At 39.0% G+C, this 144,179-nt stretch overlaps 1 protein-coding gene across 3 annotated transcripts; it reads right to left on the bottom strand.

Annotated features, from left to right (window-relative positions):
- Window positions 1-43,337: 43,337 nt before the first annotated feature.
- Window positions 43,338-120,394, bottom strand: LOC131253304 (calcium-dependent protein kinase 13-like). 3 transcript variants are annotated; one of them, XR_009175080.1, is made up of 9 exons: window positions 119,442-120,394; window positions 85,784-85,927; window positions 85,456-85,608; window positions 54,267-54,382; window positions 54,001-54,168; window positions 47,459-47,689; window positions 44,710-44,851; window positions 44,531-44,617; window positions 43,338-43,553 (listed from the first exon to the last, which is right to left on the bottom strand). XR_009175080.1 is itself a non-coding variant. In XM_058254262.1 (8 exons), exons 1-8 carry the CDS (start codon window positions 120,064-120,066, stop codon window positions 44,610-44,612), a joined length of 1,587 nt encoding a protein of 528 aa, XP_058110245.1. In that variant the 5' UTR covers window positions 120,067-120,394; the 3' UTR covers window positions 44,394-44,609. The 3 variants fall into 3 exon arrangements, 2 of the variants coding, with proteins under 2 accessions (XP_058110245.1, XP_058110244.1); XM_058254262.1 differs by lacking the exon at window positions 43,338-43,553 and having other exon boundaries at window positions 44,394-44,617; XM_058254261.1 differs by lacking the exon at window positions 43,338-43,553 and having other exon boundaries at window positions 44,394-44,851.
- Between the last annotated feature and the right edge of the window lie 23,785 nt (window positions 120,395-144,179).

Raw genomic sequence — 144,179 nt, 5'->3', positions numbered from 1 at the left:
CACCAGCCAATCCGTTTCCAAGAAGGTAGGTCCCACGTGGGGCCCTCCATATATATATATATATATATATATATATAATATTTTATTATTATCATTATATTTTATTATATATTTTTTTTTCAATTTGAGAAGGGCCAACGTCCAGGTGGGGTACACCACCCGTCCAGATGGATAGTGTGGATGTACAAAACATGCATCGTGGTGGGTCCCACCGTCCAAGGTTTGGACAATGTGGATCCACATGTAGATGGACAAATGGAGTGGATATACACATATATCACGGTGACCCACAGAGCTTACTGCTGCATGTACAACAACAGCAGTTTGCAGTGGCTGTTGGCCCACTGTCCATCAGACAGACGGTTTGGATATCACGAATACAACATGGTGTGACCCATCATCCAGCTATCCGGACGGTGTGGACCAAACATATACATCAGGGTGTGGCCCACGAAACTTGTCAACAGTAGCCAGGTGCTGCTGGCCATCCAGCAGATGGACGACCCAACTGCAACACGTGCACGTGGTGGGTCCACGCGTGTGGCCCACCTCAGCTTTGGATTAAGCGGACACTTGTGTTTTCTCTTTGTCCAGGGACGCTGGATCAGGTGGACCACACTCCATCACAAAGATAGAGAGAGAGAGACACGGAGTAGTGGAGGGACCCCGCCACTATGGGCCCCTCTTAGATCACAACACATACATCAAAGTGGGTCCCATTATGAGTGGATCCTTAAATGGAAATCAACGGTGGATCACCCACCAATTGGCCTTCTTCTTTATCTCCTTGGAATGCTAATCTCCTAATCTCATTCTTTGATGGAAGATGATGGAGATTGAAGGGTGGAGATGGGAGATAGGGTGGTAGGAAGTGGGTCACACCATAGCTTCTCCATGGGAAGCTTGGACATCCTCTCCTTGGGAGTTGCTTAGGAAATGCACTTGAGAAAGAAAGAGAGAGAGAGAGAGAGAGAGAGAGAGAGAGAGGTGATGTAAGAGTGAGTGATGGGTGAGTGTAGGAAAGGGATGGGTGGAGAGAGAGAGTTGACTTTGGGAATGAGAGAGGTATGGGTGTTGTAAGAGGAGTGATAGGATGTGTACTTGACTTGAGGTGATTGATTGATTTGACATTTGGTAGAGATTCTCTCGGGATTGCAAATGTGCGGTGTTTCTTCGAGATAAACGCGGGCCCACATCTCCTGGCCTGGGTATCGCATCGATTGCAAGACGCGGCATTGGAACCACGGCGATGGCGCGGTCATAATGGTACAAATCTCGAGTCGAGTCGATATAGATATATAGGATGTGACTTATGGTCACATACAAATGTCGATTACAGGTCGTGGGTTACCAGAATTCGACAGGGAGGATCGGGGAATCTATGGAACGGTACGGTTTAAGATACGTGCCTTACATTTTTACTAAGCTCAAAGGCATGTTAACCACTGCACCTATCATGCAACCACCCGATTGGAGCCTTCCTTTTGAACTTATGTGACTGTGCTCTTGGGGTAGTTTTAGGCCAGAGAAAAGAAAAGAAGCCCTACATTAGTCATTACGCAAGTAAAACTCTAAATTCTGCCCAAGTGAACTACTTTAATACGGAGAAGGAACTCTTAACTGTAGTGTTCACTTTAGACAAATTTAGGTCCTACTTGATCGGATCTAAGATCATCATTTACACAAATCATACAGTACTTAAGTATCTTCTTTCTAAGAATGATACTAAGCCCTGCCTATTAAGATGGATCCTCCTACTCCAAGAATTCGATTTGGAAATAAAAGATAAAAAGGGAGTACAGAACATAGTGGCTGACCATCTCTCCTGCTTTGATCTCCCTAATTCCCTTGAGACAGCATGTATAAATGACATGTTCCCTGACAAACAACTGTTCAAAGTCTCCCATTCACCTTGGTTTACAGATATTGCTAATTATCTTGCTACAGGTTTCATGCCGATACATTAGACTCGCAAGATAAGAAAAAATATTCTTTATCGAGGTACGCAAATTCTTCAAGGACGATCTATATTTGTTAATATATTTCCCAGACCAAATCTTAAGGAGATGTGTGCTGACAATAAACACCAAAGTGTCATCTCCTTCTGTCATTCTCAGGCTCGTGGTGGTTACTTTTTTGCTAAAAAGACCACGACCAAAATTTTGTAGTGCGCCATTTACTCGCCCACTATGTTCAAGGATACTCATGAGTTTTGCAACGCTTGTGAGCATTGTCAGAAATGGGGAACATTGTCCCATCGAAACATGATGTCTTTGAACCTCATTCTCATAATTAAAGCATTTGATTGTTAGGGCATTGATTTCATGGGACCATTCCCCCAATCTCATAGAAATTTATATATTTTGCTCGTTGTAGACTATGTCACTAAATGGGCTGAAGCGATTCCATGCCAGAACAATGATCATCAAACAGTTATTAAATTCTTAAAAGAGAACATCATTTCCCGGTTCGGAACACCTCGAGCCATCATTAGTGATGGAGGTTCACATTTGTAATAGGCCATTTGTGAATTTAATGAAGAAATATGGCATCTCTCACAAAGTGAGCACTCCATACCACCCATAAACAAGTGGGCAAACTGAGATTTACAATAGAAAAATTAAACACATCTTAGAAAAGACGGTTAACCCTGACCGTAAGGATTAGTCAATCCGATTGACTGGACCAGCCCTTTCACTATTACCAATGTTTATCCTTATAGGGCTATCGAGATAAAGAATCCAAACAATGGCAATGAATTCAAAGTAAATGAACATTAATTAAAGCCATTTGTTAAGAAATTTGATTAAGAGGACATGTCCATACCTTTGACTGATCCTGTGTATCAAGATTGACCTCCTAGTCTGACAGGGGTATAGTTAGGTTTATTGCTTTCATTTTATGTTTAGGGTAGTTTGTTTTTTGTTGTTTAGGATAGTTTTCTTATACTCTATTGAGTTTCATTTTGTGCTAACCCACTTTATGCTGAGATTTGTATAAAAGCTTTAAAATTCCTTCTTACAGGTACTATCTTTCCAACACCATCTCCTTTATTTTTGTTGCCTATTTTGCATTATAGGCTTATTTCTTATACATTGAGGACAATGTCGAATTTTTATGGGGGGTGTGGGGGATTAGGTGACTTAATCAGTGTTTTCCTCAGTTTTAGCCAAAATTTTTAAAAATTTCTCAATATTTTTAGGTTGAAATTTATTTTAGAAGTAATGAATTATGTACTAAGAATGCTCTGAGTATGATAAGATAGAGATTGAACTTTGGATTGTTGAAGTTTGATCATCTAAGTAACTAACACCTAAGTTCTTGTGCGCTATTATTTTAGAGGTAGTTTGAATATCATGTTAATCTAGATCACAGGACACATTCAATTTGTCTTCTGTAAGATATCCTAGAAGTTCTGATTGTTAGTATGTGAATCATTGATAGATGTTAAAAATCGAGTCTAGAGAATTTTATCCACCTTAAAAGAAGAAAAGAATCAATTTAAAAAAACAAGAGATCGGTAAAGAGGTCATGAAAAAGAATGAAAAAAATGAAAATTCTGAAAAAGAATGCAAAAATAAAGAATAAAAAAAATTAACCGTTGATAAAAATAAAAAACTGGAAAAAGGAGAAGGGGATGAGTTCGGAATCAGTACTTGAGTTCAAACTAATCTTAAAATGATGAGCATGGCTAACATTATGAAACGATAGTATTTATACGGAAAATAAATTGATTTCCACTGAGCACATTGAAAAATATGGTATATAGACTTATACTCTGATTTGATTAATAAAGATCTTACTTGAATGATTACCTATGTGATTCAGCTCTAGGGTTTTTAAATCTCAGTTTCGTATCTTATCTTTACCCATTCATACTTAAGTAAACAAAAGATTATCTTCCTAAAAAGTTTTGAACTAAGATCAAAGATTATTTTTCGCGTATTTTGCTCGGAACTAGCAAAATGCTGGTTGGGAGTTGTGTTGAGGGTTAAATATTGCATATTATCCCCCATTTATTTATTGGTTTTACAAACATAATATGGCTTAATGGTATATTTTACATGTGTTTGTGTTGCAAGGTGAATTTAAGAGCTTGGATTGAAAAGAATGCTAAAAGCATGGGCTTAGTGCTCAAAAGTCACCAAGGCAAAGAATGGACCTGTGGAGACCAAGATTAAAGATTTCAAAGTCCCAAGATCCAAGAAAACCAAGTGGAGAAGGAAGGAAGTCGAAAGAACAAGCGCAGAAATCACAAAGACCGTGACATCAAATATCCATTCGCTGACATCGAACACTGGTCGATGACATCGAATTTATGAGGAAAAATCAAGTTGGTTGCTAGAGATATCGGGTGCTTTTCTCGATCAATCGAAGACATGTTCGATGACTAGAAGGAAGGTGCTCGATGACATCGATGACTGCTCGATGGCATCGAATTTATTAAAGAAATTGAAGCAACTCGCTGGCCTATTTTGGACACATTCTCGATGACTCAAAGACCTATTCGATGCATCAAAGCTTTTCTCGATGACATCGAATGACGGTTCGATGACATAGAGCCTTATGTAATGCGAAAGAGCAAAAAGGTGCAACTTCTGGATTTAAACCCCTTTGATGTCATCGAAGGGTGTTTGATGACATCGAAGGCATTACGTAGAGTGCGTAAATTTGATCCAATTTTGCAGATCTGCGGAACATGGCTTATAATAGGGTTTTCCTAGGCACTTTTTAAGATATCTAGAGTTTGAAGAAGGAAAGCAAAAGGGCAGAGCCACTTCCCAAGAGTTTTTCTTTCCTTCTTCTTAGTTTTTAATGCTTTCTTCTAAGGTTTTTAATCTAATCATGTCTATGGTTGGCTAGATCCCTTAACTAGGGCTAAGGGGTGAAGCTTGTAGTGTGGTTGAGATGTTTTTCTTATTTGATTCTTGTTATTGTTGAACTCCTTTGATTCTAGTTTGATATTTAAGGAATACTTTTAGTGTTTAATGGTTTGTTGTGACTGAAATTACAATAGATCAGCAATGGCTTTAACTATCTTCTTTTTCTGTTTGGAGTTTGTGAAAGTAGGAAATCCTGTTGTTCTCCATTGTCCCTTGGGCATGGATGGGTGACGGAATCCCTTCTATTCTTCATAATTCTCTCATGTTGATTGTTGGATCGGTATATCCTATTGTCTACCATACTCTCCTGGGCATGGTTAGGTGATGGAATCACTTCCAATCTTCACAATTTTCATCCATTGAGAACTATGTCAATGGAAGTTCAGATATGATTTTATTGAATATCTTCCAATTGGACAGGATAGGACTCCAATTCCAATTGAGTGCCTTGAATCAAATAAGGAAACATCTTAATAGCTCCAAGTGGATCCCTGAAAACTCTAGTTCCCACCTTTAAATTCTTAAGTTTCTAAATTCATCATCTCACAACTACTCTCTACTTGCCTAATTTAAGTTAGATCTTTTCCTAGTTTTAATTCTAATTACTTTTAGAATAAACACACAAGATTAGTCCCTATGGATTCGACCTCGGTCTCACCAAGATTATTACTACATCGCGACCCTACACTTGGGTTTATCAACATTGGGTCGCGATGCAGTAATAATCTCAGTGAGACCGAGGTCAAATCCACAGGGACTAATCTCATGTGTATTTTGAAAGCAACTATAAGTAGAACTAGGAGAAGATGTGAATCTAAATTAGAAATAAAAGGGAATAATTGTGAGGAATTTAATTAGAAACTAAAGGAGTTCAAAGGTGGGAACTAGGGTTTCCAAGGATCCACTTGCAGCTTCTCAGGATGCTATTATGCTTGATTCAAGGACACAACTGGAATCAAAGTCCTATCTTATCCAATTGGTAAGAAGAGATTTGTCAGATCTTTGAACTTCTTATGGATCTAATCATCAATGGATGAGAGTTGTGAGGATTTGGAAGTTATTTTGTCACCTAACCATGCCTAGGAGATAAGGCAAACAATAGGATTTACCAATCCCACAACCAATCATAAGAGAATTGTGAAGGTTAGTAAGGATTCCATCATCCTACCATGCCCAAGAGATGATGGTGAACAACGGGAGTTGCTAATTTCACAATATAAATTCAGGAAAAGAAGATACTCAAAAGCAATTGCAGATCTATTATAATTTGTCACAACAAACCATTAAAAACTAAAAATATTCCTTATAATCAAACTAGAATCCTAGAGAGTTCAAAAAAACATGAATCAAAGCAAAGCTAACATTCCAATCATGTTATAAGCTTCACCTCTTAGCCTTAGCTAAGAGGTTTAACCAAGCATATACATGATTAGATCTAAAACCCTAGAAGAGAGCATGAAAAACTAGGGAAGAAAGAAGAAAAACGCTTAGGGACGGCTCTCCGCCCTTGTGCTGCACTACTCCATACCCTATGTTGATTGATAGATCCTAGGGATGCCCTGGGGACTCCTATTTATAGTTGTGCAATACTTCCTTTCGCACCTCTTTGGAAAAATTCAGAAACTGCCTCAAATTTATGCACTCTGCATAGCTCTGTCTAATTTCACGTGATTCGTTTGATGACATCAAACTGCCTTTAATGTCATCGAAGGTATCTTTTATACATGCTCCACCATGTTAGAAAATATGCTCAACATGCATCGCTGAAATGTGGAGGGGCCATTGCATAATCTGAATGGCATCCTTTGGTAAGCAAATGTGCCAAAGGGACATGTGAATGTTGTCTTCTCTTGATCTTTAAGGGCTATCCCTATTTGATTTGTAACGCCCTAGTTTTCAAAACTCGAGTATATGACTCGTTTTCAAAAAACCCGAATGTTAGCCTTTAAAATTCAGTATAGATTTGAACCACTTATCATTAATCAGAGTTGGTAGCAAATGTTGGCGAAGTAAACTATGCATTATATAAAAACATTATGATCATCATAAAATTCCAAATGTAGCGCCTATACAGGACTTATACAATCTCAAATAACAAAGTTCATATAAACAAAAATAGGAATCTATCAACTAGTGATGGAGCTCAATATAGGCCGTAGGGACCCCGTCTAACTCCTCAGTTACCTGCTCTACACCTGCATCAACTGATATGGTTTGATAGCGTTAATGGTTATTACAGTGAGGAGTACCCTCTAAGATTACACACTCATCATTCATTATCCAGCATAAATCATAAGATATGAGAACAGACATATTAAACAACGCAATTTAAAATCATGATCATATATTCAGAAATAACCCAGTCAACATAATTTCAATAGTAAGGAAATGTAATAGCAATCGTAATACAAGTGAACGTGTCCAGATAGTCAAATAATCAGTCATACAAGTTTCTATTACACTCGAAAATCACATTCTAGATGAACACTGCAAGATGGTTAGAAAATCGATAAGTGAATTTCAACTCCACCCAGAAATCATGGTACAAGTGAACTCCACAAAGTGAATAGAAAATAAACCTTTAAACATCTACTTCACTCGGAAATCATATCGTACATGAACACTGCAAGATGGCTAGAAAATCAATAAGCGAACTTCAACTCCACCTGGAAATCATGGTACGACTGAACACCACAAGATGAAGAGAGAGTCAACATACAAACATCTACTTCACCCGAAAATCATATCGTACGTGAACACCACAAGATGGCTAGAAAATCGATAAGCAAACTCCCGCTCCACCTGAAAATCACAGTACGACTGAATACCGCAAGATGAAGAGACAATCAACATACAAACTCTAGACCACTAGATAATCATATCGTACGTGAACACCGCAAGATGGCTAGAAAATCAATAAGAGAACTTCAACTCCACCTAAAAATCATGGTATAACTGAATATCGCAAGATGGTTAGGAAACCAACATACAACCCTCTACTTCACTTGAAAATCATATCGTATGTGAACACCACAAGATGGCTAAAAAATTGATAAGTGAACTTCAGCTCCACCTGAAAATCACCATATGAATGAACACCGCAAGATGAAGAGAAGACCAACATAGATACTCTAGGCCACCCGAAAAATATGTCGTATGTGAATACCGCAAGATGACTAGAAAATCAATAAGCGAACTCCCGCTCCACCCAAAAATCACAATACGACTGAACATCACAAGATGACTAGAAAATAATAAGATATGTGAATATAACTGACAAGCCACAAAAGGGCACCAATAATCCGTCAAAGCCACGAGGATAAATATACGGTCTAAGTCATGTAAGGAAAATGTGTGATCTAAGCTGTGTAAGGTAAATAGGGACCGCAAGATGGTGGGTCCCCGACAAGTTCCATTAAATCCATCAAATAATCGGAAGTAGCAAACATCCAATTAATTAGCAAGTTGTGTATATAGAAATACATGTGAAATCTATCATGACCTAAATTCAGAAACTGGACTCAAAAAATTCCTGATCGCTGAATTCGGTGCGAACAGCCTCTGTATATCTCATTCTTGACTCCCGACACCCATATGCCAGATTCCTATCCTGGGGTCCTACAAGGAGGATTTTCAGTGTGATTTTTTTTAAACAGTTAATCTGTGTAGGTGGTTACACATTTTGTACATGATATCAATGCATATCAAAGAAATGAACCTATTCGACATGTCACACATAATATGGTGCACTAGCTCAACAGTAATGAAGGAAATAATAGCAAACTTCAATAGCTCTTGTATGCATCCTAAAAAAGTGAAAGTCATATGTATGAGCAAACCACAGCTTGTGAGTTTACTGCGTGCCAGGAGTAAAACACGTCTTATCAGGGCACTCCCGTAAAGACATCCAAAACAATCATAGGCATGTTATCAATCAATCATGTTATCATAGGTGAGTAGATTATCAATCAAGCATGTCGTATAACTATACATGTTATCATGAACATGACATCAATAATAGGCATGTCACTTAACAAGCGACCATAAATCATTAAAATAGCCAATCATAATGAATAAGATAATCAAATTTTATTTTTCTACTATATGACATACGATGAAAGGGCAATGACAGAGCTGGAGTGTATAGTCGGGATGATAGTACGTGGTATAGCAAGATGTGGGGGTTCATTACAAGGGACTTCTATCCAAACCAGTCCCATACTTAAACTTGGATAGCTAGATTCAATGTGGTAAACTCCTAATCTCAAGGTGATCGCGTACCCAACTGAAATCATGACCATTGCGAAGGTACACATAATGATTTAGTTGCACACCACCAACCTGAGTGGATAGTAAATGAATGAATGAATGAATGAGTCCAATGTTGAGTACACAACTCCTACTCAGTAAGTCTACATATAACCACCACAATGCTTCCGAAGTGGGACAAGGTTCCGCCCCACTATATGCACAGTAACCTGTCAGCACAGTAGCCTGCTAACCACTAGTAGCTCACCTACGCCCTTAGGCCCTGCGCACATCAGTGTCTACTCACGTGTGCCCGCCCATGTGTGCAACAGTGATGGGGCGTCACAATATCAGTACCGTACATCTTTGAGATATCACCGGAGTCTAGTACAATGCTATCAGCCATACTAAGGCTATACAGTGTAAGGCCTATATAATGTCTCAAAAAAATCTATACAAAGACCCGTGTACCACCTCATGAAGAAATCCATAAAGACTGTATACTGTAGAAATTAGATGAAAATTAATTAAGCATTAAACTAAATTAATCGGTGGACTTGCTTGAACCATTATCTATATGAACTACAAGACCCAAAACCATTAAAATCGCTAGCTCAACATTACTTCAAAACCTTAGGGAAATTCCAAAACCCAGTTGCTCTCTGGAGCACATTGAAACTCCGTATCGGACCTGGACCCCACGGGAATCGAGCCAAAATAGTATCCAGAAATGCACAACTTGAGCCTGGAGCGAAGTGTGTGAGAAACATGAACATCTTTAGAAAATAAACTCAAACTTAAGTGAATTGGACCATTCACTTGCGAGCGAAATTGAGGACTTCAGACCGTTAGTTTCTGACCTAACTACACCCATGGATGCAGGTCCTTCACGGCCAATCAGTTTGTCAGATCGCACCATAAACACAGTCTTAGCATAGATCCATTGTTAGGGAACTTGCTCCATGACTTAGGTGAGAAATGGACCTTTCTAAGGGCCCTATTTGTCAAAAACAGACACCCTTTAGCTATAACCTAAGTATATCATGGCCCTAGGGCCATTTACACCACTTATGAACCTATATAAGGCCCTTAAATCACCCCATTCCTATCCCATACGAATTTTCTATAACCCTAGGAGAGAGAAGAGAGAAAGGAAGAGAAGAGTGAGAAGTGAAGGGAGATCCGTGGTGTAAGACCCATATCCTATACTTTACCGTTCTGTAAGCTTTCGCGGTCCTTTGTGCCCTGCACATTATAATGGCTGTGGACTGCACATTGCGGGACCCATCTACCCCTCTAGTACCATTCCCTTGGTGGGTGATGTCATGCCCTTAGACAAGTAATAATGGCTCCTCTTCTTAAGTCAACAACTCCCCTTACCTAGGCATTTATGATGGCCTTCCATCATTATGACAAGCCATGACTTCTTCCTCTCTCTTTCCTTCCTCATTTTCTCATCTCCCCTAGCAACCAAGAAGCCATGGACGTCCCAACCCATATCCATTGCCATCCCTCTTTCACCTTAGATCCCCTTCAATCTAACCTTTAAAAGCCCATCTCCACCATTAAAAAGGATCCTAGAAGGCTTGAGGACCCGAGGGATTGATGAAGGAGTAGATCTAGAGGTGGGTGCTTCTCTCTCTCTCATTTTTATGTGGTGTGTGGCCCACTCGGATGGACCCCACCTTGATGTATGTCTTATCCAAACCGTCCAAGTCATGTGGACCCTACCTTAGGGAGATGGGAAAATACAAACATAAGGTTGACACAAATCAAGTGGGCCACGTACACGTGGGACCCACCAACTGTGGTCCCCACATGTGGGACCCACCTCAATGAAATGCATGCCCATGCCGTCCAGCATCCCTGGACGCTAGACGTGTAGTGGAGTGTGAATAGACAATGGGTGTTATAACAAAAATAAAATAAAATATATACTTACTTTAAAGTGGTCTTTGGGTGGGCTGCTCCTAGAAGCCCCACCTTGATGCTTTGATCCAATCCACGCTGTCTATCTCGTGCCCTAACTCATTTTAGGCGTTGAGCTGAAAAATGAGGCCAATCCGATTATCTGGCGGGCCATTTTATAGAAAACTAGGATTTTTACCATTGAAAAACCACCTGATGTTTTTATACTCCAAAACACCTCGAATATTAGGCTTGTTTGGCTTGTCTAGGGCCATGGGAGCTAGTGGATGGGGTGGATCTACCTGATGAGGGCCCCACCTAGGAAAAACTATAGGAAAATAAGTTTTTTTTAAAAAAATAAAAATAAATAAGTAGCCGACGTGGCAGCAGCATCCTGCTGCATGACGGGTGAGAGAGGCCAGGGCCGTGAGCCCCACTACAGGCCCCACCGTGATCTGTGTTAAAAATCCACGCCATGCATTTGATGGCCCTTTAGGGCAGCGAGCCCCTCTTCAAAAATCAGCCATGCATGGGACTCAAGTGGTCCACACTTCAAAGCAGTAGGGGTGAAACGCCTACCATTGAAACCCTTTTTGGGTCCCAGAAGTTTTGGATGCTTATGATATTTGTTTTTCATCTTTATTAAGGTCTGTGTGACCCTATCAACAGATGGGATGAAAATTAAACGTTATGGTGGGACCCACACCATAACGTATATGTTATGTCCAGACCGTCCATCTGATGGACAAGCAGCAGTAAGGTGCTACTGTGCTCGAACGTCAACATACGGACGTCAACACGTGGGTCTCACCACAAGGTATTTGTTATATCATAACCGTCCATCCACTGGACGTGGCCCCACCTAACGCAGGTGTATTATCCAAACTGTCCGTCAGGATGGTGGATCCTGATGAAGCATGTGTTATATCCTTCACCGTCTAGACATTTCTGGACGGTGCTGAACTGATTAGGAAGGGGCTGTAATGGGCCACCCAATAAATGTATATATTTTATATCTAAACTGTTCACCCATTAGACGTGGACCCCACCATGGCAGCGTGTGGGGCCCACCTTGTATTGATGTAGGTGTGCACCCAGCCATCCATTTGTTGTGCTACTGTACAAGGACCACCGTGATGTACTTATTCAATCTACGATGTCCATCATTTAGGCAATGGGCCAGCCCACCCTATGACGTCTATCCATTTGAGCGGGACCCACCTGGAGTATGTATTGCATCCTGGCCATCCATGGCCTGGACGATGCTGGTGTCTATATGTATTAAATTTCATATATAATACATTACTTGATATATAGTATTATTTTATATATTATATATTATAGAATATATATTATATGTAAGATGCATATCTGGGGAGCCCCATGTGGGAACCCACCTACCTTTCAAATGGAATGGCTGGTGGGTGCTGACAGCAACTGCATTACTGCTGTCATGACGTCCCCAAATTCTGTGGGTCTCACCTGTATTGACGTCAGCAGGTTATGTGGGACCCCACCATGTGTATGCATTCCATCCACACCATCCACATATCCGGACGATGTTAGACGATGTTTGGACAAGTGTTGATTTTCATGGATTATATTTGGATGGTGCTGATTTACTTAAGCAATGTTTGGATAGTGTTGATCACACTAGTGAGCCATGTACCCCTATGATAGTGTTCAGTGTTACACATGTTGCACCTGCCACTATTGAAATGATTTTGACGTAATCCAAACTCCCATCTGTGAGGCCCACCTTGATGTATTTTTATGGGCCATTCGTCAGGCCCACTTTGACATATTTTGTGGCCTATGTGATGCGGCCCACTTCGATATACTTGTGGCGCATCTATGATGCCCACCTTGATGTATTTTTATGGCCCATTCGTCAGGCCCACTTTGACGTATTTTGTGGCCTATGTGAAGCGGCCCACTTTGATATACTTGTGGTGCATCTGTGAGGCCCACCTTGATATATTTTTATGGCCCATTCGTCAGGCCCACTTTGACGTATTTTGTGGCCTATGTGATGCGGCCCACTTCGATATAGTTGTGGCACATCTGTGATGCCCACCTTGATGTATTTTTATGGCCCATTCGTCAGGCCCACTGTGACATATTTTGTGGCCTATGTGATGCGGCCCACTTTGATATACTTGTGGTGCATCTGTGATGCCCACCTTGATGCATTTTTATGGCCCATTCGTCAGGCCCACTTTGACGTATTTTGTGGCCTATGTGATGCGGCCACTTTGATATACTTGTGGCGCATCTATGCGGCCCACCTTGATGTATTTTTATGGCCCATTCGTCAGGCCCACTTTGACATATTTTGTGGCCTATGTGATGCGGCCCACTTTGATATACTTGTGATGCATCTGTGAGGCCCACCTTGATGTATTTTTATGGCCCATTCATTAGGCCCACTTTGACATATTTTGTGGCTTATGTGATGCGGCCCACTTTGATATACTTGTGGCCCATCTGTGAGGCCTGCCTTGATATATTTATAGCCCATCTATGAAGCTCATTAGTGCGGCCCATTGATGCGACCCACTTGATGTGTATGAGGCCCATGTGCAGGGCCCACCTGTGATGTATATTAGGCCCATATGTAGGGCCCACCTATTCTGTATCTGAGACCCATGGGTTGTGGCCCATTGTGAGGTATTAGGCCCATTAATACGGCCCACTTGATGTATATTGGCCCATTAGTGCAGACCATGTGATGCGGCCCATTTGATATATATGAGGCCCATATAGTGTGGCCCATTTGATGTATATGAGATCCATGTTTTGCGGCCCAAGGTGATGTATTCGAGGCCCATGGTTGAGGCCCATGAGACGTATGTGTGGCCCAATGTGATGCATATGTCGCCCATGAGTGAGGTCCATGGCAATGTATAGTAGGCCCTTACATGAGGCCATGGGCCCATTATAGGTATGGCTCTATGTGGACCACTCCTTGGGAGCAATGTTGGTTAAAGGTCCACATTAATGGGTAATGATGGTTAAATATCCACATTATGACCTTCTTATAGGCCGATCACCTAGGCCGATTCTGATTTGTCGAGGCCGAGTATCGAGGCCGATTGCGGGTGTCGATTCTGATTGCCAAGGCCAATTGTCGAGACCTATATGATGTATATGCAACCCGTAGTTGAGGCTCATCATGATGTATTCATGGCCCATAGACAAGGCACTTTGTGTTGTATATTAGGCCCTTGTGTGAGGCCGTGGGCCCATTATATGTTTGGCTCTATGTGGGCCATTCCTTGGGGGCAATGTTGGTTAAATGTCCACATTGCCAAGGCCGATCGTTGATACCGATTATGAGTATGTGACAACATAGCATCATGATACATGCCCATACGCATCATCTGCATGTTTGTTATGAGATGTGATTGACATTACATATGTCATTGGGCAGGATGATATGAGACTCCCTGATAGGCGGAGGTTATCTTACATGAGCAGATGACATGCGCAGGATTGATGCATGACTGGACTGTATGACTCATGCATCTTGCATTGTGTTGTGATTACTGTACGCCCTAGCAGCATCAGGGTCGTAGCCTCTACAGGCATGTCATGGATGGCTAGACGGGACACTGGAAATTTTTTCTAGCATCGGGCTGCCATAGATGACCCTAGGTGAAAATTCCTAAACCCTCTTGGTACTAGAGGCTCCAACGTCGAGACCGAGTGGATACATGAGCGCCCGCTGAATACCAGGAGGCCGCGTATTCCACTATGTTGTGGTCGGTTGGGAGGGGGTGTGGCCTTACTCGCCGGAGGATAGGGGGCATAGCTAGGCTGAGTTTGACCAGCTCATAAATGGGTCTGCTATCGATGTGCTGGATAGATAACCCCGGTGATGATCCCAGAGTTGAACAGTACTGATATGTGAACTTATTGGGTAGGAGTTACATATTCATTCATTCATTCACTATCCACTTGGGCTGGTGGTGCGTAACTATTTATTCCGTGTACCCTCGCAATGGCCAAAATTTCAGTTAGGGCGCGCAACTAACCTGAGATCAGGAGTTTACCACATCGAGTCTAACTATCCAAAATTAGGTATAGGACTGGTTTGGATAGAAGTCTCTTGTAGACCTTTATCACCAGTCATATGCCTTGAGCATCCACTGTCTAGGTACCACTTTGAATGGCTTGTAACTTTGAAAGTAGTATGAGCAACCAAGCAGGTAACCTTAGGAACCCATTTCATAACTGTTTTGGGTTTAGGAGTATAGTGGGTCTTCTTTTGTTTGTAGTTTTTGTAAGAGTGACCTACTGGGTTAGATTTTAAAAGCTCCTTAAGTAGATCAACTATTTTCTCAGCTAAAGAATTTCGGTTCTGATTTTTATAGTTGATATAATTACTTTTAGATTTGAAAGATTTAAAAGTTTTAGCATTTTTAGAAAACTTTTGATTTGAACTATTCTCTTTTGAGTTTGAAGATTCTCCTTTTACAAACTTAGGAGGAGTATTCTTCTGTTTAAGAGAAATATTTCTATCGTAGCCCAAACCAGATCAGTCGCCACATTTTCTTGATCCAGATAAAAGTTTTTCTAACTTTGAATCACCTTGGGCATATCTTCATGTATCCTTTAAACTCAAAAGAGAAGAGACTTCAAGTTTAAGTTTATCATTTTCAGATTTAAGATTTTCAATCTGGGAAGTTTTGAATTCTAAATCGCATTTGCACTTTTCAAAACAATTTGAAACATGGGATTTTTCTAAGATAAGAGAATCAAAGTTTTCTTTAAGTTTTAAATACTTTTTTTTTGAAGTTTTAGTTTTACAGAAATTTTACAACTTTCCTTATATAGGGCATTGTAAGCATCTTGAAGATCTTCTTCATTTTCATGATCACTAATCAGATTTTCTTCCCTAGTTAAATCATTGTGATCTGAAAAAGTGAACTTGGCTAGAGTCATAAGGGCTTTAACTTCATTGCCCGACTTAGTTTCAGAGTCTTCTGATTCAGAAGAGGCTTCAGAGCCAGAAGATTCATCCCAAGTAACCAACATACTCTTCTTTTTGGGTTTGTCCTTTTTAGGACACTTGTTTGCTAAATGCCCATATTCTTGGCAGTTGTAACATTGACTATCTTTCAAAGATTTCCAAGTTTTTTATTTAGATTTAGTTCTCTTCTTATCATTTGATTTTTGAAAGTCAACCCTCTTTTTACTTTTGAAAATTTTGTAAAACTTTTTCTCTAGAAGGGACATATCATCTTCTGAGTTTTTTAAATTAGAATTGCTATTGTTTTCTTGAGAACTATTTTTAGAAGATTTAAGGGCAAAATATTTACCTTTAGGAGCTTTAAAATTTAACTCATAGGTTTGTAAAGACCCAACTAATTCTTCTACCCTCATAGTATCCATATTACGAAGTTCCTGGATTGCAGTTACCTTAGAATTGAACCGTTCAGGGAGTGAGCACAGTATCTTTGCACAAACTTTACTTTCAGGGATTTTGTCACCAAGACCCCACATAGAGTTCACAATGTCATTTAATCTAGTATATAAGTCCATAAACATTTCATTTTCTTCCATATGTATTTTCTCAAATTTGGTTGTGGGGATTTTGACTTTAGATTTCTTGACAATTGATGTACCCTCATGTGTCATTTCTAATATATCCTAAGCTTGCTTTGCAGTATCGCAGGATATAATTCTTTTGAATTCATCTGGTGATAGTGCATAAGTAATTGCATTTAGTGCTTTTGTATTAGCACTACTCTCACTTTTCTGAAGTGTGGTCCAAGTAAAATAAGGTGAGATTTTCATTGATTTTGATCCATCGATACTAGTTACTTCAGTAGTAAGAGGGGTCCATTCAGTCACTGTGGCTTGTCACACACTTTCATCCATGGATTTGAGGAAAATCCTCATCCTGGCTTTCCAATAGGCATAATTAATGCCATTAAATGGTGGAGGCCTAGTGACTAAAAGGCTATCAAAATTTGACATCTTATAAATAGCTTAGATCGGTTAACTCAGGAAATAAATCTAATATAAAGAATTAAAACGAGCTATTAGGCTTTGATACCACTTGAAAAGGCGAAGATATATGTCCTAGAGGGGGGATGAATAGGACTATGTCAAATTTAAGCTTTAACAGCGAAATAAAAGAATTTGATAGCCAAATAAAGGAAATCAATTCACAATGCAGAAATGAAAAGCAGCCTTAATAATCAGGTATTGAGAGATTGATACAAATGTTGTTCTAAGGACAACCTTACACCATAAAAACCAAGGGTTTATAGCAGGACAACCTTATTTCTAAAAAGTTCTTTGTATCAAAAACTCAAACTAAAGAGGAATAAATAAATAGCAATGAATAGAAATATTAAACTATTATAACATTCCCCACAATGCTTGAAATGTAAATATTACAACATTCACATCCACACATACATCCCACAAACTCTAAATGATAAAAGATAGAAAATAAATCACACATCCACAAAACATAAAGATTTATAGTGGTTCGCCTATGTATTCACCAACTGTTAAACAACAGTCACACAGCTTGCTACTCCACTCCTAATATCCTCACTCAGTTGATATTAGCGTTCACTATGAAAATAGGTTTCTCAGGTTCACCTAAAACCTTCACAATTGTGTCTTTCAAATGGGCTTACACAATTCAAAAAACCCCACTTCTGAGTTTTCTAGCTCTCCTCAGATAACCAACAGATTGAGATTTTTCTGGCTTAATCTCAAATAAAACTAAAAGAATGAAATTAACAATAAAGTAAAATACCTGGATTTCTCCTTTTGTTATAGCCCGGAAGAACCAAGTCGGAGTAGAAGTTCGAATAGAAGTTCAATGTCCAATACTAACTTAAGAAATGGTTCTAGGTTCTAGATTGATTTTAAATTAAACCAGTTGGGCTAGTTATATTTGATTTTGATTCCAAGAAGAAAGAATATCACAATTCCTCTTTTCAATTCAGATTGGAATATAGAAACAAAATCAAATCAATAAAGCTAACAAAGAGAATATTAAATATGCACAAATTAGCTTAAAATGAACACAAACTTATCACAGAGTGATGCCTTGATTTTACTTGAATTGGACTATCAAACTCTGAAATTCGTCATCTATTTATAGTTGCAGAAACTCATCTACGACTGGTCCTAAGGATAGTACGACTGGTCGTAGAAGAAACGGATTTTTGAAATTTTAAGCGCGATCGGATAAAACCGTTTTACGACTGGTCGAAGGTCGTCCACGACTGGTCGTGAGCCCTCCACGACTGGTCGTGACCAACCTACGACTGGTCTTGAGGTACCAAGTTTAATTGCTGGAGTTTGAGTCGAAGGTGCATGACAGGTCGTAAACAAGTCGAGCACTATTCACAAGACCGGTCGAGAAGACTCCAGGACTGGTCATAGCTCAAGCAAAAAATTTCAAAAAATTGCAACAACTTAGGACTGGTCCTGTAATTTCTTGGACTGGTCGAGCCAATTCTAGGACTAGTCGAACAAGGTCCAGGACTAGTCTTAGAGCAAACCAAATTCATATAAAAAGTTTTAATATGAATTATGTAAACAAAATGACCTACCCTAAGGTCAATCTAAGGTCAATCATACCTAGAAAGTGAGATATGAACATCGAGACTTCATATGATAGTTGACCTTTGAAGATTGTAAAGCTTGGGATCTCTATACTTGATGTAGCATTGAACTAGAGATCTTTTAGAACTTAAATTACACTTCATTTCGAGTTGTACACTAACTTGAGTCTTTGAACAAGATCACTTCTTTCGTTGTAGCTTGTACTTGCATTTCTTGAAATGGTTTGAAGTAAATCTTTGTTCTTGACTTGAAGCAACGTGTTTAGAGAGGTGATGCAATGTCTTGATCATATATACCAATGAGCTACACAAGACATAGATTACACAAGACATAGATTGATGTTTTGGCACCACAAAATTTGACAACCAAAGGAGCATAAAACCATAGCACTTACAGGATCCGCTTAGTTATAGTGGCTTGCCACACACTTTCATCTTAAGATTTGAGGAAGATCCTCATTTGGCTTTCCAATATGAATAATTAGAGCCATTGAAAGGAGGTGGTTGTTCATAACCCCAAGTGTAGGGTCGTGATGTAGTAATAATCTCAATAAGACCGAGGTCGAATCAATAGGGACTAAAACTTTTATGTTTCTGAAATTAACTAGAAGTAGAACTAGAAGAAGTTGTGAAACTAATTCTAAAGTATTTGAGAGAGTAATTGTGAATAGAGTAATTAAAACTAAGAATTTAAAGGTGGGAACTAGGGTGCCAAAGATCCACTTGTAGTGATCAGGGAGCTCTCTTGCTTGATTCAAGTAACACAATTAGAATTGGAGTCCTATCTTATCTAATTGGAAAATACATCAATAAAACTAAATCTGAACCTTCATTGACCTAATTCTCAATGAAGAAGAACTATGATAATTGGCAGGGATTCCATCACCAAACCTGGCCCAGGAGATAATGGAAAACAATAGGAGTTACAAATCTCATAATCTCAATGTAAGAGAATTGTAAAGATTACAAAGGATTCCATCACCCTACCATGCCTAAGGGATGATGGTGAACAACAGGACTTACTAATTTCATAATTTCAAATCAGGAAAAGAAGATACTCAAAGCTATTGTAGATCTATTGTAATTTGAGTCACAATAAACCATTAAAAATTGAAAGTATTTCTTAACTATCAAATTAGAATCCATAGAGTTCAACATAAACATAAATCAAAGCAATAAAAACATCCCATCATGCTATAAGCTTCACCTCTTAGCCCTAGCTAAGAGGTTTAACCAACCATAAACATGATTGGACCAAAGTCTCTTAAGAAAACATGAAAACAACTAAGGAAGAAGAAGAAAAACTCTTGGCGACGACATCTCCATCCTTTTGCTCAACTCCTTAAACCCTAGAAGATGTCTGGGAACATCTTATGGAGTCCTAATTATAGTTGTGGAACTCCAACTTTCTTACCTAGTTGGAAAACTCTAAAAATAGCCTCAAATTTACGCAATTTGTAAAAATAAACTTCACTCTGCGTAGTTTTCCAAAATAGACTTCACTCTACGCAATTTCACAAATGACCCAGAGTTTCCGAATACACTTTTCAGGATAATTTCAGGATTCCTTTTCTTCACTTCAAATATTTGATTCTCTTCATTCCTCACTTGGTTTTCTTGGATCTTTGGCATGTGAATTCTTCAATCTTGGTCTCCTAAGATCTATCCCTTGCCTTGGTGATTCTTAGGCATCAAATCAATGCTTTTAACACCCTTTTCAATCCAAGCACTTAAATTCAACTTGTAACACAAACATGAGTAAAATAGAACTTTAAGCATTATCATGTTCATAAAAACAAGATATAAATGGGGGATACTATGCAATATTTGACCCTTAACACAATCCCTAACTAGCATTTTGCTAGTCTCAAGCAAAGAATGTGAAAAATATTTCGAGAACCATAGGATAATTTCTATAAGCTCAAGTAGTTTTAAAAAAAAAAATAATCCAAATAATAAAATTCTAAAATACATCAATGTTGTGCATTACCTTCTCCTAAACTCTACCATTCGATAAGTTTCATAATCAAGTTCAAAGAATTAGTCCTCCAATTAGAATAATTCTAAACATTGAGTTCTATGGGTGTATAATGAAGTTTAGACTTATCACAATCAAAGGTTCAATTCGTCACTTTCATGATAACATTAATAATTAAAAGAGCATTCAGGACAACCAAAACTTGCCTTACAGTTCATCTTTTAGTTCCCTCTTTTATTCCTTCAACTTTTAATTTTTTTATCGATGGCTTTCATGTTATGTCAACCTTTTTAAAGATCTTTAATAAGTAGCCCTTTTCGATGAAAACTATTTTTTTTTTAGCTGGGTATTTTCTTTTTCTTTCTTTTCAATTCTTCGCATTGAACATGATGGACAAATTCACCAGGTTGGTTCCTTTCATGCTTAATAATCATCAAGTTAATAATTCAATATCAAACTGACACTTTAATGTGTAAGCTGGATGTAATATGTGAAATCATGACTCAATCAATGTTTAAAACTTCTAATCGAGGATCAATGACTTAACTTAATTTTGAGATCTCCCAAGTGACTAAAATCCAAGAGACATAAGGCATCAACATTAAATATCTTGTAATTCTAATTCATAAATTAACTTCCAGATCACTTAAATTTACAGAAAATTTAAAAAAAATTCTCAATTTTTCATAACTTCGCCCAAAGTCTAAGAAAACAACTGATTAGCCTGCCTAATCCACACCCCTCAACCTAAAATCTACATTCTCCTCAATGTAAAAGAGATAAGCATTAAATGCAAATGAGATAATGAAAAGAAAATAGAAGTAGTGGAAAGGTAGTACCTGAAGAAGGAATTCTGAGGTTTTTTTTCAAAATATCTCAATATGGAGATGGGTTAGCACAAGAATTAAACCATCAAAAAGCAAACTTTCCTAAACAATAAAAACAAACTATCTTAAACGTCGAAAAGCAAACTATCCTAATCTTAAATTCTTTGAAAGTAATAAACCTAACTAGAAAAATAGGGAAAAGCTACTTAATCATACCACAAGGTTCCTCCTCCAGCCAGTATCTTGATAAATTTCTCAGTAGGTTTCATAACAAAATCATCCAAAAGCCCTTTTTGTAATAGGCTTGGATGCCCTGGAGCATGATTTTTTAGAAAAATTTGTGGACCTCAGCATAAAGTTTCCTTTTAATCTCCTAAGGTGTCCAAAGTATATATGATTCGCCTGAGATAGAGAAAGTTTCAGAGTTAGCGCAAAGTGGTGAATCAGAGACTATAAGTATAAAATTCAGAGAAATTCTTAATAGGTGATATAGTCTTAACATATTCTAAAGTTTTAGACTTCGGTTCAACTTTCAGCTCCTCCTCCCTTAATGGTAAACATTCAAGATCTGTGGAAAGAGGGGCTTCAGAATAAGGGTTCTCTCGGTCAGTAACAACCACTGAGGTATTGTTTTGCAAGGCATCCATTATTTCTTTTCTCATGAGATCATTTAAATTTGCAAAATATGCTAAGCATTCTTTCAGAGAGTTGAGATAGTTAGTTGAGAGAGGCTCATTTTCCACATTGAGGTCTGTGATGATATGCCCAATGATTCATTCGTCTTCTCGTAGAATAAAGGGAAATATGATCTCATACTCTTTACCTTGGTGAGAGTCAATTGTCACCGGATACATCTTGTCCTGCCCTGCATAAAAAGATTGTGGATCAGTAGACACATTGATGTAAAGACTCTATTCATTGCTACTACTCAGTAGAGGCATTATATTGTCAAGTGTTGACTGCTCACAAGGTAGCATTAAGTGAGTGGTTTCAAATTTCAGAGCAATCTCGGGCAACTTGTCCATCTCTCTAATTATATTATAATCTAAATCAGGGGAGTGGTTTACACATGCCTCAAAAGAGTCATGCGATTCACTTAGAAGGGAATCTTCCTCCATATGTAATTCAAACGTGTCAGATGGGTGGAGTAGATCATTATGGTCGATAATGTCCTGTATCTCGTGATCACTTTCCTAAACCATAATTGAAATCGATTCCAATGAATCTTGGGCTGTAAACTCATGATTCTCATCCCAATACCTATCATCTTCCAATTCAGTACAGTTCACAAGTGGGATGAGATCACTTTCATCACACTATTTTCTTAGGTTGAGTTGAGGCTCGAATAAACTACCATCTTCCTCCTCATTGAAGACAAGTGTGTCATATGACTAGAGCATTTCAGTATCATTATATTTAAAAGGCACCCATGTCTCTTGATCATTCCTTTGGACAATCATCAAGATCGACTCTTTGAAAAATTGAGTTGTATGCTCGTTAATACAATCCAACTCTTCATTCTCAATTTTAGTACTCTCCACAAGAAAGTTAAGATCACTTTCCTCACATTGTGTTTCTAGATTGGGATGAGATACTGATAACCTAGCCTCTTCAACCTCATTGAGGCACAATTCAATCGCTTTCAATGATTTCATCATACCTACGACAAGTTGGTTGAAATATTCTTGATAATCCGTGAAATTCAAACGTGAATCCTCTTGGATCGTTCCTGGTTAGATTTCAAAGGTAAGGGATCCAAGAGAATAGTCACTATAATCAATTGTTGGTTTATCTCTCCAATGTTAATGTTTTCACTGATCATAAGTAGGGAGTTGGGAGTGAAAAATTGGATTAGTTTGAGGCTGGGGTGAACTAGCCTCCATTAGCTAATCGAGGCGTGATGCAAGCGCTTCTATCATTTTTCTAATGCTAGCAAAATCATCGGTGTAACCCTAAAGTGAATCCTCTAGGATCATTTCTGGTTGGATTTCAAATGTAGAAGACCCAAGAGAATTGTCACTATGATGTATTGCTAGTTCATCTTTTCAATATTGATGTTTCCACTGATTATAGTCATACGGGTCATAGGTGGGAGAATATGATGGCTGTTGATACATATTATCACCCATAATATAATCTCTCATTATTTTCTTCTTATCTAATGGGTGATAATAATTCTCACTCCCATAATTATGATAACCCCAACAATCACGTACTGTTTTCTTAATTTGTGGGGTGTAATTATTCTCCTGCCTATGATCGCGTAAGGACTTCTTAAATGGTGGAGCATTGTATTCTGGTTGGTTCTCGATGATGGTTTTTAAAAAAAAATTTAAGACATAGGTTATTTCTGAACATAATCATCTGACAGCCCTTCACAATTTCTCGCATTCTCTAAAACTAGCTCAGCATACTGACTTTCCCATTCTTGCATATACATGGTGAAACCCTAATCCTAAACATAATCCTAAAATAGAATAAAAGAAAATTCCTACAACAATATGGAAAGTAAGTAGAGGAGAAGTTAAAAGGAGTTTAACGGTTTGGAGAGTTCTATGTTAGGATCTTACAAAAAAGAAAACAATGTTAGTTTCTAAAAAAAAAAAAAATCAGAAAAAACCCTAACCTAAAAACAAAACAAAAAGTCAGTCCTAAAAATAAATTAGTTTCTAAAAAAAAAAAAATCTAAAAACAAATTAGAAAAGTTTCTAAATCTAAAAATTGAAAGAAAAGTTAGTTTCTAAAAACAAATTAGGAAAGTTTCTAAATCTGGAAATAGAAAGAAAAGTTAGTTTCTAAAAAAAATTAAGAAAGTTTCTAAATCTAGAAATAGAAAGAAAAGTTAGTTTCTAAAAAAAAATTAGGAAAGTTTCTAAATCTAGAAATAGAAAGAAAAGTTAGTTTCTAAAAACAAATTATGAAAGTTTCTAAATATGGAAATAGAAAGAAAAGTTAGTTTCTAAAAACAAATTAGGAAAGTTTCTAAATATGGAAATAGAAAGAAAAGTTAGTTTCTAGAAACAAATTAGAAAGAACCCTAACCTAAAAATAGAAAGTAAATAAATCTTAGTCTTAACCTAATCCCAAAACTAATCGAATCCAAAAAACGCGACTGTCAATCCCCGACAATGGTGCCAAAAACTTGTTCACAACCCCAAGTATAGGGTCGTGATGTAGTAATAATCTCAGTAAGACCGAGGTCCAATCGACAGGGACTGAAACTTGTACATATCTGAAATTAACTAGAAGTAGAACTAGAATAAGATGTAAAACTAATTCTGAAGTATTTGAGAGAGTAAATATGAATAGAGTAATTAAAACTAAAAATTTAAAGGTGGGAACTAGGGTGCTAAGGATCCACTCGTGGTAATCAGGGAGCCCTCTTGCTTGATTCAAGTAAGACAATAAGAATTGGAGTCCTATCCTATCCAAATGGAAAATATATCAATAAAACCAAATCTGAACTTCCATCGACTTAATTATCAACGAAGGAGAATTTTGATAATTGGCAAGGATTCCACCACCAAACCATGCCTAGGAGACAATAACAAACAACAAGATTTACCAACCCCATAATCTCAAAGCAGGAGAATTGTGAAGATTAGGAAGGATTCCATCACCCTACCATGCCTAAGGGACGATGGTGAACAACATGACTTACTAATTTCATAATCTTAGAACAGGAAAAGAAGATACTCAAAGCTATTGCAGATCTACTATAATTTAAGTCACAATAAACCATTAAAAACTGAAAGTATTCCTTAAATATCAAATTAAAATCCATGGAATTCAACATGAACATGCATCAAAGCAATAAAAACATCCCATCATGCTACAAGCTTCACCTCTTAGCCCTAGTTGAAAGGTTTAGCCAAGTATAGACATGATTGGACTAAAGTCTCTTAAGAAAAACATGAAAACAACTAAGGAAGAAAAAAAAACTCTTGGCGACGGCTTTTCCACCCTTTTGCTCCACACCTTAAACCCTAGAAGATGCCTATGAACATCCTTAGGGAGTCCTATTTATAGTTATGGAACTCTAACTTTTGCGCCTAGTTGGGAAATTCTAGAAACCGCCTCAAATTTACGCAATTTAATAAAATAGACTTCACTCTGCGCAGTTTCTCAAAATAAACTTCACTCTATGCAATTTCACAAAATGACCCAGAGTTTTAAAATATGTTTTTTCAGAACGATTTCAGGATTCCTTTTCTTCACTTCAAATCTTTGATTCTCTTCATTCCTCACTTGATTTTCTTGGATCTTTGGCATAAGAATTCTTCAATCTTGGTCTCCTAAGATCTATCCCTTTTCTTAGTGATTCTTGAGCATCAAATCAATGCTTTTAGCACCCTTTTTCAATCCAAGCTCTTAAATTCACCTTACAACACGAACATGAGTAAAATAGAACATTAAGCATATCATGTTTATAAAACCAAGATATAAATGGGGGATAATATGTAATATCTAACCCTCAACAACGTCCTGGTAATAGACAAGCTGTCGAAATTTGACATAATAAAGCTCTGGATCTAACTCAAGGAGATTAATCTTAAAAAAATAGAGCAATGCTCTATGATATCACTTGAAAAGGAGAGCTTAAGAAGTCATAGAGGGGGTGAATAAGACTATGCCAAATAATCGAAATAAGCGCTGAATATGTAAATAAATTAGATATCTCAATTCCAAATAATTCGTAGAACAACCTTCACCTAAAGTTTTAGGTAGGATAACCTCATTTCATGAATTTCTTTAAAATCAAAACCTCAAACTTTGCAAGAGTAAATAAAAGTAATTATTACAACATTCACCACTTTAATTGAAAATAAATTACAAACATTCACCACATAAAAAGTAAAGGCATTCACCACATAATACAAAGAATTATAGTGGTTCAGTGTGTCAACAACTGTTCAAAAATAGACACACCTACTCCACTCCTAAAAATACTCTCCACGTAATTTTGACTTTTACTATGAAAAAGGTTTCCCCAGGGTCACAATAAAACCTAATACAATTCTTTTGATTTAATCGGGCTATCACAATAAAACCCCTCACTGAAATTTTCAATCTATTTAGGACAAAACCTACACTGAAATTTTCTGGCTATCTTAGAAAAACCAAAATAAAGAATAAGAAGGTATACTTATCTTCACCATAGAAGATGTATCAGAAGTTGTAGCCGAAGAACTGGTTTCTTGAATGTCGATGTTCAATGTTCAGTCAGATAGAAGAGGTTCCAGGGTTCTATTGATTTTAATTAAGTTCAAACCAATGGCTACTTGAGTTAATTCTCTTAAATCTCAAAAGAAAAGTATAGTTTACTTTCTTTAGAATTAGATTTGAAATATCTGAGATTAAGGGAATTAAAGAAAAGCTATAAATAAAATTTATAAATACTGTTCAAATAGAGTTTTTCTCTCTCTTGCAGAAGGATTTTGATAATAATAATGGATATTTTGGATTGAGAAAGGAACTCAATTTATTGGCAAAGAATTTGAATCTTCGACTAGCCCTAGGCAGCTTTCGACTAGTCGAAGAACATCGAATCTAATTCAACGAATTTCAAATTGCGTGGGATAAGATCTATCCAAACTTCGACTAGCCCGATGACTAGTTCGACTAGTCAAAGAGCTCTGTTCGACTAGTCGAATTTGGTCTTCGACTGGTCAAAGATCCGAAAATCTGAAAAGTAGTTTGTTGCTGGACTTCGAGTCAAATTATCTTGGGCTGGTCGAAGGTCAAGCTTCAACTAGTCGAACCAAAAATTTGATCAGTCGAATTCACAACCAAAAAATAGTTTTACTTCGACTTAAATTTGGACTGGTCAAGAAAACTCAGACTAGTCGAACCAAACCTTAAGCGGGTCGAATTTCAAGCAAACACAAGTATAAAACTCAATTTAAATAATTTTTAAAAGTACATAATCCTAAGGCCTTTCTAGGGTTTTGTACTACTTGAGATATATTAAAAATCTGAACTTCTTTGTCTTAAACTTGATTATGGACTTCATCTTGATTTTTGAGCTTGATCTTATACTTGAATATCAGTTGATTTTTAGCTTGATCTTCTTTTGAGAATGTACCAGTCTTGAGCTTGATCTTCTCTTGATCTTGAGCTTGTCTTTTCTTGATCTTGGACCGTTCTTAAAGATCTATTGCCAAGTTGTCTTGACTATACAAAATTTGACAACAAAAGTGTGCTTTAATCATTTTAGCACTTATATAAAATGGGGGAAATATGCAATATTTGACAATCAACATATATGTTTTATCCACACTGCTCACCACCTTCTCCATATTATTTTAGGCAATGATTCAAAAAATGAGACAGATCCAAGTCCCGAGTGGACTGTATCGAGGGAAACAAAGTCCCATTGTTGGAACTTTCTAAGGCCTATTATTGTGTGTGTGTGTGTGTGTGATGGAACCTACCCAACATTGGACTCCTTTGGTCCACGGAGAGTTCGCCTACATAATGGATGAAATGGATTATCCACTCGTGGACCCCACATAGCACAAAACAAAAACACATGAAGGAAGAAAGGAAAAATAAAAAAGAAAAGAAGGTGTCACTGGGGCGTTACTGCCTAGTGACGTGAGGGTGAAAGCCCCTCCAGTTGCCTCACTCGTGGACCCCACCATGACAATGTGTTTAATCCACACTATCTAACATCTCCTCTAGATAATTTTAGTCCATGGGCCAAATTTTGAGGCAGATCTGAACCTCGGGTGCATCGTAGTAAGGGGGATAGTGTCTATCTGTTAAAACCTTCTAGGGCCCATTGTGGAGTCCCTAATCATCCAAATCAACCCAAACCAAAGTTTATTGGACCTCACTCGAGTTGACCAAGACAATGGATGGATTAGATGATCCACTTGGGGCCTACCTTAATAGTGTATGCAAAACATAAAACAGATATAATAATAATAATTTAATAAATGCCATGCACATGGGCAGGAACCATTCTTGACAAATTTTGGATCTCACATGTGGGACCCATCTTGATATATATATCTAATCTGATCCATCCACTGACTTCTTCAAATCATTTTAGGACATGGGCCGAAAGATGAGACGAATTCAAGTCTCAAGTGGGACACACGGAGGAAAACAAAATCCTGCTGTTGGAACCTCCCAAGGCCTGGTGTGGGGTCCCTGTTTATACAAACTAGTCCCAGTCAGGACCATTGGGCTCCGCTCGAGCTAGCCTATGTAGTGAATGGAGTATATCATCCTTGTGGGGGCCACTTTGATGGTGTGCCCAAAACCAAGCATATATATAAAAAAAGGAAATTGAGACCTCCAGTCAACATCTTGGGCAGGCGAACGCCCACTCGGGGTGTGGAGCAGAGCCTACACATGATTAGACAGGGCCACACCACTAGAAACAGTGGGGACAATGATATCCACCATTGCAACCTTTATGTGGCCTACCGTGTGGATTGTATGCCATTTAATGGTTGCTCGGGCAACACATGACCTGTACCCTAGCCAAGTGTGGCCAAGAGGTAGGGAAGATAAATTTATTAGCTTGATTCAAAGCATTTGGGGGCCACATAAGGGGACCCACTGTGCACACTGTCCAGCAGGGATCACCTTGTGGGGCCACCCCGATGTATCTATTTGATCCATGCCACCCATCTGTCCCTCCGGTTCATTTTAGGATGGGGCCAAAAAATGAGGCCAATCCATATCTCAAGTGGGTGACACCTCAAGGAAGAGAGGGCCAATGGTGTCCACCGTTCAGACCTTCCCAGGACCCATCGTGATGTTTGTATTTTATCCACAACCTGCCATGATGTATCTATTTTATCCATACCATAATATGTTTTCCATATCATTTTAGGTCCTGAGCCCATAGATGAGGCCAATCAGACCCTCAAGCGGGCCGCACCAAAGAAAATATGGCCATTCTATGTCTCCATTAGAACATTCCTAGGAACTACTATAAAGGTTAATTGCAACCCACACCCTTAGTGGGACCCACCGTGGACCCTGACCCAGTGCATATATTACGTAGTCGGGCTATCCATCCACTTGACAACCCATGATAGGCGTGTCCCACAGTAGCCATCACCTTGGTTTATGCATGTTACATTCACCACGTTCTTTCATTGCTAGCCCATCTATAGGGCATGTTTGAGATTCTAATAGGCTGCCTTGTGGGCCCGGCTTTAGGGTGTTATAATCCCTACTTTAGTGTCATTTAAGGGACCCACCATGATTGTTGATGAACCCCACATGTCTCACCTTTCTAGGTTGTTATGAGCATGCTTAGGTTGTAATTAGAAGCTATGACCGGCACCCATCTTAGACTCTTTATGTGCCCACATGGCTCACTATGAGTGGGCCTTTCGACTATAGGCCCACTTATGTAGGAGCATGCGGGCCCATTAGGGGTAGATTTGAGTGGATCCCACCTAGTCATATCCATATTAGATTTGTGAAGCCCATAGTGATTTTATTTACAATCCAACTTAATCGTGAATCCTCTTTAGTGAATAAATGATGCCCACACCATGGGTTGCCTTGTTGTTCATGTTGTGGCTGCCCAACAGGCCTGCCTGGATTTGTATGTAGTGGTCGTGCCATGGGCCAACCTTGTGGTAGGTGTCGTGTTTCTACCAATGAACTACCGTTTGGCTTCCACACATTGCATGTATTAAGCCCATTGTAGGCATGTGTTTGGTTGGTTGTGGGCTACCTTCTTGGGCATTGCTTAGGGATAGTTGTAGGGCCCACTTTGATGACCATTTCGGGCCCACTGTGATTGTTTGTGGATCCTAAAATTTGTTACCCCGTTTGGATGTTGATGGTTGTATGTTTTTGCCGCTTAGTTGAGGGCTTGTTGAGTTGGTGACTTAAGTATAGCCCTATGGGCCTTGATAAACTTAGTTTCCAAGTAGGTTCCATCCATTATGAATGATGAATTTCCATTATCACGTCATGCGATATTTTACATGTGTGTTGGTACAATACTTCCTTGATAATTTATGTAGCATTACCTTAGTGATTTATGTGATGTTTACACTTATGATTGCGGAAACACTTCCTTTATGTTGACATTGTTCTTTCTTTGTATTGATGCGACGCTATTTTATGTTAAGTGTAGCATTGCTTTTACATTCGAGTTAACATTGCTTTATATTAGCTTAGCCTTGCTTTATGCTTTATATGGTATTACACACCTCATGTGTCATGCCCCAAACTCGAGGACCGGGCTCACAAAATTTTTGATTACCGAATCCGGTGCCGATAGCCTCCGTAGTACCCCATTCTCGGCTCCTGGCACCCATATACCAGGTTCCAATCCTGGGATCCTACAAGGAGGATTTTCAACATAAATTTTTTTCATAAGAAGCATAACCAGAAGCATAACCTAGACACAAACAACAAACATCACCACATATCCACTATATCAAAAACTTTAAGTACAATGCATAAAGGGAAATACAATATCGATATCAAGGCTCTAGAAACTCAGCAGCACGCTCCTGACTCAGTCCTGCTACGGCGTCCTAGCGTCATCTGCATGTAACGATCATGCATAAGCTTATAGAAAGCTTAGAGGGTGATGTAAGTGTGTGCGTAGGGTATATACCAAGTATGAAATATCAGAGTAATGCGGAAACATGCTAGTAAGTCCATGAATGCTATTAGTCGTACCAAGGTTATATAATGCAAGGCCTACATGGCCAAATGTCATATGTGAGATGCAACTCAAGCATACCAATCCTCGTCTGAATCTACATATCAATACAACTCATCTCTAGAATATTACTAGGGTCTAGTGCGCTCCACATGTACTGCCCCTTCCCCAGGCGCCCAGCTAAGTGAGCGTAAGAGACCTCACTACCTGCCTGGCCAGTAGTCAGGCAATATCTACCCGGCTCGTCAGCAGCAGACCCATTTTCGAGTTGGTCAAAATCAGCCTAGCTTTACTCCCTACGCCTCGGGTGGATAAGGCCACACCCCCTTCTAATTGACCACGACACAGTAGGAGATGCGACCTACTGGTATTCGGCACTTGGGCGCTCATTTATCCACTCGGTCTCGACGTTGGAGCAACCTTTGGTACCATAAGGGTTTAAGGACTTTCACCCAGGGACATCCATAGTGCCCCAGTGCTAAAACTAAATATTTTTGGTACCCAATCCTGCCATCCGTGATATGCTCATAGAGGCCACAACCTTAATGTCGTTAGAGCGTACAACAATCATGTCACACAAATGCGAGATGCATGAATCATACCATCCAGTCATGCATTAAACCTACGCGTACCACACGATCATGTGGGGCACTCCGTCTCCCAATGAGTCCCATAAACATCTCTGCCCATTGGCATATGCTATGATCAACCATTTCTCATAACAGGCATACAAATGATGCGTATGGGCATGTATCATGATTTATTACTAAGCATGATTTCAATGTGTCCTACTAGACTAAGTATGTCAGCATGTTATCAAACATATAAGACAATAATCGGCCTGAACGCCTAGTGGGGTCTATAGAAGGATGGTGGATCTAGTCCATATATCAAGGTAAGATTCAATAGTGGTTATACCAAATATGATACCACATATTCTTCCATCTACGGCAAGGGGTGATGATGCACTCTCCTAGAGCAATGGATGGCTTAGATGTCATACTTACATCAGGGACGAGCCCTATGGGGCGCGTCGAATGGGTATACAACATAGTGAGATAAGAGGGTGAAACTATATATAATAAGTGGGCTTCCTCACCCTCTTTATCATATAATAAACTGGGCTCTCCTATGGGCCTAATAAGTACATTAGGTGGGCTCTAAAGTTTATACAAGGTATGATTTGAAGGCACTAGTATCAATGGGGCCCAACAGTTTGGGTTAGCCCAATAAGGAAAGGTGTGTAATATAATCATCAAAGGGGGCCCAATGGATTGGGTTAACCCAATAAAGGTAGGACGGGCACCACTAGCACCAATGGGGGCCCAATGATTTAGGTTGGCCCAATAAGAAAGATGGGGAGTGGGCTTACAATGGGCCCTAGGAGGTCTACAACGGTGGACCTTTAACCACCATTGTTCCTATAGTGCGGCCCATTTGGGGATTGGGATCTAAATCGCAATGGGCCCAAGGCCCTAGTACTATATAGGAAAAATAGATGGACAGCGTGTGTGTAATGAATAGACATCAAGGCATGCCTTATAAGGCAGCCCATGGCCTAGGAAAAATGGGTAGATAATATGTGTAACACATACATCAGAGTGGGCCTCATAGGGCAGCCCACACACTCTCGAAATGAATAGACAGCGTGGATATATAACACACACATCATAGTGGGCCTGAGTGGGGGGTGGTCAGCCCAGCGGGACCACTTGGGCCTGCTGGACGGTCTGGAAAACACATGCATACAAGGTGGGCCCCAACGGCTGGGCGTCCAGCCCATTTGGTCCTGCTGGACGTCCAGCTCTTGGATGGCCTGGATAAATCACATACACCATGGTGGGTCCCGCTGGATGTGGACCACCAGGGATTGCGCCGCTGGCACAAACAGCCAGTCCAAGTGAGCCTACTGTTGCTAGACAGGTAGGCAGACCCTGCTAAAGATGTGTTGTGGTCCAATTAAGATTTGGATCTGGCTCGTATCCAGGCCCACGGCCTGATAAATCCGAAGATTGGATGGACGGCCTGGATGCACTGCACACATGTGCACCATGGTGGGGTCTATGAACGTGGATGGTTGAAATGGATGAAACACATACAGTCACAACAGGCCTACGGCTGGCAGACCCAGCTGATGGATCTGTCCAGTGTTGTGCTCCATGTGAGATTTGAATCTATCTCATTCTCAGGCCCATGGCCTGGGATGATTAGAAGCCTGAATGGACGATGTGGATATACACGTGCAGCAAGGTGGGGTCCATGTGAGTGGCCCACCAGAATTTTGAATCAAGCTGATATTTATTTTTTGCCTCTGTCCAGGCCTACTGCTGGACAACAAGCTAGACGATGCACCTGGCCCATCTGGCTCACGTCTGAAGCAGTCCCACCATAGGGACGGTGGGGACACAAAGCATACATCAAGGCGGGGTCTGCCACGTGAGTTGTAAAGCTAGAAATCCAGTCGAAATTTGTGTTTTTCCTTCTGCATCAGGGCCTACTGCTAGGCAGCAGACTGTCCAACAGAAGGTGGCCCGCCTGCCCCATATCCTGGGTAAACAGGGGATGGACGGTGAGGATAAAACCCATACATCATAGTGGGGTCCATGCGGGGTCCACATGGCTAGAGATCAAGGCGATATTGGTGTTTTCCCATCATCCAAACGGCCCAACCGGACTGACAGTCCAACAGGGTGGACAGCAAGGCCGTCCCACCTATTAGACGGTCTGAATCATCCAATCAAGCCTACATCAAGGCAGTCCACGATCAGAGAAAGGGGAGAAAGAGAGAGAGAGAGAGAGAGAGAGAGAGAGAGAGAGAGAACGTGTGGAGGGGAGGGGCTCCGCTACTATGAATCCTCCCTATTCATGATACAAAGCATACATCAAATGAGTCCTACCACATATGGGCCCTCAAATCATCAAAATCAATGGTGGACGTCCCTTTCTCACCAATTAAATGTAAGGTCTAGATGCCTTCTTACAATAAAAATAAACATCATGATGGGGTCCATGGAGAATGGCCCCATCAGGGAATTCATATATGCATCATGGTGGGCCATTGGCCACACCTAGGGCCCAAAATGGGGTCCCTACCATCAATTGGTAGGCCCCACTTATCCCATGAACACAATCCACATCTAAACCTAAGGTTCACCCACCGTTGGATCTTCTTCTTAGATCTTTGGAATGCTTAGCTCCTTGGCTTCTTCTTTGATGGAGGATGATGAAGGTTAAAGGATTGGGATGAGAGATTTAGGGTAGGAAGTGGATCACACACTTGGTTCTTTCCTCTCCTTGAAATGCTTGGACGGTCTCTCTCCTTGGTTGCTTAGGGAATGGGTAGAGAATGAGAAAGAGAGGATGGGTTGTTGTGTAAGGGACATGTGATGGAGTGATGGGTGGAGTGATGGGAAGGTATGGGTTGTGTAAGAAAGGTGACATGAGAAGCATCGGTTATATTGACTTTTGGGGGGTGGTTGTTTGTCTTAGGGAGAAAGAAAGCATGACTAGTGATGGGATGTGTACTTGATTGATTGATGTGAAAGGTGGGTAAAGATTCTCTGAAATCTCTCAAAATTCGCAATGTGCGATGTTTTCTCAAGATAAACGTGGGCCCACAACTCTTAGTTTGGGTATTGCATTTGTGCGCAAGACGCGGCGTTGGAACCACTGCGATGGTGCGGTCGCTAGAGTACAAGTTTCGAGTCGAGTTGACTCAGATCTACGGGATACGACTTAGGGTCGCACGCAAATGCGATCTACAAGTCGCGAGTGGCCAAAATTCGACGAGGAGGATCGCAGGAGTCTAAGGAATGGTACAGACTAGGATACGAGCCTTACATCATGTATAGTGGTTATGATCATATGTTATCATATCACATTCGCATCATGTGTTTATGACTTGGATGATGGCTAATTCATGATTTTTGGCTTGCCTATGCGTGGCAAGGCCGTATTGACGACTTTACAACTTTTAGGAATTTTTAGGGGACTCATAAGAGATGGGCCCGCCTTTCATGTATGCACGACTTGCATGACATGGTTGCAAGACTCGGATGATGGCCTCATGCATTTACGCATTGCATGATGCATTTGCATTCACACTCTAGTGACATCAGGGTTGTGGCCACCACATGATTATCGTAGTTGGCAGCTTGAGTATGGACATCAAAAATCTGGTTACGTTACAGGACACGTAGGATGTCCCTAGGTGAAAGTCCCGAAACCATGTGGACCAACAGGATGCTCTAACATCGAGACCAAGTGGATAACATGATTGCCCAAGTGCCAAATACTAGTAGGCCACGTCTCCCACTGTGTCGTGGTCAGTTGAAAGGGAGTGTGACCTAACCTTCCCGAGTGAAGGGGGTTACATGCAAGATCAAGTCCGACCAGCTCGTGAAATGGGTCCGCTATTAGTGTGCCAGGTGGGGATTGACAAACCACTGACAAGCTGGATAGTGAGGTTTCTTCCACTCATTATGTCATGTGCACGATGGGGCAGCAGGCCAGTATCAAAGTGTACTGGACCCCGATGATTCCAGATAAGAACCATACTGAAATGTGGATTAGACATCAGAATTTGCATATTACATTACATCCTCAACATATGACATTTGGCCCAGTATTTCTTTGCATCGCATAGCCTAGATAGGGCCGATGGTATTTTTGGACTAGCTAGTTTGACCTCCATCATTTTTCTTACTCTGACATTTGCATGCTTGGCACATGTATTGTGCACACACACACACACACACACACACACACACACACACACACTCACTTTCTAAGCTTTGTAGTAAGGTTATGCACATTCGTTATATGCAGGTTATGCTAGACCATAGCAGCATTGAGGCAAGAGCATGTGCCCAATCTTTTGTAATTTTATTATATCATGCATTAACCTTTCAGCATTGTATTCAAAGATTATATTAGTGGGATATGTGATGATGATGTTTTTGTGATTTGGGTACACTTGTGGTTATGCTCCTTTACATATGAAAGAAAAAAAACACTTCACCTTAAAAATCCTCCTTATAGGATCCCAGGATCGGAACCTGGTGCATGTGAGCTGAGAGTCAAGAATGGGGTACTGCGGAGGCTGTCGCACTAGATTCCGCAGCCAAAAATTTTGTGAGCCCGGTCCCTAAGTTTGGAGCATGAAAGATGTTTTAAATGTTGTAGCATCTTCATCTTCTAGTGCCATACATATCTAATTATACCCAGCATACCTGTCTATAATGGACATAACTGTGTACTTCATTGTACTGTTGATCAACAATTTTGTTATAGGCAGTGGAAAATTATCTTTCGGGCATGCTTCATTTAGATCTCTGAAGTCAATGCATACTCTAATATGCCCGCTCTTTTTCTTTACTAGGACAATATTAGAGATCCACATGGGATACTTTACTTCCCTTATGAAACCCACTTTAATAAATTTGTTTACCTCTTCCTCTATCAACAGTATTAAGTTGGGATGGAAGTGTTTTTGTGCATGCTTAATCAGTTTCTTATCTTTAGAAATGTTAAGATGGTTTATTGCTATCGTTGGTTCTAAGCCGGGCATTTATGCGCATGTCCAAGTGAACAAATTTTTATTCATTTTCAATAATTCAACATACTAGTCTACCTCTTCTTCTAGCAAGCCAGCGCTTATGTATGTATTCTGAGGTTTGTCTTATGTTCTCATGTTTATTTCTCATAGTTCATCGATGGTTGGTTATCCTTCTTCTACTTGTACGGGTGTTATCTCTGTCTCTAGATTTATTTCCCTACTGATTGGCTGGCATGCGTGGGTCATGTTCACTTGCGCACATGTCGGGGTTGCCCCTAGTCCGCAAAATTTTTCTTGTTTTCTTTCATGAACACTAATCGGGATTTGAATACCTTTACCATTATCCAATTAGGTTGGTTCATCATAGTCGAACCCTACCTTGCATAATCTTTCTACTTACTGGACTATATCTTTTCGGATCTTCTGACAGGAGCTTGTCGCTAGTCGCTAATTCATTTATTTATTCCTGTGTTTACTTTCTCGGTGAGGCATAAAACATTATTGGCCTTGGGTTAGTGGAACTAGGTTGTACACAGAACATGTTCGGCATAGCGAGAAATGGTTTACTCCATCCAATCATGGTATAGGTACCATGTATTTCGATTGCAAAGTCTCCATTTGTTTTGGCAACAATAGCACCAAAGCAGGTTGTCCCGACTGTCTTAAATGCTTCGAGACAAAGTAAAATTTCTTTTTCTTGCCAGATGTCATGCCTGACTCTAGAACTTTCGGTTGTCCCCTGCCCTTTTCCTCAGACACTTTCACCTACGCGACTTTTCTTTCTAGCACTTGGGCCTCACTATCTTTCTGCAGCAGATTTTCTCTACCCAGACTTTTGTCTTCTTCTATGGTAAATTTGTCGTAATAACTTGCGTCTGCTATGATTTTATATTGAATGCCATTTCAACAGTACTTGAAGCATTGATGCAATGTGGACAGTACGATACCGTACGGGTGCATCCATGGCCACCCCAAAAGCATATTATATGTCATCACTGCATCGATCAAGTGGCAGACAACGTTTGTGACTAGGTTTCCAATTTCTAGTACAAACATGATTTTTTCAGTGCTCTTTGGCCATCTTAATTGAACCCTTGAATCATCATTCCATTGGTGCGCATATGCAAACGGCGATATCTCAGCTTGCTAAGCATGGTCAGCGTAACAAGTTTACTGAGGAGCCATTATCCAGCATTATATACTTGACTTGCTTCTCAAGGATGTAGCCGGCAATCATTAGCAGTCTATTATGATCCTTCTCACCTAACGTTAGGTTGTCATTAAAGAACGTAATAACGGACATGAGTCAACCACCTTCATTTCTTTAGACATAACGCCTCGCACCATACAGTCATCTTTTTTACCTTTGTACTTTCCATTTTGATGAGTAGTTCCTTCCTTATATGTCATCCTACAGTGCTTGAATCAGTGTTTGCCGAAAGTCCTTAGATAGACATAACACGTCTTATATGCTCAACCGAGCAGGGATCCTCTTTAAGTGGCTCACGACATCATAAGTCAATTTACCAACCAATGGGGCATCACCGCATAGTATTCCGTCTCTTTGATCTTCTTTATCATGCGAGGATCCTTACCCCATGGATTTCTTAGAGCCTTATCCTGCATTATTACAAAGTCTTGCTTTCATGAGGGCCTAACTACTTTTCTCCTTAGGCGTAGTGTAACTACTGCTGCTTTATGGGTGCTTTCCAACGGGGAACCAACCAGCTCTATCATTGATTTAATCACAATTACATTACAACTTACATCGTTCTGACTAGCATGCGCATGTGACACTCGTTCCTCCTGTTTGGCCCTTTCTCTTTTGGTTGTCTTATTACGTTTTCACTAAAGCATATGCAAATGAAATGTGTCCCACATAGATAGTATGTTTGTTGTCGCCTTTGTACCTACTTTTCTCTCTCGCATCGATTCATCATTTTTTGAAGTATATTTTTAATAGTGTGATAATTTTTGGTTGAGTGGTCGAGTATGCGATGATAATGATAGTAGCTTTTTTTTGTCTTTTTTCATACATCTTCGGAGTGTTTTGGCTAGGGTAATTCGATCGTCCCTACAACTAACAAGGGATTCATCATGGGGAGCACATCTTCTTATTTTTTTCAAACATATACCTCTCGTGATCATCGTATCACCTAGGTCGTTTATTGGTCGCCTTGCCCATATAATGGCTCATAACCTCTCTTTTGTCATCTCTTTTCCTGACACGGGGGTCTTCCCTCTTTCTTTCTTTGTGGGCGACATTTGCCGATACCCTATTCGGACCTCGACACGTCGTCTTTATCTAAAAAGTGAGCATTTTCCTGATTATGGCTTTGAACGCATGGGATTTAGTGGCGTGATCATGGAAAGTCCATATATCGGCGCTCGTTAAGCCGAATACAACTCATATTTCCATGGAATTCAGGCACATTTTCACTTACTCTGTTTCTTCTAGCAATTGTTGACATGATGCAGTCAAAGTCTTCCACCAGTTAATGAACTTTTGTACTGGCTCACCTTCTCATTGTTGCATAGAAGCCAATTCAGTCAAGCTAATGTCTCTAACAGACGAAAAGAAATTTTCTATAAAGACATCTTGCATTTGATCCCACGTGCATATAAATTCTTGTGCTAGACCCGAATACCAGCTGAAGGCTTTTCCTGTCAGTGATGATCCAGACAACGGCAATAGTATTACGGGACCACAGATAAGTTGCCCATGATCGTGATGAAATGCATCAAGTGTTCCTCCAACGATCCATCTCCATTACACTTCTAAAAATCTAGATACATGAAGTTTGCTAAGAATAATACATGTTTAACTTCATGGGGGTATGGCGTTCGAAAATGGAATCTCCCCATATGCTTTCTATCTCTTTCCATTCGGATAGCTTCAACCACCACTTGTCGAATTTCATCCTGAGTTATTGTGCAAATAATGGGTGTTAACCCATGTGATCTTGCTCTTGGCGGTTGCATTCCTTCTGCTAGTTGCTCATTCCTGTTCACTGCAACCATCATGGGAGGGGCGATAAGTTGGGCTACATTACGAGCCAGTATCGTCAACGCCTCTCTGAGGCTTCTACATTCCTCCATCAAAACAGTCTGTGCACGAGCCATCTCGGCTAAGCGTTCGTTCATAGATAGCGTTTGGATTTGGCTTATTCCTGTCATGAAAATAACTGCCTCGCTACTCTTTGATTGTTTAGACATCGAAGGAGAGAGTAGGTAAGTTGCGTGGGGGAGTTCAAAGGTATGGCCAGGGCATGCCTGACATGGATACTCATGAGACAATCGTGGCAGATTTTGGGGATGATGGCTCATTTGTTAAGGGAGACTTCTCCTTTTCTTTCCAAGTAGGATGTAAAGCTATGGCTAGAAGGGCGGAAAAGTTCTATGGAGCAAAGAGAGTAGTCTTGGTCTGCCTGGGATAAAGCAGGGGCAGAGCAAGCGTAGGGTTTCATCTCATTACATTGTATGAAATTGGCTCTCTAATCGCCCACAATGGGATTGGACTTCTTGTTGGAGGAGACTGGGCCTTCACCTTCCTGGATGTTACCATTGTCCTTTTTTCATCATTCTCTTGCGTTGTCGAAATTATCCCCGACATCACCTACAATTTTCTGTTTTCGGTCGCGACTAACTGAATTTCTTTGCAGGACTCCTAGGCAGTGATCGCATGTTGCCGGCGTAATCAATGGCGAAACCATTGGGCGTGAAGTAGAAAATCATGTTGATCAGATGAGAAGTGATTGTGACTATTGAAAAGTAAAGTAGTTGAATGACAAAACAATCTATCAATTGTTTGAGTTAAATCGGAGTGTACTTTGTTTTGGAGATGAAGGCAATGTTCCCGTTGAGAGTCGTCATTTTGGCGTCATTACAACACCAATTGATGATAAATGTTCTTTTAATTATCCTATTGTTAATATTAAACATAGATATTCTAACCAGAAACTCTAGGTTTGATACCTAGTAAAGTTGTCATTTTGTTTTGACCAGAAACAAGTATCAAGAATTAGAATATTCACATTCAATAATAACAAAGAAAAATCGAATAACAAACATCATCACTTATTTTATTAATCTAAATTCTTATTACATCCCTTGTATTTTCCGTTATTCTAAAACAAAGTACATTTAATCAATGTAATGAAAAGACGGTTTAATAATGATTTTGACAGCATCTCAGCTTGTGTAACGTCCATTGCAATGATAAAAGAGTTGTGTGGGTTCAAAATCCTTACTTCACACCGAAGTATGCAGAACAATATGCATAAGAGATCGAATTGGGGGGTATTATGGATCTTGCGGGAAGACATAATCGCCAAATGCATATATCGAGGACTCCTATTGATCGTCTGTGCAAGCAGTCCCCATTGCGCGACTGACCAATAGCCTTTTACACTGCTCCTTGCATATCCTTCCTCCTCTTCGCTTCTCCCATGCCACATTGCAGGATACTTAAATGTTGTAGCTCTGAACTCTCGAAGACTCTCAAAAAATCATTGATCTCACTGAAGCTCCTCACTTGTGAATGGATCAAATGAGAGGGGGAAGGGATATTTATAGGCCTCCATATGTGTGAACCACCAAATCACACAATAGAGTGATGTTGTGCGGCCGCGCATCACATTCTTGTTGCATAGTCGTGCAACAGGTTCTCCACCTAATTTGGGTAGTATACCCCCCCCCCCCCCCGCTTTTTAACTGGTTATTCTAGCAGCAATTGTCCATTGCACAGTCACGCAACTCATCCCTATTGCGCGATTGTGCAATCAAGGCCTTGTTAACGGATTTGTTCATATTTTTGTGGTCCAACAGCACATAAGCCATATGTACATGCATATAGAATGTTTTCCTTGGTTTTTACCTTAAAGATGAAGGGAGGACATTTGTATCATGATTGGTACCAAAAATGCCACTCAGCAATTGTATTTTGGGTGCATAAAGTGAAATGAGGAGGAGAGAATTAGAGATTTTGGGAGGTCATCTTTCCATCCCCCATGGAGTCACGATTTTCATATCAAAATGTCTTTGCTTAGTTGAGCTTTGATGTTGAATTGATGTTAATGACTACCGACTTCATTGCTGCGGCATGCAATGCATACACCCAAAATATGTTGTGTCGAGTAGCATTCTTTAATTGGGAACAAGTGATATTTCAAATTCTGGTTTGGCATAGGCCCTTAATTACATCTCTAAATAATAATAATAATAATAATAATAATAATAATAATAATAAATAAATAAATAAAACTTAATTAAAATCTAAAAGTAGAGTAAACTAATCTATCATATGGTACAGAATAGCATAGACCCTAATCTACAGTTTTTCACCTTCAAAGTTCATCAATAAGGCTAGGGAGACTCGTGATAGCATTGCCATACATAAGTGTAGTCAATCCAGCAATGCCCCAGGTCTCACATGCTAGAGATGAAGCAGAAATCAACCCTCTAGTGCCCACCATCTAGGGACAGGATCCTCTATGCCTAGCAAAAATGTGGCTTGCATCCGGGTAAAAGGATTTAGGCCAAGTGAAGGACCGGTCTCAAGCCATGGCACTTGTTATCATTGGACAATAGATAAAGAGAAATAATCTAACCCCAGCGCAGATGCTAGAATGGTTATACGCGTGGGCACAAGACCCTGTCCCTTGGGAGCCTGATGCCAGATTAGGTGCGCCCCGACCTCACCCAAGACGGTGCAGCCCTTACCGTGGGGCCCATCTTGATGTATGTATTCTATATCCACGCATCCGTTTTGCCAGATCATTTTAGTACATGAGCCCAAAAATGAAGCAGATCCAATTCTCAGGTGAACCATACCATTGGAAATAGAGGTGATTGACCATTAATGGGCCACACAAGTTTTGGACCAAGCTAATATTTATTTTTATTTTTTTACCTTCATATAGATTTATGTGACCTTATCAATAGGTTAGATGCCAAATAAACATTATGAAAATATTGGGCCTTAGGAAGTTTTTAATGGTAGGGCATTCAATCACGGCTGTTTCCTATAATGATGTCCACCTGAGATTCGGATCTTTTACATTTTTGGGCTTGTGCCCTAAATTATTTGCCAAAGAGAATGGATGGTGTGGATGTAGAATACATACATCAAGGTGGGCCCCACAGTAAGGGTCGAACCCTCTTGCGTGAGGCTGGGGCCGCACCTAATCCGCTCTCAGCACATGGTGTGGGGCCCTCTCAATGGAAAGTGAGTGTTTAGGCATGTGAGGTTGATTAGTGTCTACGCCCAGGGTTCATTAATCCAAAATGAGTGAATTCAAATGTCCTCGAATGTCTCCGAATAAAGTCATCTCCAAATGAGTGAGGGGGTATTTATAAGTCCGGGGCCGGATTTCTCACGTAGGAGGCAGTGGACATTTGGCATATCGTGATTGGTCCACTCATTAAGAGCATAAATCTGATGATGGGTTATTGGGATAGGCGAAATGAAGATAAGGATGCCGTTGGATAGGTGGGGAGGCTCGTTTCATAGACTCGATGTCAATAGAAGAATACCAAAGTTGCGCCATTGGGACCCGACAAGACGTGCAAAAATGCATGGGCCCATTCAAAATGTGCTATACATTCTGACTATGTCAAGTTGCAAGAGTTAGAGCCTGCTTTCACCCATCTGTACACTAGAGAGCATGGCACTGTTTCGTCCTGAATTATGTCTGAAAATGTGCTCTCAATTCTCCGAAGGGTGTTTGTTACATAAATGAGTGTGACAGTTAGCTTATATGTCTGTATGAATACCCCTTCCCTCTTTGGGTCAGTGGTAACTTATCTGCCGGTGATACCAGCCTGTCTGTTTCCACAGTATCATACTCATAACAAGGAAAGGACTCGAGGTGAGCCTCAACATGAAACGCAACCAGAGAATCCTGCAAAGATGCACACATAAACGGATCTCAAAAGAGTTAAAGACATCCTAATTCTGCAAAGTGGTACCGAATTACAGGATAAATCTAGAATAATCATGTTAAACCACCAGCATGCATATCACAAATCTAATTTTACTGTTAAATATTATTTATTTCCTTTCGTCTTGCTTACCAAAAGCTGTTTGCTTGTGGAGTGTACTTGGTAGATTTAATATTTTCTTTTATCTAATAGTATCCTTCGAGCAGACAACATTTCCTTTCCATAGTGTATATAATATAGTATTGGTTGCTTTTTTAAAATCCAAGTCAGTGTCACCCCCCCCCCCGTTTTCATCTCATGTTCTGACTGCCTAACAAGCTAACTAGAATTTCAAACACCAATGGATGGGTTCAAACCAGGCCCAAGGATAATGGCCCTCATATGCATTGGTTGAGAAGAATACAGTGCTACAGAAAATGGAAACGAAAGAAGACAGGAACATGAAAGACACCTAGGAAGGGCACTCGCTCTCCCCTGTACAAGTTGCTTGACCTCATTTATTGGGCGCATTTGGATTCTCAATTTAACAGAATTGCAATTCCTTCATATTCATATAAGAAATGTCCAAATTAGGAAGGCATTCTTGTAGTGAAAACCAGAACCCTAATTGCAGTTCCCTGCACTTCAGGTTGCAACTTCAAGTCGTAGTAATCACAATTTGGGAGGGAAAAGAGCAGAGCAGGGCTAACCCTGCCTTTGTCACTTACTGAGCTGAAATCCTGCAATTAAATTCAATTGAACATCCAAACGCGACCTTAGCATCCTAATCACTGAAAGAACCATCATATATGATCTCTCTCTTCTTTTTTTTCTTTTTCTTTTTTTCTTTTTCTTTTTCTCTACAAATTGAAGATATCAATCATCGTAAGGCAACCAAATCATGCGTTCCAGAATTCTTAGGCACCAACATCCTGAAGTGGAAGTGGATTGACATTACCCATAAACATTGACAGAGGCGATCACATGCATTAACACCTCGATGATACTTGCAAGCCAATCAAAAGAGGGCCACCTAATCAAACACCTGCCCAAAATAATTAAGAATAAACAAGTCAGCTTCACACGTGGAATGATCATAGATGAATGAAACCTAACTTCACTAGTATCAACCCTCACTGGCCAAGTTTAGGGACCCATCCTTCATCAGTCTTATGCTGAGACTGTTAAATCTCCCTCTCGAGTAATGTCGAGAAGCCTTTCTCCAATCTGTTCCTGTTTTCATCATCGCCACGAATTCATCATAGTTGATCCGTCCATCCTGTGTTTGTAACGAGGAACATAAGCACTTCTTCAACAAGTTTACCAGGTACAGGAAACAAACACAATGATGACTTGATAAACAGGGGAATGTTATCATCAAACACACAAACGTCATAGAAGTTCTGTGCAGTTTCCTCAGCACGGTCATGGTGAATGTGTATGGTGATTGGAACAGATGATCTGGTGGGCCACCACGCCGACTGTTGTAGGCCAAAATATGCGGTTGGACAACTCTCAGCTATTAGAGTCTCGTTAGTTTTTCTTATTGAGTTTGGACCAATGCTCTTTCTTGAGCAAACTGTCCCTTGTTTCAGATGGTTACACAGTTCAATCCCCATTCCCCATTGATTTGGGAATATGGTCCATTAACTTACTGTACAATGAAATAGGTGGTCCTGATCATCATCAATGTTGTCAAATGGCATAAGCTATCCAGTGCGACTCAAGGGGGCTGAGCGCTTATGCAATGGCATAATCACATATGCGATGGCACAACCAACCAAACCTTCGGAAAATTCAAGGAACGATGAAAAAAGTATAACAAAAAAGTTTACGAAAATTTATGTAGAAATACTATCAGCGAAGGGAATTGTTTTTCTTATATAGTTTTATTGGACCATTAGACCATAGCAAATCAACTAACTACTCAAATAAAAATGTTGGGAAAAAAAAAAACATATAAATCTTATTGATGTCATTTAAAGAGAGAATGAAGTAATAAAGTGTAAGAGAGTAAGATAACTAAGAGACTAGAGAGATTGAGAGATGAGAGTATTAGAGAGAGAGAGAGAGAGAGAGAGAGAGAGAGAGAGTTTGTGTGTGAAGAGTTGTGAAAATAGGGGGGTGGGAGGGGTGAGAGAAAATAAAGCAAAAAAAAAAAAAAAAAAAAAGTCCAAACGGTCAGGAATCTAACTGTTGAGAGGTTATGTCATAGCAAATTATGTGCACAATGCAATAACTGCATAACTATGGCTGCACGTGCCCCAATGGCACAATAATTGCATATGCCAGCATGGCATATGTGCTGGCATAATCGCTTATGCAATCACATATAACAACGCTGATCATCATACACCAGTGCCATGTGTACAATAGAGATGTATTGGCAGGCTTGTGATCGAATTCCACAAAACACATGCCGTATAACAATTCCTCTAAACATACAAGCAGGAAAACGCATGATGCATGGTGCACACAGCAAGTTGAATGATCAATTGGGCCCACCATCTACTGGACCATAATAAGGGAAGCGGATTGCGTACCGAGTAACTCAGTACGCTTAGCATACTAGGTAAATTCTGTGACGTTCACCATGATTTATGTATTTTATCCACTCCGTCCATCCATTTTACCAGATAATTTTAGGGCTTGAGCCCAAAAATGAAGCATATCCAAAGTTCAAATGGACCACACCACAGGAAACAGTGTGAATTGAACGTCTACCATTGAAAATTTCTTGGGGGCCACATAAGTTTTGGATCAAGCTTATATTTTTGTTTTCCCTTCAGCCATGTCTGTATGATCTTATGAACAGGTTGGATGACAAATGAACATCACTGTGGGGCCCAGTAAGGTTTCAACGGTGGAAATCATTATGCTCACTGTTTCCTGTGGTATGATCCAGTTGAGCTTTGGATATGCTTCAGTTTCGGGCTCAACCCCTTAAATGAGCTGGAAAATGGATGGACGGTGTGGATAAACTACATACATTCACGGTGGGCCCAACTGAGTTTACTCAGTACGATAAGAGCATACTGAGTAACTCAGTATGCAATCCGATTTCCCTAATAAGGGTTGCTCGTGTTTCAAAAACCAAACTTATAAGATAATCTTATTCATCACTTTTCCCGTGACAACTAGTTCTGTTCTATGTTGTTTTAATGGCCACTGATCGATGGATAGGAAATTCTAATAGGTGCAGTCTGTTTTCATATACACAACATCCTTCCTAGGGTCATACGAATGGACCCGATTGTACCAAAACATGCCAAGGCCACCACCAAAGGATGTCTTTACCATGTCCTAATCTGATGGCTCTAAATATAGATTCCTAAACGATTTATATGGCAACTACCAAAGGCCAGTGCAAACACATCTCCCTCTTCCAGGTTTGCTAAATACATCCCTAACTATTGATACACGATATGGTGCACTTCAGACATCAGAATCGGGGTCTTTCTTAATGATCCAAACCATCTATACAATATGCCCCACTATAGATGTGGGATATACAAAAAATATCCCAGACCTAATGTTTAAGCATTTGATCATTCAAAGGTTTGGAGACTACATATTTGAAGGAAAATAGTCAAATGGTCAAAGGGTCAAATATTCCAATCTACGATTTCATATTTTTGCTATCCCTTATTCAAGGTGAGGCCCATCATATAAACGGTTTACATCATGAAAGATAACCTAGATGGCTAGATCCAATGGCCAGAATCCTAACCTCTTAAATAGCAGACATGGGATCTCTATACTCTAACAAACCTCATCTCTCGTACTAATATTTGAAAATTTAAATGGTAGAAAGGATAGGGCATCAGCAGCTGTATCCAAAATGACTACTTTATTTTAGTTTATTTATAGATATTCCATGCTTCACCTTGTCAGTGTCTACTTCTTGGAAGATGTCATTGGCCACATCTGAACCATCAGCAGCGCCATCTTCCACCAAGGCTTCCCTAAGCTCATCAAGCTCAATATAACCACTGCCATCTTTATCAAAGTGTGAGAAAGCCTTGCGGAGATGCTCATCGTTGGCCATCCTTTGGAAATGAAGGAACACGGCAACAAATTCTTCATAGTCTAATGCTCCTTTACCATTGGTATCTACCTGTTTCAGAATTGGAAACATTCACATGGTCAGGATCTGCTGAGAGAGCTATACTCGAGTATTAAACTCTTTTCTCGAGGTATTGGCAAGCACTAAACTATTTGACAAAACTATGCAAAATTTGCACAACCAAGGTCTATTGGACAAAGTTCCATTAAGAAAAGCAGGCAACTCAAAGCAATACAGAGGCAAAATACACACAAAATCTACTATATTTCATCTTGAGAAGAAGGCTTAGTAATCACTGAATTTGTGTAAAAGAAAATATGAGGCACAACCTGCATGAACTGGTATCTCTAGTTAGACCGAGCAAATAAACATGCAAGACCCATTTTTTGGTGATCCAGAATTCATTTGGTTAGCATCTGTTAGAGAGGCCATACCCAAAAAATCTTCTTCAGTGGATGATCTTAACTGTTTGATTGGTGGCCTGCAAATGGATGGTCAAGTTAATGGTCTACATTTAACAAGGAAAAATCTACCAACTTGTGGGTATGATTGTCAGATGGTGATTTTTGGGGCATGACTCATTCAGGATGGAACCCACATGATGAATGTAGACAAAAAATTAAAAATAAGAACAAAAAAGAGCCCAACTACATGGTTGCTGGTCGAACCACAATTACCATCTAATCCAGACAAGTATTGTAAAAGAATCTGTGCCACCTCACAATGATGATCATGGTGGCAAGTGTGGATTGAAGAGAGAAACTTAAACAAAGAATGCATGAAAAACTGATGGTTTTACTCTGCAACCAGTAATGTTTCTGGCTAGTATATTCTGACACCAACTAATTTCAAGGATGTTTCATTATACCCTACATCGATCCTGTATTTCAGGTAGTTTAGGGCCTGTTTGGATGTACGCCAGAATGAAAATGGAATTGACTAAGGCACATAACATGCACATTTTGGGCCTGTTTTGCTTTTCAACTCACAGGGTAAATAGGGTGTAAATGGGTAATTATTATTTACCATTGTATTTAAGTTCAACAGTAACTCCCTGACATTTGACTTGATGTTGACAGAAAGCTCGTTGGGAAAGCTTCTTCGCTGGAACCGAGGAAAGGAGGAATTTTTCCACTAAAATCTGTGGGGGCCACTGTCATGTATGTCCTTGATCCGGGCCGTCCATTTGTTTTTTCCTCTCATTTTAGGGCAGGAGCCCAAAAATGAGGCAGATCCAAAGCTTAGCTGGACCACACCATAGGAAACAGGGGGAATTGAATGCATACCGTTCATTTCTTCTTTGGGGCCACAAAAGTTTTGGATCAAGCTTATTTTTGTGTTTTCCCATCATCCATGTCTGTGTGACGTTATGAACAGGTTGGATGGCAGGTACACATCCCTGTGGTGGGCACTAGGCTCATTTAAAATTTCAACGGTAGGCACTCAAATCTCATCTACTTCCTGTGGTGTGGTCCACTCAAGGTGTCCCGTATCGGTATCGGTTGGCGTAACGGTGACCTCCAAAACCGATACGGATACGGGGGCGTAACGGTGATACGGGGGCGTAACGGCCCGTAACGGTGCAAAATTTTTTTTTTGTCAAAAAAATATGAAAAAATATGGATTAAATCCGGAATATTCTAAGCATTCCAAATATGCATTCATTTATAAATTGGAACATGTTTATGGTGGTGTAACGGTCCACTCTTTGGTGAGAAGTTGTATCGGACTGTCTGATGAATTTATGAACCAGATAACCTGAATTTGACTACAAAATTCATATATTTAATTTTCTAACTATTTACCATCAATGATAGATATATTAGAATGAATGTAATATGAAAATATCTTACATTTAGGTGTTTGCAATTATTTTTGAGGGCCAAAATTCATGCGTAAATAGAAAAAAATATATAAAAATATATAAAATGGCACCCCAAATATGTAAAATGCACATTAACATGTTCTACTACGATTAACACATCATATGACATCATTAAAACAGCAAAAGAATCATTAAAAAATGATTTTTTGAATTTTCAAAAAACGGGCCGAAATAAATGCGTAAATAGAAAAAAATATAAAAAAAAATATAAAATGGCACCCCAAATATGTAAAATGCACATTAACATGTTCTACTATGATTAACACATCATATGACATCATTAAAACAGCAAAAGAATCATTAAAAAATGATTTTTCGAATTTTCAAAAAAAGGGCCGAAATAAATGCGTAAATAGAAAAAAATATAAAATGGCACCCCAAATCTGTAAAATGCATATTAACATGTTCTACTATGATTAACACATCATATGGCATCATTAAAACAGCAAAAGAATCATTAAAAAATGATTTTTCGAATTTTCAAAAAAAGGGCCAAAATAAATGCGTAAATAGAAAAAATATAAAAAAATATAAAATGGCACCCCAAATCTGTAAAATGCACATTAACATGTTCTACTATGATTAACACATCATATGATGTCATTAAAACAGCAAAAGAATCATTAAAAAATGATTTTTCGAATTTTCAAAAAAAGGGCCAAAATAAATGCGTAAATAGAAAAAAATATTAAAAAAATATAAAATGGCACCCCAAATCTGTAAAATGCACATTAACATGTTCTACTATGATTAACACATCAAATGGCATGATTAAAACAGCAAAACAACCATTAAAATTTGATTTTTCGAATTTTAAAAAAAGGGGCCAAAATTCATGCGTAAATAGAAAAAAATATTAAAAAATTATTAAATGGCACCCCAAATCTGTAAAATGTACATTAACATGCTCTACTATGATTAACACATCATATGACATGATTAAAACAGCAAAACATATTAAAAAAAGTATAAATACTTATTTTTGACGAATTTCTGAAAAATGGCCCACCGAGCTTTGATTCAAAAAAATCTGTGATATAATGTGTTTTTATCTCAAATACCTAGCTAAGGTTGATCGAAATTAGTAGTAGAAGGAGTTAAAAACAGTTTGGAAGCAAGAGGTTTTAAAAAAACAGCAAAAAATGAGCTAAAAATGAAAAAAAAAAAAAAGTTACCGTTACGGGCCCGTTACGTCCCGTTACGGCCGTTACACCCCGTAACGGGCCCGTATCGGCCGATACGGGTACAAAAAATCGTATCGGCCGATACGGCCCCGAAACGGGTAACGGTTCGTACCGTTACCGTTACGTATCGGCCGATACGGCCGATACGTAACCGATTTGGCACACCCTGGGTCCACTTGAGCTTTACATCTGCCTTTGTTTTTTTTTTTTTGCTCATGCTCTAAAATGAGCACGTAGAACATATGGACGGCATGGATTAGACACGTGCATAACGATGGCCCCACAAAATTTACCACCATAATTTCAGTATGATAACGTCTTTGTGCCACGGTTTTCGTGGCCAAATTACAGACTCAATTCCTCTTCCAATCAAGTGTAAAAAGTAATAATTACTCATTTACGGTGTATTTTGAAAATCAAACATGCCCTTTGTTGAAGTGGAATCAAATTGGCACATCGGTGCACAATGTAGTTGGGAAGATGTTGCAATCTACCAAGTCCATGGTATTCAAAATCGGTTACGTTTCGGCTGTAACGGCCAATACATAATGGTAACGGTATCAACCGTTACGCGATATGGCCCCGAAACGGGGCACCTCTGTTTTTTGAGTTCGTAACGGCCGTTACGGTACCGTAACAAACGTTACAGGCCATAACCCCAAAGAAAAAAAAAAGCATACCTTTTTTTCCCCCTTTCTTCTTCTTCTTCTTCTTCTTATTATTATTGGGCTATTGTTGCTGTTGTGGCATTATTGTTGCTGCAGCACTGCTGCCTCTCTCTCTCTCTCTCTCGTTTTGGTCCCCTCTCTTTTTTCCCTCTTTTCTTTTCATTTCCCTCTCTTCTTATCTTTTTCTGGACTCACGGCCACACAGTTTTTTGTTTTTTTGTTTTTTTTGTTTCTTTTTTTTTAAATTTTTATACTCTGCAGTGCACGCTGCATAGTGCACACACACTATTTTATTACGTGGGGTGGGGCCCACCTTGATTTATGTATAGTAAATCCATGCCATCCATAATTTTTCAGGTTCATTTTAAGGCATGATCCTTGAAATGAAGGGATCAAAATCTCAATTGGACCACGCAGTTGGGATTGAATGCCCACTGTTAAAATCCTTAGGGCCCATTATAATGTTTATTTTCCATCCAACCTATTGATGAGGTCACATGGACCTTCACCTTGATGAAGGGAGAACACACATAACATCTTGATCCCAAAATAAAATGTGTTAAGAAATTTTTAATGGTGGGAATTAAATCCTTATTTTGTGATCCACCTAAGATTTGGATCAGCCTCATTTTTTGGTCCATGCCCTAATATAAGTGGGCAAAAAGGATGGACCAAATGGATATACAACAAATGCATTGAGGTGGGCCCCACTTTTAAAGGCATGCTCACTAGTGGTCCACTGAAGATTTAGATCTACCTGAATTTTTGGACCATGCCTTAAAATAAGTTGGCAAAACGGATTGATGGCATGGATATACAAATACATCAAGGTGGCCCGCCTGGCCCACTAGTGGTCCACCTAAGATCTGGATTTACCTCTTCTTTTTTTTCCAATACCCTTAAATGAGTTGACAAAACGGATGGATGACATGTATATATAATACATAATCGAGTGAACCCCACGTACATGGCCCTAAAAATTTATACATGAGGTATATATAAACTCAAAATTAACCAATTAAATTTTGGGACCATTGTTGCAAATTCACAATCCCAAAATTAAATTGTTTGAACAATTTTCACTATTATTTTGCAGACACTTGTTTTTTGAAATAGGACCATTTGATATTTTTCATTTTTCACTATCCAATAAATGTCCACCAATCCATTAGTGGGATAAGTGCCAACAGATTGCATTAATTTGAGGCTAGTTTAGGGAATCAAACGGTCCCCAAATCAGCCCCGAATTGACAACACTATTTACCCCAATTTAATTTTAATTTTTTTTTAAAGATCTATTGAGAAAAATGATATCAAATTGTTAGGTATATGAATTACATAATAGGATACAAAAGTCCTTAAACTCTATATATTGAAATGAAATGTATGTAAGTCACGAATTATACAACGCACTAGCACTATAAATAAAAGGAAAACTTGAAAATATAAGATGTTTTGGTATTACATTCATTATAGTAAATTTATATAGATATTATATAATTAGAAAATTAAATATAAAAGGTTTGCAGTTAATTCCAGGTTATCAAGTTCATAAATCCATCAAACAGCCCGATATAGCATTCTCACCAAAGAGTGGACTGTTACACCACCATAAACATGTTCCAAATTATAAATGAATGCGTATTTGGAATATTTAGAATATTCCATATTTAATGGATATTTTTTCATAATTTTTTAACCATTTTTTTTTTTTGGCACCGTTACACACCCCGTATCGGCCGTTATGGCCCTGTATCGGCTGATACGGGGCGTATCCGTATCGGTAACGGTGGGCACCGTTACACCCACCGATACCACAACGGAACATCTTGACCAAGTCCACCCCAAGATGAGAATGCGGTCATAACAGATTGGACCCATTCTCGTCCAGGAGTGATCAGATACTCCCATCCTTACGTGGCTGGACATTTTAAAAAGACCCGTAGCTAACAAACTGAGACAAGGGAACCTCTTTGAAGGTGATGACTGCCAGTGTGACATCAGTGCTAAATGCGAAAAAGAGTGCTCAGCTCCTATAATTTCAGTATGATAACGTCTTTGCACCACAGTTTTCATGGCCAAATTACAGACTCAATTCCTCTTCCAATCAAGTATAAAAAGTAATAATTACTCATTTACGTTTCATTTACGGTCTATTTTGAAAATCAAACATGCCCTTTGTTGAAGTGGAATCAAATTGGCATATCAGTGCACAATGCAGTTGGGAAGCTAAATGTTGCAATCTACGAAGTCCACCCCAAAATGAGAATGCAGTCATAACAGATTGGACCCAATCTCGTCCAGGAATGGTCAGATACTCCCATCCTTACGTGGCTGGACATTTTAAAAAGACTCTTAGCTAACAAACTGAGACAAGGGAACCTCTTTGAAGGTTCTGACTGCCAGTGTGACATCAATGCTAAATGTGAAAAAGAGTGCTCAGCTCCTATAAAGTTTACCATAGCTAACTTTGAACAATCAACAGACCTACAGATAGAACAAACTTTCTTTAAAGCCAGTCACATTCTCGAAGCAGAGAGAAATACCATATGATCTACACTCCATTACACAGGACAACCAGGAAATGCATGAACGCATCATGCATAAAGGATTGGATGTACTTACTGCTTCTGCAAGCGTCTGTAGTTCAGACTCTGCAAGCTGGTAACCAGATTTCTGAATTCCAGCTTTCAGTTCCTCAAAGGAAACGGCACTGTCATTATCTGTGTCCATCATCCTGAACATTTCTTTAAGGTCTTCTACTTCTTCGATTGATAAATGCTCCGCAATAACCTATTACCAAGAACCGCCGGTAATCAAGTTTCAAATATAAATTCAAAACTGCCAAAACATTGAGAATAGAAAGTACACAACAGGACCAGTCAACTGACCCTCAGAGCCGTCCTTTTGAATCTGTTCATCATTGAAAACTGCTTAAGTCTGGACTTGACAACATCTCCAAGAGGAACATTTGGAGCTTTATTTGCATTCTGGAGCCATGGATGCTCTGCAAGGGACAAAACAGGAGCATCACAGGAAAACAGGTTCCTCAAGTGAAAAAAAAAAAGGTAGATAAGGTTTGTTAAGCAAGTAGATCGTGGATGACAATTAACAGAAATGACCAAGTGATGTAGGACATGAAATTAAACATGATGTGTGAGATTTCAGGCTTAAAATCACCTTAGTTCAGAAATAATTACACAAATTCCATATCCCACATGAAAGTCCAAACATTCAATTAAGGGGAATCTATGCGGGTCCAGGCCTACACATGATAGGGCTGGATCAATAAAAATTATGAACCAAACGATACTCAAAGATAAGAAATAATTATCCACACATGCATATTAATCAGTCCCTAATCCAAGGGATTTAGAAATTCCAATTCGGGAAACCCTAGGGTAAGAAAAGAGGCATAAAATTGAAGATTTGAGTAATTTAGGGTTAGGTTTAGGGATTTTGGGTGAAAGCGAAGTGAAAGAGAGGAGAGAGACGAACTAGAGAAGTACCACACGTGTGGACAACAACAATGGCCCAGACGCACGTGCGTGTGATCTCGGTCGCGCGTGTGTGGGGCCCACTATTCAGAAAAATGCCACCTTAGCCCTAGTCGGTCAGGGATGGACTCCAAAACCCCCCAAATATCAGCTCGATCTGATGTACGGTTTGTGCATGGTGATCCGCCGAAGTTTGAGCCCTCCTGTAGGGCCAGATTCTGAAATTCTGATGTGGGGAGGAGAATTGCTGCAATAGATGATTGATTCGAAGTGTAAATGATGGGGTGAGATAAGAAGAAGGGATAGTAAAAGATGGGTAGTAGAGATGGCGATAGATGGGGGCGAATCGGGATAAATGTGGCTTCGCACCACGGTAGTTAACCCTTCGATGAAGGGAGGGCTTCGCACCCAATTAGGCTTCACAACTCAGAGAGTAGGAAAACGCATAATTTTTATTAATCTTCAATTAATCAAAAGAACTACAAGGGGTGCCTATTTATAGGGAAAACCCTATACCCCAAAACTCGGGCCATGTGCGCAGCCTATTACTTGGTGATGAAGTAAACTAAAGTAAAAAACCAAACAAAGAAATCTAAAGCGTTCGTGATGTTTTAAATAATAACAATAAGCAAAACCTAAAATATGAAATCAATCTGACTAGCGGGCCATGATCATGAGATCCCATGATGGGCTTTTCTTGATTATCGGGCCCACTCTTTTGAATCAAAACCCCGTCTTCTAGCATGGGGGCCCTCCCTGGACGTCGTCATCGATCCAGATTGACGGTGGGGCCCTCCTTCGTGCGTATGTGCGTAGGGGGCGACGTGTGTGCGCGTGTGCGCGTGATATCCCCATCAATTCTCCCTGGCTGCGAAGATATCGCCACTGGTGAAATAAAACTCCTGAACCGCTCCAGGATGTCAGGATCAAGTCTTTGAAGCTCCTCCTCAGTGAGCCACGTGCTGTCTGAAGCTAGGCATGACTTCCATATAACCAGGTACTTTTGAAACCCGCCGTCCGACGTTGAAACTATCTGATCGTCCAAGATATCCTGTATTTCCTCTCTAGGTGTGTGAAGGCTAGGTATGAAAGGTAGAGGCTGGGAAGAAAGGTCGGGAAGAGTAGGCATGGGAGGTAAAGGCTGAGAAAATGGGTCGGGAAGGGTAGGTATGGGAGGTAGAGGTTGGAAAAATGGGTCGAGACAGGTAGGTATGGGACGTAGAGGCTGGAAAAATGGGTCGGGAGTGGTAAGTATGGGACGTAGTAGCTGGGAATATGGGTCGAGACGGATAGGTATGGGAGGTAAAGGCTGGAAAAATGGGTCGGGAGGAGGCCATAGATCAAGGGAAAGGTCTGATAAATCAGGATGGTTAGGCGAAAGGCTGGACAATGCATCAATGGCCCCTTGAAATGCAACTAAATCCTCCACATTGAATGTGGAACTAACTCCCATGGAGGGTGGAAGATTTGCCACATGCGCATTGAGACCGTTTCATTTTATAATTTTGACGGATCCAGCGCTACACGCGTGTAACTTACGAACAGCTCCATGAGGGTACCGCTCTAGCCTGATGCGGATCATGACAGTCCCTGACATTGAATTCTTTGAAATATTTATTTTGGTCTGCAGAAAGTGAGTAATGTTCATTACTAGTCATGATCTTTTGTCTAATTTCTTGATGCCATGAATAAATGTGATGCGCAAAAGACTCTGCAGGCTCTGACAGCCTATGGGACAGTGACATAGGGACAAGATCAATAGGTTTCCCAAGTTTATAACTAGTAACGACTTCATAAGGACTGAAACCTGTGGGCCTATCGACAGAACTATTAAACACAAACTCGGTTATAGGTATTACGGTGTCCCATGTTCTGGTTTGCTCTATATCCCTCCTAGGGGGAGACTCATCCGGTAGATCATCAAGAATGACATTACGAAACTCATCCACTACTAGAATGGCCTCAGTGGGTAACTCTACACTAGCCTCTGGTGCACTCTCTCTAGCCACAACGCCGCACATGTTGTACCCCTCAAAATAATGATCTTGATGTCCCTCATGGGATGGGGGTACGGGTGCACGCCCATGACTGATTCCTTGTCCACCTCCATTCATTGGTTTATCCTCCTGGCCACCTGCCTGAGATTGGCCATCTTCCCTAATGGTGGGGTTTGTCCTGAGGGAGGCCTCTATTTGGTCAAGGCGTTGATCTATGTCTTGTTCCAAGAGCTTACCCCAAGACTCGATCTGCTAGAATAGCTTGTTTAGTGACTCTAGCAGTCTCATAGGATCATTTAGTGTAGGGTGTTAGCCAAAACCATGACCCATACGTGTGGGCATACAACTTGCAACTCCACCTAAGGATTTTCTACAACGACTATATGGGACTAAATGATCCTATGAGACTCTATATGAGGGAAACTACGCGGTGCTACTAAAATCCAGCAATATAGTTGTCAAAATAAAGGAATAACAGAAAGTTACGGCAATGTAAATTGCTAACTTCCTGCTAACAGAAATTTCAGCAACTAATATCAGGGACTATGGACTCCTAAAAGCTACATATGATGAACTGAATGCATGATGGACTCAAACAAACTAACCCTAAACATTTAATGTATTCCCCTATAAGAACCCTAAGCTCTAATACCAAATTTGATGCATGACATGAAATTAAACATGATGTGTGAGATTTCAGGCTTAAAATCACCTTAGTTTAGAAACAATTACACAAATTCCGTATCCCACATGAAAGTCCAAACATTCAATTAAGGGGAATCTATGTGGGTCCAGGCCTACACATGATAGGGCTGGATCAATAAAAATTATGAACCAAACGATACTCAAAGATAAGAAATAATCATCCACACATGCATAGTAATCAGTCCCTAATCCAAGGGATTCAGAAATTCCAATTTGGGGAACCCTAGGGTAAGAAAATGGGCATAAAATTGGAGATTTGAGTAATTTAGGGTTAGGTTTAGGGATTTTGGGTGAAAGCGGAGTGAAAGAGAAGAGAGAGACGAACCAGAGAAGTACCGCACGCGTGGACAACAACAATGGCCCAGACGCACGTGCGTGTGATCCCGGCCGCACGTGTGTGGGGCCCACTATTCAGAAAAAGGCCACCTTGGCCCTGGTCGGCAAGGGATGGACTCCAAAACTCCCAAATCTCAGCTCGATCCGATGTACGATTTGTGCATGGTGCTCCGCCAAAGTTTCAGCCCTCCTGTAGGGTCAGATTCTGAAATTCTGATGTGGGGCTGCAATAGATGATTGATTCGAAGTTGTCCTTATATCTTGCCAGTAACCTGCGATCACGTGGTCAGTTTCTTCTCACAAGTGGCTGCTCCACCTAATCTTGTACCTCTGTCTGCGCATCTGTCTCTGCCTGAGTATCATCTATATCCATCTGGACGTCTACGATCAACCTTTCTGATTCATTTTGCTCCTCTTGATCATTCTTGCGGAATAGAGAGCTTTCATCAAATCTGACGTCACGGCTAGTGATGACCTTGCATGTGACCTTGTCGAATAACCTGTAACCTTACACCCCAACACCATAGCCAACAAAAACATACTTTTTGGCTCTGTGGTCTAGCTTCTCTCTCAACTGATGGTACGTGAGAGTAAGCCTCACAGCCAAATATGCGCAAATCTGAGTAGTCAGATATTATGACCACTCCATACTTCCTCTGGAATTTTACATTCAATTACCATTGAAGGAGACCGGTTCACCAAATAACAAGTCGTGTTAACGGCCTCTGTCCATGGGTCTTTTGCCCAACGCAACATTACTTAACATGCATCTGGCCCTCTCAAGGAGAGTCCAATTCATTCGCTCAGCCACACCGTTTTGCTCAGGCGTTTGGCGTACTGTGTTGTGCCTGATAATCCCTTCATCCTTGCAATAATCATTAAACTCAGTGGAAGTGAATTCTCCACCATTGTCAGTCCTTGAAACCTTTATTTTTCGCCCTTGATTATTTTTCCACCATTACCTTCCATTGTTTGAATATAGTGAAAGCTTCGAATTTACGTTTCATAAAGTAAACCCGAACTTTCCTGGAGTAGTCGTTAGTGAATGAAACAAACCATGAAGAAACACCAATAGAAACTTTTAACGATGGCCCCCATACGTCAGAGTGCACATAATCAAGCACTCCCTTACATACATGTTTTCTAGATTTAAAAGACAATCTACATTGTTTACTATATACACAATGCTCGCATATATCTAAATCAGAATTTTTAAAGCTGAAATCAAACATCGATCAGAAAGTACCTTCATGCTCCGCTCTTTCATGTGGCCCAGACGAGCATGCCACAAACGTAGAGACGTGGAATTTGCAATAGTTGTTGCCGCTCCACCCTTTGAAGTGCTTCCAATCAACCTATAAAGGTTTCCGTACCTTTGCGCCATCATAACCACGAGTACCCATTTTGAAACTTTAAGGACACCATCAATACCAATAAACTTGCACCCTATAACCTCGAGTGCACCGAGAGAAATCAAACTTTTCTTCATATCAGGAACGTGCCTGACATCAATCAGTGTACGCTCCATCCCATTAAACATCTTGATGCTCACTGTACCAATAGCCACAACATTATAGGCATTGTCATTGCCCATAAAGGCTTGTCCACCGTCGCATTCTCTGTAACTGGCGAACCAACTCTTATGAGGAGTCATGTGATATGATACTCCTGTGTCGAGGATCCACTCATCTCCATGATTGTCGTGCAAGTCTCAAATCATGGACACAGACAATACATCACCACCACTTGTCTTTTCATCGGATGTGACAACATTGGCCTTCTTGGAAGAAGCCGCTGAATTTTCTTTCTTCGCTTTAGGATTGGTACAATCCTTCTTCATATGTCCAGACATCCCACAGTTCCAGCACTTTAGTTTTCTTTTGCCCTTGCCCTTGGATTTGGATCTAGGTCTTGAAGATCCTGTATCTCGCTCTGAATTCCTGCCTCTCGTAATCAGTGCATCGGAAGATGTCCCTATGTCGCCGTTTAGCTTTCTCATGGCCTTCCCTTAAAGGGCTGAGATAAAGGCGTCGACACTCAAGGTTTTATTTATGGTGCACATTATATCCTTGAATGACTCATACGATGCCGGAAGAGAATTCAGCAACATACATGCTTGTTCCTCATGATCACTTTCTCCATATCCAGCAATTTGCAAACTAATTTATTAAAGTTGCTAATGTGGGCCTCCAGATCTCCCCCCTCTGCCATCTTAAAGTTATACCACTACCGCTTCAAGTGTAGGCGATTTTCAGAGAATTTTTTCGCATAGATATCCTCTAACTTCGCCCATAAACTAGCCGCAGTTTACTCCCTCGAAACGTTATAGAGAACCTCATCCGTGAGACATGAACGGATTGAGGATAAGGCCTTCTTATCAAGAGTATTTCATTCATCATCAGTCATACTAGACTTTCTCGCCTCAAGAGCACCATCCTCGCCTTGCTTGGTTAAGGAACTAATCATCTTGAACTTCCATAACTCAAAGTTATTTTTACCCGAGTACTTCTCAATATCATACCTAGTGCTTTCCATTATAGTTAATCCTACAGATTCATATCTGTGCCCCAACGATTGCTCTGATACTTGTTGGGGTTTGTGCTGCGGAATCACACAGATATGGATCTACGATAGCAATCCAAGAGCACCAAGCAATCACAAGAGAACACAAAGATTTAACATGGAAAACCCTTTCGGGAAAAACCACGGCACAATACGACAAATCTTCACTATGAAAATAGAAATTACAAAGAGAGGACTTACCCGATTCGAACAAGCTCGAATCTCACCCTTTCTACACCCTTTGAAAACCCTAGAACCCTTTTAGAAACCCTTGGAATACCTTTAGGAAGCCTTAGAATACTTTAGAAAGGCCCTAGGGACTCCTATTTATAGATGGGGAAACCCCACTTAACGCTCCTCCCTAGAAACCGCCTCAAATTTATGCAGTCCGCGCATAAACCGCGCACCATTTGCGTAACCCTCGACTAGTCGAAGGATGTCTTCAACCAGTTGAAGGGACCTTCGACTAATCGAGTCAGTCCCTCGACTGGTCGAGCACCTCGGAACTCCAAATACATCGTCACTTGACTTTGAGTCGAACGGGCTTCGACCAGTCTAAGAGACCTTCAACTAGTCGAGCCAATACTTTGACAACATGAAGTAGATCTAATTCTCAAGAGGACCTTATCATCCATAGGAAACAATGGTGATGAACATTAATGGGCCACAAAAGTTTTGGATTAAGTAGATATGTTTTTTCCCTTCATCCATATTTATGTGACCTTATCAATAGGTTGGATGGCAAATAAACATTATGGAAACATAAGGTGGGCCCTAAGAAGTTTTTAATGGTATGGCATTCAATCACCACTGTTGTATGGTCCATCTGAGATTTAGATCTTCTTCATGTTTGGGCTCATGCCCTAAAATGTTCTGAAAAACAGATGGGCAGATACATCATGGTGGGCCACATCATCTTAGGTGAGAATGGGACGCACCTAATCCACTACCTAGCCATCACGACCTCTTTTTTTAAAGTTTTATTTTAACTGTTAATTTTGTATATGAAATGGTCGTGAACCAGTCTTGTTATGTTGTGTGAAACTCACTCTATAAAATAACTTAAAGTTACATGATCTATTAGTTTTATTTCGAGGCAAAATGGCGGTGACCCTTGCTTTTTAGTAGTATCAAACGCACATTTTAATTATCCTTTAAAATTAAGCTATAAGGAAAGAGCTTGGAAAGAGGGTTTCGAAAACCACACTTTCAAAACCCTGTCGACGCGCAAGTTCTTCAGCACAGCCGTAGTAATCTTGGAATCTCATAAGTATTTTCAATCTAGCAACCAGATTCAACTATCGACGTAAATCTCAACAAGATTAGAAAAAACCTCGTCGAAATTCCGAATTTTTTGGGTTATTTCATACTTTTGAAGACCACACTATCGATCTACAGTCCAATCACTTCTCAATTTTCCGGAAAGTAGTAATTCTAAATTCTGATTTTCTTTTTTACTATTTACGACTCGATTTTGTCAGTGAAATTTCGGGAAAAAAAATCGGCGAAATCTGAAGAATCGGCGAAATGTCGCCGATATCCAAGAGAGAAACGAAATCTGGGGTTTTTGGTTTCAAAGGGCCAGAGATACTGAAAATATCGGCGATAATTTGATATTATCGCCGAGAATTTAAACACTGGTCTAACCTACTCAAATTGTTCTTCTCAGCTGACTGGTTGATGCGGGATATGAAATTAAATATGGAATGCAAGAGATCAAGATTGAGATTATAACAATTTTAAATAATCACAAAATTCCACATCCTACATACTATCAAACATTCAAAAAGGGGAATCTATGGGGGTCCAAGCCTACACAACTTTAGGGCTAGATCAAATAAAATTATAAGCCAAACAAGCCCAAGGGAGTATAAGAACCATCCATTCTTGCAAAGGATTATTCCCAACTCAAGAAATTCACTAAGTTCCAATTTGGGGGAAAATCTAGGATTTGAAAATTAGGGATAATTGGGATTTGGGACTTTTTTAGGGTTAGGGATTTAGATTAAGGAGTTTTTAAAGTCAAAAGAGAAGGAAATAAAAGGGAAGAGACCACCTGGGAAGGTCACGCATGCTGGACAGCCAGGGGGCCTGAACACATGTGCGTGATGGATCGTCCGCACGTGCGTGGGGCCCACAAAATCGAGAAGAGCCTCCTAGGCTGGGATCGGCCAGAGATGGACAGGTTCCATACCAAGTTTCGCATCAATCCGATGCACGGTTTGAGCGTAGTACTCCGCCGAAGTTTCAGCCCCTCAGATGGGCCAAAATCTGCTCATGCATTGCTGTAGGAGAAAACTTGGATGCGAAAAGAGGTGAATCTGATGATGGGAAGGGTGTTGAGGGTGATGGAATTGGTGTTTAAGAGGATGGAGATGGTTTAGATTGGAGGTGAGTACGCACCACAATAGTTAGCCCTTCGAGGAACGGCGGGCTTCGCACCCAATTCGATTTCTTCAACCCAAAGAAAGAGAGAAGAAAACGCAAGAATTTTTATTCATAAGCATCATTACAATACCTACATGGGATAACTATATTTATAAGAAAACCCTAAGCCCAAAGAAAAAGGACAAAAGTACCCTTGTGCCATGTGCGCACACTAATACCAAAGCTTAAAGCAAATAAATACTAATCTAAGCAATCAAAGTTGTTCATGAGGTTTTTAATAACAAAAGTAATCAAAACTCAAAATCCTATATCATCTAAAGTAGTAGGCCACGATCATGAGATCCAATGGTAAAATCTATGTGATGATCGGGTCTACTCCAAAGCTCCATAACGCAGCCCCCTAATTATAAGGCCCTTCAAAGATGTCGTCGTCGATCCAAATCGAAAGTGGGGCCCGCCTCCTCGAATACGTGTGTAGAGGGGGGGTGTGCATAATGTCTCCATCACTGGTGGGTTGCCTATGGAGTGGACCCGAACAGGAAGGATTCAGCTCTAAAGAAGCTGGTTATGAGGATTCTTGGTCTCACATGTTTTGCCAGCAGTTGTGAGGGCAACTTGAGCACATTCGAGGTGGTAAGTTTAAAATGAAAATGTAAGCTAATTAACTATATAGCTAATGTCAAATGCATCCGTTTTAAATGTAAGCTAATTAACTAAATAGCTAATGCCAAATGCATTTTCTTTCATGCAAATTCACACCAAGAAAAGGAATCACTAGGAAAGAAAAGTCTGGTTTCTTTTACCCTATCTGCTTAGATGAGTTGAATGCAGATAACGAGTGGCTCGTAGAGATGGAGGACCCGGAATTTGTTAGGGAGAACCTGACATAGGCACAAGTTGAAGAAGCCGCATACAGATCAACACCTGGAGAAGGTACTTCTACTTCCACTCAAAGGCAAATGATGGGGAGTCGAGGGGTGAGTAGTAACAATTAACTTGTGGAAGAAATTGAGATAAAAGGAAATGAGGATGATCATGCTAAAAATCCACCATTGGATGTTGATGAAATATTAGTACATACAGATGATGAAGAAACAAAAGAAGAAAAAGTGTATATAGAAGAATGAGATGACTCGAATGATGACGGTGGTGGTGGTGATCAAATGCCACAATGGCAATTAGATCAATGTATATAGTAGCATTTATCATTTAGTATTATTTTGTTATAAATTTATAATAGATCAATAATAAATAAATAGCTTCTTCATTTTGTTTACTTACTAAGTGTGTTGTTGTTGACTGTTGAATGCTATTTGTTAACCATATTGTCGAACGGTGATGACTTATTGTTTAATTCATTGTTTAATTGGTTTTATTTTACTTAAATGTATTGCAAGGGCATACAAAATTATTTATCTATTAACTTGGGAAAGTTCCCCTTACTTTCTTACGTTTTTTTCATTTTTTCCTTATTTTCCCCCTATTTTTCTGATTTTTTTAAATTTTTTATATATATATATATATATATATATATATATATATATATATATATATATATGCGACCGCATATGCGATTGTGCGATTGATATGACAACATTGATCCCAGCCCCTCAGTGTATAGTTTACACGCCTCAAACCAGCTGAGGAGGTGAAATTTGGGATGGGGGGAGTTCCCATTCCAAAGGAAATCTCTCCTGATTTTCTCAATCTTGTGAATAATGGACTTGGGGCATCGGAAGAGAGATAGGAAGTAGGATGGAAGATTAGAGAGGGAGAATATGATAAGAGTAAGGCGGCCTCCCATCGAGAGTTATCTGCTTTTCCAATGGGGCAAGCTTCCTATTCATTCTTTCAAGAACTACATCCCAAAGATGGATGGGGAGTTTTCCAATACAGAGAGGCAGGCCAAGGTATTTAGAAGGGAAGGATCTAGACTTGCAACCAAGGAAATCTGCAAGGGAAGAAAACTGTAATTAGAAATATTAATTCCCAGCAACTCACTTTTATAAAGATTAACTTTGAGGCCTGAGATGGATTCGAAGCATCTAATGAGCAAGCGTAAAGCAAAAAACAGCATAATCATAAGCTTAATAGAAAAGCAACGTGTAGTATGCAAATTGGGTGTGGGTGATGGGGGGATAAGAAGTGGCGAGACTGAACCCCTTGAAATAACCAAAAGAGGCCCCTTTGGATAACATGTGGCTAAGGCCATTAGCAGTTATGACGAAGAGGAGAGGGGAGAGAGGGCCCCCTGCCTTAGGCCCCTAGATCTTGAAAGAAGACTTTGGGGGACCCATTAAAGAGGACAAAGAAAGTAGTTGAGGATAGGCACGCAGAAATCCACCCACTTCATTTCCTACCAAAATCGAATCTTCCCAACACGTAATCTAGGTAGGTCCAATCTATGTGGTCGAAGGCCTTTTCTAGATCTAATTTGTAGACAACTCCCCCAATTCCGGATTTGTGACGAGAGTCTAAAGCATTCATGGGCTAGTAAAGCGCAATCCAGAATTTGTCTATTAGCAAGAAAGGCCCCCCGAGGTTCAAATATAATGGTGGAGAGAACAAACAGGGTGTAATCTGGACGTTAAGATTTTAGCCAAAATTTTGTAAGGGACCCCAAAGAGACTGATAGGCCTAAAATATTTGAGATCCGAGGCCTCTTCAATTTTAGGGATGAGAGCAAAGAAAGAGGCTCCCATCGCACCGGAAGTATCTCCAGAGCTATGGAATTCAAAGATGAATGCAAAGATCTCATGCTTAGGTCCCAGAATTTTTGAAGAAAAAAAATGCTGGGTAGCCATCTAAGTTTGGATATTTCTCACTAGCCAAAGAAAAGATAGCCTGTTTGATTTCTTCTTCGAAGAAGGCACTTTCAAGGCCACTGGAGTTGATGGCAGGGAGCTGAGGGATCTCCAAGTTATCCAGAGTGGTTCTCGAATAATTCTCAAAAGAGAGTAAAGATGAATAGAAAGAAATGATGTGACTGATACCCAGCTTTGTTCTTCTAACTTAAAAACACTAACAGTGATAGAACCAATCTCGTTGGAGCGAGCTCTTGCACTAGCAATGGCGTGGAAGAAAGTTGTGTTGCTATCTCCTCCTTTCAGCCAAGTAACTCTTGAGTGTTGACGCCACTTGGATTCTTGCTAAAGGGAAATTCTCACATTTTCCACTTTGAGGATCTCTCTTACGGGTTACAGCTCTGTTATCAACGAAGAGGGAGGAGGATTCTTCCTGAGTGTTAAAAGATTGGATGGTCGAAAGGCAGTTAGTTGCAGCAGCATCGAGATTCACCTAAGTCTCCTTCCTCCACTTTATCAGGTTCGACTTAAGTACATTCGGTTTGAGACTTAGGACGAAGCTTTTGCTACCAGAAATCTTAAAAGAATTCCACAAAGAGAAGATAAGATCAGAGAAACCCTTGGATTCAAACTAGGACAACTCGAATCTAAACAACTTTGGACCCCAACTCTCTTCCACATATTCAAGGAGAATGGGATAATGATCAAAGATAGGATGAGGGAGACCATGCTGGGTGACTAATGGGAAGGATTCCAACCATTCGGTGGAGACTAAGAATCTATCGAGGTGGGATTGGATGGGAGGGGATTGACCAGTGTTGTCATGTGCAATCGCATATGCGCATATTTATGCATTGATTGCATATGCAGTCATGGCATATGCGATCAATGCATATATACGATCGCATATATTGCATATGCAAGAATATGCGATCACATATGCGGTGTATGCGATCGCATATTCGCCTAACCGTAAAAAAAAAAAAAATCTAATAGTTGGTGTTTTTTTATTTTTTTTTTTTTTTTTATTTATTTTTTTTTTTTTTTTTTGCAAAATCCGTACTTTTTTCCTATAAAAAGGCCTTTAAGTGTCCTCTATATGCAAGTTTCATTCACTCAAAACTCTCATCTACTCTCATACTTTCAAATCTCTCATTCTCTCTTACATTCTCAATATTTCAAATCTCAAATTCCAAGTCTCCAAGGCCCAAGCTCCAACTTTTTTCAAGTTTTAATCAAGAATCAAGATAGAAGATGATGGAGACATCAGAGGACCTACTCGAGTGTACCAGAGACGGAGACAACCACCCACATCAGAGCAGCTTTCTTTCTGGATAGGAAACGAGTTCCAGATGGGGCTTGTCGGGCCATTTTAAAGATCCCACATGCATTGGACGTGCATCAGGAAGACCCCACTTTGGGATGATACATGTGGCGCTGCTTAGGAGACCATTTTAGTCATAGAATTTTTTATTTCGTGTCGATCCAACTGTTGGATCTTGTCGATCAGGCCATCGGGCCGCTAGATCTTTTAGATCCGTGCCCCTTAGACTCTGATCTTGCTTCATTTATATTTTTTACTTTTTTTAGGATTTATTTGATGGTTGAGATTGATAATAAGTGCTTTAGTTTCCTTATTTTGGATGATGGGACATTTAACTCAAGTGAGTTATATAGTTGTCATTATTCCGAATTTTTATTATAAAAGCATGGGAGGGGTGGATGTGCAAGCCTAGTAAAGATGTTGAGAAGAAAAGATATAGAGAGAGAGAGAGAGAGGCTCTCTATGTGAAGGAATTTTCCTCATTTTTTAGGGTTTGTGAGAAACCCTCCCCCTCCCAATTGATTTGTGGAAGGGTAGACGCTTATTTGGTGGGGGATTCCCCAATGTACATTCCTCTCTCTTCTCCAACAAGGTATTCTTCTTTTTCTCGTCTTCCTCCTTCCCCTCCACTTACAACCTTCTCAACCCATCAAAACCCTACCCAATCCACCCTCTCACTCATTCCTTTTACCAATCCACATGTGGACCCACACGCACACGTGTCCGTACAAGTAGCCACGTGCAGGGCTCCCATTTGGTGTTTTCCCCCTTTGATTTCTCTCCAAACCTCCCCAATCCCTAAATCCTTTGAATCCCTAGAAACCTCATTCCTAAATCTCCATCCATGAATCCAAAACCCTCGTGAAAATCTGAATTTTTTTTGTGAAACTTTCCCCAAACCAGAATTTTGCTTGTATCATTATCTATCCACGCAGTTGTTGCACTACCCATGCTAGATTGGAAGTCGCTACATCCAAGTGAGGCCACTCTTGAATTATTTTATATTTTTGTGCACTACGTATGTGATAACCTAGGATCTTCGTGTTATAAATCTGAATTTCCAAATAGATTATGTGGATATACTTGATTTTACATGTTGATTGTTAAAATTAATGTGTAACTGATCTCTCATCTTGCATCCTAGTATAGTTTCCATCATCCTACATCAGAAAAATAAAGAAGACATTGAATTCCAAGTCTCGCCTTACGTAGTTCTACATTCTCTCATTTCATTTTCTTCATCCTCTCATTTCATTTTCTACATTTTTTTACTAATTAGTAATTACTATTAGTTATTAGTATAATTTAGGTAATTTCCATTCTCTCATTTCATTTCTTACTAATTACTATTAGTTATTAGTACAATTTAGTAATTTACATTCTCTCATTTCATTTCATTTCATTTTTTATTTTTAAGTTTCTAGATACATTCTCGCATTTCATTTTCTAGTTCTACATCTATCTATTCTCATTCATTTCATTTTCTACATTCTCTTATTAGTTACATACTTACATTCTCTCATTTCATTTTCTAGTTCTACATTTAGATTCTCATTTCTACAATCTACAATCTATATTTGTTCATTCTCATTTTTTCAATCTACAATTCTACATTCATTCATTCTCATTTCTTCGATCTAAATTTCTACATTCATTCATTCTCATTCTCTACAATCTATACATTCATTTGATCATTTCTATTGAAATTTGAATCTCTCTCTCTTTCTCTACATTTAAATCTAGAGACGAGTCAAATTACAAGTTTACAACTTACAAGTCAATATTCAAATTTCAAAAATCAAGCAAGAGTTCAAAGAAGGCAAGAATCTGCATTCTACTACAAGTGTACAACATTCAAGAGTCAAGACAAGAATATATTTCCAAATTTTAGATTGTGTCATTTGTGTTTGTCTAATTCTCTCTCTCTCCCCCCCCCCCCCCCCCCTTTTCTACTATAAGTGTAACTCCAACTTCCTCTCTTTCTGCTTTTCTTCTCTCTCTCTTTCTACTGCTACTAGTTTAAGCGTAACTCACACCCCCACCCTCTCCCCTTTCTTCGACTATTAGTGTACGTGTAACTCTCTCTCTCTCTCTCTCTCTCTCTCTCTCTCTCTCCCCCATCTCTTTAGTCTTGACTCTCTACATTGGTTTAGTTTAGTTCTTAGTTTTAGTTTTTGCAAGTATGGGTACTATCGTAGTGCTACGGATAAGACTCATATAATATATGAGTTATGTGGGCATGTGGGTTCCGGTAGCATTGCATGGCACAAGTGACACCTTACACATTTACCAGGTAATATATGAGTTATGTGGGCATGTGGGTTCCGGTAGCATTGCATGGCACAAGTGACACCTTACACATTTACCAGGGTCAAATGCAAAAGCATGCGATAAAATTACTCCAGAAATCCAAAGAGAGATCATGGAGTATATAGATATACAATCAAAAAAGAGATGTGACAGTGTCTTACGTCAATAGGAATATATGGAACAAGATGCGTACGAGAATATAAACGTAGTTGGTGTAGATGAAGCTAACACCCCCTGACAAGTTGATCTAGACAACCAATGGCCTCGAAAAGAGCCCAAGGGCATAGGCCCATATATAGATGGCGTAGACCACACCCAGAAGATCAATTTGGACCTGAGCTTAAATCTCCTTCATATCATGAAATGAGGGACACGTGCCTTAAAGCCGAACTTGATTATACACAATCCTTTACAGCTGAATATAAGGAATCGTGGAAAACGTATGGGTATTCACTTATAGCTGATGAATGGACCGATAGATCCAATCAGTCTCTCATTAACTTTCTGGTGAATTGACCAGTTGGGACAATGTTCTTGAGGTCCATGGATGCATCAAGTCATTCGCATACTAGAGATTGCTTGTTTAAATTATAGATAGTGTAGTTGAGGAAATAGGTAAGGAATACGATGTCCAGGTAATTACAGAAAACGCAGCATCATATGTAACTGTTAGTCATCTTCTTATGGAGAAGAGATGCCGTTTATTTTGGACCCCCTATGCGGCCCATTATGTTGATCTGATATTAGAAGATATAGGTAATTTTTAAAAATAATTCTAGGGACTAGAAGAATCACGGTCTTTATGTACAAACACGCCCTTCTTCTCAATTGAATGAGAAAACACATTGGGGGTAACTTGCTACGTCCAACAGTCACCCGTTTCGCTACAACCTTCTTAACACTACAAAGATTACATGTAAAAAAAAAAAAAACTCGAAAGCTTTGTAGTGTCGGCCGATTTTACAAGTGGCTCTTAGTTAAAGAAGCCTAAAAGGAAACAGGCTCAACAAATAATCCTTTTGCAAAGTTTTTAGACTCAAGTAGTAAATGCACTATAAGCATCCAAGCCCTTAGTCATTGTGTTATGATTGGTGGACAGGGATGAGATGCCTCCAATGGGTTACATATATGATGCAATAGAGAGGACGATAAATAAGATCATGAATCAATTTAACTATAGAAAGCGTGATAACAAGCCCATTATAAATATTATAAATAGAAAATGGGGCAGCCCAATATCATCTCCATTGTATTTGGTTGCCTACATCCTTAGTCCAGCATGTTTATTTGTTTCTCCCAATCTGGCAAAAGCACTTACTATACATGGTTATTTTTATTGATGTGCTAGAAAGAATGATTCCAGATAGATAAGAACGAGACAAGATCTCAGTTCTACTGGACTTCTATACAAAGAGTGGGGGAATATTGTCAAGGGATATCGTCATCAGACATTGGATAATGAAATCGCCCAATAAGTAGTATGAATGTCTCGGCTCTATTACAAATAGCTTTTTACAATTTAATTTACAAAGTTTAACCTACTTAAACTGTTTTTCTCAGATGATTGGTGGGTTGCCTATGGAGTGAACCAGAACAAGAAAGATGCAGCTCTAAAGAAGCTGGCCATGAGGATTCTTGGACTCACGTGTTTTGCCAGTGATTGCGAGTGCAACGAGAGCACGCTCAAGGCGGTAAGTTTGAAATGAAAATGTTAGTATGTTAATATGTTACAGACTTACAGTTTGGTAATTGTAGCGTTAGCTTGTAATTGTAAGTTAATTAGGTAAATAGCTAATGCCAAATGCACTTTCTTTCATGTAGATACACACCAAGAAAAGGAATTTCCTTGAGCAAAAGAACCTCAATGACTTGATCTTCGTCCAATATAATCAGAAATTGCGAGAACGATTCCAGACTAGAAAAGATAAGCCTGGTTTCTTTGACTGTATATGCTTAGATGAGGTGGATACAAATAACGAGTGGCTTGTAAAGACGGAGAACCTGGTAATTGCTGGCGAGGACTTAGCATCGGCGCAAGTTAAAGATGTCACATACGGATCGACAGCTGCATAAGGTACTTTTACCACCGCTCGAAGGCAAAGGAGGGGAGGCAAGTAATAGCAGTCAACCCGTAGAAGAGAATGAGGAGATAGGAGGAGATGATGATCAGGCTGACAGTCCACCGTTGGATGTTGATGAAGTATTAGTACACAGTGTTTTAAGTATCGATACTATCGGCCGATATTATCGTTATCGGCCCCCAGCGAGACGAAACCCGTCCGATAACCCCCGAAAAAAAAAAAAAAAAAAAAAAACCAAAAATCCAGATCTCGCACGATATATTGTCAATATCGCACGATGTATCCGCGATATCACACGATATACACAAAATATCATGAGATATCGCCGATATATTGCATGATAATGCCTGATATGGCAGATTTTTGCGTAGGACTGTATCCATGCGACATACCACGACATTTTATCCGCATCCCATCCAGAAATTCCAAAAATATATAGAAAAAGATCTATTACCTGTTCAATATGCCTAAGAGCGGAGCTTTCTACTAAATTTGGTAGGCCATGGTCGACATTTCTGGGTCACAGGAGAGAAATCTGTCAACGTCCGAAGAAATTCAAGCGAAATCCGAAGAAATCCTCTCCGAAATCTCGAGAAATCATCGTGAGATCTGAAATTTTCTAGATTTGGGCAAGATTTGAGAGTTCCGGAAGGCCGGAACCCTCTCTGCGTCGAAAAAAAGGGCGTCCGAGCTCTCTTTAAGTGATTTTGGGTTGGGTGGTGTACCACACACCACCGAACTTATGTGTTGACGTCATCAAGTTCTGTGGGTCCCATCATAAGGTATGCGTTATATCCAAACCGTTCGTCCATTTAGAGAGCTTGTCGTAAGGCTTGAGCCAAAAAATAAGACAGATCCAGAGATCAAGTGGGCCACACTGCAAACAACAGACAACAGTGGGAGATTGAACGTCTACCATTGAAACCCTTTTGAGGTAAGAAGTTTTGGATAAATATGATATTTATTTTTCCTTTTCATCCAGGCCTGTGTGACCTCATGAATAGATTGGATGGAAAATAAAAGTTATGGTGGGCCCTACGAATGTTTTAACAGTGAGAATCATTGTCCCACTCTATTTGTGGTGTGGTCCACTTGAGCTTTGGATATTACTCATTTTTGGGTTCATGATCTAAAATGATCTCTCCAAATGGTTGAACGGTGTGGATATAATAAATATATTATTGTGGGCCCATATAACTTTGAATCTTGTCCAAGAGGAAGTGGATTAGCTGGTGTACCACACATCAGCTATGCAGCTGGCAGACACGGATTGCGTACTACCCCTGCCCGTCCCTAGCTCCGAACGGGCAGGTCTGTGGGCGGGCCCACCGTGATGTATCTATACATCCAAATTGTCAATCCCTTTTCTCATATTATTTTAAGGCATGAACACAAAATTGAGGCATATCCAACGCTCAAGTGAACCACACCAAATAATAAGCTTGGTTTCATTAAAATGCACTAAGCATTAAATGTCAGTTGAATTAAATGCAAGAGTCATCTGTGGTGTGGTCAATTTGATCGTTGGATCTGCCTCATTTCTGTTTTGATGCCTTAAAATAATCTGAGAAAAGGAATAGACGGTTTGGATGTACAGATACATCACGGTGGGCCCACCCACAGACCTGCCTGTTCGGAGCTAGGGATGGGCAGGGGTAGTACGCAATCCGCGTCCGTAGCTGGAGTAGGTATGTTTCATGCGAAGACGAGTGCTGACGCTCCTCCCGCTCCAAGTTGTACCACCCGTTCAAAGGAGATCAAAGGTACATGGCCCCACAATTAATATTTATTATATCCACACCGTTTATCCATTTTTAGAGATCATTTTAGAGTACTAACCAAAAAATGAATCATATCCAAAGATCAACTGGACCACACCACTAATAGTAGTGGAGAAAATGATTTTTCACCTTTAAAAATTGTAGGGCACACCATAACGTTTATTTTCCATCCAATCTGTTCATAAGGTCACAAAGACCTCGATGAAGAGGAAAAACAAATTTTATATTGATCCAAAACTTCCGTGAACCCCTAAAGGGTTTCAATGGCAGACATTCAATCCCCCCACCACTTTTTTCAGTGTGGTCCACTTGATCGTTAGATCTATCTTATTTTTCATCTCAAGTGGACTATACTCAAGGAAACAGTGGCGGTTGAACAAGGTACCATTAAAAACTTTTTAGGGTGCGCCTTGATTTTCCCTGTATTTTACTAGGCACTTAATTTATTGATAACTTCACATAAGTTTGAATGAAGAGAAAAAACAATTATCAGCTTGATCTAACCTTTTGTGGCCCACTAATGGTCAATCATCATCGTTTCCTATGGTATGGTCCACCTGATTATTGGATCTACTTCATTTTTATTTTATTTTTTTTGATAATGTCCTAAAATGATATGAAAAAATGGATGGATGGGGTGGATACTGAATATAGTTGTCCTATTTCAATCACACAGCGCATATCTTAGTACAATATACAAAGGAAACCTATTATGTCCATTTCTTTTTTGAGATTTTATGATTTAAAAGTGTGTATTAGGGTCTTTTTAAATAATCCCTGAAGTTTCATTGAAAAATTCAACAATTTTCCCAATGTTTCCCCATGTTTCCCAAAAGTGCGATAAATTATGTAATACAAACGATATATCTCGTGCGATCACCGATACGTATCTGTATCCCAAGGGTGCGATACATTGCGCGATACCGATATTTCGAACACTGTTAATACATACAGATGATGATGAAACAGAAGAAGAAGAAGAAGTGTATGTGGAAGAATGAGATGACTCAGATGATGACAGCGATAATGACGGTGGTGGTGATCAAATGCCACAATGGCAAATAGATCAATGTATATCTTGTTAGCAACTTAGTGTATGACTTATTGACTTGTAAATTATACTTTCATTTTATACAATCAATAATGAATAAATGGCTTCTTCATTTTGTTTACTTACCGAGTGTTAATTGATATTTGTTAACTATATTATCGAATGTTGATGACTTGATGCTTAATTTATTGTTTAATTGGTTTTATTTCACTCAAATGTATTTTAAACATATAAAATTAGTTATCTATTAACTTAGGAAAGTTTTCCCTACTTTCTTTTTTTCATTTTTTCTAATTTTTTCTAATTTTTGGAAAAAAATTAACAAAATTTTATATGTGACCGCATATGTGATTGTGTGATTGCATATGCAATATGACAAAATTGGAATTAACCATTCGACCATGTAAACTTAACATCTTGAAGAAGAAGGTCAATGAGGTTGTTACCCCAAAAAAAAAAAAAAAAAAATCAGAGAAGAGCCTCATGTTCTTAGATATATCTGATTACCATAAGTTTTTTCAAATGTAAAACAAGTGACATTAAAATCTCCTCCGATGCACCAGGGAAAATCCCATATGGACCTGATGGAGTTTCAAGTCGTCTAAGAGGAGGTGACAAGAGGCTGAGGAAGGACCATAAACAGAAGAGAAAATCCATTTGAAACCAAAGGAGGGGTTTATGAGAACAACTAAAGCAAAAAAGGAGCCTTTCAGGGATGCTTCTAAAATCCTAGTACCAACATCCTAGGCTATTAGAATCCCCTCCAAAGTTCCTTTGGCCTCCAAAAAGAAACACTCGTTGTGGCGAAGGCTCCAAATGGAGTTTAGAATGGCTTTACTAACCTCAACGAGCTTTGTTTCTTGGAAAGTGTTGATATTAGCTTTGAACTTCTGCAAAAAATCTATAATTTGGATGTGTTTGGATCTGTAGCCTAGACCCGTAATGTTCCAAGAGATTATCTTCATAGCATAACCAGCTTACCCTTTCAGCTAGATTTGACCAACTATGAACTTGAAGCTCCATCGTAGTTGATAGAAGATTCAAGGGTAATGAGTTCTCTCAGACCCCCGGGTGATCTGGTGCTTATTCATTGCTTCCGCGGAGGCTGTGGCATCACAATCTTCGATGAAACGCATGAGAGGAATGTACTCTTCCTCCTTTTCACCAAAAGATAGGCCCATTCAAGATCCAAAGTCCATTAGCCCTTCTTGGAGGGGATTCCAAGGTTATGGCTAACAAGATGAGGATCTGCATGGGTTAACAGAGAGCATGAAACAATCTGAATATGAGAAATATCCATAACGAAGGGGTTAGAGGAGACTGAATTTTGGGCAGGGACCAAAGCCCATTCCATGGAGGGGTAAAGGAAGGAAGCTGAGAGTTTGCAAGAAGAGGAAGGGTGGGTTTCTAGGAGGAAACTATTGAAGTGGGAAGAAAGTAGATTGTTGGAGATAATGGGCCGATTTGTCAAAGATGACGAAGATAGAGAGGGACACGTGGATCCATCGCAAGAGAGGAAAGAAGGGAGTGACCAACTTCATTATTCGTACGGGGAAGGGGAGAAATGTAGGGATCAAGGACGAGGGAGAGTAGGGTTAAGGAAAGTCCACATCACTCCCTTCCTCATCCTCGAAACTCTCAGCAACTGAGGCCCCTGAAAAATGTGATAGCATTCTGTCAGAGGGTGACATCACGTGCCCGTGCATCGAAATAATAGGAAGAGAGAGCAAAAGGATGTCAACATCGCTGACGCCAGACAGATCGAGAGACAGCGGAGGAGATATCTCCATCCCAACAACAGGCTCTGTGGAGGTGCCACCTGTAGAGGCGACATGATGAGGGAAATCACACATGGTCTCTGCAGAAGTGTGCAAAATCAACAAGTCGTAGTTCGCACAAGAAATGCATGTGTTGAAATTCTATGGCTAGGATTTCGTAGGAGGAATGGGGGTTGAGATGAGGGTAGATGACATGTGTTCTCCAAGGGGACGCGCGCCCAAGCTCGAGGAAGGCACCAAAGAGTGTGTGGTGTTGATGCACATGGGAGAGGGATGGTCGACATGTTGCATCGGAGCAACCGGTGGTCCTGCGGAGTATGGGAGGGGATGTCCTCCTTCATCGAGGCTGATCGCCAGAGGCATGAGACCGCCATGATTACCAACCCAAGAGACAATAGGTAGCTCCAGCAAAATAAAAAATTTAAGCAAAACAAACCCTGATTTGATGATCATCGAGGAAGGAAATGTAATCCGATTTTTCTTTCTAATCTTGATTCTGGAAAATCTTAGCTCCCACCCCGATTCCGTTGTCAGGTCGAACGCAAGAACCTATGGCCAGAAGGAATTTGTAATTCCAAAGCTCAATCAGGACGCCTAATAAGAGAGCCCAAACTTCTCTAGAACCAAAGGGGGAGAAGTTCTCCCACTTACAGATGGAGGTCATGAGGTTGTGCTAGTGGAGGGCTCCGACTGAGAGGATGAAATCCAGGGTAGTTCCTAGTTGGAGGTTGAGGAGGAAGTCCATCTCCAAAAGGGGCATGAGACCGTAAGATCCGACCGGCAAGTTACACCTAGATGCCAGCCACTGATGAACGTCAGAAGGGGAGGCACGAAGAGAAGATTGAATGACTATGAAAGCAGGCAAAGCCTTTTGTAATCATTGTTTGATCAACAGAGATGATCTAGCCCTCAAAGAAAGATGCGCACGTCCGAGGGGAATAGTAAGAGGGCAGAGGAGAAAGATGAGGTGTCCCTAAAACCACTTGTTTGAACATTAGCCCCCCAAGGTCTGCAAGGGAACCTTCCTACTTCTGACTGGATGGGAGGTCGGAGATGTAGGAGACGAATCCCCCTTCTGAGAGGTCGAGGTTGGGGCCTTACCTGAGCTTTTTGAACCGTTTTACGCTGCCCATTGAAACATGCATTGTGGAGAGAGGAGATCGTCGTCGAGGGTTCTTGTACAGAACCCATGCAAACGAAAGCAAACCCTTGGCAAGCAGCTGATCCTCTTATCCGAGGTAGGACGATTTCTTTGATTTCTCCTTTCTTCCGGAAAATGCAATTCAACATATATTTGTCCCAATCAACAGAGATTTTAAAAACGAATAGGGTAGGAAAATTCGCAAAAAGTGTTTGAAATATCGGTATCGCATTACGTATCACTTTCTTGGGATACAGATATGTATCAGTTATCGCACGGGATATGTCGTTTGTATCAGATAATTTATTGCACTTTTTTGGGAAACATGGAGTAACATTGAGAAAATGGTTGAATTTTTCAATGGAACTTCAAGGATTTTTATTTTTTTTTTAAGAAAAAAAAAAAAAGACCTTAATACACACTTTTAAATCATAATATCCTAAAAAAGAAGTACACATAACAGGTTTTCTTTGTATATGGTCCTAAGCTATGCGCTGTCTATCTGAACTAATGCAACTATATTCAAATTGAATGCATAGCATTTAGATTGTATGTGATCATTTCATCAAACACTCCTAAATACTTTGAAATTAATCTCAATTGACAACTGGTTGAAGGGAAATTTCGAAGAAAAAAATATTTTAATAATTTTTAATTAAAAAATAATTTTTATTTTCCGAAAATTGACAAGGACTTGACGAATCAATAGACTAGCCATCATACATGCTTGGTTTCATGTTTGGAGTGCAACATCGCAAGCAATTTGAGAGAAATTGGGAAAATTTTGAATTTTCTCCATTCCCCAAACCAGACCCCCTACACTGAAATTTCGAAATTAGAACGTATGTGACGATCATTTCATCAAATACTCCTAAATATTTCAAAATTAGTCTCAATTGATAGTTGGTTGAAGGAAAATTTCAAAGAAAAAAAAATTGGAGATAATGAAAAACTAATGGATATTGAAATCAAAGCTTCAACACTATGATTTTTCATGCAAAACATGAAGAATCAATGGATTTATAACCATTTAACACTGACTTGACATAATTTTAACCCAAAAAAAAAAAAAAAAACAGAATCGGAAATTGGAAATGCTCACTGGATTGAACATGTGAGATATATCAACACTACCTATACATTTCGTATAGCGCAGGTGGGATATAAGATATATTGTGGGATATGTCGGCCGATATTTAAAACATTGGTCGCAAAGTCCAAAACCGGAGGGATGTTGTGGCAATGAACTGCTTCCTTGGAGTTCCCTTTGTTGACAGTGATCCACTCCCCCCCACTAGATGCCCTTACCCTTATATATGGTCGGAGCTCTGCCGAGGACTCCTTGACAGCCATGAAATGGGGAGAGCTTCTCCCTCACTAATTTGAGTTGTCTGGCAGAGAATGAGAAGAAGTCCCATTCCCCAAGATGCAGTATTCCATATGCCATCGGCCCGATTCCTTGTTAGCGATCACTGGCCCACGACCAGAAGGCCATCGAGGATAACCTTGTTGGAATCTCAAATCCGGTCTTCGCCTTCCAGCTAGCAATCCCTTTCTTAGAGAGGAGAAGGCCATTTTCAAACCCCTAGCCCAAATCTCTTTTTCCCCAGCCCTCTCGATTTACGAGGTAGCTTTTTGACAAATGTTCCAGAATGTAAATTCCATATTCATTAGGTAGTTTTTTTTGTAAAATTCCCTTTTATTTTTTTTTTCCATGAAGAAGAAGAAGAGTGCCATCCCAGGTGCGCTAGGGGTTTTTTGTTTCCTTCTTCAGAAAAAAAAAAAGGGTTTTTTTTTTTAATTTAGTATGCTATTTACCATAACGAACTGTTACAGTCCTGTAACAGCCACTACGGACGTTTCGGGACTGTTACAGTCTGATGTTTTGGAGCGGACCATTAAGATCTTGTCACGCATAACAGCCCGAACTGTTACCGCTATGTAACTGCCATTACACCTGTTACATAACAGATACAGTACATCTTTGTGCATTGTTTTATGTATTGATGGTATAGGCTGAAATATTGTCTGACATTATCGATATTGTGCATGATGTGATATCCCAATGTATTATTCTTAAGGGAGGCTTCATCAGAGTCTCAAGCCCTTAATCTCAAGCTTATTTTTAGACACTTCGAGGCAATGATGAACCTTCAAGTTAATCTTGCAAATAGTAGTTTGGTGAGAGATTTCAGAGTCTCAAGCACTTAATCTCAAGCCTATTTTGAGAAACTTTGAGGCAATAATAAGCCTCCAAGTGAGTGCATTATAACAGCTCATAATGAACTTCCTGAGACTATATTTTGTCTTGAGTTGTAAAGAGGTTTTGGTGAAATAGTTTTTAGAACACCCACAGCAAAACTGTTCAGGACTTGGCCTTTGCATTTTGGTTAGAGAGGAAGATGTGTAAGGGAGATTTCTTCACATAACCTTTCTTAAATATCTTCACCAAGGAAGTAGGCTTGCATCTATATGTGGAGGATTGGCTTTGTTGGTTCGCTACCACCATGGTGGACAAGATATTAAATTTGCAATTTGAACTACCTCCAGCTCTAGCATAGAGCGCATGGCCTTCCAAGCATGTGCTTTTATGTGTAAGCAGGAAATAGAATTGGTGCCTCTTCATTCATTGTTTAATGGCCCGAAAGATTTGGGCTTACTTCTTAAACCTCTTTGTAATATCTTGGTTGTCTCAAAAGACAATTTGAAGTGTTCCGAAGTCAGGGTCAAGGCCCTGTCAAGATCAGAGGAAAGATTACAAGGCCCGTGCTTAAATTCGCCTTATTTTAATGAACAGGCAGTATCTTTGACAACATTGGGAACCACATTGAAAAAGTTAATAAGCGATCAAAAGGCAGTTTCATAGAGTTGGTTCATGTGTGACTATTAGCAACCCATTTTTCCATTGTGGTAAATTGTGAGCCCCAAACGCCCAAGGCTAGCCAAGGTGGAAGGTCCCACAATAGGGTTTCAAGAAACTAATAATAAAGGGCTGTCTTTCTCGAGAGTAGTTGGGTGCTTAGTTCCAAAATCCTTTTAACTAGGTGTCAATCCCACTTTGAATCCCCACTTAGGACTCTCGCTCTTGCTTCCACTTCCTATGATGCAGGACATGAAAATTTAAACATGATATGCGAGATTCCAGGCTTTAGATCATACTAGTTCAAAACAATCACACAAAATTTCACATCCCACATAAAGTCAAGCACTCAATCAAGGGGAATCTCTGCATATCCAGGCCTACACATGCTAGGGCTGGATCAATTAAAGTTATAGACCAAACAATACTCAAAGGATAGTAGATTCATCCACACATGCATAGGAATATTTCCCCAATCCAAGGGATACACATGTTTCAATTCGAGAAACCCTAAGATGGAAAAAGTGGAATAGAACTTGGGGATTTGAGATGATCTAGGGTTAGGGTTTTAGAAACAAGGCGAGAGAGGAGTGAAATAAAGACGAGAGGGAACCTGTGATCAGCCCGCGCGTGTGGACAGCAAACCAGCCTGACGCACGTGCGTGGATGGCGGCCCGCACATGTGTAGGGCCCACAATTCTGGAATTGGTCAGCTAGGGCCTGGTCGGCCAGGGTTGGGCCACCTTCCCTCCAAATTTCAGGCCAAACGGATGATTGGTTTGAACGCGGTGCTCCTCCGAAGTTCCAGCCCTCCTGCAGGGCCAGATTCTGAAAATCTGTTGTAGGGGAAAGATTAGCTGCAAACATGGGTGGATTTGATGAGGGATGACTGTAGGAGATGAGGAATATGGAGGGTAAGAGATGGGGACGATTTGGGATGGGTTTGGGATGGGTGTGGCTTCGCACCACGGTAGTTAGCCCTTCGAAGAAGGGAGGGTTTCGCACCCAAGTAGGCTTCCACAACTCAGAGAATTAGAGAAGCAGGAAAACGCAGAATTTTATCAATCATCTTCAATGGAAAAAAAACCCTACAAGGGGTTGCCTATTTATAAGAAAAACCTATACCCCAAAAATCGCGCCATATGCACATACTATTATTTAAAGACGAAGTAATCAAAAATAATAACTAATCAATGCAATCTAAACCGGTCATGATGTTCCTAATAACGGTAATAAGCAAAACTCAGAGTCCTAGGTCACCTAGGGTAGTGGGCCACGATCATGAGATCCAATGATGGGATCCACATGATGATCGGGTCCACCCCAAGGAACCAAAACAGTCCTCTAACTAGGAAGCTCTCCATAGATGTCGTCATTGATCCAAATCGAATGCGGGGCCCTCCTTTCATAAGTGCGTAAGAGGGGGTGTGCGTGTGCGCGAGATATCCCCATCAACTCTCCCCAGCTGCGAAGATTTCGCCACTGGCGAAACAAAACTCTTGAACCACTCCAAGATGTCCTGATCAAGTCTCTGAAGCTCCTCCTTAGTGAGTCACGTACTGTCTGAAGTTGGGCATGATTTCGACTTGACCAGGAACTTTTGCAATCCGCTGTCTAACGTTAATATTATCTGATGGTCCAAAATATCATCTATCTCCTCTCTGGGTGTGAGAAGGGTAAGTAGGAGAGGTAGAAGCTGGGAAGATGGGTCGGGAGGGGGCCATGGATCAAAGGAAAGGTCTGGGGAATCAGGATGGTTAAATGACAAGCTAGACAACATATCAGTTGTCCTCTGAAATGCAACTAGATCCTCCACATTGAATGTGAAACTAATTCTCATGGAATGTGGAAGATCTACCACATACGCATTGAAACCGTTTCGTTTTATAATTTTGAATGATCCAGTGTTACGCACGTGTAATTTACGAACGGCTCCCTGAGGATACCACTCTGGCCTAATGCGGACCATCACAGTCTCCTACATTGAATTCCTTGAATCGTTTATGTTGGTCAGCAGAAATTTTGTAATGCTCATTACTAGTATTGATCTTTCGACTAATTTCTTGATGCAAGGAATGAATGTGATGTGCAAAGGACTCTACAGACTCTGATGGCCTATGGGACAGGGACATAGGGACAAGCTCAGTAGGCTTCCTAGGTTTATAACCAGTAACGACTTCAGAAGGACTTAAACATGTGGATCCATTGACAAAACTATTAAATGCAAACTCGGCGATAGGTAATGCAGTGTCCCACATACTGGTGTGCTCCCCCACTAAACACTTGAGCAAATTTCCCTGAGTCCTATTGACTACCTCAGACAGGTTTGGTAGAGTCACCTTAGGGACTAAATCAATGGTGTGCTATTTATCCCTCATAGGGGGAAGCTCCTTCAGTAGATCATCGGGAAAGACATCACGAAACTCATACACTTCTGGAATGGCCTCAGTGGGTAAACTCTGCACTAGACTCTGGTGCACTTTCCCTAGCCACGAGTGCGTACACCATCGAGTCCGACTCAATCTCTCGCTCAAAGTCTTTCGTATTTAGAATATGGAGAGGCTTAAACTTAGACTTCGATTCCTCAACCAACCTCAAGTGATAAGAGAAAGGGAGGTATTTTTCCTTAAGACTTTCTTTCATTTCTCCCCAATGAACTATTGGAAGTTCCCTCAACCTCTCTTTCTTTCGTTCCACAGTAGCCCAAAACCTCTTTGCTTGGCCCACAAGCTTCATCTTGGCAAATCAGACTCGACAAGCATCCGACATGTCGTTCCATTTAAAATAGTGGTCCATATCCGCCAACCAATCTAAAAAAGCTTTAGGGCCCAAGTGGCCATTAAACGTAGGGGCCTCTACTCTAACTCTCATGAGGAGTTGCGCATATGGGTCATAATGATCATGATGCCCCTCGCGGGGTGGGTGCACGGGTTCGTGCCCATCTCTGTTTCTTTGGTCACCTTCATTCCCTTGTCTTTCCTCCTGACCACCTGCTTGAGATTGGGCATCTTCCCCAATGACGGGGTTTGCCCAGGCGAAGGTCTCTAGTTGGGTAATGTGCACATTAAGCTAATCCTAACATTGGTCAATACGTTGTTCCAAGCGCCTACCCAAAGACTCAAACCGTCAGGTTATGTTGTCCATTGACTCTTGTAATTGCTCCATGTTTAGTGCAGGGTGCAACCCAAAACTGCGACCAGTACGTGTGGGCATACAACTACCCACTCAACTCAAAGGTCCTCTAATGCAACTATATGCGTCTAAATGGGACTAAATGCTCCTATAGGACTCTATATGAGGGAAACTACGCAACGCTCCTAAAATTCCAGCAACATAATTGTCCAAACAGTTTGTTAACAGAAAATTCAGCAATGAAAATTGGAAAAATTCTAACAATAGAAAATTCAACAATGAAAATTGGGAAATTTCTAACAATAGAAAATTCAGCAATTTATGTTGTGAATGATGGGTCCTAAACAACCCCATATGATGAAATTTAATGCAAAATAAACGCGAGTAGACTAAACCTTAAACATGCAATGCAATCCCCTATGAAAAACCTAAGCTTTGATACCAAATTTGATGCAGGGCATGAAAATTTAAACATGATAAGCAAGATTCCAGGCTTTAGATCATACTAGTTCAAAACAATCACACAAAATTCCACATCCCACATAAAGTTAAGCACTCAATCAAGGGGAATCTCTGCAGGTCTAGGCTTACATATGCTAGGGCTGGATCAATTAAAGTTACAGACCAAACAATGCTCAAAGGATAGTAGATTCATCCACACATGCATAGGAATATTTCCCCAATCCAAGGGATTCACATGCTTCAATTCGGGAAACCCTAGGGTTGAAAAAGTGGAATAGAACTTGGGGATTTGAAATGATCTAGGGTTAGGGTTCTAGAAACAAGGCGAGAGAGGAGTGAAATAGAGACGAGAGGGAACCTGTGATTAGCCCGCGGGTGTTGACAGCAAACCGGCCTGACGCACGTGCATGGATGGCGGCCCACACGTGTATGGGGCCCACGATTCTGGAATCGGTAAGCTAGGGCCTAGTCGGCCAGGGTTGGGCCACCTTCCCTCCAAATTTCAGGCCAAACAGATGATCAGGTTGAACGCAGTGCTCCGCCAAAGTTTCAGCCCTCCTACAGGACCAGATTCTGACAATCTGTTGTAGGGGAAAGATTAGCTGCAAACATGGGTGGATTTGATGAGGAGACGGCTATAGAAGATGAGAAATATGGAGGGTAGGAAATGGGGGCGATTTGGGATGGGTGTGGCTTTGCACCAAGTAGTTAGCACTTCGAAGAAGGGAGGGTTTCGCACCCAATTAGTTTTCCACAACTCAAAGAATTAGAGAAGCAGGAAAATGCAGAATTTTATTAATCATCTTCAATGGAAAAAAAAAAAAAACCTACAAGGGGCTGCCTATTTATAAGAAAAACCTATACCCTAAAAGTCACGCCATGTGCGCATACTATTACTTAAAGACGAAGTGATCAAAAATAACAACTAATCAATTCAATCTAAACCGTTCATGATGTTCCTAATAACGGTAATAAGCAAAACTCAAAGTCCTAAGTTACTTAGGGTAGTGGGTCACGATCATAAGATCCAACGATGGGATCCACATGATGATCGGGTCCACCCCAAGGAACCAAAACACAGTCCTCTAACTAGGAGGTCGTCCATAGATGTCGTCATCGACCCAAATCGAAGGTGGGGCCCTCCTTGCATACGTGCGTAAGGGGGGCATGGGTGTGCGCGAGATGTCCCCATCATCCTACCTACTTATACATTTACATTTTGAAAGAGACACTACCCCCTCCTGCACCCGAATCTATTGTTGCTTCGATTCACACTTTGTGCAACTATAGTTGGGAGTTGAAAAGCTACCTTTGTAGACTCTCTTGATCGATCAATCAAAGAGGATAGAGTATTTGTTAAAGATTTCCCCAGGATCAAGAGAGGACGGAGAGTATTTTTTAAAGATCCCTCCTTTGATCGTGGAAGGGTGAAGAGGGCTGAGAGTATTTGCTAAAGATCTCCATGGACCTTTAATCGTGGAAGGGTGAAGAGGGCTGAGAGCATTTGCTAAAGATCTCCCCGGACCTTTGATTGTGGAAGGGGATTCCTCTGATGTTATAGGCAACCTAAGCCTTGGAATAATCTTTTCTTAGTTAGTGAGATTTGAGATGTTGGCTCATAAGTTAAACATTTAGCGTGTTGAGAGGAAGGCTATTAAAGTTGCCAATTGTCTCGTGAGGGGACTAATCAAGAGGTTATTTGTATTGGGAATTCATTCCCTATTTCTTAAAGGTTTTTAAAAAAAATAATTTGGAAGGGTATTTCTAAATGGTTTTTATTTCTTGTTTTTCAATAAAATGTCTGTTTAAAGTCCTATTGCAAGCTAGCAAGTATAACTTTGGAATTTAAATGTGAAAGAGATGCATAATACCGAGCACTTGTTTTGCAGTTAACCTAAGCTTTGGGTCAGGCTCCAACATCTGTCGAACCAGATTCTTAGCATTCTCTGAAATGCTTGTCCATGGATCCCGTTTAAAATCAATGTGTCCACGAAGAATGGCCAGTGCAACACCTTGTTCTGACTCTGCATTTTAAAACCATATATCTGTTTCAGCTGGGAAGCAACCATGTTACTGGAAAAGAAATAGAAAGATGAAGCTGAATCTAGTATCCATAGCAATCCTACAAACATGAGAGTCACAAATTCGGAACAATGAACCGCAAGAAGGTTAAAGGAATATAAGATGAGAGAACCTTACCAGCCCAAAATGGCGGGACCCCACATAGTAAAATGTAAAGAATGACTCCTGCACTCCATATATCTATTTCAGGTCCATAGTTCCGCTTGAGTACTTCTGGAGCCATGTAATATGGACTTCCAACAATTTCAGAGAACCTTTCACCTGAAATGTTTAGAATATAATTATTAGATATGATGCCAGTTTGTGATAAGGTTCAACATGCTGAAAAACTCATCATCGTCGTCGTCGCTGTCGTCATCATAGCCTTCTCACACAGCTATTTGGGCTTGTATAGACTGAGAAATGTACAAGTAACTATTATGCAGCAATCCTAACTTTTCAAAATCAGATCACCTCTCAACAATTATCCATAGCCACTTTCAAACATGTAGAAGATATTCCAAAGCTTTTTGTTTTCTGAAGATATTCTGAAATATGTACATACCATTATTAAGAAAGGTAGAACCTGCCTTTAGAAAAAAGGATTAACTAAACAAACTGTCAACAAACCGAAGCAATAAGAAAATGCTAGTTAAACCTAGTGTGAAGCTTTTGATGTGTGTGTGTGTGTGATGAATATACATATAAACTGTATTATGAATAAGAATGTTATCCCACTACTATTTTTCATTTCTCAATCTAAATATTTCTTCTGAAAGGAAACAACTTTTATTACTATTAGCAAGTGTTCAGAGTATCGATATCGTTACATGTATTGATGATCGGGATACAGAAACATGTATCAGTATAGCTGACATTATTGCTGATACTCAGAAAAATATCGCAATCTGGGGGAAACATTAGGGTAACAATGGGGAAAACATGGATTTTTTTAGTGAAACTTCAAGAGATGTTAAAGGACACATTTTTACACATGTAGGAATCAAAATATAGCAAAAATACAACTATACATAATACGTATCCATTTTATAGGCGCCTATACATATTAAGTTTCCATTTTATAGGGGCCTAACCATGGATTGTCGAAAAAAATTGGTATCAAATAAATATATAAATAGATTGGCCAACACTAATTAATATATAAAATTTTCATATTAATTAAGAGTGAAGAACGCATATTTTCCAATATAAAAAAGGAAAAATTAAGATTTCCCTCATTTTCCCCCCCTTTTCACCTAAACGTTAAATTTTTCACCACAAATCCATGTCAATGATGAGAATCATGCATATACATGAATTTCCATTGCAATCCATGCCAACAATTGAAAAAATTAAAAAAAAAAAAAGAAATTAAAAAAAAAAATTGAAGTTTCAATGGATTTTTCATCACTTTTGAGTTACAGCCCATCTTCGTTTTGAGTTGAGATTTCTCCACAAATCCACACTTTCATTCAATAAAATTCGAGATAATTGAAATCACTTAAAAGGAACAGAATTCCAGAAAAAACACAATCCCCCAAAAAATGGAGATTTTTTTGGCTATTGGAAATTTTTCCCAATTTCAATTTTTGCCTATTTACGGATGTTTTCCTAGTATCGAGGATTTATTGCTAGTATCAAGGATATTAACAATGGTATGCCAATACCAGGGAACTTTCATAACGAATTCTTTTCAAAGTATTGCTAATACCGATAATATCGCTAAGTATCACCTATATTATCAAAAATATCGGCGATATTTGAACTTTTTTACATTTCCAAGAGTTTTGATGTCAATGACCTGGCAATACTGATAATATCGGCAATTTATCAATAATATTGTCAATACTGGAAACACTGCTAATAACTTAAAGAGAGTAAGTAATACAAAACTGAGCAGCGAAGAGATGATGAGAATCATCTCTCACAAACAGCCTAGAAAGAAGGCAAAGCATTATGGAATTTTTAATCTTTACCATTGTGAAGGTTATAGGCATCAAGGAATTTCTCTTTGCTACATTTATGGAAAGTCGGTTGCCACTAAGGACATCAAAAATTCGATGCCTCCAACTGAAAAGATTCAAAACCAAGATGATGCTATTGGAGTTTGGAGAACATAATAGTATTGCATCACAAATCAATGTATGGGCATACCACATTGTCGGCCCAATCTCTCATGTGAAATATAGCAGAAGCTTAAGTACTAAGAGCTATGAGTGCATACAATGTGTGTTTGTGTGTGTGTGTGCATGCGCGCGTGTGCAAAAAAAAACCCAGCTGAAAAGGCCGTTGCATGTGTGGATGGGTGGAGGGGTGTGTGTGCATGCATACAGTGTGCTTGTGTGTGTGGGTGCATGAGCATGCATACATTGTGTTTGTGTGTGCGCGTGCATGGGGGCAGAGTGTGTGCACGCGTGTGTGTGTGTCTAAATATCAGTATGGATTTGCTCAAATATATTGATGATAATGTAAGCATTCTGAATAGGTGGGTGGGTGTGCATGCATACAGTTTGTTTGCGTGTATGTGTGTGTGCACGCATGTGTGTGCATGTGTGGGTGCATACAGTGTGTTTGTGTGTGTGTGTGTGCATCTGCGTATGGTGCGTGCGTGGGTGGGTGTGTGTGTGCGTGTGTCTATATATCAGTATGGATTTACATATTGATCATAATATAAGCATTCTGAATAGGATACCTAACCTAACCATTATATGAATATTAGAGTTAGTTGTCATAGTAATTTTTCAATAAATATCCAAGTTAATTTTAAATGTTTCTCTATATACAAGACCAATATATTGTGCTTCAGTTTTCTCTCTTCCAATACTAACATTAAAATTGACCTTTCTAGTGATAATTGAACTTCAATAGAGAATCATAAAACAGGATTCAATGTGCCAATGTCAAATAACCCTCCCATTTCATCACTCTGATTGATAGAAAAGTGGGTCCCCACTCCCCAGAGCCCATGTAATTTACCTACCCCTAACATTATTCCTAATGTCGGCAATATTATCAATAATATTAGTAATAGTATCAGTTTCCCTAGGTCGACGATACTGACGCTTAAAAGCATCTACAGATTTCCAAGTTTCGGCAAAATATCGCAAATATTGATTTTTTTTTCATATCACCGATATCTTGCCCAAACTCCATTTGTATAAATTCCAAAAGTCAGTAGTATCGGTGATAATTTTATTGATACCAGTTGATTTCTGGAATCGATAGCAGCTCTCGTGCATAAATAACCAAAAACCGGAGGGGGGAAAAAAGAAAAGAAAATTCACGAAATCTTGGATTTTATTTTTTTTCAGATCTCACTCTAGGGTGAAAATTGGCAACTCATTTTGATTCTCTATGGACTGAAGCTCATATTTGGGGGCGAAATCGTCATTCAAAGTATCAGTTGGGGTAATGGTCTGTTTTCTTAGATTTTCACATGAATTTAACCTGGAATCCATGTTTACGCATGATTCTCATGTATTCAATGTTTTAAATATCGGCCGATATATCCCATGATATATCTTGTATCCCACCTGTGCGATACGAAACGAACAGGTAGTTCTGATATATCTCACATGTTCAATCCAGTGAGCATTTCCAATTTCTGATACTTTTTTTTTTTTGTTAAAATTATGTTAAGTCAATGTCAAATGGTTATAAATCCACTGGTTCTTCATGTTCTGCATGAAAAATCATAGAGTTGAAGCTTTGATTTCAATATCCATTGGTTCTTCATTATCTCCATGTTTTTTTCCGAAATTTTCCTTCAACCAACTATCAATTGAGGCTAATTTCGAAATTTTTAGGAGTATTTGATGAAATGATTATCAGGTACACTCTAATTTCAAAATTTGAGTGTAGGTGGTCTGATTTGGGGAAGATTGGAGAAAATTCAAAATGTTCCTAATTTCTCTCAAATTGTTTGCAATGTGCACTCCAAATATGAAACCAAGCATGTACGATGGCTAGTCTATTAATTTGTCAAGTCCTTGTCAATTTTCGGAAAATAAAAATCATTTTTTAATTAAAAATTATTAAAATATTTTTTTTCAAAATTTCCCTTCAACCAGTTGTCAATTGAGACTAATTTCAAAATATTTAGGAGTGTTTAATGAAATGATCACATACGATATAAATGCTATGCATTCAATTTGAATATAGTTGCATTAGTTCAATTAGACAACACATAGCTTAGGACCTTATACAAAGGAAACCTATTCTGTGCACTTCTTTTTTGGGATATTATGATTTAAAAGTGTGTATTAAGGTCTTTTTTAACAATCCTTTCCATTGAAAACTTCAACCAATTTCCCAATGTTTCCCCTTGTTTCCCAAAAAAGTATGATAAATTACTCAATACAAATGATATATCCCGTGAGATAACCGATACGTACCTGTATCCCAAGGAAGCGATATGTAACGCGATATCGATATTTCAAACACCGCATGTATTGATATGGATTTGGTTGGAAAATCAAGCGATTTGGAGGATCGGTTTTTTTCCCTATTTGGGGAAATTGGGGAAAATCCTATTTTTCCCCATTTTCTTGCCAAAAATAAGTGATTGGAGCCCAAATTTTTTATATGATCATGATGAGTTGATCTACCGATTCATGGTGTTCTCTTACTTTTCAGAAAAAAAAAAAAAAAAATTTAGTTATTTATTTATATTTCCTAGATTAAAAAATAAAATAAAATAAAATAAAAATCAACTTATTCATTTTAGATTGCTGTTTTATTATCATTTTTTTCATTTTTATGGTCAAAAGTTTATCAAAGTAATCTACTAATCTTTTGGTTTTTCAATTTTTTAATTATTAAAAAATTAAAATTAAAATTAAAATTAAAAAAACTGCATAATCTTGTAATTTATTCAACATTTGGCTCCATTGGAAAAAAATTTTGTATGGATGCATGGTTATGTGTGTATGTATGTATGCATGAATGCTTGGATGGATGGATCATGGATGTGTGTGTGTGTGTACATGGATGGTTGTATGGTTGTATGGTTGGTTGGATGGTTGGGTGGATGGGATGCATGATTGGATGGATGGATTGATGGTTGGATGGTTGGGTTGTATGGATTGATGGTTGGATGGATGGGTGGTTGGATGATTGGATTATTGGATGGATGGTTGGATGGTTGTATGGTTCGATGGTTGTATGGTTGGATGAATGATTGGATGGACGGATGGTTGGATGGTTAGATGGTTGGATGGATGGATGGATGGTTGGATTGGATGGATCATTATGCATGTGCATTGTGTTTATGTGCTTATTTATGCATAGATGTATAATGCATAGATAAATGTTTGTTTGCATGCATGCATGAATTGATGTATTACTTGTTAATTGGTTTAATGAGATTTAAGTGATTATTGTATTATTAATGGATGTTATTATTTGTTGTATTTGTATGCAGATGGCAAAAAGTCAGATGTCGTTGAGAAACGGAGGAGCAAGGGGTATTGGGTGAGTACGAGGAGATAGGCATGAAGCCTCCAATGCCTTAGGAGATCTTAGGGGTCTAGCTCGATTGGGAGTACAAGGAAATGCAAGTTTGGGTAATATGAACTCAAGCCGAACTGGGAAACATACGAAGTGACGATCATGTGGGATGGGTGGACAGGACGCAAGCCAATGGTTAATATGTATTACTTGTTCATTGGTTTAATGACATCTAAGTGATTATTGTGTTATGAATGGATGTTATTTTTTGTGTATTTGTATGCAGATAGCAGAAAGTCAAATGTCGTCAAGAAAAGGAGCAAGGAGCATTGGGTGGGTACAAGGAGATAGGCATGAAGCCTCCAATACCATAGGAGATCTTAGGGGGTCTACCTCGATTGAGAGTACAAGGAGATGCACGTTTGGGTAATATGAACTCAAGCCAAATTGGGAAACATATGAAGTGTCAATTATGTGCAATGGGTGGACAAGACCCACGAAGTTGTCCATTATCAACTTCATGGTGTATTGTAGAGGGCAATCTGTTTTTCTCAAGTCTGTTAATGCATCCGCCCAAATATAGGATCATTCCTATATATAAAACCATTTGAAGTGAGTGATTAGAAAGGTAGGATTAAAGAATGTGGTTCAAGTTGTAATGGACAATGGTAGTGTGTTCATCAAGGCAAGGACGAAGTTGATGAAGTACAATATCAATTGGACCGCATGTGTGGCTCATTGCATTGATCCGATGTTCAAGGCGATAGGTCGAAGAGAGGCAGTCAAGAACACCATTGAGATAATAAGAAGGATAACAAACTTCATATATAGTCACTCATGGTTGTTAGCTACGATGTGCAAGCATTCTTAGGTAGGGGGATGTTGTCAAACCAGGTGCGATAAGATTCGTCATGAACTTTAATACACTCAACAACTTGTACAAGTATAGAGCGGGGCTTAGGGGTTTGTGTAGATCTAAGAGATATTTTGAGTGGAATCAGAGATAAACTCAGAGTGCACAGGATTACAAGAATGATGCTTAGTGATTCCTTTTGGGACAGAGTTCACAACATTGTTGCCATCCTACAGCCGATTTACAAGGTCCTTAAGGCCGAGGATGATAAGACGTGGCCTCCGATGGGGTCCATGTACAAGCTTATGAGAACCGTATAGAAAAGGGAAATTATTTTATTTTGTTCTTTATAAGAGATTAAATGATATATATTCTTTTCAACGTTAAATCATGGAGCCTTTTTCTTTGCTTTCTTACTTCTTAACTAGTCAAAACACCAAATTGATGTATGACTTATCTGGAATATTTTTATAGATGGGAAGGATCACGCTAACTTGTATTGTGGAATAATAGTTAGAAATCAAATGCTGCTTTTTCAACATGATTCTACATTCAAGAAAGGTAACGAGAAATTAATAGAGGATCCTCATCTTTTTAAGGGAAATTTCTTGAACGAAAAAAACAAAGGAAAGATGAGACATCCTTAAACACAATCATGACATGGAATATTAATGGTAAAAGGATAATTGATGAGTATTTTTATTTTGTTTTCTTATTTATTAATATTTTTCATATTCTTTTTCCAAAATTTTAAGAAAATCATACCATTTTTTATTTTATACAATTCAACCCCTATTACGATTTACGATAGGATAATGATTTTGACAACATTGCCCGAACCCCGAGTTCCATTACAAACGTCAACTATAAGAGGATCATGGATTAACGATGGTCATCCACTACGTTTATGAAACGTTGTTCCCTAACTTGAAGGAAAAGTAGATTTCGAGAACCAAGTAATGCAAATTGAGTAAATTTCGGTAATGGTAAAACCAATTTATTTTATTATAGTCTCTACAAATATGGGTGATTAAGATAAGATTTGGGAAGGAGTGGGGTTTTCCTTAGGTAATGGTGAGAGGATTAGATTTTGGGAGGATGTTTGGCTAGGAGATATAAAGTTGAGGGAGAGGTTCCCTCTCTTAGCTAACATACCATTACAGGAAAATTTGTCAATGGCTAAATGCTTTTCTTTCCATGGAGAGGATGTTATTTGGGCTCCTCCTTGTAAGAGAAACTTAAATGAAGAAGTAGAGGAATGATTGTGTTTGTTGGTAGTTTTGAGCAAGGTTCACTTGGTATTTTTTCGAAGGGAATCAATGATATGATTAGTGGAAAAGTTCGGTAACTTTTCAATGAAATCTTTTTACCGAAGAATTAGTGATGGGATATTTGTTTGCAGAGGTTAGCAACATAGCTTATCTATGGCAATATGGGGCTCCTCCAACAGTAGCTGCTTTGGCTTGGTTAATGGGGAGAAACAAAGTGCTCACAATCAACAATTTGCACAAGAGAAGTATGATTCTTCCAAACGTGTGTCAAATGTGTTTTCGAGATGAAGAATTAGTGCATCATCTTTTTATTAATTGTGAGTTTGCCAAGAAAGTGTGGGATGGTTTTCTTGTTAAATTTGGAATTCATTGGGTTATGCTAGATTCAATTGTTTCTTTTTTTCGATCTTGGCATGGAGGAGGCAAAGGGAAGATAGGAAAGAAGATATGGCCTTTTTTTCTTCTGGCTCGGATTTAGGTTCTGTAGAGGGAAAGGAACGATCAGTGTTTTAGAAATCGTAAAGGAGGTTCCGCGAAGGCATGCAAGATGGATATAGAGCTGGTAAAGGAATGGGCGATAGAATCAAGTGCGATTGGGGTATATCAGCTTTCTGAGAGTTGGGCATAACCCCCAACACCCCCCCCCCCCCCCCCCCCTTCTCTCTCTGTATTATTTAGGCTTTTGGCCTTTTTGAAATAAATTCAAATCATCATTCAAAAAATAATAATAATAATAATATAATGGTGATTTGGGAATCTTTGTTTATAGTTGTCACATTTTAGAAATGTTATGGGTGCGTTCTCGGTCGTACCAATAAAAGCATCGAGAGAAACGATGATGCCATGTGAGTATATTTATTATTTTGATTACTTAAGTAGTATGTTTATAATTAACTACATTTGCCCGTTAAAAGTAAAACATGCTTCTGATGAATATGTAGGTAAGTGGTGGGCGATGTACGAAGGCGATTATTGGTCATCCGTGTTATTGCCTAGACTATTTCCTCTTCATCGTGCGGAGGAATTAGAGCACGTGTTCACTCGTACACACCAAAGAAAAGAACAGACTAGGATATGAAAAGCTGCAAAAACTCGTATACTACCATTATAATATGAAGTTGAAAGATAGGCAGCTACGAGCAGATCAAGACATGAAGGGACCCACTTTATGAGTGGATCAAGTCAACTGATTTAGATGTTGCAAAAGAAAACCATGCTCTAAAGGTAGCCAAGGAGCAGCATCTCTTGGTATTAACATCAACTGGGTAGTCAGCGAGCAGAGGGCTGAGGCAAACACCTTCAATGCTTTGATGAGGAGTCTAGTATGTTCTTATGGGAGTGGCAAGGCACCTTCATAGCCCCCTCCCCATCATTGGGTCATATTGAGCGATGATGAGACCTCATCCCCATTTGACGGTGGTGATGGAGATGATGACGACGATGGTGGTAGTGAGGGAGGGGATGGAGGCTAATCTAGTTGAGTGGTGGCGATACTGGCAGTCGAGGCGAGGGTGAAGGTGGCAGTGGTGAGGGTTACACGATGGGTTAAAGTCAACGATCCGTTGGTTAATTCACTAAGGAGGCCTACTTTAACTATGCCACTCAAGACGAAGACCATGGATCTTGTCCACCATCCTCGCTGAGAGCAGCACCGCTAGTCGGCATTTCCAGCATCGGAAGAAAGCAGCACGCGCCGAGGAGTCTCTTGCACACAGCTTGTCACTTGTGGATATAGGTCCAGAGCAAGGGAGCTCCACTTCCATTACACCTTATGCACATGGGGTGTGACACCCTGAACTTTTCAATACTCGAGTATTGAAAGTTCTCGAGTGTTACCATGAAATTTAATTTAGTAAATACATGAGTATGTCACCAATTTAGCCTATCATAACCTTACATCTATTCTCTAACCTAAATCTAACCGCTGGGAATAATCTTCGCCCATAGATCAAGTCATCCGACCGTTGATTTTAAGACAAGATCATCATATGTCCAAGTATTCCCACTTGGACATCATAACCAACCGTTCAGTCAACTATTCACCACTAGGTAAAGATATCTAACCGTCCACTTTGAGTTTAGACCACCCGATCATAGTAAACTAACTACTTGATCTCTACATCTGCTCGTACACATATCAAATTAAGATTCTGATCCATTTATCTTGCTCACCACCTATGAATATGATTAACCCACCATCAGAACTACAATCCGAGGAACTTACATATGTGAACAAGTCACTTAAATCTAACGGTATATATGTTCTACCTCTTGATCACTCCAAAAACCCAGTTTGTGTTCATCTGTTTACGAAACTGACCGTACATCCACCTACCTACATCGTCAGAGTACTAACTTTCAAGTTTTCCTATTTTTGACATGTCATCTGACCATCTATCATATTGTTTGATATATGTCATGATAATTTTAACTTATTTGGTAAATAACTCTTTATTTGTAATGATTTATATATAATTTCTTTTGTAAGAATTGCTAGATTTTCCAAAACTCTCAGATCAACAATAATTATGAAAATGTCAATAACCTAAACCCTTGAATTCTAGATCACAGGGTTCTCATGATCCGTTTGATGTGAAATTTTATACCATGCCTATGTAACACAAATTAACCATACACATCGAATTTTAGCCCTTGGATCATTGTAAAAGTGGCCCAATTGACAAATCGGCCCCTTAATCGTTGATTTTAGTGTCCATCGAGTGAGGAAATATTGTAAGTAGTCATAGTGGATTGCACATTACATGAACCAATTGTAAAATGTGAGAACCCCACCTTGGTAGGCTTTTTCTTAAGCATGAAGTTAGCCATTTTAGGCTTACCAACTCTTCCTAAATCTGGAGCTTTCTAGTGACCCACTTTACACCGTCAATCGTAATTCAAATTTGGACCACACTTTGGCTTCATATGACTATGAGATCATACAAAATTTAGACCCCGATCTATAATCCTACACCGTTGAATTATGACCGTCTTGACTCCAATTCCTTCCTTTTGGTGCAAAGGGTGAAATTTCAGATTTAGGCATTTTCCATCATCGATCAACCACCAATTTTTGTCCAACCGTTTGCCTATCCTGACTACACATTTCTCCCAAAATTAGACCATAATCATTAAGTGTGAACCGTTAATTGGGATTAGGTTCATTTTGGCACCCACTACAAGAATTTTCAAGATAAGCCAATTTAAATTTCGAATCACCAAGAAAATTATGTACCCTGACTCTATTCGACATCCCCGTCACCGTGAACGAATTAAATTTAAAGAAAGATCGCCGGAAGAGACAAATTGGAGAAACCCAATTCGAGTGGGATGAGAAACTCAATTTGAGAAACCCTTTATAAAAGAGTGCGTGCGTCCCTTATCCATTCAAAATCCCACGCCCACCACCCTCTCACGTCCAAGGAAGAGAGAGAGAGAGAGAGAGAGAGAGAGAGAGACATCCAAGCCTAGACGCCCGTCCCTTTTTTTCCTTCCCCACACGTGTGTTGTCTCCCTCTTCCTTGAGCGACATCGTAGTTCATGTAGAAGCCCTCCTACATCGAGATCTACTTAGGGTTTACATCTAAGGCTAAGGTGAGGTATTCCTTTAAACTTACCACTAATTCGGGTTTATATATACATGATTTGTCTTATTTTTTGCATACCTTAGTATTGTTATGATTTTTATCCCATTGATTGATAGAACATTATGAATATTTATCCCTGTGAGAATTATGGTTAAGGTATAATTTTAATTATGCATGATTTTTATGAATTCCTGTAGGGTGATGGATACAAGCCTTGCCCTTTGCCAATTTTGAGAGCGACACTTATTTCCACTCTATATTGAGTTGGCTTTTGCTCCTCTACCCTTATTTTTGTTGAATTAGCCTAATGCTACTATTCTCCTTTGTTAGGTAAACCTTGTGCTACCTCCCTTTATGGCTTAGGCATGTCTTGGAATTTCAAAACTCTCATGGGTTCGATTTATTTCCCTATTGATGCAAGTGATGTGTTTGGTAACCTTGTGCTACCGAACACCCTACTTCATACATTTACAAATGTTATGCATTATATTTTAATATAGATACCCAACGAGGTTTGGGCGAGTGGCCATCATCATGGGTTTGCTCCCTATAGGTGTGAGTTCGACTATCCTCCACCAGGGTGTTTGGTATCAGTTACATATTAGCCATATCAGCCGCATCGGCCGATACGTAACGGTAACGGCCGACACCATTTCGCGTTACGGGGTCGTAACGGCCACCCCCTGTTTTTGTAATCGTAACGACCGTTACACCCCGTAACAGCCGTTACTGCCCGGTAATGGTTAGGGCATAACAGTTAGAAAACAGCTAGTTTTTTTTCTTTTTTAGCGCCGATTTTTCACTTTTATTGATACTTTTCTCTTCCAAATTCTTGCTAAATCATTCTATTGCAAATTCCGACCACCCTTAGTTCCAGTGTTAGTAGTTGCGGAAGTGTGAGCCCTCAAGATCTGACGGTCTACACGATATGGAACCTCCACAAAGCTGAAGATTAATGGTCCAGATCTAGCGGTCCACCTAACCACTACTGGAGCGTATGGGTCTAATCAACCCTCTAATTCTACGGCATAGATGGCCCCGGATCACGATCTATGGTTTAGATCGTCCCAAGGACAAGCTAAATGGACAAATTTCTATGTACCACTATTCCTCCATTTTATTCTCGTTATTTCCATATGTTTAGACGAGAGCTTTATCCTATTTATAGGAAAGGATGGGAGTTTGGATGAGACCAAAAGTTATCTGGTCTTATCCCTATTTAAGGATCAAAATAGGTTATATGAAGAATTTTCTTGATTCGAAGCTCCGTGCGCCATTTTCCAAAAATTCTTCAAAAATAGGTATTTATACTTTTTATTCAATGTATTGTTGTTTTAATGGTAGAATACGATGTGTTAATCATAATATAACATATTAATGTCCATTTAACAGATTATTATTTTGATTTTATATTTTTTTCGATTTTCGGCCTTTTTTTAAATTTGAAAAATCATTTTTTATTCAATGTATTGTTGTTTTAATGGTAAAATATGATTTCTCAATCATAGTAGAACATATTAATGGCCATTTAACAGATTATTGTTGTGATTTTATATTTTTTTCTATTTACGCACTATTTTTGACCTTTTTTTTTAATTCGAAAAATCATTTTTTATTTAATATGTTGTTGTTTTAATGGTAGAATATGATGTGTTAATCATAGTATAACATATTAATGTCCATTTAACAGATCATTGTTGTGATTTTATATTTTTTTATATTTTCTTTCTATTTACACACTATTTTCGGCCATGTTTTTTAAAATTCGAAAAATCATTTTTTCTTCAATGTGTTGTTGTTTTAATGGTAGAATATGATGTGTTAATCATAGTAGAACATATTAATGTCCATTTAACAGATTATGGTTGTGATTTTATATTTCTTTTATATGTTTTTCTATTTTCGCACTATTTCCGGTCTTTTTTTTTTAATTCGAAAAATCATTTCTTATTCAATGTGTTATTGTTTTAATGGTAGAATATAACGTGTTAATCATAGTAGAACATATTAATGTCCATTTAACAGATTATGGTTGTGATTTTATATTTTTTTTTTATATTTTTCTATTTACGCACTATTTTCGGCCTTTTTTTATAAAAAAAATTCAAAAAATCATTTTTTATTCAATGTATTGTTGTTTTAATAGTAGAATATGATGTGTTAATCATAATAGAACATATTAATATCCATTTAACAAATTACGGTTGTGATTTTATATTTTTTTCTATTTACGCACTATTTTCGACCTTTTTTTAAAATTCGAAAAATCATTTTTTATTCAATGTATTGTTGTTTTAATGGTAGAAGATGATGTGTTAATCATAATAGAACATATTAATGTCCATTTAACAGATTATGGTTGTGATTTTATATTTTTTTCTATTTACACACTATTTTCACCCATTTTTTTAAAATTCGAAAAATCATTTTTTATTCAATGTATTGTTGTTTTAATGGTAGAATATGATATGTTGATCATAGTAGAACATATTAATGTCTATTTAACAGATTATGGCTGTGATTTTATATTTTTTTATATTTTTTTCAATTTACGCACTATTTTCGGCCTTTTTTTTAAATTCGAAAAATCATTTTTTATTCAATGTATTGTTGTTTTAATGGTAGGATATGATGTGTTAATCATAGTAGAACATATTAATGTCTATTTAACAGATTATTGTTGTGATTTTATATTTTTTTATATTTTTTTCTATTTTCGAATTAGTGACTTTATGTTTATATTTTCTTCTTTTGGACAGGATTTGGAGCTTCTCAGGGTTTAAAACATAAAATCATCTTTATTGATTAGATTCCGAAGTTCAAACTTTCTGTTATTAATATATTTACATTAGGTTTTTGAGATTTAAATTAATTAATTCATTCTCTTATAAAAAGTAAAAACTGTATATAAATTTAGATAATCGAGTAGACTCACAATCTCACATAGACATGTCATATCTAATCTACCTAAGGAAATGTCTGGGTCTGGCCAACAAGTAAATGAGGATATTGAATAGCAACATTGTCAGAGGGTTAGTGGTATTAGGCACCAAATGAAGTGCAACTATTGTGAGAGACTAGTAACTGGTAGAATTACGAGTCTCAAACAACATTTGGCACATCGAAAGGGTTAAGTTGCGGGATGTACTAGAGTACCAAAAGAGATAATGATTTTAATGCAAGCCGGTCTGGATGAGTCGAAGGGTAAACGTGCTGCTAGACAAAAGAAGAAAGATGAGATTTTGGATGCGGCCCAACAGGAGGTGTTTGGTTCTGCATATATGGGCGTTCGTGATGAAGATATTATTGATTCTGACGAAGATTCGAATTGGGAATTAACTATAGCTAGGAGAGAGCTTGCGTCCGCATGTTTGGCGCGAGTGGGTCAATACGTGATACAGGAAGGGGGGAGTGGCAGTGGGAGTACAGCTGGGAGTGCGACTGCTTCTGCAGGTAGGGGTGGGGGGTAGGTTTGGTGGGTTACAACGTATGTTTGGGAGCCGACGAGAGGCATCTTCACGTGATGCCTCTATACATTTGGATGAAGTAAATGAGCCTAGGAGACCTTCTATTGATCCAATCATGTTTAGGAAAGAATCAACTAAACAAAAGAAGATAAAACAAATGTGGAGTAGTACTTCCGTTGAGAAGCTAGGTAGGGTAGGAGCAAAGTTATTTATACATGCCAACATACCTCCAAACGTGGCCAATTCTCCATATTGGCAGGTAGTAATTGATGCAGCATCAGAAGCAGGTGAAGGAATTAAAACTCCCACGGCTAGGGATATTAGAGAGAAATGGATGAATGCAGAGTATGCGGATGTTAAAGCATACGTGGCTACCTTTAAACCTATATGGTAGGCCAAAGGATGCACAATCATGTGCGATGGTTGGACTGGCCCAACCAGACGCAGCATGATCAACTTCATGGTGTACTGCCACTTGGGAACTATATACCACAAGTCAATTGATGCATCAGCCACAACAAAAAATTTTGATTATATTTTTAAACTAATGGATAAAGTTGCGGATGAGATTGGAGAGGAGAATGTGGTGCAGATTGTGACAGATAACGAAGCATCATATAAGCTTGTAGGACATAAGTTGATGAAAAAGAGACCACATATTTTTTTGTCACCATGTGCTGCCCATTGTAATGATCTTATTTTGAAAAATATTGGAAAGAAGAAGAATGTTAAGGAAATGGTCAAAAGGGCAAGAGAAGTGATGATGTTTATTTACAACTATAATCAAGTAATCGCAATAATAAGGAAGTTCACGAAAGGAAGACAGTTGCTAAGGCCTGCGGCAACTAGATTCGAAACAAACTTTATAGCATTAGAGAATTTACACCAGCATAGGGAGAGGTGAGTGAGATGTTCGCTTTCCGAAATTGGCTCAACACAAAACATAGGCGGAAGACATCAGGGACACCGGTTGAAGTTGTGAATACCATACAGGACAACAAAGATTGGAAGAGGGTCAAGTCGATCCTAAAGGTGATGGAGCCACTAATGAGGTTACTCCGTCTTGTTGAAACCGACGAAGCAATTACCATGGGTTTCCTATACAATGTCATGGATAAGGCAAAGTTGGCAATTCAACGTAATTGTAGAAGCTGGGAGTCTTATTGGAAGATGATCCACAAGAGATGGACAAGACAACTCCATCACGATCTTCATGCAGCAGGTTACTACCTAAATCCTAGGTACAAATATTCTCAATCATTTGTTGCGGATAATGAAGTCAGTGTCGGGCTAAAAAGTGTGATAAAGAGATTAAGTCTAACTTAGATATACAAATAAAGGCGTTGAATGAATTAGATATATTTAGAAATCGCCTGGGTATCTCTGGAGATACTCTTGCACAGCATGCAGTATCTAGGTTACAACCAGCCGAATGGTGGATGAATTTCGAAGAGAGTACGAAGGCTCTCCAAAAAATTGCAGTAAAATTTTTAAGCCACAACATCTTCTTCTAGCTGTAAAAGGAATTGGAGTTGTTTTGCACTTATTCATTCAAAGAATAGAAATAGATTGTAGACTAGGACGTTGGATAGACTTGTCTCCATGCACTACAATATGAAGCTAAGAATGCGACGACATCATAGGAGCATTACAGGCGCCGATGATACAGACTATTGTCCAATAAACTTGGACAATATTTATGATGAGGACAACCTACTTCTACCTTGGTTGGAAACAAGGGAAAAGCAAATTGAAGAGGATAGTGAAGAATTGAAAATTGATGACCCACTAACACGCACAGCGCAACAAGAGAGTCGTGTAACTGTGTTGGACCCAGAAAGATGGGCAACTTCTATGTCAAGTACGGATTAAGATCAACGGAAGAGTACGAACAATGGTAGTGTGACCGTGTCGAATGATGGTGATGATGATGCCCCTGCCCCTGCCCCTAGTGTTGCTCATCACACCATACAGCCGTCTACAGATCGCGAAGCCGATGAACATCGACAAGGTAGTACACAAGGTCGGACTTATGAGTGTATTGAGTCAGGATACAGCCAGCAGGAGGGTAGTTCTAGTGGTGCACTGGATCCGGGAGGTCCGAAACATCAGCAAGCCCATGGTCCTGGGCATTATGATGGATATTCTTATGGCCAATTGGATTATGATTATAGTTATACTGAGCCTGTTCCATCACATTCATGTTGGAGTAGTCTTCCCAATCCATATCTATATGATCATAGATATCCAAATCCAAATCCAAGTTACTCATCACAGACACACTCTCAATCTCAAGATTCTCAACAGCTTAAGTACGAGCACCAGTATGGTTATTCGACGGGCACTGGTGGATATCCTTACTCGGGGTCGGAGTCGTTGCCTAGTCAAGATCAGTCATTCTCTGGTTTCGTTGACCTAGTATTTTCTTCTGGTATTGGATATTATGGATATGCAGCACCTCCACCTATTGGACAGCCTCAGCCTGATGATGACGATGACAATAACGATACGATGATGTGGAGCTCGAGCAATCACAAAAAAGCAGATTTTCATTTTGATGGTGACTTGTGAATTTTATTATGGTAATTGTAAGTATATATTTGTATTAAGGTAAGTATTTGCAGCAGTATTATTGCAAGCACACACTTGACACTGCAGAACTTGTATTTAAAATAACTCCCCTGACAACCAATCAAGTAATCCTTAATCAAGTTGCAGGGGAGTATATCAGACACTACTAATTTTTTATATATATATTCTTGACTTGAGGATGATAGGACAAGAATCACAGCCACGGGAACATGATAGGAGGAGAAGTCTCTAACATATTGAAGAATGAAGACTTTAAAATAGAATGAACATTGCAATTTATACAAGTCTAGACTCTAGATTAGAGACCTCACTCCTCAGGTGTGTTAATAACTTAATATAGAAATACAATAAATTATGAAAAATAATTGCAAACAGCTACACATGTAAGATATTTTGATATTACATTCATTCTAATATATCTATCATTGATAGTAGATGGTTAGAAAATTAAATATATGAGTTTTGCAGTCAAATACATGGTCTGGTTCATAAATTCATCAGACTGTCCGATACAACTTCTCACCAAAGAGTGGACCGTTACACCACCATAAACATGTTCCAAATTATAAATGAATGTATATTTGGAATATTTAGAATATTCCGGATTCAATCCATATTTTTTCATAATTTTTTGATGGGTAAAAAAAAAATCTACACCTATACAAGACCCATATCGGCCGTTACGGCCCCGCATCGGCCGATACGAGCTATATCCGTATCGGTAACGGTTGGCACCGTTACGCCCACCAATACCGATACCGAACACCTTGCCCTCCTCGGCATTACCCGATACATGGGGTTGTAGGTGATTGCGTGCATCCGCAAGGAATCGTCTCGCCTTAAAAGGGGTAATGAAACCCTGTGTCTTCAAAAGAAATATTTGAATATAGTTGCCTTAGTTTTCAAACAAACAGTGCATAGCTTAGGACCCTATACAAAGGAAACCTATTATGTACACTTTTTTTTGAGATGTTATGATTTAAAAGTGTATATTAACGTCTTTTTTAACAATCCCTGAAGTTTCATTAAAAAATTCAACCATTTTCCCAATGTTTCCCAGAAAGTGCAATAATTTATCCGATATAAACAATATATCCCATGTGAAAACCGATATGTATTTGTATCCCAAGGGTATGATACATTGCGCAATACCAATATTTCAAACATTGGTCTTAATTATTGTTTGCTACCTGCATTTGTATTATATAAACTTATTGTGGTTACTAGATTTTCTACGATAGCATATGCAATTTAGGCCCCTATTAAATGGAAACTTATTGTGTATGTGTCTTTTTTAAAAAAATTTCGACTCTTAAATATGCAAATATGTGTATTTTATTATCTCTTGAAGTTCCACCGAAATTTTCCAACATTTCCCATGTTTCCCTTAGTCAGCGATACATATCCAAGTATCGGCAATAATATCAGAGACATCGATACATGGTTTCTGTATCCCCAACCAAGGATACATGTAACGATACCGATACTAGCATCCAAGGTATTAAATAACAGTAACGCAGGCCGTTCCAGGCCTCGCAATTACCATTATGATATGGGCCATAATGGCCATTACGGCTTTTATTTTTCTGTAAAAAACCGTATTGAACCCATAGCTGTGTAACGGCTATTACGGACCATTTTTTCCATAACGGCCATTGCAGGCAATGAACCATTTTTTCCCATAATGGTCGTTACAGCCCCCTATCGCATAACGGTTCCCACATTACCATACCTAACAGCCATTACATAACCATTTTTTAATACCTGGGGTGAATAATTTGAATAGATTCAATGGCATATATACACTATGGTGGACCCCACACACAATTTGGATGATTTTAATGGTAGGTGTCCCCATCTCGGCTGTTTCCCATGGTATAGCCCACCTGAGTTATGAATCAGCCTAATATTTGGACCCTGATCCAAACATGGGGTGGAGCACCTGATGGACGAGGTGAATCTCATACGCATGAAGACATTCCATCCACTTCAACAAAAGTCACCCAACGTGTGACTAACAAAGTCACACAAGCATTTTTCTGTAAAATCAAAACAAATAACAATTAATGCCATTATTACTAGGGGGCAAAGGAGGTTGTTTATGGAAGGCTGGAATGGTAATAGGAAGGGGGAGATTGTCCTGAAAACATCGGCAAGGGAGAGCTCAATCCTTAGAAAATATATACGGTAAGGTACACCAAGAGTATTAACAATGATCAATCAAGATACAGAAAGATCAAGGGCGACCAACCCTCACCGTCCAGCCCAACCATTACTCTGAAATCATACATGTGGAAAAGAGCACAAATACTCACACCAACCAACCAAATGATGTTTTACAGAAGTTGATTAGTTTGGACCCTTTACACCTTTTGAGTTTGCATATTTTCAGGAATGTTTAGCCAATAGGGTTATTTCTTTGCTTTCTAAATTTAGTATGCAACCAGTATGCTTTTAATGTTGGTTTTTTACCATTAAATTTCCAAGTGTGTATCTCAGCCTACAAAAAGGCTTCTAGATCCTGTGTAAAAACAGATGATGAATTTTCAAGTGAATAAAATTGCTTCTTTCATGTTTCCTGCAACAACAACAACAACAACAACAACCAAAAAAAAAAAAAAAACATTTTTCTATTGGTGTGATACCTTTATAAGCTCTAGGGTGCGATGCATTAGGTTAGTGTGGAGCAATTTCACATAGTTAACCTCTTGTTTTATGATTGGTGTGCTTCTAAAATCTGGTACATTAATTTCAGATTCCTGCAATTCATTTCTGTCAATTCTAGCAAGCATTATTTTGGCATCGGAGTGAATTTCTCGGGATATCTGTGTTTCTCTTTTATTATTTCCCCAAATCTGTCCCCATCAGAAACCTCACCCCTACACTCCCTCAAATCCCAACTCCAGGCCATCCGCATCTCCCACACCCTAATTCTGGTTCTCAACTATTTCCAGCCCCCAAAATCTAGCCAAAAGTATGACTTCTAGCCAACATCAGCCACTGATGCACCCTCAATAACCCTGAAAACAGCCCCTGTTTTCAATCCCAAAAAATTAATCCGAAACTCCCTATGTTTTGAACCCCAAGCCCTAAACACAGCATAAACCTCATTCAAATTTAATCCATTGGCCCTATTTCACCTTCTTTCCTGAACTCTAGACCATGCCCTCAAGCACCATTACAACTCCAGTGCAAATACAACCTGCAAATAAGACCCAATAAAAGTAATTCTAGGCACAAAATAATCTGCAAATCTGAACCTAAATCCAGCCAGAAAGCGTGCAACTGGCCTTAAACCCATGCCCTCTAATCAGTCCTACCGCCAGTCCACACCCCAAATCTGTCCAACCAATTCCCCAAAACAGCTACTTGTAGTTGTACCCGTCCAACTTAATCTTAAAACTGTCCACTAAAGAACCAACCTGTACCAACCACTATTATAGCCTAAATCATGTTTAAAGATCTGCCCAACCCCATCCCTGATCTGTCTACAGACATTCCCAATTAAATCAGCCCAAAGCCCACCTATAAATGCAGCCAGAGTTATCCAATTTCTGTCCCTAAAACTGTCACTCATAATCTGTCCATATTAGCACACATAAGGTTTTGAATATTGGTACCATGGGGCATATCAACGGGGTCCAAAACAATCAGAATACAGGGCATATCCAACAATACAGACCCGTATCTGAGAATACAGGCCCATATCAGCTGAATTTCTTTGATGACCCAAAAAAAAAAAAAAAAAAAAATTGTCAGGAAAATAGGAAAAAATTAAAACACTGGAATCTATGATTTTTTTAAGGTTCTTCACATGTATTCAATAGTGTCAAACCATTCTTTGATAAGGATGTTGTCTGTGACTTGACCTGCTGAAGTCAACCAGACGAGCCTTTATTAATCGAAAACAAGTCAAGCATGATTTGATAGATTATGGCCCATTATATTGAAACACAACAAAAAGAAGATGAATAAAATGAAAAATAAGTGATAGTTTTCCCCTTCTACATTTTTTCCCAGGATGGTTCATTCCGCTTTGATTCATCAAATCTCAGTGTTTGTCTGATGAGCAATGCCTTAGGGAAGTGACTACCTCTGAAAATCTTTAGAGACAGGTCGCACGATAAATGGCTGAAGGAGGGGGGTTGTATCTGCCTATTTCCACAAAAAAGCCGGTGGCACCAGAAGATGTGATAATTGGATCTCTGCTATTAGTGATGGGTCTCAGACGTTTGAGAAGGAGATAATCTGAGATCTCTTTATCAGCTCATCTCAGAATAGTTTTGTGTAAGAGTTCGTGACTAGACCATTGCTGGGTGGTCTGAGCTTTGAGGCAGTCTCCTGAAAAGGCTTCATATCTGGAAAGAAAGATTTTAGAGGCAGACTTCGAAGAAGCGGTATTTGAAACTAAGGGCGACAGGCACCCAGGGTGGACAGGTCCCCTCTCATATTCTTCCAGAAACGTTGGGCAGTCATGAAGCATGATATTCTGGAAGTTTTTTTTATCGGTAAATGTGCTGAAGTTTTTAAAGAGTTTCATGGAAATGCATCTTTCTGCAAGGACATGGAAGCTTCATTCATCTATCTATTTTCGAAACATGATGATGCAGAATTTGTATCCGATTACAAACCTATTAGCCTCAACAGCTAGGTATCCCGTATCGGTATCAGTTGGCGTAACGGTGCCCTCCGATACCAATACGGATACGGGGGTGTAAAGGCGACTCGGGGGCGTAATGGTGCAATTTTTTTATTTTTTATTTTTTTTGCCAAGAAAATATGAAAAAACATGGATTAAATCTGGAATACTCTAAGCATTCCAAACATACATTCATTTATAAATTGGAACAAGTTTATGGTGGTGTGACGGTCCACTCTTTGGTGAGAAGTTGTATCGGACTGTCTGATGAATTTATGAACTAGATAACCTGAATTTGACTACAAAATTCATATATTAAATTTTCTAAATATCTAATTTATATACTTAACAATTTGATATCATTTCTCCCAATAGTTCTTTAAAAAAATGAAATTAAATTCAGGTAGATGGCATTGCCAATTTGGGGCTGACTTGGAGGACCAATCCATGCCCCAAATCAGCCTCAAATTCATGCAATTTATTGGCATTATCCCACTTATGAATTGGTGGACATTTATTGGATAGTGAATCATGAAAAAAATCAAAAGACCCTATTTTAAAAAATAAGCGTCCACAAACTAATAATTAAAACTATTCGAACAATTTGATTTTCGCATTGTGAGTTAGCAATTACAGTCCATAATTTAATTGGTAAATTTTAAGTTAATACATGTCTTGTGTACAATTTTTTAGGGGCCCAAATTAGGTGGGACTCGGATTGTGAAGTGTAGCACATGAGTGTCAAAGTTTTTTGGGCCCCACTCATGATAAATGTGTTATATCCACACCGTCCATCCATTTTGCAAAATAATTTTAGGGCATGAGCCCAAAAATGAGGTAGATCCAAAGCTCAGGTGGACCGCACCATAAGAAACAGCAATAATTAAACGTCCACCATTAAAAATTTATTGGGGGCTACAAAAGTTTTAGATCAAGCTGACATGTGTGTTTTCCCTTCATCCACGTCAATGTGACCCTATTAACAGGCTAGATGGAAAATAAACATTACAGTGGACCCTAAGAAATTTTTAATGATGAGCATTCTATAACCACTGTTTACCATGCTGTGGTCCACCTGAGATTTGGATCTTACTAATTTTTTGGATCATGACCTAAAATGATGTGGCAAAATGGATGGACGGCATGGATAAAATACATACATCATGGTGGGGCCCACGTGGAACGTGTACCATTTATTAACTCATGCGATAAAAGCGTGTTGCATAACTCATACGCAGTCCATTCATTTGACGACAGCAATTCCTGTGGGTCTGATCATGAGGTATGTGTTATATCTAAACCGTCCATTCATTTGACGAGCTCGTCTTAAGGCTTGACACGAATAATAATACAGATCTAATTATCAAGTGGACCACACTGCAAAAAGCAGTGGGGGATTGAACATCTACCATTGAAACCCTTTTTGGGATCACAGATGTTTTGGATCAATATGAAATTTGTTTTTCCGCTTCATTCAAGTCTTTTTGACCTTACAAACAAATTGGATGGAAAATAAACGTTATGGTGGGCCCTACGAATTGTTTAACGGTGAAAATCATTATCTTCGTTGTTATTTTTGGTGTGGTCCAGACAATCTTTGGATATGATTCATTTTTTGGGTAATGCTATAAAATGATCTCTAAAAATAGATGAACGGTGTAGATATAATAAATACATCACTGTGGAGCCCATGTAACTTTGATCTCCTTTGAACCGTTCGTACAACTCGGAGCTCGAGGAGTGTCAGCGCTCATCTTAGAATGACACGTACCTGCAGCAGCTATATAGCTGATGTGTGGTACACCAGCTAATCCGCTTCCGATTTTTTTTCCGATACCAAATTAAAAAAGAGGGAAACCGAAAAGAAAAAGAGGGAAAGAAGAGAGAGAGAGAGAGAGAGAGAAGAAGAAGAAGAAGAAGGCCGCAGCCGCGACAGTCCAGAAGAAGAAGAAGAGGAAGAAGAAGAAAAAAAAAAAAGAAAAAAGGAAAAAAAAAAGGTACGTTTTTTTTTTCCTATTTTCTTTAGCCCGTAACAGCCATTACGGGACGTAATGGCCGTTATGGCCCGTAACGGCAGCTACGGTCACAAAATCGGGGGGGTGCCCATTTCGACCTCGTATCACGTAACGGTGTCGGCCGTTACCGTTACGTATCGGCCGATACGGCAATATCGTAACGGATATGGGACACCTTGCTCATCAGTAGTATTTATAAGATTGTGGCTATGGTCCTTTCCGCTAGAATGAAGAAGGTGATTGGCTTGGTGGTTTCAAATGCATTTATCTGGGTGCAATCAATTCTAGATGTGTCGTTCATCACTAAGGAGGTGGATGATGAATATAGTAGGAAAGGGCTTCAGGACCTAAATCCTTCAAATCAACATCGCCAAGGCTTGTGATTGTGTAAACTAGAGATTTCTCCTCTATGTTCTTGACCTCCTAGGTTTTTCTCTTTAAATGGAGATGGAGGAAATGGATCAGAGCATGCATTTCTTCATCTACATTTTTCATTCTTATCAATAGTATAGCCAAAGGATTTTTCAAAGGTGAAAGAGAGAAGGTGACCCTCTATAGACTATCCCCGTTTTTGTTTCCATTGTAGATGAAGCACTGTCCAAAGTTGATGGGAACACGCGCACACGCACGCCTCCCCTACGCACGTACGCAAGGAGGGCCTCACCAATCGATGACGACGTCCAGGGAGGGCCTTCTAGTTAGAGGACTGCGTTTTTGTTCGTTAGAGTGGACCCGATAGTCATGTGCATCCCACCATGGGTTCTCATGATCGTGGCCCACTATTCTAATTAATCTAGTACTTTAGGTTTTGCTTATTATTGTTATTAGGAATATCATGGACGGTTTAGATTGCTTTAATTAGCTATTATTTTTTATTACTTCATCTCCAAGTAATAAGTTGCGCACATGGCGCGAGTTTTGAGGTATAGGATTTTATTATAAATAGGCACCCCTTGTAGTCTTTTATGGTCATTGAAAGATTAATAAAATTCCTACGTTGTTTTCCGCTTCTTTGAGTTTTTGAGTTGCGGAAATCCAATTGGGTGTGAAACCCTCCCTTCCTCTAAGGGCTAACTACCATGGTGTGAAACCACACTCATCTCGATTCGCCCCGACCTTCTACCTACAAATCCATCCTCCCTACAAATCCATCAGTATTTTGCAGACGTTTCTCTTCTACAGCAGACTTCTGAAATCTAGCCCTGCAGGACGGCTGAAACTTCGGCAGAGCACCACGCACAGACCGATCGTCGGATCGTCACGAAACTTGGGAGTTTTGTGGCCCACACCTAGCCGACCAAGGCCAAGCTAGCCGTTTTTTGATTTGTGGGCCCACACACGTGCGGGACACCTCCAGTGTACGTGCGGCTGGGCCTTCACCGCTTTCCACACGTGTGGTGCTTCTCTGGTTCGTCTCTCCTCTCTTTCACTCCTTTCACCCAAATCCCTAACCCTAACCCTAAATTACTCAAATCCCCAATTTTATGCCCTTTCTTCAACCTTAGGGTTCCCCGAATTGAAATCTGTGAATCCCTTAGATTGGGGAACTATTTTTGTGCATGTGGATGAATTTACCCTCCTCTGATTATTGTTTGGTCTATAATTTTGATTACACCAGCCCTAGCTTGTGTAGGCCTGGGCCTGCATAAATTCCCCTTGATTGAGTGCTTGAAGTTTGTGTGGGATATGGAATTTTATGTAATTGTTTCTGAACTAGTGTGATCTAAAGCCTGAAAATCTTGCACATCATATTTGAATTCCATGTCCTACATCAAGAGTACTGTAAATGGGATCTGCAACTCAGCTTATTAGAGGGGTAAATTTAGGCAGTCCAGCTATTAATATCTCTCATATGCAGTGTGCAAACAATATGGCTTCCCATCTTCAAAACTAGTTGGGTTAAGGGTGAATATGAGCAAAAGTAGCATCTCTAGAATTGATGTGGAGATCAATTCGGTTAACTCCATCACGAGGGCCATTGGTTGCAAGGTGGCAGAGATCGCACTGAAGCACATGCAGGTTCTAGCATGAAAAGGAAGGCTAGGGGTGGCAGTTTGGGGTGGAGTTGATTGAGAAATAGCAATGTAATCTCACGTCCTGTTAGTGCAGATTTTCGTTTTTGGGTGGAAGTGTTGTGTTAATCAAGTCGGTGCTCTCCCCCCTGCTTATCTTAATGATGGGTGCCTTGAGATATGTTCAGTTAAAGCGGAGAAAAAAATTGATGCCATCCAGAAGCAGTTCCTCTGGAATGATTCAGAAGATGCACACAAACATCACCCCGTTGCACGGGATCAAGTGTGCAAGCCAAGGAAAGATGGCTGGTTAGGTATCATAAACATCCAGGTTAGCAACATTGCGCTGTTGGCAAAGTGGATGTGGATGTTTAGTAATTGCTCTCCTTCTCTTCTTCGCTCTATTCTGGACACTTAGTATGGGATGGCACAAAATTTGTTGGATATCAAATTACAGATTGGGAGATCCAGATCCCACATTTGGCATGGGATTTCCTTAGCGATAGGGCTGTACACGAACTAAGTTAGCTCAGTTAGCTCACTCGACTCGGCTCGAAAAAGCTCAATTCGACTCGGTCCGAAACTGAGTTCGAACCGAGTCGAGCTGATTTTCTGAGCTTGAAAAAATTCGAACTAAGTTCAAACTCGACTCAACTCAACTCGGATCGAACCCCAACTCGAATCGAACTCATATCGAAACAGTTCGGTGACTCGATTACTTTGATATTGATGTTGCTCACCAAGTGTTTGATGAAATGACTCAATGAAGTGTCGGCTGGTGGCAAGGAAGGTATGTATATGAAACAAATACCCTTTTTTCTTGATTTTGATGTTGCCTACAAGGTGTTTGATGCAATACTTGTAAAACCGCTGTTGTTGTTTTACATACAGTGAGAATTTGAAGGTGTAGTCCATGTGTTTGTGAAAATGCTGCATTTTGAGAAAATGTTACATAGGCGAACTCGGCTCGATCTTGGCTCGAACTCAGCTCGATCTTGCCCGAGCCACTGACCGAACCGAGCCGAGCTGACCAGTCAAGCTCGAGGACCGAGCCGAGCCGAGTTCAAGCTGGGGTCAGCTAGTGGCCGAGCCGAGCCGAGTCGAGCTGTGCCAAGCTCAACTCGTGTACACCTCTACTCAATGCTGGCATTTTGTTCTAATCATTTTAGATCCCGTGTTGAAAATGGGTCCGGCATTTGCTTTTGGGAAGACTGATGATGTTAGGAAACCCCTTTAGCTGTAAATTTTGATGTCTTTTATTTTATTGTATCTAACAAAGATGCTCTCATTTGTCTTTTTACAACATGTTGAGGACTCCATGGTTTGGAGCCCTAAATCTGAAGAGATCTCAAGGATGCAGAGGTGACCAAAATCACGCATTTGTTTGAAGTCTTGAATTCAACTTACATTCCAGCTATTCAAGGCATTCAATAACGATAATGGTGGCTGTAAAGGCCATTACGGCCTTTTTCTTTTTCTGTTTCTTTTTTTCTTTTTCTTTTTCTTTTTGAAAGGAAAAAAAAAAAAAAAAGTATCGTCCCTATAACGGCCGTTACAAGCATGTTGAGGACTCAATAGTTTGAAGCCCTAAAATCCGAAGAGATCTCAAGGATGCAGAGGTGATTGAAGTCGCGCGTATGTTTGAAGTCCTGAACTCAACTAACATTCCAACTAGTCAAGGCATTCAATAATGATAACGGTGGCTATAATGGCCATTACGGCCTTTTCTTTTTCTTTTTTTGAAAGGACAAAAAAATAAAAGTATTGGCCCCGCAACAACCATAATAGCCTTACAGGCCCTTTTTTCCATACCAACTGTCATGGCCCCGTAACGTGTAATGGTTCTCACCGTTACCATTATGTAACCATTTTTTAATACCTTACTGCTAGTGGTAAGGATAGAAGAATTTGGCTATTACCATTACGTAACCTTTTTTAAATACCTCCCCACTAGTGGTAAGGATAGAGGAATTTGGTCCTTACACCCTGAGGAAATGTTCACAGTCAGTTCTCTTTTGGACTCCCTCACCAAGGTCCGCAATGCAAACGTGCACAGAGAATCAGGGTTGTGACAGGTTTACTAGAAATTTTTGAAGCTTATGTTCAATTGCATCTGATAAAGGCACACCTATTTGTCAATTTTTCAGGCATGTTTGGAACTTAGTGGTTTGGGACCCTGAATTCCAAAGAGATCTCATGAGGATGCAGAGGTGATCGAAGTGAAGCATCTATTTCAAGTCTTGGACCCAACTTACATTCCCATTGGTGGTAGGCATAGAACATGAGGGAATGTTCACAATCAGCTCTCTTGTGGACTCCCTCATCAAGGTCTACTAGTTTTACCAAAATCTAGGTTGTGCTAGTCCCACTGAAGATTCAAGTCTTCTCACAAGCATATTTGGGACTCAATGGTGAGGCCTGAAATTCCAAAGAGATCTCACAAGGATGCAGAGGTGATTGAAGTCGCGCATCTATTTGAAATCCAAGACCCAACTTACATCCCCGCTAGCAGTAGGGATAGACCTTACCTTAAGGGAATGTCTATGATATGCTCTCTTGTGGGCTCCCTCGTCAAGGTTCCGAAACAACGAATTTAGATATTTAGCATGGGGCTAGGCAGGCTCTATCTTCCAACCACAGAAATGTACTCACTTGAAGCAGATCGCATGCCTTCACTAGAGGATGGAATTTTTATTTTTATTTTTTGGGGGAGGGGGGTTGTTGTGCTTCACAAAATCTTGGTCGTGCAAATCCCACTAAAAGATTCATGTCTTCATCTAGATGGCAAGCCTCAAAATCACATGACGGATCAATGTCGAGTGGATGTTGTTATGTTGATTGCTAGTGACCGATAAGAGTGAATCATATGCATATTGGCTCGATATGATACAGGGTTGTATCGGCCCCAACTAAAAATTGACCCATGTCGGCCCTATTAGTAACCATGTCAACCTGTATTGGGTCATATCAACCAATAGGGTGCACATCAACACCTCTTCAAGATCAATATGGCCACAAAGGCTCCAATTTTGAAATTTTTTTCTCAATGCTTTTTCTTCTTTTTCCATTTAAACCATGGAGCAAGCTTATAAAGTCATTTTAGACTAGATATAGGCCTATTTTGGGGATCATAACAACAGATTTAAGTGGGATTAGACGAATTAAGGCAGAATGGACCTTTAGGGGAAAATCAGTGTTCTAATCTTCTTCTTTTTTTCTTTTCTTTTTTTCTTTTCTTTTTTCCTTTTCTTCTTTTTTTTCTTTTTTTTTTTTTTTGTCATGGACAATAATTCACCAATTCATGTTTGATTTGGGTTCAATTATGACCCATTTGGTTAACTTTCAACAGGTCAAACCAGTAGACAACATTCTTTTCAAAGAAAGGTCAAATACATCGTTATATACATGTCCAAAAAAAAAAAAAAAATTAGATAGATTCTTGAATATCTCACTACTTCCCTTTCATCTAATAATTTTCCTTAATTATTTGCTTAAAAAAAAAAAAAAAAATCGAACAATGCAGGCTAATACAAGACAATGCCGGCACCCATATTGTATCGTTTTCCAGCCAAGTTGATACACCCCCAATACTGATATTTAGAACCATGCTCCAAAGAAACAGTTGACCACCATTTGCTTCACTGTATTTTTCCCTAGAGCGGTTTAGTAGAACATTTTGGCTAAATTTGAGATGTCGTGGTGTTTCCCTAGGTATTCAAAAACGGTAACGTAAACCGGCCATTACGTAACAACAATGATCAGACTTGTTATGTGCTACAGACTTGCACCCTGTTTCGGATTTTTATTTTATTTTCTTTTGCCGTTATGGGGGCATAACAGCCATTATGAAATTGTAACGATCGAAAAACTGTTTTTTTATAGAAACCGGCACTATTGGGGAGTTTTCTATATATTTCTTCATTTTTTTTCAAGTTTTTTTCAATTTTTAGGACCTGTTTGTTAAGACGATTTCCATGGTAATGTAACGTAAGTGCATCATCATTACCATTTCACAACGTTTATTTAAAAAGGTATTACAATTTACAACACATAATTCGAGGGTCAAATGTAGTAATAAAATATAGGTAAAAGAGTTTGTTATCATTGCAATTTTATATTGTATTGCAATATCCAACCACCAACATCAATTTACTTTGGTGAGATTTGACATTGAAGTAATGTAAAATTGTCATCCTTGCAATTTTACGATGGATAAAATTAATATTGTAAGTAATGTAAGCATTGCTATCATTGCAGTCAAATACAGCTGATGTCACCAGACAAGTAATTTGTAATCATTGATGAAACAAATAGGCCCTTGGAGTATTTCTAAGTTGATTTCAACTACTCTTATGCAATCTTTGGAGATTAAAACACAAAATCAATTCATTTTAGAAGAATTGAAGCTCTAAGGGTCAAATTTGGGGAAATTCAAAAAAAAAAAAAAAAAAAAAGAGGCAAAAAATCTTCCTTTTTTTGTTCTTTCTTGCTAGAAATGTTTAGATTCAACATTACATCACCAATCAACCAGATCTTGCTAGATTTGTGGTTGATTTGGCATTGCTTTCTAATTTTTCTTTTTTTTTCGTTTTTTTTTATTTTCGTTGTTTTTCACATAATTTTCAAAATTCAATTTTTAAAAAAAAAAAAAACTGTCGATTGTTGGAGGGACTGATGTCAAATGCTTAAAGATATGCATTAGTGGGATGAGAGTCATAGATTGCGTAAATTGGGGCTAATTTGGAGGCATTTAAATGGTCCCCCATATCGGTAGCACTTTTCATCCAAATTTAATTTCAATTTTTTTCTTCTAATTACTTGGGGGAGGGGGGATGATGTTAAATGCTTATAGACATGCATTACTAGGATGAGTATTGGGGCCGATCTAGGGCTTCAAGTGGTCTCCTAAATTGGCAGTGCCATTTATCCTAATTTAGTTTCAATTTTTTCTTATAAATACTTAGGGGGAATGATGTCAAATGCTTAGAGATATATACAAGGTATTCCGTGACGGCCACCACCATTACCTTTATGACCTTTATGATACGGGTCGTAACTGGGGTGTGATGGCCCCCGTAACGGTCTTTACAATATCTTTTTTATTTAAAAGAAAAAAACTGAAAAACTTGTATCTGCCCCATGATGGACCGTTACGGGGGATGTAACGGCGATTATGGATCATTTTTTCCATTACGACCGTTATAGCCCTGAAACATGTAATGGTTGCCATCGTTACCTTTACGTAACAGCCTTTATGGCTCCATAACTACCCTTACGACCCCGTAATGGCCTTTGCGGCACACTATGGATCTACATTAATGAGATGAGTGTCATAGATTACATGAAACTGTGGTCAATTTGGGGGCATTCGAGTGGTCCCCCAAATCGGCAATACTATTAATTCGAATTTCATTTCATTTCCTTTATAATTGCTTGAGGATATTCAAGTGAACCATCAAATTAGCAACATTATTCATGCTCAAGGAATCTTATTTATATTGAATCATTGACATTAGATATTTAGAAATTTAAATATAGAAGTTTTATCGTCAATCTAAGCCTATCAGGTTCATAAAATCATCAAACAGGCTGAGATAGTATTCTTACCAAAGAATAAACTATTACACCATCATAAACATATACATATTTGGTATCCTTTCAATATTTGGGATTTTATACATTTTTTATTTTTTTCCTTTAAAAAACTAACTATTATGGGGTTGTAACGGTAACAGTTTTCACAGTGGCTGGCCGCCATTACCGCCACCAGATACCTTGGTGTTTCCTAAATAGGTTTTGGAGGTGATTTCCAACTAGACTGCAGTGGCTTGGGGCACTTATGGTTGTAAATTGTGGCAAATGGTCCACACAAAACGTTGTGGGCTCTCTAGATTGAAAGAAACAATTGTATTTTTAGAGCGGATATTTTGTCTATAGGGTCTGCAACTAGGAAGATCTTCCACCTGTGGTAGGATTAAGCTTGGACTGATACATACTTGCGTTATTGCCCATTTGGGTTGGTGTGATTCAAGGGGTTGAAGCTATTCGCTGTGGACCGCATTAGAAGAGATGCACAGTCAAATGGTCAGCTCCCCCTCTTGGTGCCGTCAAAGCCAATGTTGATGAGTGCCCTCCAGGTAACCGGGGACTGCGAGCATTAGTGGGTTGTCTGCAACCACAATTGGATGATGGTAGTTCTCGGGTCCTATTGGTGCTCGGATTCAATTTTCGCAGAAGTAGCTTTGTAAAAGACAATTAAGACAGTGTCCCTGCATATTTCCCTGGTGACGGTCAACGGTGACTCCAGGAATGTGATTTCCTAGGTCTTGGATGGGCGTTACTCGTGGAGACTGGTCAATTAAGTAAAGGAAGTTATTGATGATAATTTTTTAAATCAGATCTCATTTTACCATGGGCTTCGCCAAGCGAATGGGGAGGCTGACCTCTTAGCTAAGGAGGGTGTTCTTGCATTAAGTTTTGCTTTTATGATCTTCGTACTACAGCCTAGATCTCAAGTGTTTGGGGCTGTTATCAGGGTTGGGCAACTATTATGGCAGTTTGTTTTTGCTTCTCTGTTGTTGAACTTTGGCTTCTGCACCCCTTCTAGTAAATTGTTGATTATCCATAAAAAATTAAGCAAATATTTCATAAGCCATGACTTTATTTCTACCATTGTGGCCCACCTGATAAGCTCACTAGCCCAATTTATAGGCTTGTGGATCTACATGGTGGGAAGTGGGAACCAACATTATTTTGGGCTTGGATCCCATGATGATTAGCCACATTGTCACATGCACATAGGTCGGATATGATCTTAAAATCAACAGTGGTATATAAAAAAAATGATTAATGGCCAAAGTGAGAAAGTGAAAGCCATTTGACCATGATAGAATCCACCACATGGACACTCATGATTGATATATGACCATGTGATGACTATAGCCAACAGATGGCTTTACCAAATTCTGGTGCAACTATACAAATTAAATTGAACTCTCTTGAAGTAGAGCATTGTACTAGTTTAACGAACTATGCAAACCCAAACTGCAAATCAACCGAATTGAAAAATGAACTAAACCTACCCCCACAAGTTGACAAATTATGAAAATTATCAAACTGCTAACTACAAATTCAAACTCAAATCAGTCAAACTCAACTCAAGTAAATATGGCCCAGCTCTCCAAACGGTTCCCATGGAACACCTATCTGCATTAGTTTCCACCACCCTCAAAGGAGATTAAACCCTCATGACTCAGGGAACATTAAAGTTTAGCCCCCAACTTATGAGGAACTTGATGCCCTCCTTCAAGTGAGACAAGGGCAACAAAAGGTCTCAATGATTCTCCTATTGCATTATTTGCAAAATGCCCACATGATAGCACAAGGGATCATCTTACAAGTGGCATAACATCCCAATCAATGGCATTCTGCTTTTCGTATTAGATTGTATGCCCTCAGAGATGTGTTAGAGAGGAAGGCAACTCCAGTATTTTTCTCTTGCTGTTGTTAATATAATATGTATCCAGTATCCACTGCCTTAATGAACAGTTGTATTTTCTCTCTTTTTTATTTTATTAAGTTGTTTTCTATATACTAGTGATCATGGGATTAAGAAAGCATCTTTGGTCTTACTGCCATTGTTTTCTACATCTCTAATCAACGAATTCCAAAAGACAAACAACAATAAAAGCAGTTGTCATTCCATAACTGCTTCCAAGTATGCCCCTCGTCATCAAATTCATACTTGCCACAGGCAGTAGCTGTCCTATAGCAAGCACAAATCATCTTAAAATAATGTAACGATCCTAAATAGCATAGGGAAATAAAAGGTCAGTGAGATTGATAATCTATTCATGGTTATTTTGATTTCAAAACAAGAAATCTGATTGACAAACAAAGATCCAAGACTCACCTGGTTTAAAGAATATGGACAGCCCGAAGTCGATTGCCTTCAAAGGTGAATTCTCCTTCTTGTTTGCAAACAAAAAGTTCTCAGGCTTAAGGTCCCGATGGATCACACCATGCTTGTGGCACAGCTGCACAACCTCCACGATTGTCCGAGTGACAGCCGCAGCAGCCCGCTCCGAGTAATGCCCACGGGCCACAATCCTATCAAACAGCTCCCCACCCTCGCAGAGCTCCATCACAAGGTGGACTGCGTTGTCGTCTTCACGGGCCTCCTTCAAGCTCACAATGCTCGAGTCCTTGGGAAGGTGGTTCATGATGGCCACCTCTCTCCTCACATCCTCCACATCGACTGCGGTCCGCAGCTTCCGCTTGAGGATGGACTTGCAGGCAAGGAGCTCACGGGTGTCACGGTCGATGCAGAGGTAAGTAACACCAAACTCGCCGCGGCCCAGCTCACGGTCCACCACGTACTTGTCCTCGATCCCTTCTTTGGAGATCCCGCTCAAGACGGTGAGCTTCTTGGGGCCGCCAGAGCCGTCCTTGTGCTTGCGGGCGTGATCATGAGCGGGATGGTTGGATTTCACATCCTCGCGAGCTGCGGCAGCCGGAGATCGGCAGCAGTTCCCCATCCAAATGAATTGAAATTTAGGTCAAATTCGAAGGGGAGAAAAATTGAAATTGGGGTTTTTCACATTACTATGAAGAAATGAAGAAAATGGGGAGAAGGTTGGAAATGGGTGTGGGGAGGATTGGGGTTGTACGAAGGGCTGATTTTTTATTTATTTTTTTTAGGTTTTTCTGTTTTTGGGTTTTTGTCGGGAAGTGGGTAAAGAGGAGAACGGTCGGAATGAGGAAAGAGGAGGGCTGCTACCGCTTTTTGATTACCCGTCTGAGAGGGTCGTCTTTTTACAGATGACCAGAGTAAGGGAGGTAAACCTTTTGTCCGAGCTGGAGGTAGCAGTCTGTCCTGGTCGTGTTATAAATAGAATTGGATCCAGTGTTCTCAGTCAGAGCATTAAATCTTACACTGCTTCTAGTTGAATCCTGACGCTTGTACAGTCCACTCAATCGATCTGATCTGTCCATTAGGTCCACGAGGAATTTTATTGGCTATCGAGTAGAAATCACACCAATCTAACAAGTCTAACCATACCATCAATGGACTATCAAATGAACGGTCAAGATTATTTTTGAAAAACATGCGTAATCTACAATTTGAACGATTTATTTTCCAGGATACCTCACAGATCGAGTCACCTTCCTCAATAAATCTTCAACATTCATTCCAGTGGCGTGGAAAATGGATGGCTCTTAAAGCTAATCCAGCATCTCTTAAATTATATCATTCGGTCTGTGATATTTTAACGCCATAGCCCATGAAATGTTTGCGGTATACTGTACAGGTCAACCGTACGGATTGATCGATTGGGCTGTGTCCCAATTAAGGCTGTCATGGGCCGGGCATGGGTTAACTGTTTAGGGCGGGCCACCTAGCCAGGCCTGGGTTAAGTCTGAGCCAAGATTTTGAACTGTTTCAGGCTAGGCCTACTCAAAATTCTGATTTTTTAAGCCCAAGCTTGACCCATTGACACCCCAAGTTCCAATGCCACTAGGAGCACTCTAACTTGAATTCTCATGTTATAGAGAGAAAAACACTGATACTTTGGTGGAGTGTGATGGATGGTACTCAAGCATTTAGATATCGTGCAGAGATAGCATACTTCGATTTACAAGTAATATCAATTGAACTTTCCAAATTATGGGCTATAGGTTAGATCCATAATGACCAAAAGTTAAACTTATTTGAACTGGACAATTATTGGATGGTTTGAAATGAAAATTGCCTTGTGGTCCACTTTCAACAAGCGTCAGGTTAGTATTCTTTAAAGAAGTTTATTTTGGTAATTTGACATTGTGACAATAACCCTCACATTTTGACTTATTGTCCTGGATTCCAAGCTAGCTGCTAATCTCAGGATCTACATCCCACTAAATCACAATGAATCAAGTAGTTGGAGGCCTCTCCGACTATAGATCCAAGTACGGGCCTTAGTAACAAAGGACTAGGTTAGACACCCTTCTCCACCCACACCAGCATGTGGTCTCTGCTCTGTGGGATTTGGAATTTTTGGGGACTCGAGATATGAATATTTATTGCCTAGCCTGGCTGTGGACAAGATTCATAGCTAAGAAGGATTTATTATTGTTAATGCAGAAATCTAATTAGCTCCTTTTGGACCTGCTTACCTGCATAAGAAACGAACAAAGGAGAATCGAGCTAGAGCAGGGGACCCTCTGATGTCTAATTCAAGATAGGGGTTTGGGTTTAGTCGTGTATTGGGGGTTTAAAGCTAAAGATTATGCTTACCTTTCACTGTTAGAGGTGATTCTCTTTATAGTTTAGAGGAGGCAGTGACGTAGGGAAGATTACCCTATTAAGTAGGAGAATCCCCCGAGATCCTTGGAGAAGATCTCGGGATTCCGATCATGTCGCGGATGACTTTCGTGATCTTTGGAGAAGGCTTTGGACAAATCTTCCTCAGATAAGGTTGGATTATCCAGAACCAGTGTAGATATGTAGTTGGAGGCCAAGGTGGATTTGGTCGGCTTATCCTGGGGGTCGAGTACAGACTAATCCCGATCGAGTTCCTAACCGAACCAAGCGCCAATGAGCCCAATCCGGACACAGTCCTCCTGATAAATTCAAAGTCGACCTGGATGGATCTAATAACCAACTACCTCAAAGAAGGAAAGTGTAAGTGCTTATACTCAAGCACATTGTTGTTTGTCAAATTTCGTAGTCCTATAATGATCGCAAGCTCCATCGAAGACAAGTTATTAACTCAATCAAGCGTCTGAGAAGAAGACTCAACATCTCAAATCAAGATCATTCATGGTTCGAAGATTGGAACACTTTGTATAAGTCAACCACTGGTGGTATAATCTTAGAATGACCATAGGTTAGGTGTATTTCCTACATGCATTATAATGATCATCTTTTATGTACAATACACTCTAGTTAGGCCAGCCCGACATTTGGTTCAGCCAGCCTAACTGCCTTAGGTCAACCCTATACTATTCAGTCAAAATCAGATCCAAATAAGATTTTTCCGCGGCATGTTCGACCAACCGAACATGACCATTCGGTCAACCCAAGCTGGGTTCGGTCAAGTATACAGCAACTATGATATGTCGGATTTTAGGCATATTGGGCCAACCAAACCCTGTGGTCGGCCAGCCAAACTTGGTTTTGGGCCATCCGAATTTTTGAAAGATTTTATCCCGCGAAATCCGAGTTCCATTTGAACGTGATCTTTGGAATCCGACTAACCGAACTGACCCTTGGGCCAGCTGACCTGCATAGATCCTTGGCTATAAATAGAAGCTCTTTCTTCTCTTCATAACACACGAAAATTCATAGATCTATCTTGTTGAAAAGAGTGAAAGTCGAAGCCTCCTTAAGTTATTTGCGTTGTAATCTTTATATTTATTTTAGCTAATTATATTCTCTCTCAAGTTAGTTTAAACTATTTTAATAGAGTAATCCATACTGTGCTTGAGAAATAGATAATTGAATTTACAGGATTAAGGTATCATTCATTGAAAATACATTAAATCCCTTTATTTCCTTTTGGTTTGAACTCATATAAAATTTCATCTATAGCTCGTCCATTCAAGTGGTATTAGAGAGAGGTTGTTCTTTTTGGGATTAACTTCCTATAGCTAGATCCAAAGCTATTTGGAATGTCAAATTTTGATAGTCTATCCATTTCCAGGCCACCTCATTTTGATTGGTTGAACTATTCCCATTGGAAAGCTAGAATGATGATTTTCCTCAAATCTATTAATGAAAGTGCATGACAAGCCACCATGACCTAATGGGTCCCTTCAATGTTGGATGAAAATGGAACCAAGTCCATGAAAGAACTAGCTTATACTCATTGGACTACAAGTAAGAAAAGAGAAAGTACTGCTAATGCAAAAGCTGTAACGCCCTGAATTTCGAGGGTCGAGCAAAGCTCTACTCCCGAGATTCAAAACATCACTTATGCATTATGGATGATGTGAAATGGCTAAGCTATATGTCCTGAAGGGGGGAGGGGGGGTGAATAGGACTATGCCAAATTTAAAATAAATACAGCGGAAATAAAGAAAGAGAAATAGCCAAATAAATAAATCAATATACAATGTGGAATGCAATCTCAAAATATTGATTATTCTAAGGACAACCATGCACCATAAAAATGGCAAGGCAACCTTACTAGAACAAATAGAGAAACTGAAGCTCAAACTGATAAAGAGATAGCAAGGAATAAATTGCAAAAATATAAATCTAAACTATTACAACATTCCCCACTGAGCTTGAAATAAAATGATTACAACATTCACATCCACATATACATTCCACAAATGAATAATTAAAGATATGAAATATAAACCACACAACCACAAAATACAAGGGATTATAGTGGTTCGCCTGTGTATACACCAACTGTTAATAAACAGCCACACAACTACTCCACTCCTAATATCCTCACACAGGGGATATCAGCGTTCACTATTAAAGATAGGTTTTCCAGGTTCACCCAAAACTTTCACAATTGTGTCTTTCTCTGTGGGCTTACACAATTAAAAAAACCCTCTTCTGAGTTTTCCTGGCTCTCCTCAGATAACCAATACAATGAGATTTTTCTGACAAATCCCAAAAGAAAACCAAATGAAAGTAAATTACATAAACGTAAAATACCTGAATTTCTCCTTCATTGTAGCAGCCCAGAAGAACCAAGTCAAAGTAGAGATTTGAATGTCAAAGTTCAATGTCTAATACTCACTTTATAATGGTTCTAGGTTCTACTAGATTTTAAATTAAACCAAATGGGGCTAACTCTAATTGATTTTGATTCCAGAAAAAGGAATTCTGGAAAAATGAAACTTCCTCTTTTTCATATCAGATTGAAATACAAGAAACAAAATCAATTTGAAAATCTAAAAAAAGAGAATATTAAACACGCACACTTAGCTTAAATGGAGCACAGACTTATCTCTCAGAAGGCCGAATTAAATTAGCTTGAATTTCCTATTTTATTCTGAGATTTGTGCTTTATTTATAGGTGAGAAAATCACATCTTCGACTAGTCTAAAGATCTGTACGACTGGTCGTAGAACCAACAGATATTTGAAAATTTAGGTGCGATAAGATCTGGCGGTTTCACGACTGGTCGTAGGTTTCCTTCGACTGGTCATAGGTTGCTCATGACTAGTCGAAGCTAGCCGAATTTCAACACTGTACTTTGAATCTTAGGTCTACGACTGGTCAAAGAAATAATCGACATTGTTCATATGACTAGTCGAAGAGTCCCTAAGACTAGTCAAAGCCTAACAAAAAATTTTTGAATTTTGCAACAACCTTACGACTGATTCAGAAAATTCTTAGACAGGTCGAAGCAGTGCTAGGACTAGTCGAACAAAGTCCAGGACTAATCTTAGAACAGACTGAACTCACTTATATAAAACATATGAATTATGTATCCAAAATGGCCTACTCTAAAGGTCAACTTAAGGTCAGTCATACATCAATAGTGAAGTAAGGACATTGAAACTTAGAGACGAGTGACCTTTGAAAATAATGAAGCTTAAAGTCTTGATGTAGCTCAAACTTGAAAGCTTCTTGAGATCTTGAGATTGAACTTGAAAACTTCTTGAGATCTTAAGGTTGAACTTGAATTAAGCCGAACAATATCACTTTCTCGAGTCTTGACTTGTGAACAGTGCTTGCCAATCAAAGCTGATCTTGAGTAGAGCTTTGTTCTTTACATATGCAAGCTTCATAACAGTGTCTTTGGTACCATAAATTTTACAACAAAAAGAGGCTATAAACTATAGCACTTACAATCTCCCCATTTATCAAATTAGTGACAAAACACACTTCCAAGATATGTTACATAACGCAGAATATCTGATTAAAGAATCATCCACCAGTTGCTACGTGATCCTGTAAACCTGTAAATCAATATTCAATATAAAATACAATCCACCTCTCTGCACATACTCCCCCTGAGTAACATACCTCCAAAACACAATGCTACTCCCTCCTCATAACATAATCATTAGACACATACATCCATATCCATTCTCCCCCCTTTTGTCACAAGAGGACAAAGGAAGCACAGAACAGATGACTGAGGAGAAATAAGTAAAGAGATATATGAGAGGTAACAAGACAAAATATGAGTAACCAGCATAAACAAACCACATAATTCATAAACTGAGCTAAGTCAAAGATAGCTACAATCTCAAAACCAGTTAAGCTAGCGCAAGAGTAATAAAGTTATAACAGACTAGTAAACTTAAAAGAACTAATCTGAACTAGATGAAGGAGCAGGGATGGAAGGATCAAGTTGATGCATGCCCTTGTTCAAGCGTCTAAGATATTTGCACATATACTTGAATTGTAAATCATGGGCAACAGACAGGTTTTCCATCTTAACATTCATATTCTCAACCTTATCTTCCAATGCAAGCAGGCGTGCATCAAACTCAGAAGGCTCATAATCTGGATCAGTTGCAGAATCAGATTCAAGTTCGTCAAAAATATCATCCATGTCAATATCATTAGGAGGAAGATCACTAGCTTCTTCCTCATGTTCAGCTTCAGCATTGCCAACACCAGCACCTTGACCAGGAAGGAAATCAAGCTTCATCTTATTGATATTGGAATTATTAAATATCAGATGATAGATTGGGGCCTCTCCGACCGGCATATCGACTAACATATGCGTAGCCAACACAGTCATCAAATAACTAAAAGGAATGTCACTATGACTTGGATGGAGTCGAAACTGAATAATGGAGTGACAAATCAAGGATGGTAGACAGACATGAGCACTGCTGGCAACAGCATAAAGAACACGAACCATGAAGGAAGTCAATTCAGATTTATTACCTGGTCGAGGCTACAAGTTAGACACAAAGATTTTATGAAGAACTCTGTATTTGGGTAACAGATACTTTGAGGGAAGTGTATTTCCTTTATGTGTCCATTGAACATCTATATTGCATAAATCTCTAGTGAGCATATGTTTTTTAGTTACTGAGGGGTTTTCAGATAAGTTATGGATAGGAATGCCCTCATCATTCACAGGAATTTCCATAAGAGCTGAAATGAAATGACATTTAACGTCAAATGGTCCTTCTCTTGTGGCTATCTTAAAAGATAAATTTTCCAATGAAAAATCACTTATGCATGCGAACATGGACTAGGCAATTGGACCGGTATGCTGGCCCACCCCAATACAATAAGTTATCCCAACCTACAGCTTGGAGCATAGGAAGGATATCAAAATGAACAACATGATTAATATCAACAGGATGTTCAACAATAACGTTACGCAATCTGATGTCCCGAACATAAGATGGATCGTCCTCGGGAGACCGAAGATGATGCTTAGTGATAGGGGCTGATCTGGAGGAAGAAGATGGACCACGGGATGTTGTCTTTCTCCCTCTAGATGACATTTGCAACAAGGATTTCAAGAAAATAAAGAGTCACAAAGGATTGAGAAGAGGATTTTCTTAAATCAGATTTTACAAAAGAAATACCCCAAATCTCAACGAAATTTGAAATAGATAACTTCAAGAGTAAAATAGAAGTAATCTAGACACAAATCTACAAGAAAAAAGCAAATGGAGCACTAACCTTGAAGATTTTGAAGGAAGGGTTCAACTAGTCGTGTGTCGGCTCGTTGGAGAGTGAAGAGGAAATGAAGAAGATGAAGTATTTTTCCCAATTTTAAGTGATTCACGTGATTCACGACTAGTCATGGATGTACACGACCACTCGTAACACGACTGGTTGTGTATACTCACGACTGGTCGAGTACCGACCAAAAAATCTAATTTCCAGCATTATATACAAAAATTGAAATCTAATCAAGCAATTATATACAATATGATATAAATAGGTATAAATATTTATTTTAAAATGCACATGCCAAGATCAAATTTCATTTTGTTAAAACTGCTTTTATCGAGCGGTTAGTGAAAATGTCAGCACGTTAATTCTCGGTAGGGATATATTCCAAAGATATAACCTTTTCTTTTACTAATTCTCGAATATAATGAAATCTAATGTCAATGTGCTTAGTACGAGAATGCTGAATTGGATTTTTTGAAATATTTATGGCACTGAAATTATCACAATATAATAACATAAAATCCTGTTTAATTCCATAATCACTTAGCATACGTTTCATCCAAACAAGCTGTGTACACGCATTACCAGCTGCGATATATGCAGCTTCAGCTGTTGAAAGTGATATATAACTTTGTTTCTTGCTAAACCAAGATATTTTTGGCTAAACTAAGAAACTAAACAGTTTTCAATATAAAAGCAGCCACCACTGGTTGATTTTCTATCATCAAGATTACCAGCCCAGTCAGCATCCGAGTACCCAGCTAATTGAACACTAGTCTCATGTGGATACTAGAGACCGAGATTAACAGTACTTGCGACATATCGCATAATCTGCTTAACAGCAGTCAAGTGCGACTCTTTAGGATCAGACTCATATTTATTGCAAATACCAACACGTAGAGTGATATCGGGTCTACTAGCAGTTAAATACAATAAACTACTAATCATACTCCGATATAATTTCGGATCCACATTTTTACCAGTAGAATCTTTTGAGAGTTTCAAAGTTGTATTCATTGGAGTATCAAAATTATTATCATTCTTAAATCCAAATTTCTTGATCAAATTTATAGCATATTTAGATTGAGAAATGAACATTCCATTAGGTTTTTGTTTTACTTGCAACCTAAGAAAATAATTCAATTCCCCAATCATGCTCATTTCAAACTGAGATTTCATCAAATCTGCAAACTCAATAGACATGTCAGTATAGGTAGATCCATAAATGATATCATCAACATAAATCTGTAATATTAAAATATGATCATTATGTTTTTTAATAAACAGAGTATTATCAATACATCCCATTTGAAAATTATGGCTTAATAGAAACTTTATTAGTTTCTCGTACCATGCCCTACGAGCTTGTTTTAAACCGTAAAGTGCCTTTTTAAGGCGATACACATGATCAGCATTTTTAGGGTCTTCAAAACCCATCGGTTGTTCAATATAGACTTCCTCATGCAGATCGCCATTTAAAAATGTTCTTTTCACATCCATTTGGTAAATCTTAAACTTTCTAGAACATGTAATAGATATAAAGAGTCTAATTGATTCAAGACGTGCTACTGGTGAGAAGGTTTCATCATAATCAATACCTTCAATTTGAGTGTAACCTTGTACCATTAGCCTAGCCTTGTTTCTAATTATATTGCCAAGCTCGTCAGACTTATTTTTGAAAATCCATTTGGTTCCAATGATGTGTTTATCTTTAGGTCTAGGTACGAGATACCAAACATCATTTCTCACAAATTGGTTAAGTTCTTCTTGCATCACAACAATCTAGTTTTCATCAGCAAGAGCTTCTTTTACGTTAGATGGTTCTATCTGAGATGTAAAACATACGTAATTACATATATCCTCAAGTTGTCTATGAGTACGAATACCAGTGAGAGGGTTTCCAAGAATTTGTGTGGTTGGATGATCTTTAATAGTCCTCAGTTCAGAATCAGTCTAATTAGATGAGGTATCAGATTTATCAATTACTAGAACTTCATCATTATCTGAACTTAAGACTGGTATGTTTAAGTGATTATTAATGACTACATTGATAGACTTGAATCACACTGGTCCTTTTGTTCAGAACCCTATAAGCTCGACTGTTTAAAGAGTATCGTAAAAAGATCCCTTCATAACTCTTCGTATCAAACTTTTTCAGATTTTCACGATCACATAAAATATAGCACTTGCTGCCAAAAATTCGAAAGTATTTGACAGTAGGCTTTTTGTCGAACCACATTTCGTAAGCCGTTTTATTATTACCTTTACTAGTGTAAACCTGGTTAATGATATAACAAGCTGTATTGACTACTTCAGCCCAAAGATTCTTAGAGAGCTTCATACTATTCAACATGACATTAGTCATTTCTTGAAGCACTCTATGTTTCCTTTCAACTATACCATTTTGTTATGGAGTTTTGGGCGTTGAGAATTCATGTAATATTCCGTGGTCGGTATAAAACTTTTCAAAACTGCTATTCTCAAATTCAGATCCATGATCACTACGAATCTTAATGACTTGAGAACCTTTTTCAGTTTGAATCCTTTTAAGAACCTTTTTCACTTCTTCAAGGGTTTCTGATTTATCCCTTAAGAAGACAACCCATGTATATCTGGTAAAGTCATCTACTATTACCAAAATATATCTTTTACCACCTCGACTTTCCGTCATGGTAGGTCCTACAAGATCCATATGGAGAAGTTCGGGTGGTCTTGATGTGGTATTGGAATTCACCTTTTTGTGTGAGTTCCTCGTTTATTTGCCAATCTGGCATTTACCACATATTTTATCTAATTTTTGTAGTTTGGGTAAACCTCTTATAAGTTCCCGTTTGCTCAATCTATATAGATTTTGGTAGTGTACATGTCCAAGACGTTTGTGCTACAAATTAGTCTCGTCTGTATGGACCATGTAACATGATTGAATAGATGAGCTGGATTCGCTAATAATATAGCAGTTTATAGACGTTCTATGTCTAGTTAGTATTACTGAACCCTTATTGTTTAGAATCTCACAGCTTTGATTAGAAAATCGTACACTATGGTTATTATCACAAATTTGAGATATGCTTAGAAGATTATGTTTCGGTCCTTCAACATATAAAACATTTTTAAATAAAGGAAGGTTATAGAGTTGAACCGTACCTTGGCCAATTATCTTGCAATTACTTCCATCACCAAAAGTAACTGACCCATCAGTCATATCTTTAAGATCGGTGAATAAAGCCTTGTCGCCTGTCATATGCCTGGAGCATCTACTATCTAGGTACCACTTTGAATGGCTTGTAGCTTTGAAAGTGGTGTGGGCAACCAAGCAGGCAACTTTAGGAACCCATTTCAGAAATGTTTTGGGTTTGTGAATATAGTTGGTCTTCTTCTGTCTGTTGTTATAAGGATGACCTACTGAGTTAGATTTTAAGAGCTCCTTGAGTAAATCAATTATCCTTTCAGCTAGTGGGTTTCTGTTCTGAATTTTGAAGTTGACATAGCTACTTTTAGGTTTTTGAAAAGCTTTTATATTTTTAGAAAAACCTTGACTAGTATTTTTCCCTTTTGAGTTAGAAGACTCTCCTTTCACAAACTTAGGAGGAGTATACTTTTGTTTAGGAGGAACATTTTTATTGTAGCCCAACCCAGATCTGTTGCTACATTTTCTAAATTCGGATAAAATTTTTTCTAACTTTGGATCTCCTTGGGCATACCTCCATGTATCCTTTAAACTCAGAAGAGAAGATACTTCATTTTTAAGTTTCTCATTTTCAGATTTCAGATTTTTAATCAGGGAGGTTTTGAATTCTAGATTGCATTTTGATTTTTCAAAACAATCTGAAATTTGGGATTTTTCTAAAATAAGAGATTCAAAACATTCTTTAAGCTTAAAAAACTTTTCTTTTTGAAGTTAAGTTTGACAACAATTTTACAACTTTCCTTGTATAGGGCATTGTAAGCGTCTTGAAGATCATCTTCATTTTCATAATCACTATTCAGATTTTCTTCGCTAGTTAAATCATCATGATTTGAAAAAGTGAATTTGGCTAGAGTCATAAGGGCTTTAACTTCACTGCCCGACTCGGTTCAGAATCTTTTGATTTAGAAGAAGCTTCAGAATCAGACGATTCATCCCAAGTAGCCAACATACCCTTCCTTTTTGGTTTGTCCTTTTTAGGACATTTGTTTGTTAAATGTCCATATTCTTGGCAGTTGTAACATTGACTATCTTTCAAAGACTTCCAAGTTTTAGATTTAAGTTTTGATCTTTTCTTATCATTTGATTTTTCAAAATCGACCCTTTTTGTACTCTTGAAAATCTTGTAAAACTTTTTAGCTAAAAGAGCCATATCATCTTCAGAATCAGAGTTTTCTTGAGAAATACATTTAGAAGATTTAAGAGTGATAGATTTACTTTTAGGAGCTTTAAAGTTTAACTCATAGGTTTGTAAAGAACCAACTAGTTCTTCTACTCTCATATTTCCTGGATCGCGGTTACCTTAGAGTTGAACCATTCAGGAAGTGAGCGTAGTATCTTTGCATACACTTTACTTTCTGGAATTTTATCGCTAAGACTCTACATTGAGTTTACAATGTCATTTAATCTTGTATAAAAGTCCATAAACATTTCATTTTCCTCTATATGAATTTCTTCAAATTTGGTTGTGAGGAGTTGGACTTTAGATTTTTTGACAATTGTAGTACCCTCGTATGTCATTTCTAATATATCACAAGCTTGCTTTGCAGTATCACAGGATATGATTCTTTTGAACTCATCCGGTGATAGTGCGCAAGTGATTGCATTTAGTGCTTTTGCATTGACACTACTCTCATTTTTCTGAAGGGTAGTCCAAGAGAAATAAGGAGTTACTCTCATTGATTTTGAACCATTGATACCAGTCACTTTAGTGGTAGGTGGGTTCCATTCAGTCACCGTGGCTTGCTACACACTCTCATCCATTAATTTGAGGAAGATCCTCATCCTGGCTTTCCAATAGGCATAGTTAGAGCCATCAAAGGGTGGAGGCCTAGTGACTGAAAGGCTATCAAAATTTGACATCTTATATAAAGCTTAGATCGTTAGCTTAGGAATTAAATCCAAATAAAAAGCAATAAGAGCGAGCTATTAGGCATTGATACCACTTGAAATGGCCAAGCTATATGTCCTAGAAGGGGGGGGGGGGGGGGGTGAATAGGACTATGCCAAATTTAAAATAAATACAGCAGAAATAAAGAAAGAGAGATAGCCAAATAAATAAATCAATATACAATGCGGAATGCAATATCATAATATTGATTGTTCTAAGGACAACCATGCACCATAAAAATGGCAGGGCAACCTTACTAGAACAAATAGAGAAACTGAAGCTCAAATTGATAAAGAGATAGTAAGGAATAAATTGCAGAAATATAAATCTAAACTATTACAACATTCCCTACTGAGCTTGAAAGAAAATGATTACAACATTCACATCCACATATACATCCTACAAATGAATAATTAAAGATATGAAATATAAACTACACAACCACAAAACACAATGGATTATAGTTGTTCGCCTGTGTGTACACCAACTTTTAATAAATAGCTACACAGCTACTCCACTCCTAATATCCTCACACAGGGGATATCAGCGTTCACTATTAAAGATAGGTTTTCCAGGTTCACCCAAAACCTTCACAATTGTGTCTTTCTCTGTGGGCTTACACAATTAAAAAAACCCTCTTCTGAGTTTTCCTGGCTCTCCTCAGATAACCAATACAATGAGATTTTTCTGACAAATCCCAAAAGAAAACCAAATGAAAGTAAATTACATAAACGTAAAATACCTGAATTTCTCCTTCGTTGTAACAGCTCAGAAGAACCAAGTCAAAGTAGAGATTTGAATGTCAAAGTTCAATGTCCAATACTCACTTTATAATGGTTCTATGTTCTATTAGATTTTAAATTAAACCAAATGGGGTTAGCTCTAATTGATTTTGATTCCAGAAAAAGGAAAAATGAAACTTCCTCTTTTTTAGATCAGATTGAAATACAAGAAACAAAATCAATTTGAAAAGCTAAAGAAAGAGAATATTAAACACGCACACTTAGCTTAAATGGAGCACAGACTTATCTCTCAGAAGGTCGAATTAAATTAGCTTGAATTTTCTAATTTATTCTGAGATTCATGCTCTATTTATAGGTGAGCAAATCACGTCTTCGACTGGTCTAAAGATCTCTACAGCTGGTCTAAAGATCTCTACGGCTGGTCGTAGAACCAACTGATATTTAAAAATTCAGGCGCGATAAGATCTGGCGGTTTCACGACTGGTCGTAGGTGGTCTGCGACTAGTTGTAGGTCTCCTTCGACTGGTCGTAGGTTGCTCACGACTAGTCGAAGTTAGCCAAATTTCAACACTGTACTTTAAATCGGAGGTTTATGACTGGTCAAAGAAATAGTCGACACTGTTCATACGACTAGTTGAATAGTCCCTAAGACTAGTCGAAGCCTAACAGAAAATTTTCAAATTTTGTAACAACCTTACGACTGATCTAGGAAATTCTTAGACAGGTCGAAGCAGTGTTAGGACTAGTCGAACAAAGTCTAGGACTAGTCTTAGAACAGACTAAACTCACTTATATAAAACATATGAATTATGATCCAAAATGGCCTACTCTTAAGGTCAACCTAAGGTCAGTCATACCTCAATAGTGAAGTAAGGACATTGAAACTTAGAGACGAGTGACCTTTGAAAGTAATGAAGCTTGAAGTCTTGATGTAGCTCAAACTTGAAAGCTTCTTGAGATCTTGAGGTTGAACTTGAATTTAGCCAAACAATCTCACTTTCTTGAGTCTTAACTTGGGAATAATGCTTGTCAATCAAAGCTGATCTTGAGTAGAGCTTTGTTCTTCACATATGCAAGCTTCATAACAGTGTCTTTGGTACAATAAATTTTATAACAAAAAGGGGCTATAAACTCGAGCACTTACATGATGATGTTCAGATTTCTTCCATGTTAATGAGTTAAGCATGCGTGGGATTATACTAAACAACACATTATACTCTAGATATAATTAAATTAAGCAAGCGGAAGTCTAAACCATATTTATTTAAGTATGCAGGTGTTTCATAAATTTTCCCTTAGAGTATGAGTACGTAACCGGGTTCAATATATACATGTATTGTTTCAAAATGAACAAAATAAATATGTAAAAGTGTTCGATTAAGCCCAGATGTCCTAGTGGTCTTTACATATCAGCACAAGGTCTACATCGACCTGCCCGAGAGTTGAAAGTAAGAGAATTCCTCCTCCTCATCCAAGAAGTCGTGCTCCAAAGCATAGACGTCGTCTGAACTTACATTTACATCGGAGTCTGGTTGGTGTTTTAAAACACTGTCCTAGAGTGGGAGTGAGTGATCAACTCAGTGGTTCTATAAGGTAAAAGTAACACATATTATCAAGTCAATCAAAGTAGTAATGATAAGGCAATCATAACAATCACTTCCCAACTACTCTTTTTAATGTAGAAAATAGAGTACAAGTAATGATGCATGCCCTCATATCAAAGCTCCCTCACACGCGACTCCGACAGCCTATTTCGCATATGACAACACTTCCTCAAAATGGTGCGACTCCAACACCTTTTGACCACATCCTAACTAATGCAATGCAATGTATGGTCGTGTTAGCCAAGTAATTAATTAAGCTTATTCATACAGTAAGTTTGGGAAGCTAGGATACCTCCCTTTATATCATTGATCCAAATCGAACATTTGACATTGGACAACCGCAGTGGTCCTACTCTTATGTTCTGGATCCATCTAGGCTCACCACTCTTAGTTGAACACATACGATAGGCAAATGGTAGGTTCGTCACTCCTAGTCAAACACATATGATAGGTAAGTTGCAAGAAGTTGTGCTTGCAGTCACTACGGGGAGGCTCATCACCCCAGCGTAGGCCGACAGTATGAACATGGTGTCCTATACCACCATGCCTAGCTCACGAGTCTTAGTTGCTCACTAGTTACTACGGGGAGGCTCGTCACCCCAGCGTAGGCCGATAGCTCGAACACGGTGTCCCATACCACCATGCCCGGCTCATGAGTCTAGTGGACATGGTACCATGGTTAAAGTGGATCTTTATATTGGTGAGGGGTACCTTAGATTCAAGCAGTCGCGTCCACACATAGTAAACACACAATGGGTCAATTGGTTCATTAGGTAAGCTCGATTTGTACGGGCGCACGCTTAATCGACATTGAGCGCATAAGCACCCCTCGTGGCCTAGCCACTATCGATAATCATCGTGCGACTCGGATTCATCAAGTTTACCCAAGGTGGCGAGACTAATTCGATCACTCGAACAAGGTCTTTTATCGATTGCGTGGGCTACGCTTGTAGCCCTAATCCTATCCAGATTTTGCTATAACCACGTGTGATATCCATCTCAGCATTCAACAAAAATAATTCAAGTGGATTGTCATTTGGGCATTTCATCAAACACATAGACCATGTCAAATATAACTTGCATTTTATCAATTGATTTCATAGAGGAAAACATACATATGCATAAGACAATAGGGAATCCTATCTTAATACTTATAGTAAATACAAATCATCAACCATTTCTCATTGAAACAATTTATCAAACACTTAGACTACGTTAGTTACAACATGTGTTTTATCAATTCTTTATACAGAGAGATCTATATGCATATGACGATAATGAATCCTAGATTATGAATCATAGCAAACACTAATCATTCTCTATTTTCCATTTAGACATTTCAGCAAACACAGATTGCATCATTTACTTATCACAATTCACAAGCAAATCTCATACAGAAATCAACACATTTATAACAATACGTCAGCAATCAAGACAAACATAAATCATTAGCTGTCATGAAAGCATTGATAAACTGAAACCTAAGCATTTATAGTCCGTACCTTTCATTAGAATGCTCGACTCGGACTCGGTCCAAACTCTATGTTTTAAAAAATGGGATGTCGGGCACCTAAATAATGAAAACTGGTTAGCTAGGTTGACGAACAACTATCCTGGAGCTCTATAACGATATTAGGGTTAATATTTCTTAACCGAAATTGTAGCCAAAGGAGATTTAGTAGCATAACAGGGGGTGATTTGGTGCATGGATTCGTGGGAGAAGGTTTTTACAGCAAATCTCCAAAAGTTCTTCCTCTCTCTTTCCTCCTTTCTCCTCTTTTCTCCTCTCTCTCCCTTAGGGTTTTGCAAAATTCGTATATGGGAGAGAGAGAGAGAGTGAAATGAGGGCTATTTATAGGCCCAGTTGTGATGCAAATGGCCTTGAGGCCACTTTATACATTATTTATACCTGGGGCGGCTGTTTTTGACGAATAGGGCTCATAGGGAGGCCCACGACTCATCTACGTCATGGGGTACACTCCCTGACATTTGATCCATGCTAGGACACGATTTCGGTGCGATCGGATAAGCCGATCGGCTGTGGAGAGCCGGTGTCAGATCAACAGTCGTACGTACTCAATCGGGGCCATGGTTATATGGATGTGCAGGGAAATTTCCTTTCCCTATGGGTGAAGTTTGGTCACAAACTAACGGTCAGAAATCCTCAACTTTGCATGAGAGCAAACGGCCCAATTCACTAAAGTTCCGGTTCGTTTTATAAGGATATTCATGTTTCTCACGCAATTCACTCATGATTCAAGTTGGGTGCTTCTGGACACCATCTGGGCTTGATTCCTGCGATGGTTGTCAAGCCCAGTAGGATGGATATCTTCCTATAATTTCGTGGTCATCGGACCCTTGACGTGCGATCTAGGTCTGTTACTGAGTTTCAATGTACTCCCGAGAGCGACAGGCCCTTGGGATTCCTCCTAGGTCTTAAGATGACGTTGAGTCAGTGGTACTCATGGTTTTAGGCCTTCCCATTTATGAAAATAGTGGCCCAAGCTTAATCCATTGATTATTTAGTACTCAACTAAATCCCGTCTAAATTATACGACAGGATGCGGTCCTTGGGTTGTTCTGCCTGAGGTTGTACTTGGGTCTTTGTACAAATTTTTCTGGGACGTTACAAAAGCACTTAATACTATTACTTGTGCTCTATCACCAAACGAATTTAAAAGAATCACCTCTTGTGATACAACAAAATAAGCTTGGGATATTCTCGAAATGACACACAGAGGGACTAACATTGTCAAAAAGTCTAAGATCCAAATCCTTACAACAAGGTTTGAAGAAATCCATATAGAAGAAAACGAATTATTCATAGATTTCTTTACTAAACTAAATGACATTGTTAATTCCAAGTGGGGTCTTGGAGAAAAAGTCCATGAAAGCAAAATGTGTGCAAAAATACTACAATCACTTCCTAACAGGTTCAATTCTAAACTCACTACAATACAAGAATTGAAGGATACCGATACAATGAAGGTAGAGGAATTAGTTGGATCTCTACAAACCTATGAGCTGAATTTCAAAGCTCCCAAAAATAAGTCCATAGCCCTTAAATCCTCAAAATCAAAATCCAAATACTTAAATTTAGATAATGAAGAAAATAAGGATGACATGGCTATGCTAGATAAAAAGTTTTATAAAATTTTTAAAAATAAAAACAAATCTGATTTTAAAAAACAGATTGACAAGAGAAAAGGAAATTCTTAGAAATCAAAATCTAAAGACTCCCAATGCTTCAACTGTTCTGAATATAGGCATCTAGCTCCAAAATGTCCTAAGAAGGATAAATCTAAAAGAAGAGGCATGATCGCCACTTATGATGAATCATCTGAATCCAATTTAGAAACTGACGAATCAGACTAAGAAGCTGAAAATAATCAAAAGGCCTTCATGAGCATAGCTAGAATCACTTCTATAAGTGAAGATGAAACTATTGACTATGAAGCACCAGGAAGTGATATTGAAAATGAAGATCTTCAAATTGCTTATGATGCCTTATATAAAGAGAGTTGTAAGATTGCCGCAAAATTTTAAAAAATCAAAAAGATAAATTTCTTGATTTAAAATTAGAACTTGAAAAATCTGTTTTGGAGAAATCTTATTTTTCTGATTGTTTTGAGAAAACTAAACTAGAATTGAATCTAAAAAATTCTGAAATTAAAAATCTCAAAACTGAAAATGAGAATTTAAAATAAGAAGTTGCTTCTCTTAAAAATTCTAAAGAGACTTGGATATACACCCAAGACAACCAGAGACTTGAAAAGCTGTTAACTGCATCTTGTCGAAGCAGTGACAAATCTTGCTTGGGGTACATCAAGAATTGCTCAGAAAAATCAAAAAATTTACTCTTGTATTTGTTAAAGGTGAATCTTCAAAATCTAAAATCGAAATTACAAAGGAAATAAAGAAGAATGAAAAACCTTGTCAAAAACTTTTTTAATCCAAAAACTAAGTATCACAAAAATCAAAAGAAAAATTATAATCCTTCTCTAGCAGATAAGATAGTGGACTTACTTAAGGAGCTCTTAAAATCCAACTCTAGAACTAACAGAGTAAGTAAAAAGAAAGAAAAATCTTACTCTCAAACTAATCATGTTATTAGAGATCCTCTTAAACCCAAAACTATATTGAAATGGGTTCCAAAAAATAAGTGTCCTGTCATTCACACTACTTTCAAAGCTAGTAGCCATTCGACATGGTACCTGGACAGTGGATGCTCTAGACATATGACATGTGACAAGACGATACTATCAGACATCAATCAATTGATGGCGGCTCAGTAACATTTGGAGATGGCAACAACTGCAAAATCATCGGAATATGTAATGTAAAACTTCCCAATCTTCCTGTTTTTAAAGATGTCTTATATGTTGAAGGTTTGAAACCTAATTTGTTAAACATATCTCAAATCTGCAATAATAATCATAGTGTTAAATTTTTAGATCACGGATGTGAGATAATTAATAATCAAGGTCATATAATATTAAATGGTTGAAGAACCTCTGAAAAATGCTATATAATTGATGAATCATGTTCCTCAAATCACTCTTGCTATATGGTCCAAATAGACAAAACTGAACTATGACATCAATGTCTTGGACATGTAAACTATAGAGATCTATATAAACTAAGCAAGAGAGATTATCTTCGAGGCTTACCTAAGCTAAAAAAATTGGAAAAGAAAGTACGTGGTGCTTGTCAAATAGGCAAACAAATCAGGAGTAGTCACAAGAAGGTGAACTCCTAAACCACATCTAGACCCCTTGAATTACTCCACATGGACCTAGTTGGACCAACTCGAACAAAGAGTAGAGGCAGTAAAAAATACTTTATAGTTGTAGTTGATTACTTCACTAGATATTCATGGGTAGCCTTCTTAAGATAAAAGTTGGATGCTTTTGACGAAGTCGAAAAGTTATTTAAACGCATCCAGATGGAAAAAGAATTGTTTGTGAAGAAAAGAAGAAGTGATCATGTAACGAAATTTAAAAATAGCAATTTTGAGAAGTTCTGTAATGACCATGGAATATTACATGAATTCTCTACTCTTAAAACTCTCAACAAAATGGTGTAGCCGAAAGGAAAAACAGAGTTCTAAAAGAAATGGGGACTGTTATGCTTAATAGTAAAAAATTAATGAAAAATCTATGGGCTAAAGCTGTTGATATTGCTTGCTATATTATTAATTAAGTGTATGTAAGAGCAGGTAAAAATAAAATGGCTTATGAACTTTAGTTTAACAAAAAACCTTCTGGAAAATATTTCCGTACTTTCGGAAGCAAATGCTTCATTCTACAAGATCAGGAATATCTAGGAAAGTTTGAAGCAAAAAGTAATGAGGGCATATTTCTGAGTTATGCTCTAAATAACAGAGCATATCGTGTCCTAAATAAAAGGACTGGAGTGATACAAGAATCCATAAACATTGTTATTATGATCAAACAATCACTCCAACTTATGATCATGATGATGAAGTTATTATAGTCAATCAATCAGAACCTTCATCGAAATATGATTAAACTGAGAATAGATTAGTCAAAGATCATCCGACTAATCAAATACTCAGAATCCTCACACTGGTGTTCAAACCAGAAGACAATTGGAAAGCATATGTAATCCTCTATGCTTCACTTCCCAGATAGAACCGATGAATGTAAATGAAGCCCTAGCTGATGAAAATTGGATTTTGGCTATGCAAGATAAACTAACTCAATTTGTCAAAAATGATGTTTGGTATCTAGTTCCTAGACCTTCTGACAAACATGTGATTGGAACAAAATGGATTTTAAAATAAATCTAATGAATTTGGGAATATCATAAGAAACAAAGCTAGGTTGGTTGTACGAGGGTATACCCAAATTGAAGGAGTCGACAATGATGAGACTTTTGCTCCAGTCGCTCATCTTGAATCTTGTAGATTGTTTATCTCTATCACATGTTATTAAAACTTTAAGATATACCAAATGGATGTTAAGAGTGCTTTCTTAAATGGTGACCTAAATGAAAAAGTTTATGTAGAACAACTTAAAGACCTTGAAGATCCTAAACTTCCTAACAATGTATACTGTCTTAAAAAGGCCCTATATGGTTTAAAACAAGCTCCTAGAGCATGGTATGAAAAATTAAAAAAATTCCTTCTTAGTCAAAATTTTAAAATGGAAAGTTTTGATAAAACCTTATTTATCAAAAGAATTAATGAAGATATGTTGATTGTTCAAATATATGTAGATGATATTATTTATGGGTCAATGAATGCTAACCTTTCCTTTAAGTTTGCAGACTCTATGAAATTAGAATTTGAGATGAGCATGGTAGGAAAACTAAACTATTTCCTTGGTCTTCAAGTGAAACAACTTAAGGATGGGATATTCGTATCTCAGACCAAGTATGCGATGAATCTCCATGCTAGATCGATATGTCCATACTTAGTTTTTTCGCTGCTTGGTTTCGTTTTGTTATTGTGCTTGGTCTGACCGATGTTTTGGCTTCTGTTTCTTGACAGTTGTCCCCAAGTACCCCATTGTGCTGGGCAAGGAAGATCGTGCTCGGATCATAGAAGTTAAGTCGGTGGATGCCAACCTGAGATCTTAGAGGGTGCTTATCACGCCCGAGATTCTTCTTAAATCAAGTCTTGATCTAGCCTTGGCAGGTATAGCTCTTTTAGTGGGTTGGTAGAGGTTTGGTGTATTCAGTAGATTCTGGTTTTTAATAACTCTTTTCGCCTTGCAGGCATGCTTGAGGCACGACCTTCCAAGCACAAGGCACCTCCTCCCGGCGAGGTAGCCCCGAAGAAGAAGAAGCCAACCTCCAAGAGTAGGAGGAAGGTTGGACCTTCGTCCCTCATGGTCATGGAGGTCACGGATGAGGTGTCAACCTTAACGCCTGCCTCTGCTGCTTCTGAGGCGACCGAGGAGGTTGATGGGATGACTTCGCTCAACGAAGCTCGTCCTGTGAAGGTTCAGGAGGCCGCATAGACATCAACCAAGCTCCTTACGCCCCAAGTGGGGGGCCCGTCTGGTGGCGACGATGGAGAGGGTCAGAGGGCTCTCAGGTCGGCTCGAGGGACTCTGGAGAACCTCCTGCCTTGGGTGGATTGACATATTCCCAATGTTGAGTTCACTCGTATGATGGACATGCCGCCGGATGTGATCATCGGCTAGCTGACGAAGACCTTCTTCAAGGTGAGTTAATTTGAGGTTGTTGGCTCTTTGCTTTTATCTTGATCTAACATTTCTATTTTTTGAAGTTCGTCCCTTCCCTGCTTAATACGCATCGCGAGTTGTTGCACCTACAAGAGAAAGCGAAGGAAGCGGAAGCGGCGTTGCCGCGGAAGGGGGTCGAGGTTGAGCGATCTCGTATCGAGGCCGAGCAACTTCGTGAGGAGGCTAACCATCTTCATTCTGCCATGAAGACTGAAGCGACAGAGTCGGCGGCCGAGCTGGAGGCAATGAAGAAGTTGCTTATCGAATCCTTGGAGAGGGTGGCACGGTGGAAGTCAGATCATGCTGGGCTGAAGCGCTCCTTCGACCTAAAGATCAAGGAGGCCGAGGTAGTTGTCTCTTCGGTTCAAGCAACCATTGTGGATTTCAAGTCCTCCCTGTAGTACACTAAGGATAGGGATGCCTTATATGGAGCTGGGTACAAGAAGTGCCTCACGTACATAATAGAGGCGTATCCTGAGCTCGACCTCTCATCCTTCGAGGAGGTCGGCTTTAATTTTGAAGTGGCTTCGGAAGGCTTACCCTCCGAGCAGCTCCCCGCGGCGTTGTGATTTTTCCCTTTCCATTACCCTTTTATTTATTTTTTTGGTTTTTTGCAATGTATTCCAAGGTTATCTTAATGAAAAGACATTTTGAGTTCATTGCCTCGATTGCTTTGAGTAGATTGGTAGTGTTTCATGCCAAGGTTAAAACCTTAGTCGATTTTACATTATGAATCTATGATTCTTAGTCGAACACTCCTATAGGTTTGATACTTATGTATTTTTAGAGTATTGTCCTTTTCACAAGTTGGGCTGCTTAAGTGGCAATAACTTCGAAAAAGCTAACCTTTCTTCTAAGTTTGCAGAGTCTATGAAATCAGAATTTGAGATGAGCATTGTGGGAGAATGGAACTATTTTCTTAGACTTCAAGTGAAATAACTTGAAGATGGAATTTTCATATCTTAAACCAAGTATGCGATAAACTTAGTTAAGAAATTTGGGTTTGAGAATGGTAGAAATTTTGCTATTCCCATGGCTACGACACTTAAATTATCTAAAGATGACACAAGTAACAACATTGATCCTCATCTTTACCATAGTATGATTGGTAGTCTCCTATATTTAACAGCTAGCAGGCCTGATATCTCTTTCAGTGTAGGCATACGTGCCAGATACCAATCTAACCTTAAAGAATCTCATCTGCTTGCAGTAAAAAGAATAATTAGATATATTTCCAGTACTGTTAATTTGGATTTATGGTATCACGTTAGGTTTCATGTTGACACATTGGACTGCACAAGATAAGAAAAAATTCTTTGCCGAGGTATGCAAATTCTTTTGGGATGATCCGTATTTATTTAAATATTTCCTAGACCAAATCGTAAGGAGATGTGTGCCAGACAATGAACATCAAAGTGTTATCTCCTTCTGTCACTCTCAGGCTTGTGGTGGTTACTTTTTTACTAAAAAGACCACAACCAAAATTCTGTAGTGTGGCCTTTACTGTCCCATTATGTTTAAGTACACTCATGAGTTTTGCAAAGCTTGTAAGTGTCGTTAGAAATTGGGAGCATTGTCCCGTCGAAATATGATGCTTCTGAACCCCATTCTGATCATTGAAGCATTTGATTGCTGGAGCATCGATTTCATGGGACCATTTCCCTAATCTTTTAAAAATTTATATATTTTACTAGCAGTAGACTATGTTACTAAATGGGTCGAAGCAATTCCATGTCGGAACAATAATCATCAAACGGTCATTAAATTCTTAAAAGAAAACATCCTTTCCTGGTTCGGAACACCTCGAGCCATCATTAGTGATGGAGGTTTACATTTCTGTAATAGGCCATTTGCAAACTTAATGAAGAAATATGGTATCTCTCACAAAGTGAGCACTCCATACCACCAACAAACAAGTGGGCAAGCTGAGATTTACAATAGGAAAATTAAACATATTTTAGAAAAAATGGTTAACCCTGACTGTAAGGATTGGTCAATCCGCTTAACCGATGCTTTATGGGCTTACATACTATATTTAAGACTCCTATTGAAATGTCTCCCTTTGGACTTGTCTATGGGAAGGCCTGCCACTTACCTATAGAGTTAGAACATAGGGCCTGCTGGGCTATTAAAAATCTGAACTTCAATTTAGACAATGCTTGCTCGTTGCGCAAATTTTGGTTGAATGAGCTTGAAGAAATTTGGATTGATGCATAAGAGAACTCGAGAATTTATAAGGATGGGATGAAGGTGTTTCATGACCAACACATTCTTTGAAAATCATTCACACCAGGTCAGAAGGTTCGTTTACAATTCCCAGTTACATATTTTTCCAGGTAAACTTTGATCTCATTGGACCGACCCTTTCACAATTACTAATGTCTATCCTCATAGGGCCATCGAGATTCGGAAT

This window comes from Magnolia sinica, chromosome 8 (genome assembly GCF_029962835.1).
Source record: "Magnolia sinica isolate HGM2019 chromosome 8, MsV1, whole genome shotgun sequence".
NCBI lineage: Eukaryota > Viridiplantae > Streptophyta > Magnoliopsida > Magnoliales > Magnoliaceae > Magnolia > Magnolia sinica.
This window is presented reverse-complemented; position numbering and strand designations above follow the sequence as displayed.

Excerpts from the sequence above, each read along its gene's own strand:
- LOC131253304 (XM_058254261.1), bottom strand. The coding sequence starts at position 120,066 with ATGGGGAACTGCTGCCGATCTCCGGCTGCCGCAGCTCGCGAGGATGTG. Across the intron at positions 85,928-119,441 it reads GTCCATATTCTTTAAACCAG|GTGAAAGGTTCTCTGAAATT; the intron begins GTGAGTCTTGGA and ends TAAACATTTCAG. Across the intron at positions 85,609-85,783 it reads GGTCCCGCCATTTTGGGCTG|AGTCAGAACAAGGTGTTGCA; the intron begins GTAAGGTTCTCT and ends TTTAAAATGCAG.